The 112,455-nt window shown below is 34.2% G+C and overlaps 7 protein-coding genes across 10 annotated transcripts; 4 read left to right on the top strand and 3 right to left on the bottom strand.

Annotated features, from left to right (window-relative positions):
- Positions 1–7,420: 7,420 nt before the first annotated feature.
- LOC147393032 (uncharacterized) lies at positions 7,421–10,769 on the top strand (the record flags this gene model as incomplete). Its single annotated transcript, XM_086456536.1, has 3 exons — positions 7,421–8,176; positions 9,513–9,786; positions 10,475–10,769. Coding segments are annotated over 3 exons (1,167 nt in total), but the record flags the coding sequence as incomplete, so codon positions are not given.
- An 11,773-nt stretch (positions 10,770–22,542) lies between these two features.
- On the top strand, positions 22,543–23,269 carry SECE1 (secE/sec61-gamma protein transport protein). The gene has a single exon (XM_086456756.1). The coding sequence runs from the start codon at positions 22,603–22,605 to the stop codon at positions 23,140–23,142; it is 540 nt and encodes a 179-aa protein (XP_086312882.1). The 5' UTR covers positions 22,543–22,602; the 3' UTR covers positions 23,143–23,269.
- An 18,023-nt stretch (positions 23,270–41,292) lies between these two features.
- Positions 41,293–48,338, top strand: LOC147393030 (cryptochrome DASH, chloroplastic/mitochondrial-like). The gene is made up of 13 exons (XM_086455377.1): positions 41,293–41,743; positions 43,505–43,644; positions 43,738–43,953; positions 44,050–44,190; positions 44,371–44,445; positions 45,320–45,436; positions 45,536–45,582; positions 45,734–45,810; positions 46,082–46,157; positions 46,263–46,332; positions 46,668–46,791; positions 47,512–47,561; positions 47,978–48,338. The coding sequence occupies exons 1-13, from the start codon at positions 41,308–41,310 to the stop codon at positions 48,182–48,184; spliced, it is 1,776 nt and encodes a 591-aa protein (XP_086311503.1). The 5' UTR covers positions 41,293–41,307; the 3' UTR covers positions 48,185–48,338.
- Positions 48,339–48,795: 457 nt separating this feature from the next.
- Positions 48,796–53,774, bottom strand: LOC147393029 (uncharacterized). Its single transcript, XM_086455378.1, has 5 exons — positions 53,373–53,774; positions 52,813–52,882; positions 52,532–52,670; positions 49,935–49,998; positions 48,796–49,232 (listed from the first exon to the last, which is right to left on the bottom strand). The coding sequence occupies exons 2-5, from the start codon at positions 52,826–52,828 to the stop codon at positions 49,059–49,061; spliced, it is 393 nt and encodes a 130-aa protein (XP_086311504.1). The 5' UTR covers positions 52,829–52,882; positions 53,373–53,774; the 3' UTR covers positions 48,796–49,058.
- Positions 53,775–55,717: 1,943 nt separating this feature from the next.
- LOC147393028 (vacuolar protein sorting-associated protein 54, chloroplastic-like) lies at positions 55,718–90,859 on the bottom strand. 4 transcript variants are annotated; one of them, XM_086456452.1, is made up of 19 exons: positions 89,762–90,857; positions 88,353–88,415; positions 82,456–82,535; positions 80,532–80,649; positions 78,051–78,128; positions 75,646–75,805; positions 74,621–74,709; positions 71,943–72,175; positions 70,340–70,511; positions 70,128–70,211; positions 69,611–70,029; positions 67,427–67,580; positions 67,161–67,242; positions 66,717–66,796; positions 63,969–64,130; positions 63,552–63,619; positions 61,681–61,761; positions 61,286–61,552; positions 55,718–56,149 (listed from the first exon to the last, which is right to left on the bottom strand). In XM_086456452.1, the coding sequence occupies exons 1-18, from the start codon at positions 90,638–90,640 to the stop codon at positions 61,414–61,416; spliced, it is 3,141 nt and encodes a 1,046-aa protein (XP_086312578.1). In that variant the 5' UTR covers positions 90,641–90,857; the 3' UTR covers positions 55,718–56,149; positions 61,286–61,413. The 4 variants fall into 4 exon arrangements, with proteins under 4 accessions (XP_086312578.1, XP_086312579.1, XP_086312580.1 ...); XM_086456453.1 differs by having other exon boundaries at positions 78,051–78,125; XM_086456454.1 differs by lacking the exons at positions 55,718–56,149; positions 61,286–61,552; positions 61,681–61,761; positions 63,552–63,619 and having other exon boundaries at positions 63,992–64,130; positions 66,717–66,789; positions 89,762–90,859.
- Positions 90,860–93,179: 2,320 nt separating this feature from the next.
- BIN4 (double-stranded DNA binding protein) lies at positions 93,180–107,481 on the top strand. The gene is made up of 11 exons (XM_086455662.1): positions 93,180–93,338; positions 98,375–98,621; positions 98,933–98,994; positions 99,079–99,129; positions 104,709–104,826; positions 105,160–105,206; positions 105,353–105,379; positions 105,799–105,874; positions 106,071–106,210; positions 106,323–106,430; positions 107,136–107,481. The coding sequence occupies exons 1-10, from the start codon at positions 93,291–93,293 to the stop codon at positions 106,419–106,421; spliced, it is 915 nt and encodes a 304-aa protein (XP_086311788.1). The 5' UTR covers positions 93,180–93,290; the 3' UTR covers positions 106,422–106,430; positions 107,136–107,481.
- Positions 107,170–108,688, bottom strand: LOC147393026 (pathogenesis-related thaumatin-like protein 3.5). The gene is made up of 3 exons (XM_086455661.1): positions 108,031–108,688; positions 107,472–107,760; positions 107,170–107,323 (listed from the first exon to the last, which is right to left on the bottom strand). The coding sequence occupies exons 1-3, from the start codon at positions 108,521–108,523 to the stop codon at positions 107,170–107,172; spliced, it is 936 nt and encodes a 311-aa protein (XP_086311787.1). The 5' UTR covers positions 108,524–108,688.
- Between the last annotated feature and the right edge of the window lie 3,767 nt (positions 108,689–112,455).

Here is a 112,455-nt window from a genome sequence, read left to right as displayed (position 1 = left end):
CTCAACGAGTACCAAAACAATGACATGTGTGAGATCTGTTAAACTCACAACAGATATGTGGTAAAAGAAGAATAAGTCAAAGAAAAGAGAAAAGGAGTTCGATAAAATAGTTAAAAGAAAGTTTTAGCAAAAAAATATAGGAAATGCTCAAGGCCCACAGCCCTGGGCTCAATGAGCCCAATTGGGTCCATGGCTTGCAGCTGACCTGACCCGACTCGAGTACACGTGTGCGTGTGACATTTTGGAGACTTTTGAATGCTTTTAACAAGAATATTACTCAACATTACTTATGAAGAGATACTTACTCTTGTTATTTCCTGATGAGGACCTAAAATAAGAATGGTTTTAAAAAATCAACTACACCATGATAAAGCAAAAAATAACTTACAAGAAAGGGGATAAAGTAAAAAATCTTTCGAGTACCATCAAAAGTGTCGAAATTTTAGGAAGTAGTTAAGATGTTTATTTTTTGAAATTAGTATTTTAAATTTTAAATCTTAGTTAGATAGTTTTTTTTTTTCTGCTGTAATTAGTTATTCCTTTTTTTATAGCAAATTTAGTTCCAGAATTGGTACTACTATTTTGCTATAAATCTATGTATTTTTTTTTAAAAGTAGAATAATTATTTCTTCTTCTTAAAAGTTACATGATATCAGAGCCTTATGCTCTCGATCTGATTTTCCATGGCGAAGACGGTGATGATCGGCGCGACGAAAAATCCTACTGCCTCGACAGATTCCTTCGAGATCACCCAATCAATAACGTCAACATCATCTGGCGAATCTCTCTCTAGATTTCTAACATGCAACTCACAGTTCACAAACTCGATGGAAAAAATTATCTCAAATGGGTGCAATCTGTGAAATTGGCGATCGATGGAAGGGGTAAATTAGGGCATCTAACATGCGAAGTAACACAACCTGCAACGACTGACCCATACTTGAAAAAATGGCGATCTGAAAATTCTCTTGTCAATGAATGGCTCATCAATTTAGTAAAACTAACAATTGGGAAGCCCTACTTGTTCCTATCAATAGCCAAAGAAGTTGGGAGGTCGTGCGAGATTGTTATTCTGATTTGGAGAATTCATAATAAATTTTCGATTTGAAGACACAATTCTAGTAGTCAAAGTAAGGTGATCGTGAAGTTACCATTTATTACAACAAAATGGTCACTTTATGATAGGAATTGGATCAACGTTACGATAATGATTGGGAAAATCCCAATGATTGTGCTCGTTACAAAAAGATGGAAGAAAATGATCGTGTATATATGTTACTTGCTGGTCTAAATCGCGATTTCGATGAGGTTAGAGGAAAAATTCTTGGCTGAAAACTTTTGCCCTCAATCCGTAAGGTGTTTTCTAAAGTTCGCCGTGAGGAGTCCCGACGAAGGATAATGTTGCGAAATCCAAAGCCAAGTCTAAACAATGAACCAAAGGATTCAACTCTCGTATCTAGAGGATTGGATTCCGAAGGTGACAAAAAGAAGAAGCTGTGGTGCAAACATTGTAGAAAGCCATGGCAAACGAAGGATACCTGCTGGAAACTTCACGGTAAATCACCAAACTGGAAGAAAAAGAATAGTGGAGAAGGAAGTGCATTCCAGGCTGCAACTGAGTATTCTTAAGAGCATCAAGTCAATTCAGAAATGATTATGTTCACAAAGGAGCAATTAGAGCACTTATACAAACTGTTTCAATCTCCAAAATTATATGTAACTCTTTCTTTCTCTTTAGCTTAGAAAGGTAACTCTTTTATTTCAGCATTCTTAGTGTTTTCTCAAATTCTATAAATCCTCGGATCATTGATTCTGGAGCGACTGATCACATGATTGGTTGCTCAAATTTTTTTTTCCTCTTATAGTCCTTGTGTAGGCAATAAAAAGGTCAAAGTTGCAGATGGTTCTTTTTTTGTCATAACTAGAATCGGATCTGTTCAACTCTTTTCTTCCTTAATTCTTCATAATGTTCTTCATGTTTTGAACATTTCTTGTAATTTATTGTCTATTAGTAAAATCACCCTTGATCACAAATGTCATGTTAATTTTTTCTATCATTTTGTGAGTTTCAGGATTTGAGTTCGGGGCAGTACTAGGGAGTGTGCTGGACTCTACTTTTTTTAAGATGGACCCAACTCGAGTAGACTAAACATTAGTACTTGTTTTAATTCTGTTTCTGATTCCAGAGATAATGAAATAATTTTATGGCATTATAGATTAGGCCATCAAAGTTTTAAATATTTAAAGTATTTGTTTTTTACTCTTTTCAGATATAAGAGTTCATCTTTTTTTGAATATGAGATTTGTCAGCTTACTAAACACCATCATAATTCTTTTTCTCCACAACCTTACAAAGCTTCTAAGCCATTTACAATGATCCATAGTGATGTTTGAGGACCTTGTTGGGTGTTTATAAATTCTGAAAAAAAGATGGTTTGTCACATTTATTGATGATCATACACGGTTAACTTGGATTTATTTAATAAGGGAAAAATCTGATGTAAAAGTAGTTTTTAAAATTTTTTACACCACGGTGCAAAATCAATTCTATGAAACAATTCAAATATTTAGGAGTGATAATGGTAAAGAATACTTTAAAAAAATTTGGGGAATTTTTTCTTAGAAACATGGATTGTTCATCAAAGCTCTTGCAATGATACTCCTCAATAAAACAGAATCGCTGAAAGGAAAAAAAAAATACCTATTAGAAGTAGCTCGGGCATTGCTTTTTACAACTAAGGTACCTAAATATCTTTGGGGTGAGGCTATTCTCACTGCAACCTCTCTTATAAATCAAATGTCTAGTAAGGTTTTAAACTTTGAAATTTCATTACATTTTTTTCATAAGTTTTATCCTAATAATAGGCTCTCATCAAATTTGCCTTTAAAGATATTTGGTAGGCGTTTGGATAGGACTCCTTGGCTACTTCTGACTCTTGCGGGGAGTTAGAAGTTGTTTGGATGCATTTGGATGAACAACTCCTTTGAAGGGTTACTCCGCGCAAGAGCAAGAAATTACTCTTTGTGAAGAAGTCGAGAAAACCTATTTCTCAAAACTCATCTTGCGGGGAGTCAAAATCTAACGATTCGTTTTACCAAAATACCCTTAACTCTATTAATTTTCTATGAAAATATTCCTAATTCATTTGCCCTTAAATCAAACGAAAGAAACCTTTATTAATATTATTATTTTTTTTAAATTTTGAGTATAATGGATTTAAACACATTATATTAATATTTAATATTTAAAATATTATATTAATATTTATTATATTATATTATATTAATATTTATGGTTAAACACATTATATTAATATTTAATATTTAAAATATTATATTATATTATATTAATATTTATAATTAAAATGTAAAAATAATATAATTTGAAGGCATATTATGACACTAAAAGACAGTCTGTCAATTTTTTTATTTAATTTTGAGTATAATGGATTTAAACACATTATATTAATATTTAATATTTAAAATATTATATTATATTATATTATATTAATATTTATTATATTATATTATATTAATATTTATAGTTAAAATGTCAAAAACAGTATAGTTTGAAGGCATATTATGACATCAAAAGTAGTCTGTCAATTTTTTTTTTAAATTTTGAGTATAATGGATTTAAACATATTATATTAATATTTAATATTTAAAATCTTATATTATATTATATTAATATTAATATTTATTGTATTATATTAATATTTATAGTTAAAATGTCAAAAACAGTATAGTTTGAAGGCATATTATGACATTAAAAGACAAAAAACAGTAACTGGTATAATATAAGGGTATTCTGGTCTTTTTTCTAGAAGTCATGAGAAATCAATATGGTTCCTAAACAGACTTGCAGCACAAAAGTACTTCTACCAGTACTTCACAGAGTTGATTGCCAAATGCCCTTTCTACATAGAATTACTTTTTCAACTCCTCCACATAGTACTTCAACTCCTGTTCTTTGGAACAGTAGTTTTACTCCTGGTATCTAAATAGGCCTTGGGTGCCCTGTTTTTCTTCACATTCATGATCATAACCGAAGAAAACTTGAACTCCGAGCTCGAAAATGTGTTTTTGTTGAATATGCCTCTAATCAAACAGGATATAGATGTTTTGACCTGGTTATTAAAATTTTTTTGTCACCAAGGATGTAACTTTTTTTTTAACAAAATTCATTTTTTAGTACTCATCTTCAGGGGGGAGAAAAAATGAAGATTCCAATGTATATTTCTAACTTGAAGATGCGTCAATTAATCATTCCCTAGCACCCATAGCCGAAGTTAACCAGCCTCCTGTACCCTTAGCCGAAGTTGAAAATCCAAACATTATTGTGCCAAATTTTTGTGAATTAGGTTTTTTAAATAATGAAAATATAAGTCCATCCTTAATGTCATCACATGAAAGTCATGAATTCAATGAATCAAACATGGAGAAAACATGCACCAAGAACACAAGGATAATACCTTCTGATATTGTCCACTTGCGAAGGAATATAACTCAATGAGAAGAGTCGATCGATCTCCCACACCACCATGAGTCCACAATTCCTTCAGGTAATGCTTTCTCTGAGTCTGCACAATCAGTTTCATCTACTTTAGGTACTAATCTTAGGTTTGAGTCTGGTGAGTCCATTGATTCCAATATTCCTATTATTGTCCGAAAAGGTGTAAGGTCATGTACCAAATATCCATTGTCCAATTATATGTCATATGAAAATCTCTCACCCAATTTTCATGTTTTTACCTCACAAGTGTTTTGTATGGAGATTCCTAAAAATGTGCAGGATGCTCTATAGGTTCCCGAGTGGAAGAATACTATTTTCTAGAAGATGAAGGCTCTTGAGAAAAATCAAACATGGGAGATGGTGGACTTGCCTAGAGGAAAGACAATTGTGGGGTGTAAATGGGTGTTCACAGTTAAATATAGGTCAAATGGATCACTTGAAAGGTATAAAGCTTGGTTGGTTGTTAAGGGATTTACTCACACCTATGGTATTAATTACCTAGAAACCTTTGCACCTGTAATAAAGTTAAATAATGTGAGAGTTCTCCTGTTACTTGCAGCAAATCTTGATTAGCCCTCGCAGCAATTAGATATGAAAAATGTTTTCTTTAATGGAGACTTAGAGGAAAAGGTATATATGGATGCACCCCCGGGCTTCAATGGAAAATTTGGTTTGAAGGTGTGCAGACTGAAGAAATCCTTGTATGGGTTGAAACAGTCACCAAGGGCTTGGTTTGAGAGGTTTTCTCAGTTTGTTAAAAGCCAAAGGTAAACCCAAGGATAGGCTGATCACACCATGTTTGTAAGATACTCGCAGGATGGAAAGATAGTTGTGTTAATCATTTATGTAGATGACATAATCCTCATTGGGAAAGATTTGCTTGAGATGAACTGATTGAAGAAGTCTCTTACATTAGAGTTCAAGATCAAGGATTTAGGGTCTCTAAGATACTTTCTCAGGATGGAAATAACTCGATCGAGGAAAGGAATTGTTGTTTCACAACGGAAGTATGTTCTTGATCTACTTAAGAAAATCGAAATGAGTGGCTGTAGATTAACAGACACCGCAATTGATCCCAATCAGAAACTTGGAGATAATAAATAAGGCGATCTTGTAGATACATCTCAATTTCAGAAATTGGTAGGTAAACTGATTTACTTGTCACATACACGACTAGCTATTGCATTTTCCGTGAGTCTAGTAAGTCAATTTATGCACTCACCCTATGAGAAACATCTTGAATCAACTTATCGAATCCTGAGATATTAGAAAGGTATACCAAGTAAAGACTTACTCTTTCAGAAGACTATATAGCAAAGCATTGACGCCTACACTGATGTAGATTGGGCAAGTTCAATTACTGACAGGACATCTACGTCAGGGTACTGCACATATGTATGAGTTTGATATTTTGAATTAGGGTAAATGAAACTCTAATCGGGATTTGAAGTAAAGGCAAATATGTAATAATTATCAAATATAGTAGAACTCTCTCATCTCTTATTTTAGGATATAGAGATATCCGAAACACATAAATCTTATGTTTCTCAAATTTGTTCCCATCAAATACATGGATATAGATCATGAATGGAAATTTTCTATTCCAATGGTAAACTAATAATTGATTAATATTTAAGAGAAGTAGCCTTAGAAAATTTTAAATTTTAAGGGTTTGTTAAGAAATTTATAAGGATTAGGGGGTTTATAAAAATAGCTTACCTCCTTATTTTTGAAGAATTTATATCAGTGTTAATTACTCCTTCTGTAAGTCATGCGTCTTCTGAGGCCCAGGAGCTTATAAGGAGAGAGACAAATTATAATGAGTATTCAATGTGGACTAAACTCAACACGCCCCCGCACATGTGGGTTGGGCTGGGTTGGGCTGGGCCAAAGCACGTGGAGATATGAACTGGGTGATGTGGAGGAGAGAAAGGTCTACTTTGATACCATGATAAATTTGGGGTCCTACTCAAAATCAATTGGCAATGAGTGGAGAGGTCCATGAGCTTATAAGGAGAGAGACATGACAATGACTAAACTCAACAACTACACCCGCACCACTACCCCACTACCACCCCCACACACATGGATGGTGTCTAAGCAATAAACTAAGTGAACTTATAGTGCCACACCATTTTGTTTCTTACGTACCGAAATAATAAGTTAATACATATGGTGTCTAATAGCAATTAATCACTCTATTTTTAGTGACCACTCCTTTTCTTCTCTTGATTTCTATAGAAGCTCTTGATAAGCTCTACTCAAGTGATAAAAGCTCTTTGAACTTTAATGGGATTAGTTGTGTGAGAATGATCAAGGAAGGAATCAAATGTTGGTTGTCCTTGGATTGCTTTAATGCTCCCTTTATTTGTGTATTTATATCTTTATTTGGTTTTACATATAATATTTCATGAATTGGTGTGTTGCAAAAAAAGTTGGTGTGGTATTATAAGTTCTTTAAATTAAATTAATAATTCATGCTTTTCTATGGAATTTCTTTCTTTATTTTTATTTTTATTTTTATATGAAAAGTAGATTCTTAATATGTGTCCCTCTCAAGCAATCTTTATTTGCATTTTTCAAAGGTCAGATTCTTTCCCACCAGAAAAACTCAAGAGACTTGTTGGTCCATCTTTCTCCCTCAATATATATATATATATATACAAGCTCACATCAATAACAGACATCTCTCTCTCAACCTCCTCCCAAGAACATGGAAGTACCCCCCATGAATCCTTCCACCAATTCTGGTGAAACAAACATCAATGTCCAATTTCATGATCAACGACACGTTTCATTTCCGGATCAATCTAATGAATCAAATTCAATTAACGTTCCGTTGCTTCTACGCCCATGCTATGCAAGATCAAAATCATCGATTTACGATGAACTTCGAAATTTCGAATTAGCCTTAAATGGTGTGCACTTGATCACTCTTCTTGCATTGGAACATTTTTATCCTACTTTGTTTTTATTGTCCTCACTATCGTTATTCCCATCATAAGCTCATTATCGATTCGTCTCCCCTCTGAGGACCCAATTTCCCTCAACAAGTTGGTACAATTGCCCGAATCTGGCCTAACTATTATTGGATTTTTCACATTATCTCGCTTCTTTCAACAATATGGTCTCCGTCAGCTTCTACTTCTAGATCAACTTCGAGATGATTCGATTTATGTAAGGCAGGGGTATGCTCGTGAGCTCCAAAAGGCCTTTCGACACCTTGCGTGCATCCTCTTACCGTCGTTCTTCGTCGAGCTTGCACATAAAATACTATTCTTTTCAAAGGTGAAAGTATTGATACCATATGTCCCCGATGGTGTTCCATCCAATTTGATTGTGTTCGTAGTAGTTTTGGCATCATGGGTTTATCGGACGGGGGTGTTTTTGTTAGTATGTGTGTTGTTTCGATTAACTTGTGAATTGCAGATACTGAGGTTTGAAGGGTTTAAGAAATTGTTTGAAGGGTGTGGGTCAGATGTTGGTGTCATATTCAGGGAACATATGAGGATAAGAAAGCAATTATCAGTTACAAGTCATAGGTATCGGTTCTTTATCATCATGTGTTTGGTTACTGTCACTGTTAGTCAGTTGGGAGCCTTGATGTTGGTCCTGACATCAAAATCAAAGAAGAGTTTCTTCAATTCAGGTGATCTTGTGGTAAGTACAAAACATAAAAAAAAATCTAGTTTTGATTTAAGTTTATTATTTAATTTTTTTCATTTATTTTTAGTCATTTTATAAGAACATAGATGCCCATGGTTCTGGGATCACTGAATTCCAATTCATATGGCACAATTTTGGGGCATATATGACCTTATATATATTATTTTAGTTTTGAAGGTGGATGTAAGCATAATAGAGAAATGTTTCGAGTTGGGAAAATCATTTCTAGGGCGGTGGGAAACATTTTTTCCATCACAGGGTGGAAAATTGTTGTAGCAAGGAAAATGAATTTTCCACCCAAGCAAACACCAAAACTTGTCAATGTCAATTGGGTAGGTGTGTTTTTGGCTGTAAGAAGCCTCCTTTTCCCAAGAAGTTGGGATTTGCTAAACAAAATTTTGTACCTCCATTTAATTCTATCTAGAGCTATATCTTCTATTTAATTCAAATGTGTTTTTGCTTTCTATATTTTATAAATACACCCTATTAGTTAATAATCAATCCAATTCCATTCCTCTCATTTGGCCTATTATACATGTAGCATGCTATTAAGGGATGAGATTTGTGAAAAATCCAAAGCACCTAAGAGAATAAAATCACACACAGAACACAAGGATTTACGTGGTTAGACAGTGTGCCTACGTCCATGGATCAAATCAAAATCCAATCATATTATCAAGGGTGGATTCAGGATTTTCTTGTAGTGGGGGCAAACTATGGTTAATTGTATAATTGAAGAATTTGAAGATGAATGGTTTTAAGGAGAAATTCAAAAGTTTTTTTGTTAGAAGTTGAAGAAAATGATATTTAGGTCGTTTCCAATTAGTATATGAGAAGGCCCGGTCAAGAGGCAATGTCATCAACAAAAAATTGAACGGGGGGCCCGATCGTTCATAAAATCTTGAATCTTGACTTGACAATCCAATCGTGTCGATTTTACTTTTAATTAAGTTGGTCACTAATTATAACCTATTAGGAAGTTCCCTATTAATTTTGCTTCTTGAAGCCCAAACCCAAATATGAATACAAGACATCCTACACCACAAGATTGATCATAATATATATGATCCAATTGAAGAGACTTCCTAGAGCCAAAAATACACCCTAATCGAATGAATAATAGTAAATCCAATCCATTGAATTTGTTTAGAAAACTATAGGTTATAATTAGAGACCAACTTAATTAAAAGTGAAATCGTCGAGATTGGATAGTCAAGTTAAGACTCAAGATTTTATGAACTTTAATGTTAGTACCTGTATTATACCAAACCATCAATTCCTCGAGTGTCCAAAAGCAATATAGAAGTGATATTAACTCTTGTTGTTGTAGGTGTGTTCAGCTGTTCAGTTAAGTGGTTTCTTCTTGTGTCTTCTTGGGGCTGCAAGAATCACTCATAGAGCTCAGGGAATTGTGTCCATTGCTACAAGATGGCATATGCTTGTTACATCTGCATCCAACACCCAATTCGACCAATGCTCCGAAAAAGACATAATGCCCGTGGCCAATGCCAACCCTGAGTCGAATTGTGTCTCTGATTTTGAGTCATCAAATACTTCCATCTCAATTCCTTCAAAGGATACATTTCAAACCGGACAAGCTTTGGGTGAGTTCATCTTCATGTTTGTTTTTTTTCTACATAAATTGAAGACCATGTTTTTAATTTTTATTACTGTTAATAAATTAATGATAGGAAAGTCCTTTATTTTTTGGTAATTTTGATATAGTCCTCCAAGTTTTATGCATTTTTGAGATAGCCCTGACTTCTCAAACTGATGACATACCTCCCTATAAATAGAGTTCAATATCTATGCAGGGTTGAGATTAAGTTCAAGGATTAGGAACTATAAATAACTCAATGAGAAGAAAATAAATAATTTTTTTTATCTTAGAGGACTTTTCCAAACAAATCAAGGGTAGCCAATTAAATCGAAGTGTTTAGAAGACCACATTCAAGGGGTATGTGTCATTAGTTTGAAAACCAGGAGGGCAAAGTGAGATAATGGTTTCTGTCTTTTTTCTTTTTCTTTTTTTTTAATAAAAAAAAAGCCTACTAAGGATATTTTGTTCTGTTAAGATTTAAGATCTTGTTAATTAAAATAGTTATATTTACCTTGGATATAGAGGTAAGATACAACGGTATTTTCATAATTTTGAAGAAAAAAAAATTACGGTAGATTTGAAAAATAACATCCACCCTTCTCATTATAATAGTAAAGATCGACGTAAATATCACATGATATATCAAATTGTTTTAATCTTTAACATTGTTCTTTGGATTTTTCATCATGCAGTGACCTATTTGCAACACAACAATGGAGGAATCACACTGTTTGGCTTCGCGCTTGATCGAGGATTGTTGCATACGCTCTTCGCATTTGAGTTTTCTCTGGTGATGTGGATTTTAAGCAAAGTTATTGTTCTTTCTTAAGCAAAATCATTTACAGACCCTCCTTTGGAGCATATGGATTTCTAAGATTGAATCCTAATGGGTTTTAAGTTGTATAGGGTTTTCTTTGTTATACCTCAATTTTTTTTTTCATTTACATTTATGTTTTGTATTATTGAATTATAATTAATAATAATGATTGTACCTTTACTTTAATTCCTTCCCACTAGAATATTGGATAAGGAAAATATTAATTCGAATTAATCAGAGTCAATCTAATTGATTAACCAAACCAGAAAAATAATAGAGAGTAGTCCGAATTTGAAGAATCTGTAGAAATATATTTAGTAAAACAATAATAAGTTGCAAGTATGTTGATCTTCGCTGTAGAGAATGTCCAAAACAGAAATAGAGATGTAATAATACCCCGAGGCACGTGTTGTGCAAGTTGACCTAAAGGAAATAATCGCCCCGCTCGAGTACTTTAGGGTTGCTTGACTTTCCTCCTAGGATTCAACAGGTAGATCTTCAATTATAGGCACAATAATGAAGATGCCAAAACTCTCAGATGTACTACAGTGACAAACCAAACAATAGAACAAAAGAAATTAGATGTAGAAAGTGAATTTTTGTTGCATTGAAAAACCCTATACAAACCTAGCTTAAATAGAGATTAGAAAACATAAGAGATTTGTTCTCTCTTAACCACTTACCCATTAACTCCGAAAGACTACCTCAATGAGTACCAAAACAATGACATGTGTGAGATCTGTTAAACTCATGACAGATATGTGGTAAAAGAAGAAAAGTCAAAGAAAAGAGAAAAGGAGTTAGATAAAATAGTTAAAAGAAAGTTTTAGCAAAAAGATATAGGGAATGCTCAAGGCCCACAGCTCTGGGCTCAATGAGCCCAATTGGGCCCATGGCTTGCGACTAATCCAACCCGACTTGAGTACGTGCCTGCGCGTGTGACATTTTGGAGAGACTTTTGAATGCTTTTAACAAGAGTATTACTCAACATTACTTATGAAGAGATACTTACTCTTGTTATTTCTGGATGAACGACTAAAATAAGAGTGGTTTTAAAAAATCAACTACACCAAGATAAAGCAAGAAACAACTTGCGATAAAAGGGAAAGAGTAAAAAACCTTCCAAGTACCATCAAAAGTATCGAAATTTTAAGAAGTAGTTAGGATGTTTATTTTTTGAAATTAGTATTTTAAATTTTAAATCTTAGTTAGATAGTTTTTTTTTTTCTGCTGTAATTAGTTATTCCTTTTTTTATAGCAAATTTAGTTCCAGAATTGGTACTACTATTTTGCTATAAATCTATGTATTTTTTTTTTAAAAGTAGAATAATTATTTCTTCTTCTTAAAAGTTACATGATATCAGAGCCTTATGCTCTCGATCTGATTTTCCATGGCGAAGACGGTGATGATCGGCGCGACGAAAAATCCTACTGCCTCGACAGATTCCTTCGAGATCACCCAATCAATAACGTCAACATCATCTGGCGAATCTCTCTCTAGATTTCTAACATGCAACTCACAGTTCACAAACTCGATGGAAAAAATTATCTCAAATGGGTGCAATCTGTGAAATTGGCGATCGATGGAAGGGGTAAATTAGGGCATCTAACATGCGAAGTAACACAACCTGCAACGACTGACCCATACTTGAAAAAATGGCGATCTGAAAATTCTCTTGTCAATGAATGGCTCATCAATTTAGTAAAACTAACAATTGGGAAGCCCTACTTGTTCCTATCAATAGCCAAAGAAGTTGGGAGGTCGTGCGAGATTGTTATTCTGATTTGGAGAATTCATAATAAATTTTCGATTTGAAGACACAATTCTAGTAGTCAAAGTAAGGTGATCGTGAAGTTACCATTTATTACAACAAAATGGTCACTTTATGATAGGAATTGGATCAACGTTACGATAATGATTGGGAAAATCCCAATGATTGTGCTCGTTACAAAAAGATGGAAGAAAATGATCGTGTATATATGTTACTTGCTGGTCTAAATCGCGATTTCGATGAGGTTAGAGGAAAAATTCTTGGCTGAAAACTTTTGCCCTCAATCCGTAAGGTGTTTTCTAAAGTTCGCCGTGAGGAGTCCCGATGAAGAATAATGCTGCGAAATCCAGTGCCGAGTCCAAACAATGAACCAGAGGGTTTGGCTCTCGTGTTTAGAGGATTTGATTCCGAAGGTGACAAAAGGAAGAAGCTGTGGTGCAAACATTGTAAAAAGTCATGGCACACGAAAGATACCTGCTAGAAACTTCACGGTAAACCACTAAACTAGAAGAAAAAAGAATAGTAGAGAAAGACGTGCATTCTAGGTTGCAACTGAGTATTCTCAACAGCATCAAGACAATTCAGAAATATTCATGTTCACAAAGGAGCAATTAGAGCATCTATACAAACTGTTTCAATCTCCAAAATCATCTATAATTCATTTTTGCTCTTTAGCTTAGAAAGGTAACTCTTTTATTTCAGCCTTCCTTAATGTCTTCCCAAATTCTGTAAATCCTTGGATCATCGATTTTTTTTCCTCTTATAGTCCTTGTGCATGCAATAAAAATGTCAAAATTACAGATGGTTCCCTTTCTGCAATAGTTGGAACCAGATCTATTCAACTCTTTTCTTTCTTAATTCTTCATAATGTTCTTCATGTTCCAAACTTTTGTTGTAATTTATTATCTATTAGTAAAATTACCCTTGATCACAAATGTCATGTTAATTTTTTTCCATCATTTTGTGAGTTTCAGGATTTGAGTTTGGGGAGGATGCTTGGCAGTGCTAGGAAGTGTGTTGGACTCTATTTTTTTTTAAGATGGACCCAACTGGAGTAGATTAACCATTAGTACTTGTTTTAATTCTGTTTCTGATTCCAGAGATAATGAAATAATGTTATGGCATTATAGATTAGCCCATCCAGGTTCTCAATATTTAAAGTATTTGTTTTTGCTCTTTTCATAAATAGAAGTCCATCTTTTTTTTAATGTAAGATTTGTCAGCTTGCTAAACACCATCGTAATTCTTTTTCTCCCTAACCTTACAAAGTGTCTGAGCCATTTACAATGATCCATAGTGATGTTTAGGGACCTTGTTGGGTGTCTACAAATTTTGAAAAAATATGGTTTGTCACATTTATTGATGATCATACACGGTTAACTTGGGTTTATTTAATGAGGGAAAAATCTGATGTAAATTGGGTTAAATTTTTTTACACCATGGTGCAAAATCAATTTCGTAAAACAATTCAAATATTTATGAGTGATAATGGCAATGAGTACTTTAACAAAGTTTTGGGGAATTTTTTCTTAGAAACATGGATTGTTCATCAAAGCTCTTGCAATGATACTCCTCAAAAAAATAGAATCACTGAAAGGAAAAACAAACACCTATTAGAAGTCGCTCAGGCAGTGCTTTTTACAACTAAAGTACCTAAATATATTTGGGACGAGGCTATTCTCACTGCAACCTATCTTATAAACTAAAGGCCTAGTAAGGTTTTAAACTTTGAAACTCCATTGGATTTTTTCCATAAGTTTTATCCTAATAATAGGTTCTCATCAAATTTGCCTCCAAAGATATTTGGGTGCATTTTTTTGTTTACATTCATGATCATAACCTAGGAAAACTTGAACCCCGAGCTCGAAAATGTGTTTTTATTGGATATGCCTCTAATCAAAAGGAATACAAATGTTTTGACCCGGTTACTAAAAAATTATTTGTCACCATGGATGTAACTTTTTTGAAACAAAATTCATTTTTTAATACTCATCTTCAGGGGGGGGGGGAGAAAAAAATGAAGATTCGGATGTATATTTCCAACCCGAAGATGTGTCAATTAATCATTCCCTTGCACCCATAGTCGAAGTTGACCAGTCACCTGCACCCTTAGCCGAAGTTGAGAACCCAAACATTATTATACCAGATTTTTGTAAATTAGGTTCTTTAAATAATGAAAATCCAGGCCCATCCTTAATGCCATCACATGAAAGTCATAAATCTAATGAATCAAACATGAAGAAAATAAGCACCAAGAACACAGGGATAATACCCTTTGATATTGTCCACTTGGGAGGGATTACAACTCAAGGAGAAGAGTCGGCTAATCTCCCACACCGCCATGAGTCCACAAATTCTCCAGGTAATGCTTTCTTGAGCTTACACAATTAGTCTTATCTACTTTAGGTACTAATCCTAGGTTTGACTCTAGTGAGTCAATTAATTCCAATATTCCTATTGATGTCCGAAAAGGTGTAAGGTCATGTACCAAACATCTATTGTCCAACTATGTGTCATATGAAAATCTCTCACCCAATTTCCGTGTTTTTTCCTCAAAAGTGTCTAGCATGAAGATTCCTAAAAATGTGTAGGATGCTCTAAAGGTTCCTGAATGGAAGGAGGTTGTTTTTTAGGAGATGAAGGCTCTTGAGAAAAATATGACATTGGAGATGGTGGACTTGTCTTGAGGAAAGACAATTGTGGGGTGTAAATGAGTGTTTACAATTAAAAACAGGTCAGATGGATCACTTGAAAGATATAAAGTTAAGTTGGTTGCTAAGGGAATACTCAGACCTATGGCATTGACTACCTAGAAACTTTTTCACCTTTAACAAAGTTAAATACTATGAGAGTTCTCCTGTCATTTATAGCAAATCTTGATTGGCCCATGTAGCAATTACATGTGAAAAATATTTTCCTTAATGGAGACTTAGAGGAAGAGGTATATATGGATGCATCCCTGGGATTCGATGGGAAATTTGGTTCGAAGGTATGCAGACTGAAGAAATCCTTATATGGGTTAAAACAGTCACCAAGGGCCTGGTTTGAGAGGTTTTCTCAGTTTGTTAAAAGTCAAGAGTATACTCAGGGACAGGCTAATCACATCATGTTTGTAAGACACTCGTAGGATGGAAAGATAGTTATGTTAATCGTTTATGTAGATTACATAATCCTCACTAGGGATGATTTGCTTAAGATGAACCGATTGAAGAAGTCTCTTGCATCAGAGTTTGAGATCAAGGATTTGGGGTCTCTACGATACTTTCTCGGGATGGAGAGAACTTGATTGAGGAAGGGAATTGTTGTTTCACAATGGAAGTATGTTCTTGATCTACTTTGGAAGACCAGAATGAGTGGCTGTAGACCAGCAGACACCCCAATTGATCCCAATCAGAAACTTAGAGATAACAAAGAATAGGATCTTGTATATACATCTCGGTTTTAGAAATTGATAGGGAAAATCTTGTATATACATCTCGGTTTTAGAAATTGATAGGGAAACTGATTTACTTGTCATGTACACGGCCAGATATTGCATTTTTCATGAGTCTAGTAAGTCAGTTTATGCACTCACCCCATGAGAAACATCTTGAAGCAGCTTATCGAATCCTGAGATATTTGAAAGGTACACCAGGTAAAGACTTACTCTTTCAGAAGACTATACAACAAAGCATTGATGCCTACACTGATGCAGATTGAGCAGGTTCAATTATTGACAAAAGATCTACGTCAGGGTACTACACATATGTATAGGGTAACTTAGTCACGTGGAGGATTAAAAAATAAAACGTGGTTACAAGAAGCAATGTTGAAGCAGAATTTCGTGCTATGATTCGTGGGGTTTGTGAGATGTTATGTCTAAAGAAGGTACTAGAAGAATTGAAGGTATTGCGACAACAAGGTCGTCATCAGCATTGCACAAAATCCAGTGCAACATGATCGTACAAAGCATGTGGAGATTGATAGACACTTTATGAAGGAAAAAATTGACAATGGAGCTATTTGTATGTCCTTTGTTCCAACAACGCAACAAATAGCCGATATCCTTACCAAATGATTGTTTAGACCTAACTTTGAACTTCTTGTTAACAAGTTGGACATGATTGATATCTATGCACCAGCTTGAGGGGGGTGTCGAAATTTTAGGAAGTGGTTAGGATATTTATTTTTTGAAATTAGTATTTCAAATTTTAAATCTTAGTTAGACAATTTTCTCTTTTTTACTGTAATTAGTTGTTCATTTTTTATAGCAAAATTAGTTCCAGAATTGGTATTACTGTTTTGCTATAAATCTATGTATTTGTTCATTATTATTTTTTAAGTAGAATAATTATTTTTTCTTCTCAAAAGTTACAAAAAGAAATTTCATTCAAACTAACTTTTTGAAAAAGTGATTTGATTTTTACAAAAAGGTTAACAATTCTTCACATGAATGAAATAAGACATGCCATTGGAGTACAATGGAAAAGGTGTGAAAGGCAAATGTGTCTTTAGGACTGGAACTTTTACTTGTGTAGATTCATTGGATTGTCTAGTGAATTATCTTGAATTGTCTAACTTTTAATCTAAACCTAGAAATGTAGCACACACACAACTCTTCCTAAGTATTATAGAGTTCTTCGATTGCGCTCATTAAAACAATGAGCAATCTCAGGTTTTTTCATATGCGTTCTAGAAAATTAACCCAACAATTCTCATAGAAAACAACCGCACTTCCATGCTCATATAGGTGTTTTTATCGAAAATGCCATGTATCAAACACCCCACTAGATATCTAGCTATAAAAAGCATTAAAAGTTAAAAAAACTCACGCTTTCAAAGATACATGCGTACTGCTGAGTCATAGGGATGGAAATTGTAGTACCACTTCAATCCACTGAACAACTTGTATTCCACTGAACCTAGTTCTTGGGATCTCCAATCATATAGGTTGAGTATCTATCATTGGGGATATTTTATTTTTCAATCAGCTTAAAACCCATCCCCCTCAACGTTTTATGGACTAACTCTCTACATAGTTCTTTTTGTTAATGAGTTTTCTAAATTCTCCTTCGATTTTGCAAAATCAATTGTAATGATTCCATCTCTTAACCACTGTCACACAATGTTATGTCTACGACGAATGTGTAGAGACTTTCCATTATAAGGATTATTCTGAGCTCTTAATATAGTCACTTGGCTATCACAATGGATAGAAATTGCAGTTACAGGCTTTGGCCACAATGGTATATATATCCATTAAAAAATGTCTTGCCACTTTGCTTCCTCTTCAGCTTTGTCTAAAGCTAAATATTTTGATTTCATAGTGGATCAAACAATGTAGGTTTTTTTGGTGGATTTCCAAGACACTACTACTTCTCCAACATCTATCCACTAGTAGACTTGGACTCATTAGAGTTCGAAATCCAATTTGCATCACTATACCTTTCTTGTACAACAGGGTATTTACCATAGCCAATCCCAAAATCTAAGGTATATTCAAATACCTTAGAATTCTAATTAGAGTTGTCCAATACTTTTTATTAGGATTACTTGTATATCTACTAAACCTTACCACTGCAGAAGCAATGTCTGGTCTAATGCAGTTCATGATGTACATGAGACTACCTATTACTCTACAGTAATCTAATTGAGATATACTTACACCACTATTTTTCCTTGAGTTACTGTTAGGATCAAAAGGAGCCCTAATTGGATCATATTTGAATTGAACAAATTTTTTCAACACTTTCTCTATGTAATGAGATTGTAACAAGATTATCCTCTCTAGATCTTTGATAATCTTAATACCTAAGATAACATCTGCATTATCCAAATATTTCATTTCAAAGTTCTTTTGTAAGAATTTTTTAGTGCGGTTTATTGCATCTAAATTTGTTTTAAATGTTAGCATGTCATCTACGTATAAACAAATAATAACTCCCGATTCATTATTAAATTTGCTATATAAACATTTATCCGCTTCATTAATTTTATAACCATTAGAGGTTAACACATTATCAAAATTTTCATGCCATTGTTTGGGAGCTTGCTTGAGGCTCTAAAGTGACCTCTTAAACCCTACACACTTTAGATTCCAAACATTGAACCACAAATTCTTTAGGTTGACCCATATAAATTTTTTCTTCTAGTTTTCCATTTGATGTATTTCGAGGTTATAAATTGCAATTATGGCTATTAACAATCTTATTGAAGTGATTCTAGTACTGATGAATAGGTATCAAAAAAATCAATACCCTCCTTTTGACGATAACATTTGGCTATAAGTTTAGTTTCAAACTTATATATTGTGCCATCGGATTTTAGTTTCTTTCTAAAAATTCATTTACATCCTATAGGTTTGTAACCATGAGGCAAATCTACTAGTTCCCAAGTTCTATTACTTAAAATTGATTCAATTTCATTGTTAGCAGCTTCCTTCTAGAAAAACATATCAGAGAAGGTCATTATCTCACTAAAAGATTGAGGATCTTTTTCTATTAAGATAAAAAAAAATATGGTTCAAAACTAGAAGCTATTCTAGGTCGTTTACTCCTTATAGGTTTGATAACACCTTCGTCAGAGTAACATTTATCATCTTCAGTTAAAACCCTAAGGTTATCTTTCACTATAGTCTTATCTTTTAGAGGAAAGATGTTTTCAAAAAATTTGCATATCTTGACTCAAGTATGTTATTCTTCTCAATCAAATTATTTTTAGACTTAATTACTAAGAATCTGAAAGCAGTTATGACCATAACCTATGAAAACACAGTTTATAGTTTTATGGCCTAGTTTAGTCCTTTTAGGAGCATGTATGGATACCTTAGCTAAACACCTCCACATTTTCAGATACTTAAAAGAGGGAATTCTCTTTTTCCACAACTCATAAGGAGTTTTATTTGAATCTTTAAAAGGAATCATGTTTAAAATATAGCATGGCAAAAGCAGTGCTTCCCCCCACATGCTCATGGGTAACCTTGAACTAATTAAAAGTGCATTGACCATACTTTTTAAGGTCCTATTTTTCCTTTCTGTTATGCCATTAGATTGAGGTGAATAAGGAATTGTAACTTGATGAATTATTCCATTATCTTGACAAATTTTTTCAAAAATTCCACAATCATATTCTCCATTTCTATCTGACCTTAAGATTTTTATCTTCTTATTTAATTGTTTTTCTACTTCTACTTTTAATACTATAAATTTCTCTAAGGCCTCATCTTTGCGTTTTAAAAGATACATTGAGAAAAATCTAGAGAAATCATTGATAAAGGTTACATAGTATTTGTTTTCTCCTCTAGTTTCAAATCCTTATAAATCACCTAGATCACTATAGATTAAACTTAGGATCTGTGAAATTATTACTACTTTGAAAAGGTTTCTTGGCAAATTTCGATTCTACACGTATTTCACATTTCTGGTACTTTAATTCAAAGATTTTAGAAATCAAACCTAAGTTCAACAATTTAGTTAACAAAGATTTAATAACATGACCTAGTCTACCATAACAAACATCTTAAGAATCAATAATATAAGCAAAAGATGAATATGCTTTATTAAAATTCTCAATGATTACATTCAATTAGATAGCCCATTATTCAAATTCCCCTTTCCTATAAAGGACCCACATTTAAACAACACAAATTTGTCTGTCTCATAGACTAATTTGAAACCTTTCTTGCTGAGGAGAGATCCTGAAACCAAGTCCTTTCAAATGTTTGGAATGTGTAGAATGTCCTTAAGCATGAGAAAATTCCCAGAAGTGAACTTCAGTGTAACAGTCCCTTTTCCTACCACCTTAGAGGCTGACTAGTTACCCAAGTACAACTGTTCACCTTCTCCCATGATTTCGTAGGAAGAAAAAATATTTATGTTTGCACAAATATGCTTGATAGCTCCTGTGTCTACCCATTAGTCCCTCATGTCATTGGCAACGGTCACCTCAGTTACAACAGTAGAAAAATTGCCATCTTCGGCCATATGAACCTGTGCTTGAGGTTGTTTTCCCTTAAACTTGTCCTGCCCCTTTTTATCTCTACAGAATGAAGCTAAATGCCTAGGCTTCCCGTATACAAAGTAGTTACCTTTTGGCTTCTTGAAAGTCGTCTTGGTTTTCTTAAATTTGCCAAATGATTTCTTTTTTTAAATCAGTCAAGGGTTTCTAAAATTTTTTGAACTTCCCTTCAATGAGATTTGCCTTAGATCTAAAATGTGAGGTTTTACCTTTCATCTCATTATTCCTATTATCTTCTTCTATGAGAAGCCTGACAGTAAGATTTTCTAAGGTCATCTCCTATTTCTTGTGTTTTAGGCTAGTTTTAAAGTTCTTCCAAGATGGAAGTAGTTTCTCAATGATAGAAACAACTTGAAACCCTTCACAGATTTTTTATCCATCTATTAGAATTTCATGAATAATAAGTTGTAGTTCTTCAACTTGGGATATGACAGATTTCCCACCTTCCATTAAAAAATCGAAAAATCTTCCTAGAACAAACTTTTTAAATCTGACATCCTCAATTATGTACTTTTTTCTTTAATGTATCCCATAGTTCCTTAGCAGTCTTGTAGTGAACATTAACATCATAAAGTGAGGGATTTAAGTCATTCAAAATATAGTTCCTCCATAAGAAGTTACTATGATTCCATCTAGCAATCATTTCAGATCTAGCAACTTCATGCTCATGTTTTAGGACAAGAACATAATCATGATGAAGTATATCGGCAAAATGAAGAGTAGTCAAATAAAACAACATCTTAGATTGATAGCGTTTGAGAATGGTTAATCGTTACCATAGTAAAATTATTTCCTTTAGATTGTTAGAATACCGAACAAGGAAACAATTAATTCGAATTAATCAAAGGTAGTCTAATTGATTAACCAAACCAGAAAAATAATAAACTGACCCAGATTTGAAGAGTCTGCAGAAATATATTCAATATAACAATAACAAGCTGCAAGTATGTTGATCTTGTAGAGAATATCCAAAACAGAAACATAAATGTAATAATACCCCAAGGCATGTGGTGTGCACGTTGATCTAAAGGAAATAATTACCCCGTTTGAGTGCTTCAGGATTGCTCGACTTTCCTCTTAGGATTCAATGGGTAGATCTTCGATTATAAACACAATAATGGAGATGCCAGAACTCTCAAATGTACTCAATTGACAGACCAAATAATAGAACAAAAGCAATCAGAAGTAGGGAGTGGATTTTTGTTGTGTTGAAAAACCCTATACAAACCTAGCTTAAATAGAGATTAGAAAACATAAGAGCTATGTTCTCTCTTAACCACTTACCTACTAACTCCGAAAGACTACCTCAACGAGTAGCAAAACAATGACACGAGTGAGATCCGTTAAACTCACGAAAGATATGTGATAAAAAAAAAAGAATAAGTCAAAGAAAAGAGAAAAGGAAAATGAGTTAGATAAAATAGTTAAAAGAAAGTTTTAGCAAAAAGATATTGGAATTGGCCACAATCCACAGCCCTGGCCTCGAATAGCCAAATTGGGCCCATGGCCTAGCCGTCTGCACCCGTGCCTGACCCAACTTGGCTAGGCGTGCATGTGGCATTTTTGAGAGACTCTTTTAACAAGAGTATTACTCAACATTACTTATGATGAGATACTCACACTTGTTATTTTCTGATGTGAAACTAAAATAAGATTGGTTTTAAATAACCAACTACACCAAAAGAGATAAAGCAAAAAAACACATTGCAATAAGGAGATAAAGTAAAAAAGAGGTCTTGAGATCAACACTTCCGACTACCATCAAAAGAAATTTCATTCAAACTAATTTTTTGAAAAATTGATTTTACTTTTACTTTTGCAAAAAGATTAACACAATGCACACATTTAGCAACTTTGCAAATCAAAACCATTCAATTTATAATTGGTCTATAGGGTGGGCCCGTAGCCAAAATTATCATCATTTTTTTCATTATTATAATACTACTGTAAATTTTTTTTTTTTTTCACTTTTACCCTTTAACCCGAGAGAGGTTGCCCGTGTCGTAGGTAGGGGTGAACTCTAGTTAATCTATAAGAGAAGACAAAACTTAAGAGGGGCATGTCATCATTTTAAAAACATAGAAGGTCCTTTCAAATATTCCCTAAAACTTGGAGGGGTATATCTAAACTACCCTAAAGTAAAGGGTATTTTCAATAATTTCTGCCGAAACCCTATCATCCTCATCCTCAAAGAAAAAAAACCCATAGTACCAACCAAACGTTCACAGACACAGAAATGGCCGTTACCGCTACACTCTCCTCCGTGCGATTCCTACCCATCGCTCCATCCCAAACACGTGCCGGTCACCGAAACCTTCCAATACAACACAAACCGACAAGTGTCAGTCAAACAACACCTCTTTTTCTTAACTTGGACCAATACAGATCCAGAAGAAAGGGAAGAAGTCAACACCTCATAAACGCCATTGAAGAAGGACAGGAAGAAAATCTCATCAACCCTAATAGCGAAGAAGAATCTGATACACAAAAAACCCTAGAAACTAGTTCTGAATTAGGTTCAGAGATCAAAGAAGCGATGATGAAGGCGAAGATAAAAGAGAGAGATATGGGCGATAAGACAGATCTATGGAGCGGAGTTGCAGAGGAGATCAGACAGATCGAATGGCCTGCATTCAGTAAGGTTGTGGGGACCACGGGAGTAGTTTTGGGGGTAATTGCGGGTTCCAGTATAGTTTTGCTCACTGTAAATGCTGTCTTGGCTGAACTCTCTGATCGAATCTTTGCTGGTAAAGGTGTACAAGATTTCTTCAGCTAAGATAGAATTTTGTGGATTTGTATAAATTTTTAGATTTTGTTGCATTTTTTTTTTAAAATATAATCTCGATTGTTTTTCTATTTGAGATTCAAGAGATTAATTAAGACTTAATGGCATGGTTTCTTGATTTGTTATTCTTTATTAGGGCATGTTCGGCATCCTACTATTTATCCTACGTGGTTGTATTCTGTCTTAGATAGGTTAGAGATCATCCTCACTAAAAATCAGCCCATTCCAAAACTTCTAACCCAGATCATCCGCACCAAAAGTCAGTCTAGTCCGAAATTTCTAATTCCATAAAAAATGATTTACAAAAAATGGACAAAACACAATTCTAGAAGTTTCAGAATGGACTGATATTTTATGAGGATGCTCTTCTCACATAGAAGTCATCATCATCAAAAATTAGCTCATTCCAAAACTTCTAACCCATGTAGGACAAAACACATAGGGCAAATATGAAGTGCTGAATATTTTTCTATTTATTAATATATTTTTTATTTAAATAGTTATTATTTTTCTTATAACTAATGGTTAGGGGTGTCAATGGGTGTCTATTTAACCGAAGAGAAATGTTAAATGGACTTTCTGCCCAATGCCCCAAACACCTTATGACGTGTTGGCTCATAACCTAATAAACGTTTTCTCTCTTACCCATTGCTCACATATTTATTTTTTTAGATTTTAAATCTTAAAAAAGGTTGCTAGCCCATATTAATTATCACATTGACAATCCACGAACACGACCTTTTAGATTTCATGAAAATATTCATATTAAAAAAAAAAATTAAAAAAATATTATTTTTTGAGTTTGATCCAAGATGTTGAAATTGGACAGCCACTAAGCACCAAAATTTAAAAATAAAATTCAACAAATGAAAAATAATTTTTTTTAAAGTTCATATAATTTTGTCCTCTACAACTCCATTGCATCAATCATGATTTTGAATGTCACAAGGCAATCAAATCAGAAAGTGTTTTTTTTTTTTTTTACTATGGGTAGTAGAGAAAAAAGAGTGTCAGGGGCATTTGTTAAAAATGATGTGCATTTACATCTCTTAATCAAAATTGAATCAGAACCAGAGTCGATAAAGTATTTTGAAAGTTACATCAGCACGGAGCTGGCATCGACACGGAGTCGGTAAAGCATTTTAACAGAAATTACATCAGCACGGAGCTGGCATCGATACGGAGTCGGTAAAATATTTTAAAAAATAAATTACATCAGCACGGAGCTGGCATCGACACGGAGTCGGTAAAACATTTTTAAAAAAAATTACATCAGCAAGGAGCTGGCATCGACACGGAGTCGGTAAAACATTTTGAAAAGAAATTACATCAGCACGGAGCTGGCATCGACACGGAGTCGATAAAGCATTTTGAAAAAGAAATTACATCAGCACAGAGCTGGCATCGACACAGAGTCGGTAAAACATTTTTAAAAGAAATTACATCAGCACGGAGCTGGCATCGACACGGAGTCGGTAAAACATTTTAAAAGAAATTACCTCAGCACGGAGCTGGCATCGACACGGAGTCGGTAAAGTATTTTGAAAAGAAATTACATCAGCACGGAACTGGCATCGACACGGAGTCGGGAGAACATTTTGAAAAAATAAATTACATCAGCACGGAGCTGGCATCGACACGGAGTCGGTAGAACATTTTGAAAATAAATTACATCAGCACGGAGCTGGCATCGACACGGAGTCGGTAAAACATTTTGAAAAAGGAGATTTCATCAGCACGGAGCTGGCATCGACACGGAGTCAGAAAATATTTTGAAAAAGTGACTCTTGAGATAAATTGAATTGGAATAACCCATGTTTTTGGTAGCATCCAATTCAATACTCTGAAATCATTGTCGGCCAGGTCGATCTCCAAGGAAGAGGCGGCGCACAATGGCACTCTTAAATCACCTTATTCCCTGAATAGACGTAGTCTATCCCCCTCGTATCAACAGGGTAAGATCTTTCTAGGCACCGACTTTGATCAAGGACTGCAATTAGTGCTTTTTGAAATCTCTTTATTCTTTTATTTATTTATTTATTTATTTATATATATATATATATATATATTTTTTTTTTTTTTTTTTTGAGAAAGTTGCATGCATTTGAATTGATTGATCGGTTGTTATCTTTGTTAGATCATAGATGGATCGTGGACTTGATTCGATATGGGTCGTGGACCCGATTTGAAATGGATATGGGTCATGGATCCAATTGAGGTGGGTCTAGGTTATGGACCCAATTGAAATGGGTTTGGGTCGGAGACCCAGTTGAAATGGATCTGGGTCGTGGACCCAATTTGAATGGATCTGGGTCGTGGACCCGGTTGAAGAGGATCTGGGTCGTGCCCAGTTGAGGTGGGTCCGGTTCGTGGACCCAGTTTGAATGGATATGGATCTGGGTCGGAACTAATTGAAATGGATCTGGGTCGTGAACCCAGTTTGATTGGATCTGGGTCGTGCCCAGTTGACATGGATCTAGGTCGTGGACCCAGATGAAGTGGATCTGGGTCGTGCCCAGCTGAAATGGATCTGGTTGTGGCCCAGTTGGAGTGGATCTGGGTCGTAGACCCAAACGAAATGGATCTGGGTTGTGGACCCAGTTTGACATGGATTTGGGTCGTGGACCCAGTTTGATCGGATCTGGGTCGTAGACCCAGTTTGACATGGATCTGGGTCATGGACCCAGTTTGATTGGATCTGGGTCGTGGACCCGGTTGAAGAGAATCTGGGTCGTGCCCAGTTGACATGGATCTGGGTCGTGGACCCAGTTGGAATGGATCTGGTTCTGGGTCGTGGACCCAAATTGAATGGATCTGGGTCGTTGACCCATTTTGAAGTGAATACTCCATGAAGGACAAGTTTGATTATGACCGAGATCGATAGTGAGCCACGTTGGGCAAAATCCGTTTGGAGCGGGATCGATTATGAGTGGCAGGCCCTGAGTTTTACAAAAAAGTGATTCATTTAATCATTTTTGAGCTTTAAAACTCGAAATAAAAAAAACTCCAAGAAGGAAAGTTGTCAGGACTGACATAAGGAACAAAATGAACAAAACAATTTTTTTTTTTTTTTTTTTGGGTCCGTTTTTCAAGTACGGACCTAACACTTTTTGGCTGGTCTGTGCTTCAAATACGGACCAGAACATCAAATTTTTTTTTTTTTTGGTCCGTTTTTCAAGTACAGACCTAACATTTTTTGGCTGGTCCGTGCTTCAAATACGGACCAGAACTTTGAATTTTTTTTTTTTTTTTTTTTTTTTGCACTGGTCCGTGCTTCATGCACGGACCTAAGAAATTTTGCCCAGTCCGTTTTCTAGGCACGGACTTAACAATATTTCTTGAGTCCGTGCTTCAAGCACGGACCAGAACCTTTTCTAGCTCTCCAAATTTCCTCTGTTTTTGGTCCTCATCCCATTTTAACCCAAAATTTCTGGGTTTTGAGGCACATAGCCTCTGTTTTTTGGCTTGGGCCACAAAAATGTCACTTTTTTTTTTATTTATGATGCACATCATAACATAAAAAAAAAACAGATTTCCCCCTTTTACCTAGGGGGACATATAAACGAGAACAAAATAAAAATCCTAAAATCTATACAACTTGCCTTCGTGGGCTTAAAAAAAATACATCACATATGAACATGGGATGGATACGGAATTGGTTTTGTAAGCCTTAGTGTCCTTTGTCTATTAATCACGCTTCGATGCATGCGGTTTGTAGGTGGTTTTTCGGCTACCCATTCTTCAAACCTCGATGTACACCGCAATGTACATGTCTTAGGTTGGTGAATGGGGTGGATGTTCTCCTCCCAGCCACTCAAAATAGCGATCTCGGGGGCTTGAGAGTACCGGCATCCGGGGTTAGAAATTTAAAGAGGAGGGGGTGGCTTATGCATAGGGGGTGAATCGCATGTGCATGTGCATGCATTTTTTGAAATGTATCCATCCTTACAACCTTTGTCCAAAAATAAAAATAAAGCAAAAGGTATATGTAAATAAACATTACAACCATTCCCATATGAAACTTGTGAAAATTAAAAAAGAAACAAGGCAAACGCGTTAGTAGATAAACCAAAAGAAACAACACAAAAAGAAAACAAACATTTTTTTTTTTTTTTGAAATGACCGAATCAAGGAAGAGGGTCGGACCCACTAGTATGTACTCCCCAGTGGAGTCGCCAAGCTGTGGATATGGGATTTTCAATATTTTAAAACATCCCTCCACTTTGGGGTGTTTTGGAGTCGCCACCATTCATTTTCGGAAATAGGTGTGAATGGTCACCCGAATTTGTATTTTTGAAAAAATATGTCATTTTGACATTTTTTGATGACTCTCGTAGGATAAGGTGCATAGTCCAACCTTTGATTCAAAGGTAAGGGGGTCCATTTATGGAGTAGGGAAGGTGTTAGGCACCCTACTCCATCCACATAATGTGGTAACCTCGGATTCGTTTTTTTTTTTAAATAAAAAGAAAAGAAAAATCGGAAAATAATTCGATGTATGTCCTCAAGCATGAGGGACTTTCGATATCGGTTCAAATCATTGAGGGCACCCTTATGAAGAAGGGGCCCTTTTGTGATTTAGACCATGGTAGTGTGTGCAAATGTGTAGAGAAAGGGAGAGTAGAAGAGGGGAGTTGAGGGGGGTGTTCCTTTTGTCAAACCCACCTTGACCTTCCTTGACTTCCTTTGACTTTCCTTGACTTCTTTTTCTTTGCTTGATTTGTTTGAGAGGAGGTTGAGAGTTGAGAGTTGTGAGATGAGTTGAGGGTAGAGGTAGTAGAGTGGGTTAAGAGAGAAAGGTTAAGAGAGTGATTTCTTTTTTATCTTTTTGAGGCTTGGATGTGGGATTTTTCATTAGGGATTGAGAGTTGAGAATGGTGAAGTTTTTATAGAAGTTAGAGGGTTATTTTAGGGGTAAAGTTGGGTGAAATGAAGAAAAGGGATAGAATGGTTATGAGTTTGAGAGAGAAGTGGGTGTAATTTGATGGAGGTTGGAGGGTATTTAGGGAAGGGGGTTAAATGAGTTATTTACAACCCAAATGAGTTGGATCTTTCAACTCATTTGGGTTGAGTGTTAGATGGAGGAGAATTGATGAGAGTGGTTGAGAGGATGAGATTGTTTAAAGGGGGTAATTAATTGGTGGTTATGATTAAATGGTGTTTGGTTTAAGAGAATGGAGGATTTAAGAGGGTGGTTGATGATATTTTGGGAGGGTGAGGGAGATGATGACATATGTCAAAGTGGGTGAAAATGAAGGGTGGAGATGAGTTGATGGGAAAGGATGAGTGTTTGATTTGAGAGGATGGGTGTAGGTGTAGGTTGTAGATATGGGTTTTGTAGGGAATGATGGGGGTAGATTAGGGGAGGGTGATAGGTTATAAGTGTTTGATTTGAGAGAATGGATAGGATAGTTATGGGTTGAATTAATTTTTGGAAGGAAGTAATGGAGTTGGTTGGTTGGATGAGGGAGGTGGAAGGGGGTGATGACATGTGTCATATTGGGTGATTGGTTGTGATGTTGGGCTTAGGTAGAGAATTGGGCTTGGGTAATGTGTTGGGTTGAGTTGAATGGGCTTGGGTAGTGGGTAGGATAAGGATGGGTTTAGGTTGAATGGGCTTGGGTAGTGGGTAGGATAAGGATGGGTTTGGACTTGCATTGGGTTGGATTGAAGAATGTAGGAGGGTGATGAGGTGTTGGGTCCATGGGCCACGTGAGTAACCTTTGACCGTTTATTGAAAAATAATGACAGAATAAATCGAAATTTTGTAAGTTTGGGCTTCGGAGCCCATTCCGATTTTTTCGATTTTTTGGGGCATTTTACGTCGAGGGCCCGCTCAAATTTGAGTGTTTACAGATTAGTAAGGCTTAAAGTGGGTTGGAGTTTATCTGAAATTCGAGTGATCCGAATATGAATTTAGTGGATTTGGTTGCTTCAAATATATCTGAATAAAAAATTGGGTCAGATACGGATGTTATCCCTTGACTTAAGTTAGATCCGGGTTGGATACGGACCCATCTCTATATTCATCTAAATCTAAATGATATATTTTTTTATAAGTTATATTTTTATATTTTTTAAGATACCTTTTGTGGCATCCCAAAATTCGAGTCTACGATCCGACCCATAACCCATGAGTCAGGATGTAGATCTGAATATTGTAGTTCAAAAAATTATAAATTATTTAAGATATAAAAAAAATATATATGTATGATTTTGATAAAAGGGATTTCACGGTAAACACAAAAAAAAAAATTCTATAATAGTTCGTTCTCGCAGTAAACTTTGACAATTCAAAATGTATGATTTTATTCAATTATTGAGACATCTCGAAATGATGTATTCGCTAAAATGTTAGATTTTCTACTCAATATATTTTAATAAAAATACAATAGATACAAATTATAAAGAAAATATGAAAAAAAAATTTAGCAAATGTGTGTTGTCCCATTGTGGACATAACAAACACATTTTAAAGAAATGGTCGCTATGGACTACACGCTAGGGGTGTCAATGGGTACCCATTTTACCGGAACCGGAATCGAAAATCCCTGTTCCGGACCTTTTTTTATTGGAACTGATTAGAGTCAGGTGTAAAATGGAACCGAACCGTGGGTACCCAAAACCGATTTATTTTGTCATTTATTTCCATACTATAAAAGATTTAAGGTATTTTTATTTCAAAATAAATGCATGTTATATACAATTCTTCAGTTTTTTGTATAAATTATCGATTGAAACTTAAAATGAGTTATTCTTTTAAAAATTTATTACTTTTAACAAAGATAAATTTTTACTTTTGAAAAAAAATCATTGATTTTTATCTTTAGTATAACAAATTATAACTAAGTTAATAATTTTGTTGATAATATGTTAATTTTTAAAAGAAATTTTTTTGTTATAATGATTTGAAATACTCTTTTTCTCATTCGATTTTTGATAACCAAAATTGATGGGTACCCGTTATTTTTGGCGATTCCAGTTCCGATTCCATTTATTTTGGAATCAGACCCAGAACCTACAAGAATTGGAACCAATCTAATATTAATGGTTATGGTTCTAAGTTCCTTAGGAACCAAATCGGAACCAACCCATTGACACCCCTACTACATACTTAATATTTTCGCAAACGATTGGTGGGGTTACAAAGCTAACACATAAACCTAAAAATTTCGTGTTTTGACTATTAATAAAAAAAAAAAGATATTTCAAAATAGGCCGAAATAAAATCTATTTGCAAAGACAGCAAAAATTCAGATTCCGATAGTTTTTTTTTTCAAAAAACATATAAAATTTAATACTCACCCGATTTCAATGATTTTATCCATTTTAAAAAGATATTTTTGACTTCTATCAAACCACAATGGTGAAATATTCTAAAATTAATACTTTATTGAATAAAATTTAATTTATATATGATTTACTCCAAACTCATAAATAAATAGCAAATAAACATAATCTCAATTCATTATTTAAAGAAATTAATAAGATCAACTTAACATTCTTCTTAGATAACTCATCATACAAATTTCACAAATAAAATAAAATAAACCACCACATGTTTATTAATGTTTCCATCATTTATTTCAATATAAAACAAAACTGAAAAAATTGAAATGTAAAGATGAAATTTTCTGAAATTTGAATAAGACACATTCTCAGGATGCGTATCTGGAAAAAAAATTGAATAAACAATGTGAGAAAAATATTCATAGATATTACTATTTTCATCCATGATTTAATCGAAATAATAATCATATTGAGTAAATGAAGAATGTTGTAAATCTTATACTGTGTAATGGATATAAAAATTAATTAAATAAATAAAGTATGTCATGCAAAGGTCTCACTCACATAACATGGGGCATGCATGCATTAGGTCATATATCCACATAACACGGGGCTTTCTGCAACATGTTTGGGGCCTTTCACCCTAGGGCACTTTAGCTTCTTATTCAATCGAGGTTTTTACCAATCTATTATGCCAATGCAATAATATCATTTTCTAAATCTCATTATCATAATCTATTCATCATTCATGATTCTTTTCCTATAAATAATATATAAAAAGAAATACATAATTTTTCTTACATAAGAAAATATGCATAAAAAACTTCAATAAAACAAGATAACACTATTATAACGAAAAGATCAAGAAAAAGTATAAGTGTGCACCTACCTAATATTATGATCTAGATATGAAGTATATTTTAGACCTTCATTAGATGAACTTTCATGTTTCATTCGAAATCAAACAACTTTAATAAATAGAAGATCTAAGGACTTCTCTAATGGTATTTTCCTAACAAATAATGATGTTTTTCTAACTATTCTGGAATGAGGTGAGGTGAGCGCGAATTTGAAAAGATTTCTTAGGTTTTTAAAACTTCAAAAGTTTTGTTTTCTCATCCCCCAATAGTAGCTTAGGTTCCCAACAAATTAGTATGGCCTTGATCATACAGTCTGCACCCATTTAAGTTAAAATACTCTCTACCTTATCATGGTTATTTATTATTGATTTTTGAGCCATATGAAAATATCTTATAGTTTGATATAATTAACCAATAAGATTAAACTATATGTTAGTTTTGGATCAAAATATATTTTAGTTTAGAAACTTTGATATATTTTGTAAAAATATATTTTAGTTTAGAAAATTTGATATATTTTGTAAAATTATATTTTAAGAATATTTTATATTTTTGGCCGAGGTGATATTTTGACATTGGGTATCCAAAAATACAAATTACTTGAATAAAAATGACGATTACATCCCTAATAGAAAGAAATTCTTATTTTTCAATTAAGTTTTAATTTTAGAGATTCAAAGGTTTATCAAACTCATGTAAAAGGATAAGTATCTTTTTCATAATGATGTTTTCAAAGTTACTAAACTACCGTGAGGTGAAATTACCTTTTTACCCCTAAAAAGAAAAATATATTATAAGTGTAGAAAATGATAGAATAAAGTTTATATTTATATGTTATCAACTATATTTTACCAAACATGCATTTATACGTATAATATTATATTTATACTCTTAATCATTTTTCAAAGTGTTACACCTTTCTTCAACCAACAAGTGTTGGGCATAGTGGTCAAAGCTTCTCTGTAAAAAAGGAGAGGAGTCTTGATATCAAGTCACCTTATTTTTAAAGATTTTTATTGAAATAGTCTTGAATGGTTTGAATTAATCGACCCGAAGCAATTAATTTGGATCAGATCCGGATACAGGTTTAGTGAAAGCAAAATTGTTTGAATATGACTTTAGCTAATAGGATCCGGATAAAAAATTTGTATATGGATATAGTCATATCTAGTTTGAATCCGATAAGCCTATAGATTAAGAACATAGTCTGACATTTCATCTCGTTCATAGATGAGGCCAAGTTGTCTTAGATAAGTCAACTCTTCTCAGACAAGACAATCCATTTAACTCGATTTATATTGATTGATTTACATATATGTAAATTAAAATAATTATAATTTTTTAATAAAATAAGATAAATTAAAAAATGTTTATTCATAAAAGCATGTTTTATTTATATAATAAATATTTAAATTCTAAAAAAATAATTATTTAATCAAAATCTACAAAATCTTGATTGACTCGGCTGAGATTTTCAAAATATCATCTAGTTTATCTCACGAGATGATGTGAATGTTGAGATATCGTGTATATCCGTATAATTGTTGAACGAGACTGAAACAACTCAAACGAGTCATCTCAGTTTCCAACAAGATTTAAAAACATGATTAGAATATATAATGACAATATCATATTTTATATAGATAGTCAAAGTTTAAATTATTAAAAATTACACAATTTAATTGACCTAGTCTAGTTAATAAACTCAGTTAATATTTTCAAAATATTAGATTAGTCATAACAAATCTCAAACAAATCAATGTGAATGATGATTCACAATGTAACATGTTAGGGATATTGAGATTACTTGGGCAAGTCATCTCACTATCATACTACTTTTAAAATCATGATTAAAAGTTTAGTTCTATAATTGGGAAAAAAGAAGGAGATTTTTCAGATGTCCCACTCCTCAAGATATGTATTGATGGTGATGTTATGATTCTCGATTTTCTTGTTGACCTTCCACTTTATTCGGTCTTCTTCTTCGGTTGAACTCTATTTTTTTTTTTATATCGTCTTCTCCATTAATCTCACTTGAAAAGACACCGGTGTCCTGAGGTTTATTCCGCCAATATTATTATTCTCCCCCCTGATACTACTGGTATAGCTCTGATGTATGTAATAATATTTAATAAAGATATTGACTTTCTAAATGGATTGATCCTTGTGAAGATATTGTATTATAGGGTTCAGTCCTTGAGGAAATCGTATTACTTTAGGGCGTTGTAGCGTGTGGGGGAGGGGGGGGGGGGGGGGAGTTTACTCCTTGAGGAAGCTGTACCCTTTTATGAGATAATGAATGAAGAGGTTGGCTCCAATGAGGACGAGGCACTTAATAATTGCGAGTAAAGGGGTTGGCTCCTAAGGGAGGCCGAACCATCTTGTGGGTGAATAGATGAAGGGGTCGCCTATTATAGAAGCCGAAACACCTTGGGATAGAAAAATGTTGAAGGGACCGACTCTTGTAGAGGCCGAACCATCTTGAGGTTAAGGGGGTTAAATGGGTCGGTTCTTATAGAGACCGAACCACCTTTTGCTTAGAAGTTTGAAATGGTTGAAGGGTTGGCTCTTATAGGCCAAACCACCTCGTGGTTTGAATGGTTGAAGGAGTCAGCTCCAATAGGGGCTGAATCACCTTAAGGTTTGAATGGTTCAAGGGGTCAGCTCCATTGGCAGCCGAACCAACTTGTGCTATGATTATGAAGGGTTAGACCCTTTTTTTGTCAAACCGATTTGGGTATGGGCCAGACCCATGGTACTTGGATAATCGGTTTTGGATCAGGTCAAAATATTATCTTTTCTAATCCTTAAGATCAAATATTTTTGGTTCCTACAAAAATACTCCATAGATTGTTAACGTTGGGTGTTCTTACTTTCACTACTTGAAAAAAACAAATTACAACTTGACTCTAGCTATTTGCGATGCAAATGTTTTAAGATGGAATATTTACCACAGCATGGTAGTTATTAAAAGATTGCCAACAAAATCATTTTTTATTCTTGATTGATTTTTATAGTGCAATTTTTATTTTAGTGATTTCTTCTTAAAATAAAATGTGAACATAATTTTAATTTATTCAACATTATCAAAGAAATTATTCAAATTACAAAAATATCTTCAATAATTGTTATGATAACTTGTATATAAATTTACAAAAGTACTCCAATAAGGGCTATTTTTGTAAAAAAAAAATTATTAGGAGTACTTTTTTTTTATAATTTTTATAATTAAGTAAATGTATCTTTGATGAGAGATTTTTGTTGAAGTCATATGCATGTCACTCTAATGCATATTGATAAATATTTTATATGAATATTTTTAGAGAGATTATATTTTCACACCAACCTTTACTTAGAGCAAGCCATAATGTGTGTGAATTCTTAATTGATATATGGATTGGGGATCTCTAAGTAAAAGTCGGTGTGGAAATAAAACCTCACTAATTTTAATGAGTCTGAATAGACTTACTAAGTTAGAAAGGATTTCACTCTTACTAAGAGTCTTTGGGCTCACCTTTTGGCATCCAAAATCATGTTCCAATGCTTCAAAGTTGTAGAGGAAAAAGTTCTACAAACTCTGAAAAAAAGAATTCCAAAAAATGTTATTTTTCACCGTTGGATTTTAATTTTACATTTGGGAATTAAGTAGAAGTTCGATAGCCGTCCATTTTCAAAACTTTGGATCAAATTCAAAAGAATTTTTTCTTTTTATTTTTATTTTTATGAGTTTTTCAATGAAATTTACTGGGTGTGTTGTTGGATTGCTGACGAGAAATCCATTTGATCAAAACCACTCTATGTTAATAAGGCTTAAAATCTTACTATATTAATGAGAAAAGTGTTTCACTTTTAACATAGAGTACTGGGGTGACCAAAAGCTGAAACCTCATATGGCACTTCTTGACGTGAAAGTGGATATGAGCCATAGATGCTTTTTTATTTGTATCTCGATGAAAAGTATCTGTGGTAATTCTTAATACTTTCATGTCAAAAAGTGTGATATGAGATTCCAGTCACTTCAGCATTACTCTTTAACATATATTCACAAAGTTATCTCAAATCATTGTACGTGCCATTCGAGACAAGTTTTTCTGACTTATAATAGATTGCTTGTGACAAATGAAACTCACTCAAGAAGGCTTAGAATTCAATGGCTATGTTGATTTAGTTGGCAATCTGTGCATGGTTGACCCTGAAGTGTTACCTTACAATCACGGGAGAGTAGTTTGAAAACTGACACGTGTCAATAAGAAAGTGAAAATACACCACATATATTAATGTGTAAGATGCATGATTAGAAAATTGCCACGTGTCCTTGTTGGTAGTGTCATTTTAACCAACCTATTAATTTATGTAGAGGTGGTTTTTGAGATCAACTCGAGATCTTCCTTCTCTCGATTGGATGATCTGCAACTCCTCGAGATCGTCCCTATTCCACAGAGCCTCCGATGTCACTCTAATCTTACATCAAAATTATTTCTAAAAATTTATTATTCTTGATGCACACTCTAATGAATAATCATGAATTTGTTATTTTTTTCTTTACTATAACAAGTAATATTGAGGGTATTTATGTACTTTACTTAATTTATTATGAATATTTTGTAATTTTGATAGCCGGAGGTTGGAGTTGAATGATTTTGCCAATGATTTGTTGTACTTTTTCGTAATTCATTTGTTAAATTTTTATAAGAATTTAGGTGATCCATGTCCACATTTGATTATAATGCAAATCATTTGTTGTGTACCAAGTAGGGTCAAATTTAAAACAAATAAAGAAGTAAATTCACCACTTTGTAAAGAAAAAAATCAACAAATTCATGGTTGTTAGTTAAAGGGTGCATTAAGAGCATTATCTTTTTTGGGACTTAGTGTAGACCCTTAGAACAATTTGGAGGCTTCAAATTTTGTCTTTAAAATCTTCTTCATTTTGAAGCCTTTGAACCACTTTTGAACTCTAACCAGCCCCAACTTCAAATCACTGTTTACATGAAAGCAAAAGGGTAAAAATAAAATTTATGAAAAGTAAAGGATACACCAGGTATTCTAAAAAGGTGAATAGTGATAAAGACAAGGACTTCAAAAATTCTCTCGGGAAAAAAAAAATGAACAGTGATATAGAGCTGAAATCTTCACAATGAAGTCTAGTTGGAGTTTGGTTCAGATGGCTTTATATCTAAATATAGAGATTTGAAGCCCAATTGGAGTTGTTCTTATACCCAAAAATCTATTATACTACTTTCATTGGAAAGTGTCCCCAATAATATATATATTTTTTGAAGAGAACTATACAAATAAGCCTAAGACTCTAGCTTGAAGGAAGAAAAACTCAAGGTCCTCATGAACCTTTCTTTGGATGGGCTTTATATTTAAATAAAGGGTAGTGGTAGAACAACTTGCAAATTCAGAATATGTGAGATCTCCATTGGCACATCCAGAATTTGCAATTGTTTCTTTTCATAACTGGTAGCCATTCTTTCAAGGTAGAGAAGGGTAAACATTTCACTTGAATTATATTTATTCAGAATGTTGTCACAGGATGTATAAGAATTTGTCTATATTTGTTTAAAAGAAATTGATGTCAATAGAAATTGTCTTTTTATCTGAATTTCCTATATAAAGGGATATAAAATGATTCTTCATTCTTCTACATATTGTGGAGATAAATTTTGGTTTATCTGACCCCCACTGGTTCTTTTCGAGCTTAAGTTTGGACTTGTTCATCCCTGCAAGACTTCTGATGCTCGAGTCAAGCAATAGCTCAAGAAAGAAGTATTTAGAGTATATTCCTAGGTTGGAATTGTATCCTCATATGGTTGGGCCCATGTCTGTTGAATCCTACTATTTTGCTATCCTTGATTCTCATCCATGATCTTGGCCTTGATTTTAGTGTCAGCTATCATTTCGTTATTCTTGTTGCATTCCATAAAGTATTTTTTCTTTCGGTTTTGTTTTGTGATTTTCATGGGATCCTAATATGTATTCTTATTTCTAGAATCTCTATGCATTATCTTCACCTTTTTTTTTTATCGGCAGACCTTCATTATATGACCTTCCCTGTGGTGGCTAGGGTAAAATTTTGCCATCACAGATATTATTAAACAAAGTTCAACAAAATAGTAGTGAATTCATAATATTTTTAAGTAACAAATTTGCCACACTAGAAGTCAATTTTTTTTATTGCCCGTTGGATTATATGTTTACACAGTTGGGATCATGTGTTTTTTCTGAGTAAAACACAATTGTGGATCCCCCACTATCTTTATCCTCGTAGAAAAAGAGATCAAGATTTAATCTCTCTACAAATCTTAAGGACATTTTTAACTTTATTTTCTTTCATCTTCCACGAATACTCTTCCAATTACTTTTCCTTTCCTCTTCTAACCCCCTTTTCAAAAATACCCACCCAACTGTATTGTCTTTTCTCTACTACACATTTTTCAATAATACCCCTTCAAATTTAGTACATTTTTTGTCCTACTCCCTTAAATTATATTATATAATAAAATATAATGGTTTACTTCCCCCAATTTTATTCCCTTTTCTCTTATTCCTTTCCAAGAACACCCCTTCAACTTCATTATCTTTTTTATCTTCTCCCATATTCCAATAATGCATCCTCTAATTTTATTCTCTTTCATTTTCTTCTCTTTTTTCAATTATCCAATTTTATTGCCTTTACCCTTTTACCCCTTTTTAAATAATAGCTCTACAACTTTATTGTCTTTTCTCTTTTACTCCCCTTAACCAAAAAGATGATGACCATTCATTTGCAAACTCTAGTATATATATATATATATATATATATATATTTACCCTTTTACCCCTTTTTAAATAATACCTCTACAACTTTATTGTCTTTTCTCTTTTACTCCCCTTAACCAAAAAGATGATGACCATTCATTTGCAAACTCTAGTATATATATATATTATATATATATATATATATATATATATACATAACACAACGATAGATCTCACTCTCTTTATTCCCCTTTAAAGAGGGGTTGGGATTTAATCTCACTTTGAATCTCGAAATTTTTTTTGACTTTATTGTATTACATCTTTTCTCCTTTTATTATCTGCCTCTTACTTCTTTTGAGAGTGCAAATCACAAAAATGGAAAGATTCAACTAGCATATTGTTTCCCCCTTTAAGGATATAACCATAAAGCTCAATAAACACTCAAAACTAGGGTTTTTGAACAAGAGATTTTTCTAAACATTAAAACTTAACTAAAAGTTATTATGTGCTTGTTTGTGAAGAACAATAATGCAAATCCTAAGTGTTAACCATGCGCAACATAGAGAATAAAAAAAGAACCAAACTTGGTCTCACAAAATAATAAGATGAAATATCTCAATCTCTCATTAAAATAGTGAAATCCAATTATATGAAGAAGATACAAGGAGATAATAAGAATGTGTAAAACTTCCCTCCAAACATGAAGCTCTAGTAGTGATAAGAAACCCATAAGTCCCAATAAGGAGTAGGATGGTCCTACCCCCTAAGCCCTAACAAAAAGTTTAGCCAAGTATGGTATAGGAAGACAAATAAATAGGAAAAATGAAAAAGATAATGAAGATGAAAGTAATGGCAGATATGGAGAAGGGGAAGTTCTAGGGATTTCCTAATGTCTCTCTATGAGGAGATAAAAAAAAAAGAGATTATAAATATAATAGAGGGTGTGGTGGTGGTGAGGAAGGTATGAGAGAGACAAGAGATAATGGTGGTTAGTGGTAATTGTCACTTAGTGTTAATTTAGTTAAATATTGAGAAAAACTCAAAAGAAAAGTAGATGTGAAGCTCCAAATGGACTAATGCATGGGAACAAAAGTCCAATAAGTGAGAAAGATGGAATTTTTCTCAAATGATGTTAAGGTGAAGGAAATGACTAGAGGAAGGTTAAGGCTTAAGCTTAAATTGGTAGTGGCATCGAGGAAAGAGAGAAAGCCTAAATGAAAGCCTCCAACATCTCTTACTTGTAGAGGGTTCTCCTTGGTTGATTTTGAATTCTTGGAGAAAGTTTTGGTCTATCCTTGTCTCTATCAACTTTTAAATGCATTGATGCCTCTACACAATGAATCTATGCATGCTCCAAGAATTCCAAATGAAGAGTTGATGTAGGTTTTGTGTGTAAAGTTGTGATCTCCTTAATGCTTAAGGTAGTGATTTTCAAGCTCCCATGAGTGGTTCAAATCTCCAAAAGTAATCAAAGATTCGGCCCAAGTCAAAAGATAATTCTAAAGGAAAAACGCGAGAAAATTCCTCAAGGAGGGACTGCATTTGATGAGGAACTTAAATAGGAGGGTTATGGTTGGAAAGTTGCACTACCATTACAGACACTTGGTTTGTTTCTTTTAAATCTTCATTGATGTTGGTAGAAATAAAACATGTTTCCTTCCTTGACTAATTAAGCAGTCTTGGGATTTGCATGGGAAAGGTATGGGATCACTTTGACATCATTATGCATGAAAGAATAGATATTGACTTTACCCCAATAAAAGACATCATTATCATAAAGTCAATGCCTTCCTAAAAAGATGTGACATGTTTTCATTGGAACTATTTCACAAATAACCCCATCCTTATATTACTCAATGCTAAAATAAATTTAAGTTTAGTAGATCACACTTTTCTTGTATTAACTTCCACTCAACCAATAGAATAAGATCTAAGGTGTTGCATAGTAGGTAGCTTGAGTATATCAACTATATCGTTTGAAATTATGTATATATTTTTTAACTTCCACTATCTATAATCAATTGGCACAACTTACCTTGCACATTGAATGCAGTTTGAAAAAGATTATGTCAAGTTGAAGGATCAACATGTCATACCGACAATAAGTTACAAATAATACAATTGAGACGTTCACCTTTTTCAAACTTCTCAAATTGGAATTCCAATTCAGTTTTAATGATGAATTCTCCTTCACTATCCATAAATGTGGACCATAACAAAAGCTCTAATATCACTTGACGTAGCAGAAACGTGTGAATCAATAGCTTCGAAAGAAATTAAGAAATTGTGTTCAATAGAATACACAAAATAAACGGGCTCACATAACAAAAGATAATCCAATATCGAATCAATATATTCAATTGATAAACAAACAATAGCTTGAAAAGATAAATCAAAGAATTAAAAAGTAATTAAAAGATAAAAGATAATTGTATTGAATTTCATTTTTAAAACTCCTTATATAGATAACGTTATCATAACAATTTAAAAATCTTCTAAAATATTAAAAATGAATTTTCTTCCATCTATAATATAATACTAACTTTCTAAACTTATTAAAATTCAATTTGAACATTTTAAAAAAATTTAATTATAAACAAAAGAATAAAAATTAAGAAGAACTAATACTCCCAAACAACTGACAAATATAAATCTTAATAGAACTAGAAAATATAAATATATCGTAATAGAGTTAAAAAATTACTTCAGACTCTCTAATCAAACTTGTAATTATTCTAATAAGGTAGATGTCCTACATCAAATTCAATAAGAACAATCGAAGCTCCTTGATTTTCATTGAAGTCTTTTTGAGAAGTCCAAGAGAATATCCAAATCTAGAAGGTTTTCTATTTTATACAATACCTATTGTACATAATCCAATGCCATACAAAGAGTCCTCAAAAGTATTTCTATACATAGAGGGGCCAAGATATATCTGATTTATGCGAATTTGATTAATCTCTTCTGCAAGGACCCACCTTTGAGTTTGATCTTCGTAATCAGAATCTGTATGTATATTGCAGCAACCTACAATACGCCACGTGGACACACAAGTTTTGTCCAGTCATAGAGAATGTTCTGACGTGGCATAAAATGGCAGGCTTTGTCTCCCAAAGATCTTGTGGTCATGACTCATTATTTGTATAGAATAACCCATTGGCTTAAAAATTTCCACGTCATCACTAACTACCAAGCCTACGTGTCCAACACCCAACAACATCTTAGTCTTCATTCCCTCTCTTTCCTACAAATTCTAAACAACATGACTATTAAGCTCTCACCCTACTCTTCCTCCTCTGTTTCTTCAATCTACCTCAAGAATTTCATATTTCCTTCAAAACCCACTTCAAATATCTTGTTTTCTCCCCAAATTTATCTCTCTAAACACTCCCAAATCATGAATTTAGCTTCAGAATCCAAACCCAAATCAGTTTTTCCATCTCAGTTTCATGTTCCATGTCTAGATTCCGATGAAATCGATCGAATTGCAGACGAAATATTTCAAAGGTACTCGACTTCGAACATGGGCAGGAAAGGTGTTGGGATTGCAATTGTTTGGTTCCGGAATGATTTGAGAATATTGGATAATGAGGCATTGTACCGCGCTTGGAATTCGTCCGAGGCGATTTTGCCTGTTTATTGCATCGATCCTCGGCTTTTCGGGAGAACCCATTACTTTGGATTCCCCAAAACTGGAGGTACTTAATTTTATTTCCATAAGTTTGAGCTAGATTAGTTAATTAGTTAAAAATTTTAGATATATATATGAACTTTGATTAATTGTATTTTTTTTTTTTATGGAACGTGTAGAAAAATTGCTGTGAGAAACAATGTCTAACAGTCAGAAAAATGCAAATAAAAATAAAGATAAATTAACATAGAATTTATTTGGTTCGGTAAGATTGCCTATATTTAAATGTTAATGGAAAATGCCAGAGAGTGACATTAAAATTGACATTGTTTCACACATTGCTGACATGGAGGTTTGTGCTGAATCATGGATGCTTTTCATCGAGATACGAGTGAAAAGCATCTATGGTTCTGTACGCACCTCCACGTGCTAGCAATGTTTGAAATGATGTCAATTTTCATGTCACTCCAGCACGAGTCAATGTTAATTGCTTCCTTCAAGTACGAATAGAGAAAACAAACCGGGATACCCAAAAATAGGGTTTTGTTAATGTGTGCCCTAAGGACACATGTTAAGATGTATTAAATACATCTTGGAAATCAATATTTGAGGGTATTTTTTGTAGGAAAAAATTATTTTGAGGGTATTTTAGGTCGGAAAATAAATGTTGGACGTGTGTTTAATGCGTCTCAACGTGTGCCCATAGGGCACATGTTAACAGCACCCCCGAAAACAATACAATGAAGCCCATTTCTTCTATTGTATTTTATTGTTTTTGCAAGAAACAGAAGAAGAAGAAGAAAAATGCACAATAAATAGTTATGCCCAATAAAATAGAGAATGAAGAGAGTTTTCATGCACTTGAAAATGTGTTCCAAAACTCGAAATTTGGAGTAGTAGTTATGCTGCAGTGTATTAAGTCACTTTGAATCGTATAAGCCAAGTGACTGTTTAATTTCTAACTAAACCTCTACTTTACAATAACAAAGTAGAAAGGAGATGTTCTATATATTAGCTTGGGGGAAATCCTTTTGGTATCCAATATGGGGAGAAAAGTGAGTGATGTTTTTTACGATGTTTTGAATTTCATTTTCCTCCTAAACATTTGAGACACATAAAACCTTTTGAGATACCAATACTTGAAACATAAAAGGATTCTTTTGAAAATTAGAATAGAATAATGCTGAAGTGGCTAGAACCTCATATCGCACTTCCAGCTTGAGGTACAGCACAACTCTTAAAAATAAAGTCATCATCATCATCAAGGCCTTTGGGGTCAGCTTGTTAAAACAGAAAATAATTAAGAAAATTTCTAGCATATTATAGACTAAGTCAATTATATATCAAGGTTGGGGTTTGATTCTTTATCCAATGTTTCATTTACGATTGCGAAATACTGGAGTAGAATCGATAAGAAAAATGGCTTATTTCAGTTTACAAGGAGATTACGAGAACCCAGCACTCGAAGTTTAAGTTAATGTTTTTTCTTCATTAGCTGTTAAATTTCATGCATTTTTTAGATTTGTATACAAGAACTCTGGAAGTTTTCATCAACTTGTTGTATTGATATAGAACTCTAAGGACTTGATATCCGATCAAATTTTTGAAAGATAGCTATGCTTGATTCAATGGTCTATAGTTGAATCTGCCTTATCTTGTTAGGTTTTCTCACTTAGATAAAGAGAGGGCGTTGAATTTGATAGCCTCTGAAATATCGACTGAATACCAACGGGTTTTGAATCTTAAACCCAACATGAATACAAGCATATTTCATTCATATTTACTTCTTTGAATGACAACTTAATAAACACTCTACTTTTCTTGGCAGCCTTGAGAGCACAATTTCTGATAGAATGCTTAGCTGACTTGAAAAAGAATCTGATGAAGAGAGGCTCGAACTTGCTCATACAACATGGGAAACCCGAGGATGTTCTCCCTTTAATCGCAAAATCTTTTGGAGCCCATACAGTTATAGATTTTATAATCTTAATTTAAGCTAGAATTATATAAACTTTCATTCTCTTAACGCAAGCTTTGCTGATTGGGTTCTTACGGTATTAGGTGTATGCCCATAAAGAAACTTGCAGTGAGGAGCTGATTGTAGAGCAACGTGTCATGAAAGGTCTGCAACAAGTAACACTACTTCAAGAGGGGCAGACCATCCAACACCATATTAATCCAAAGCTAAAACTTATATGGGGGAGTACTATGTACCATGTTGATGACCTACCATTTAACCCGGGAAGTGTACCAGATGTGTATACACATTTTCGTAAGGTAAAGTAAAGATTGCCTGAAAATTGTGCAAAGTCTGAAGTCACACACTCACATCCTAACGCAGAAACTTATGTGTGTCGATGAAACCAACTACAGTCCGTTGAATCCAAGTGCGCAATCCGAGGTAGCTACAAACTTCCAACATCACTTGGGCCTCTTCCTAGTAGCGGTTTGGATGAAATTGGAGGGTGGGGATGCATCCCTTTGATTGATCAGCTCGGGCTACATCATGAAATGGTGAAGTTTATTTTCTTTATGGGATAAGGGCTTGATGATGATTATCATATGATTGGTCACAAAATTGATTTAATTTATCTTCATAATTTGAGAAGATTGACCATTACTGTATCAATGGGTAGAGATAAAATATGATAACCTATTAACTCGTCTCTTTATCTGTTTCTTTGCGAGATGCAGGTCAACAAAGGTATGTGCTTTCTTGGGGGTGAAAGTGCAGCATTGGGTAGAGTGTACGAGTACTTCTGGAAGAAGGTACATAAAGGACAGATTATTCTAGTAGTTTTTTTTATATATATTATCAGAGAAGATTGTTTATTGTTCTGAAAGAACTAGAGCAAGACAAAAAAGAATGTGAACAGAGGTAGGAAGAGCAGATATTAACACACTAGAATTACTAGAAGATTCAGCTTTTGACACATAATTTGAGGACCTAAATTCTAATCCAAAGTTTCCTTCTTCAGTTGGGCTGATTCTTTGAACAAAATTCTAACTTTGGATCAGATTAGGGCCAGGGGAATCATTTCGGTGGGCTTTTGTTACTAGAGAAGGGGGGAGTCAGTTGATCATCTTTTCATTCATTGCCCTCTAGCTTTCGAGATTTAGTGTCATTTTCTTTCATAATTTCATGTACTTGGTGTTTTCCCAATTCTTTATTGTCTCGTTTCCACTGTTGGAAAATCAAATTAGGGGCACAAAGAGAGGATGCTTTGGTCTATTACCCCTTTTGCGGTGTGTTGGGGGTATTTTGAAGGAAATGAATTTGAAAGTGTTCAAGGGAAGGTTCATTTGATCATTAGCATTTTGAGTTTTATCTTTTATTGGTTGAAGTTGTTTCCAGCCTTTGGAGGTGTTTTCTTGGAGGATTTTTTTTGGTTTTTAGATGGGACTCTCTTTGTAGGTCCTAATTTTCTCTTTTTTATTGTAGCTTCTTTTTGGCATGCCTTTCAGTCTCCTCCTTTTCATTAATGAATTGCTTGATATATGTATATATATAGAATTAATGTTGGATTGAAAAGTTACTACTCTATACGAATGGTCCTAACCTGCTTTTGTCCCTGTGATCATAATTCTTATACACCGTAATTATATGATTATTCAATTTCTAATAACTTTCAGTTGCATGTAGGATTTGTTACAAGTTTACAAAGAAACAAGAAATGGGATGTTAGGACCCGATTACTCTACAAAATTTTCTCCATGGCTCGCCTTTGGAAATCTCTCTCCGCGCTTGGTTTACGAGGAGGTATATAGAAATCGCTTTCATACTTGCATATAACTTAGTTGTGTTTTGTATTGAGAGATAATCGTAATCCTGGATAAAGGTTTCATTTGATTTGTTTAGGTAAAGAGATATGAGAAGGAGAGGCAAGCAAATGATTCTACATATTGGTATTTGTTTTACTATCTCCATGTTTTTTTTTTTTTTTTTTGTTTTTTATTCAAGTTTCTTGGTATGAATATATTGTTCTTTGTAGTTGAGTTAAAATTTTCTTTCTTTCTTTTTTGGATGATTCACTTATTCTTTTTGTAATGGTTTCAGGGTGTTGTTTGAATTGATATGGAGGGACTATTTCAAGTTTCTGTCAATTAAATATGGAAATTCTATCTTCCATATAGGTAACAAACAGATACCAAGTTTCTTACTTTTCACTGATTAATCATTAAAAATTAATATAGTTTAGAAAGTGTTTAGTTGGTTGAACATCTCATTAAAGTTACTTTTCACTAATTAACATAGCAAATAACAGAACATGTCTCGAGAATGTCCTTTATTGATCATATTGGTTTTTCGTACTTTCTGTTATCGAGATGGAAATTACATTGATCTATGTTTAAACTTAAATGCAATTTTCAATTTTTTTTTCCTTTATGATGAAACATTTTTCAGGTGGCCCAAGAAAAGTGGAGTCTAATTGGAGCCAAGATCCTGTTTTATTTGAATCTTGGCGAGATGGCCGTACAGGGTAGATAAATCATTACATATCTTTCTTTCTCTTTTTAATTTAATAATGACATATTAAGACTATCTTTGATCCAAAAAATAAAAATCCGATTTTGTTAAATTTTAGGTACCCTCTCATCGATGCTAATATGAAAGAATTGTCCACAACTGGTTTCATGTCAAACCGGGGACGCCAGGTAAATTTGTGTCGATTGAGGAATATTCTTATATCTTACTCTGCAAATCAATCAAGAAACTTGTACAAATTTGGGCCCAAATTAATCATGTCCGAGTAATTCCAACCCAAAGGTGTTACAATTTTAACTATTTCAACGTAGGTGTCATTTTTCAAACCTCTCAATTTTTGAAAAGAAATCAATATCTTTTGTCACTTTAATTTTTATTTTCTGAAAAATTCATGCATATTGGAAGCCAAAGTATCATTTCTCGAATTGTCATAGTTTGCTCCAGAGTCTCAAAATTACTGAAAAGTTCTCCATCAAGGAAAAGTAATCATCTGCAATTGCTATAGATTGTTTGTTCATTCCTCGTTCGAGATATGGGCATCGACTGGCGCATGGGAGCTGAATGGTTCGAGACATGCCTGTTGGATTATGACCCATGTTCAAATTACGGGAATTGGACCTACGGTGCAGGTTATTCATTCACTCTGAATTTCTGTTGAAAAGAAAACTCTGGAATTATAGATAGAAAATCGTTTTTTTTTTTCTTGATGATTGAGATCATATATTGAATTTTTGGATTCGTACACTTGATCAACACTATTAGTTATGACTGTAAAAATTTTACAGCTTTTGTATTACAAAACATGAAAATAAAAATAGAAAAACTAATATATTTTACTGATATAGCCATTTTGAGGGGGGCCAATCCACTTTACATGTTGCCTCATCAATGGGGGCAAAACCCCTAATGAACTTCTCACAATTTGTTCTCTTATATCCCTATATCTGTAAGACACTAATTTATAGCCAGCTTCTTGGAGATAAGATAGGAAAGCCAATTATTCTAACCAATTCAAATCACTAAAGAATTCTCATGATCAAACACAATTTTGGTAACTACTGAAAATCTAATCCAAATCATTTATACTAAATTGGGTTTGTAACATTTTGAAGTTGCTTAGTACTTCCCTCATATTAATTACTTGTTTTTTTTTTCTCATTCAATTTTGCAATTAAAAGTAGAAGATCTTTGTGGGGTTTTTTTTTTTTCTTTTAATTTCATTCCAAATTACGAATTTTATTGGGTTCATTCTGCCAACCCCAAAATCTTTGGTATAAGGCTTTAATGATGATGATGATTCTGAAATCCGAATCATAAGCGCTAAAATATGATTTGTCCTTTCTTAATAGGCGTTGGGAATGACCCCAGAGAAGATCGTTACTTCAGTATCCCCAAGCAAGTAAGTGAAACCTATATTATTTTTAACTAATTATTTATTTTAAGATTAGATTAAAGGAACTTAAAAATGTCTATATAGCATGAGCTGAACTTGTCGAAAACTGCTCCTTTTAACTATTAGGATTGAATTTTCATGGAAGTTAACTTTAAATTACTCAAAACTTTTCTTATTTGAATCATAATGGAGTCTATAGTTTTCAATACTTTATCCCAATTGTAGGATCAGTTGCACAAATCTTGTTTTACCATTCCACTCCCAACCTACCACTATAACAAGCTCAAGCTTCATTATGAAAAAATAAAAAAATTAGTTCAAAGCATCTCTATTGAGATTCTATTGTCATCTTTTTTCTGGATTTTGTTTGGAACATTTTGAATCACTGCTATGTCTTAACTCTTTACTATCCTTTTTTTCAGGCACAAAATTATGATCCCGAAGGGGAGTATGTTGCTTACTGGTTGCCCGAGTTACAAGCGATTCCAAAAGATAAGAGGCACTTCCCTGGCAAATCATATATTAAGCAAATTGTACCTCTGAAGTTTGGAAACACAAACCATGGATACGCTCATACTAATATCAATTTGAGGCAAAGGGAGCGGCAGCAGAAGGCGTACAGGAGATGAAAACGTATTTGTTCTTAATTTGTTGGATTAATTATTAATTACCTCTCTCTTTCAATACTAATAATGTATTAATTTTCTTGTAATGTCTAATTCTAATCTTTGTGTGAAAAGGGTACTGTTTTAGGTTTCAAGCAAAGTATGTAAATTCCGGGAATTTGGATATAACATTGAAATCGAAGTAGGGAACGATGAACCGAAGTTCGTTCTAGAGCTATCGGGTTGTCGCTAGCTACTGAGGGTTTTTTTCATCTTTGAGAAGTACATAAAATTAGCTTACCAAGAAGGTATCTTCAAAATCTCCAAATATTTCACAACAAACATAAAAAACCAAAAATGATGATGACAATCTCTTATAGATCAATTGCTCCTTCCCTTAACATACTCGAGTTTCTTTCTTTCTAAAGGTCCCATCGTATGGGAAAACTTTCTCGAAAAACCGAACACAATCAACTCTCAAATCCCTCAACAAGAAGATCAATAATGGAAAAAATCCCAAAAATAGACGACATATGCAGTATCACAATGGATCCTGACTTCTATAACTAGAATTACTGAAGATAGGATATGAGCAAATCAAACATAAGAAGCCAATTTCACAAAAGCAAAGCATCTATTTGAAACCCCCAAACCAGTAATTTTATTCATCAATACTGTCTATCTGACACTTAAAGTTATATAACATAAAGACCCTACCATAATATAGGTCCAGACACACTATATGATGTACATGACGGAACTCTAAAACCAAACCAACTAAATGTCCACATAGATGAAACTTCTTAACTTAAAAAGAAACTATGTACATGCTGATCAAACCTGCAGTTTGACACTATAGAACTTGCTCTCACTCCCTCTAGTAGCTTGCAACAATGTCTCAAGCCATTGTCGGGATGCTTCGAACCCTTCGGGCCCGATCAACACTGTCTAAACCTTCGATCTGGACACCAAAATTTGATTGCTGAACCCTCTGCTCGCAGAATCGAGCATCTTGAATAAGCGGGTTGCTAGCACGGATTGGAGGAGAAACTGAATACAACGGTGGGGATGCCTACAAAATGACAACAGAAAGAAGAGTAGCCAAGAGAGCGAAAGCAAATTTTAATCCTCATGTGTCACATTTTCCTTGGTATATTAAAAAACGGAAAAAAAAGGTTGATATTTTAATTAATTATAAAATAAAATAAAAACAATAATTTAAAAAAGAAAAAGTACAAAAAATGATATGACATGTTGGACTGTCCGACGTTTTTGAAATCAATGGACAGTCCAACATTTGATTAAGAGAAAAACTTTCCTTACTAACTTGATAAGATTCCAAATCTTAGCAAGGATCGTTGAGCTCAAATGGATTACCAAATTGGCAAAATCCAACACCATAGCCCTCTAGCTTTTTAGGAAAAACTTAGATCCAAATAATAATAATAATAATAATCTTTTTGGATGGCACTATCCTTATTCTAATTTCTATCCTACTACACCGGCTACAGCGGTTCAGTCGTTCAGACATGCATGGGCATTTTTAGCCTTTGAAAAGATATGAAAGCATGAAATTGCTGGACAGTCCAGCGATTTCAAAAAAACGCTGGACAGTCCAACACTTTAAATCGGTTTTTGTAATTTTTTTTTCTTTTAATTATTATCTTTGTAGTAAATAATTGGAAATCAACCCCTTCTAGATAATTTTCCCAATGATTAGTCAAAGAATACAAGCATTTTACGATGAAAATCAATAAAACTTGCAAAGAGGTACCTTGCTTATGAAGATATCAGAGAGCTCCGCTCCAACTTTCAGATCAGTGAGCTCTCCACATTGCCTGGACATTACAGTATTAAAGTTATACTAATAAAGTAATAGTACCAAATAAAACAAAAATGGAGAACAATATAATTGTTTGTTAAAGAAGAAATGCACAGTAGCATCCAAAAGAAAACTTAAAACATCCAGACAAGGGACCTAAAACTTGAATCGTTCAAAATTTGAATTATTATTTCTTGAAAATCGGATTGTATCCATACTTATTGAAATTTGTGACAGATATTCCTCATTATATGTCTTACTTACAACTATTAACCATTTTCCAGACATCATTAATGATTATTAAATGCGTTTCTTATGTACTATTTTAGAGAAAATGTAATAATTCTATTTTATTTTGGGTAATAAAAATATTATATTAATGTCTCGTTTCGATCTCTATAGAGAGAAATATTTTGGTATATTATGTGAAAATTTTAATATATGCATGGCCTATACTTCAATCTCATTCTCTCATAGCTATAGAGTTGACAGGGAGAAAGTGTCATTATTCTGATTGAAAATAATCTTTGCCACCCTTTTTACATAACAAACCATGGAAGGATGTGCCCAATAAAAAAGTATGTTGATAACTTACAATGGAAAAAGTGGTACATAAATACGCTACTAGAAAGCTGAAGAATCGTCAAGATATAGTAGGAATTGCATGTCTTTGCTAAATAGTTAATCGCGACTTTTTCAAAAAGCCGTGATTTTTACGAACATCACGATAAAAAACCAGGAAAATAAAAAAAGAAGATTACCAGTCCAAGATGATGCAATAGTAAGAATATATGACCTTGGTGAAGATTTTGGTGACCATGTAACAAATGAAGCATCATAGAATAAGGATGCAAATGAAGGTGACATAGAATTTGATTATTTTGATTGGTTGATGAGTCCTAACTTGGTTCATGATTGCAATCTTTTTATATTTTGATTACATAATCCTTGATGTGTGGTTGACCTGTGGTTACTGTCTATGAATGAGTGGATGATATACAATATGGATTTGGTGATTTATTATTGTAATTTAATAAACAGCGCTAACCCTAGAACTCGATTTTTCCCATTTTTTTTTATTTCCAAACCCCAACTTGGTGACTAAGGTGTAAGTGAAGTTTCATTGTATATTAGGAATACACTCCCTAACCTATAGACCTTTTTTGAATTCGGTATATAATGTTTCTCGAGAGAAAGAAATTAGGGACATGTTTGGCATTTCTTCCATCAATCTAGATCTACGCCATATGGTGTTGCATTTCAGACCAATTGTTGCCCAAACAGAGACATTCATTCTTCAAGGAAATAACAAAGGCAATTTCACACATTAAATAGAATGATTAAAGGTGGAGGTTGTGTCCTAGCTCTTTTCTTAAAGGAGAAAAACACTTTATTAATTGATAATCTTAGGTCTTATCTCCTAATTTAGTGAATGGAGGATCTCATTAATGAATCAAACAAGAACTAACGGGATTGAAAGCAAACAGGGAATATGTCTTCCTTTTCGGGAGTGATGTTCTTTGGATAATAATAAGTTGACCGACCAACAAAGACACGTAAGAATCACTGAAAACACAATTGCACGTAGACATTTTCTTTCTTCTTTTAATTTTTTTATTTTATAAATAGAAGTAGAGATTTATGAATTTTTTTTTTTTTTAAATGAACTTGAATAGAGGGATGGTAAGTGAGAGAGCCTCACTAAGGCCAAAACCAAACACGTACAAGTTACAACCAAAATCAATAGAATTATTTCCTCCCACCCAAATACAAATCATTCTTCAAGTTGTTTATTGTTGTTATTGAATACAAAATCCTCCTCACCCTACTCCACCTAAGGCCCCAAGAATCAATGACCATTAGAAGAAGCAAAACTTTTAACTTCTATTAGTAATTTTCTTGAAGAGAATGCCACTAAGCATTAGAAACCAAAATCTAACTCATCAATGCACAGGACCAATTCTATTTCTGTGACCAACAAAATAACGTTAATTGACAATTTTCACATCAATATCTATTCAACCACCACATCAGTTTAAAAGCATCTGAATCTTGAAATTTTTATGGGTTAGTCATTTTTTCATATAGAAAAAATGGTCATGAGAATATCAGTTATTTTGGAATGCAACAGTTGTGTCCAAAACAGTATTAATAAGGAATCACCGGGCCTTTCCAGATACATAAATCAAAAGAATCAACACAATACACCTAGTCAATGGGAATTGAAAAAATTGTATAATTCATGAAGAGATAAAGAAATATATTAAACAGAACACATGTATGTCACCCTTCCAATGAACAGGAACAAATTTACCTATATAATTTACATACATAGACCAATCAAATCATATTTCTGTCAGTTTCCGAATTAATCAATTAGAATTAAGAAATAGGATTTAGAGATAAGGAATACACACGAATAAATCCAGCCGGCCCTTTCTAACTTCAAGCGGTTGTTTCATAGGCATTTACCCCCAATTGGATTGGGAGATCGAATTGATTATAGAACAGGGGTTTTTATTAGTGAAACACAAAATTGATAGACGAACCTAATATGTCGTCTCCTTGGTTTGGGACACATGACCACTTCATTCTTGCTCAGACACTTCTCCACCATGGCAGCTGTCCACAGTTTCCTCAACTCCCTGATTTCTTCAGGGAAATTCTTCTCATGCATTCTTGAGCCCACTAAACATGGTTTAGAAAAAACAGAATTTAAAAGCTATCAAACCAACACGTTGAAGCAAGAATATTGAGATTCATACCGCAAGTTTTAGAGGATTCAAGACATTAAAAACACCACAAAAAAATAAATAAATAAAATAAAAACCTTCCATTTTCTCCATTAAACCTCTGAGTCGTTCCTAAAACAATTTAATACAAGAAAGGAGAAAACGTTCCTGCAAGATAGGCAATGAGTTAGCATGTAAAAAAGATCAAGTCACAATAAATATATATTAGTAAAGGAAACACCCATCTTCTCCAAATAAAAAAATAAAAAACCGAACTTGGGGAGGCAGCTAAAATCAGTTCTTCACATAAGCAAGAAAAACATGCAAGTCGCATAAAAATAATGTAGTTTACTGTTCAACACAAAGATTCAAATAGCAAGTTAAAGAGGCAAAAATAAAAGATAAAAATCATTAAATTAATTCAAATAAAGAAATTTATAACTTGGAAACTCGTCCAAAACAAGTCAAAATTTCACATTATAGTTTCCACAAAAAAAACGAGCAGATAGCTTCAACCACACCATGTTTTCTGCATGTGCTTAAGCTGATTATAGAAATCATGATCTTTTGGTTCTTTCAAACAGTAGATCATCCAATTGAGCTAAAAGACTCCAAAAAACTGACGAAAAATATTAGATTAAGATAAAAGCTTAATTACCTCAAATATTACCAGAAATCAAACAGATCTGTCCCTGTTCTTAGGTTTAAGTCCAGATTTCTTAGAAAAAATCCAAATTTTTAATAACAAATCAGATCCAGATCTCTCTTCTCCCTTCCGCGCTGAGAACCTCTATCTTCAAGCATGAAACAAGGAAAACAAAGCCAAAAAAATTCCAACTTGAATCTAGATCTTAACCTTGAAAGATCTGAAAATTGGACCAGAGAGCGACCTTTCGGAGAGAAGAAATCAAAATAGAACTCGAATTCAAACCCTAATTCTAAAGAGAATCTCCTCAATGGAGCGGAGAGAGAGAGGAGAGTGAGCGTTTTTCTTTCGTCTCTCTTTCTCTCTGTCTCTCTCTCCACGTTGCCTCGCTGCGAAGGAGAGAGAAAGTAAAGTGAGGTATGAGTATTTATAGACCTTGTGATATTTTACTTATTAATATTTTTATTATTATTATATATATATATATTTAAATATTTAAAAATGGGACAAAGAGAACCCATGTGGTTAGATAAGAATGGAACGTGTACTTTATTTTTTTAGGGGAAATTATTTAATAGTCTCTGGCGCTAATTTTTCTTTCAATGTAGTCCTTGACATTTGTGGATTATCAAAATAGTCCATTTAATAAATTCCTATTTTCAAAATAATCTCTGAATCTCATCATCATCATCAAAGCCTAATGATCTTGATTCTTGATTGGTGATCATGATCAATATTATATCTTGAAGTGGATTCTTGGAACTACATACTCTTTAGCATTAGATTTTTAGTCTCATGTGTTTATCATTTATTTTACCGTTCGAGCATCTTTTTAGTGAATTATATTCGATAAATATGATATTTATGTGACGTCAAAGACTTTAGTTGGACATTACCAATCTTTACAATCATGAATAGTTTTTTACAAGAAAGTAACGATATCTTTATCATTTGTACAATGACCTTATTGTAAATAATTTTTTAAACGACAAAAATATTCAGTCAAGTTTGTATTGATCAAGGAATTTGTTTCTAAGAAAACATGGATTAAATTAATTTTACCATTTGATTAACCCTAAAAAAAATCAAAAAGAGAGTTGGTATTCTCTCCCGAGTTGATTGCACCTAGATTAATAGAAATTAATGATTCCAAGGAAAAGAGAGTCATGGAAAACGAATTCTATCATTTGATTTTTGTTTTCAAGAGAACAAGAACCTTGAGAGAAATTCATAGGACTTAGAAAGTGGGAAAATCATTTTCGCGGATTAGAAAGGGTAGGATGATAAAACATTTTTAGCCTAGAGTTGAAAATTACTTTGGACTGGAAAATGAACATGAAAATTGTATTTTCCCACCAATTAATTTTTCATATCCAATCGTTGAGATCCTTATTTTTTTGCATTAAAAGATTAATAAATTTATTTTTAAAGAATATTTATGGAAGAACACTTGACTTTAGAGATTGATTACATTCCATTATTTGCTTACCTTCTCCGTAATTTACTTATATAACCTATACAGTTCCCTTTTTTAATGAGCTCACCATTTGTTGTTTATCCTATTGGTATGACTCAATTTTCCCTTTTCTTTTTCTTTTTCTTCTTCTTCTTCTCCTTCTTCTTTTTAATAGATCATTTCTAGTTCTTATATGATTTTTGCATAAAACCCTAACAATCTTATATAAGATTGAAACTTTAAATATTTTGAAATGTTTCAATTGAGAACTTTTGCTTTAAGATGAGATTTTATTCCTTCACATGAAGGTAGTTTACATAAACATAAAAATTTACTATCTGCGAGATTTGTGGAATTGGATTAATGGTGTCTCAAACTAGGATGGCAATTCCAAACTTTGAAATAGACTCCACTAAATGTGCTCCAACAAATAACATATGCTAAAATCGATGTTATATTTGACATTGATTTTAATATATAAAATGTTTTTTAAATCATAAAAAGTGTCTTTTGAATGTTTTTTTTTACCAAATTATCATCCAACCCATATCAATGCAATTTTTTCGAGACGAGGCACGTGTTAAATATAACATTTTTTCACTTTATTATCTCAAAAAATGAACAAAGCTTAAAATTTTCTCACTCTCAAAGCTCAAATTAACACAGCTTAGAATTAATGGAATGACAATTTCAACACAACAAGGATAATTTTGTTTTCTACTCCAACCATAATAATTGGGTGACCCTTACCATCGTCTCATGGACTTATTTTTATTTATTTTTTGGGGGGATTACCAGTAAACATCATTAACAAACTAATCGAAGAAGAAAAACAACACTCCTGGTTTTTTTTTATAAGAACCAAGAATCAATTCACTATAATGTATCAAGTCAAATGAAATTTGACAAAGAAAAATGCTCTAATGCAATCCCTTCTAAAACATAATTGCAGAATTGGATGCATCTGCTACAATGAGGTGAATAATGGCAATTGATTCATATTCTAGTTTCCAGAAAAAAAGCAAACTTTCATAACAAAATTCACTCACTGATACAATTATTCTCCCTCACCAACAAAAGAAAAACATAAATTAAAAATCAAAACAGCTACTGTTCACAAGAACTTTTACACAATCTATTTGATCTATAAACCTAAAATTTCAATTATGCAACCCAAGGAGATCATGAGTATAGTAGCATAGTTCATAGAGAATTATGTATGCAGTAGTGTGCTAACATAACATTCTACCAACGCAAAACTCCAGTCGAAGTTCGGATATTATACGAGGGTTTCAGTCCTGTCTCCATCTTACAACCAGAGTGAAATAAAAACCTGCAAGAGTTTTCAACAATCAGAATTGTACATGGAATTTTGTTGAATAATTGTGCAAAGTACTTAAAAGTATAACAAAGGGTCAAAACACGAGTATGGCGAATATCACAGAATAAAGAATAAGTGTAGTGTCATCTAAATGATACAATGTAAGCATAGACTACCTAAGAATTTATCCAGCTGTGGAAAGTAGAACCAATACCAAATATGTGGAAAGTAAATTTAGTATTAGCATTTATGGACATCATCATCATTATATTGGAATACTCTATTTAGTTGCTATTTTAGTCATAATTACTTAGTAGTGATAGTCTTTTATTTATTTCTTACTTGTAAGGATTTTTCTGTAATTTGACTCTTTTAATTAATATAAATTCCTACCAAACTCTCACAAAGAGACTTGACTATTATTCTTTTCAAATTCTTTTTTATATCAAAGTCAAGAAATTTCACCCCCCCCCCCCCCCTCCCCTCTCTCCTCCTTGGTTCCTCTCCTTCTCTATATTCACTAAACTATAACCTAGAGTCAGCCTCATTCGAACTTCTCCCCTAAGGGGGTCTTTTACCTTTTCTTTTTTCTATCACATGCTGTAGTAGTGCGCTGTGATTCTACCCTATGTTATGGTTTCTGCAAAAATTCACTACGATAACAGTGTTTTTGACTGTTTAAGATATACGGCAGCAATAGGAACAATTTCTGGACTGTTTGAGGGTTTGCGATTTAGGTTCTAGTCTTCTAGTGGAGACCTGCGATAGCAGCAGGACTCTTTGGGCAGCTTGTAACTGCTGTGTGGGTTGCCGACAGCAACAAGACTGCTGTCTGGGTGTAGCAGCAGATATGTTGGACCCTTTGGGTGTTGCGACAATAGCAGAACTGCTGTTTAGGCTATTGTGGAGACCTGCGATAGTAGCAGGTTTGCTGTTTGGTTGTTTTGGGCTGCTGTGAAGACCTGCAACAGCAGCAGGTTTGCTGTTTGACTGTTTTGGGCTGCTGTGGAGACCTATGATAGCAGCAGGATTGCTGTTTGGGACCTGTGGTTTGCTGTTTGGCTGTTTGGGGCTGCTGTGGAGACTTGCAATAGCAACAGGTTTGCTGTTTGGCTGTTTTGAGCTGCTGTGGAGACCTGCGATAGTAGCAGGATTGCTAGTTGGAACCTGCGACAACAGCAAAACTACTGTGTGGACTATGTAAAAGCCCTGCGATAGTTCTACTGCCCTTTGTACCTATGGTTTATTTCACTTTGGGCCAATACTACGGGAGATCTCCCCTCAAACCAAAGTTACTTCCTTTCTGGCAAGTAATGACGATAAATCCAGACTCTGGGGGTAAATTTTTCAATCCAACTTATCACCATTGTCCTTCTTGATGGCTGAAACTTTCAGTTATAGTCCCGATCTATGCGACTCTATCTAAGTAGTAGAGGGAAATCTGGATGGCTCTCTGGGATTGTTAACAAACCAACACTTACTGATCCTAAATTTGAATCATGGAAGATCGACAACTGCACTATCCTTAGGTGGTTATTTAACTCCATGGAGCAGCGCATCTATACCATGTTCATGTATCATGAGACAGTTCCATCTTTATAGTCAGCACTTACTTAGACATACGCACATGCCAGGAATGACTCGAGGATTTATGAGTTTTATCGAGACATAACCCAGGTTACCCAAAGGACTCAAAATGTAGCCGATTACTTCGGATTCCTTCAGCCACGTTGGGAGGAACTTTCTCATTATGAGTCTATGGTTGAGTTGTCTTCAGAGGCACTCGGTTATGTGGTTAAAAGGATTGCTTGACATCAGGCCTACCAGTTTCTTATGGGTCTACATTCAAAGTTTGAGGCACTTCGGACACAGATCCTCAACACCACCCATTTACCTTCTTTATTTGAGATATTTGCGACCATTGACAGTGATGAGCGTCATTGTCGTATATCTCCTCCTCAAACTCAGGCTCCTAGCATTCTTTCTACTCCAGCTACAGATCAGATAGCCTTAGATGCCAACTCAAGTTTCTCCGACTCTCGTACCTCTAGATCAGGGAATCTTGGTCGTGGTCGTGGTTGTGGTAAAGGGAGTGGCCTTACTTGCAGTCATTGTGGGAAGATTGGTCATGAGAAGACTCGCTACTTTCAACTCTATCCTCATCTAATACCACGATCTTCCTCCACTTTATCTTTGAGACAAACTGCTCCTCGTGCTACTACAATAGAGTCCTCATCTATTCCTTTCAATGATCTTCCTTCACTTGGCACGATTGACTTGCAATAGCTACATACTCAAATTGCCAATATTGTCTGGGATCAAATTCAAGCTCACTCAAACCTCTTCGACTGCGGCCTCAGGTATTACGCCTCCAGGTACATCCTCTGCATTCAATGTCACTCGGTCTGACTCTACTCCTCTGACATGGGTTATTGATTCTGATGCCTTTGATCACATGACTGGTAAGTCTAACCACTTTACTTCTTCTGTTTTTTCCACCACCCGTAGAGAGGCTCGCCTTGTTGACGGATCTCTTACACCTATCCACAACAAGGGTATCATCCCTTTATCCTCTGGGATTTCTTTATATTCTATGCTTCATGTCCCCCACCTATCTCTTAATCTTTTGTCTGTCAGTAATATTACTAAATCTCATAATTGCTCAGTTACCTTTTTTCCTACTCAATGTATTTTTCAGGACCTAACTTCGAGGAGGATTTTTGGCAAGAAGTATGAAAGGGATGGATTGTACTTTTTTGGATCTCAGCCTACTGCTCCGGCTTCTGTGCTTCCATCATCTGGTAGCCACATATTTCATCACAGACCCTAGATTTATAGCATTCTCGCCTAGGACATGTCAATTTTCAACACTTATGTTCTTTATTTCCTACTTTAAAAACTACGTGTAACGGACATAAATTTTAGTGCTCTGTGTGTGAACTTTTTAAACACATATGTACTTATATTCCTCGTATGCATCGATTTAATGCAATTTTTTATTTAGTTCATTCTGATGTGTGCGGGTCGTCCCCTACTACTGCCTTTAATGGTCATCGATATTATGTTACATTTAAAGATGATTATTCTCGTTGCACTTGGATTTATCTGATGCGTTCACGTTCTGAGGAGTTCCCAATTTTTGTTAATTTTCTTAAAATGATTCAGACTCGGTACAATATCACTGTTAAATCCATTAGGTCTGATAATGGGGGGGATAATATGCTGCTAAAGGGTTTACATAGACCCCGGAAAAAGATTTTGATGTCACATTTGCTCCTGTCGCCAAACTCTCCACTGTTCGACTTCTTATCTCCCAAACTGCATGTAACTCCTAGCCACTTCAACAACTTGATGTGAAAAACGTCTTTCTGAATGGTGATTTGACTGAGGTTATTTATATGGACCCTCTTCCAGAGTTTCGTCTTCAGGGGGAGTATTTTAGGAAAGTATGCTGCTTTCTTAAATCTCTGTATGGCCTAAAGCAGTCCACACGAGCCTAGTTTCAACTATTTTCTAAGGTTATTCTTTCTACGGAGTTTTCTAGATGTCACTTAGATCATATTTGTTTTGTTCATTAAAGAGTGGATGGTCATTGTACCATTGTTTTAGTCTATGTGGATGACATCATTGTGACTAGAGATGATACACAGTGGATTGATAGGGTTAAGATGTTATTGGGTCATGTTTTTGAAGTTAAGGACTTGGATCTACTCAAGTACTTCTTAAGGATAGAAGTGGCCCGCTCTCGCCGTGTATATCACTATCTCAGTGTAAATACACATTAGATCTTCTTCAAGACACTAGGATGCTTGGTTGTCATCTAGTTTCCTCTCCTATGGATTAGAATCGTCTTCAAGCTGATTCTGGCTATCTTTTATCAGATCCCTCTTCTTATCAGAAATTTGTAGGTTGTCTGATTTATCTGACTAACACTAGACCGGACTTGCCATTTGCAATCACTGTGGTCAATTAGTTTATGCATACTCCGCGTAATTCTTATATTGATACAGTTAATCGCATTCTTCGCTACTTGAAGTCACATCTTAGTCTTAGACTTTTCTATGTGTGATAGCAAGTCTGCTATTATGCTTGCTTTTGACTCCAATCTTCATGAAAGAACTAAGCATATTAAGGTTGATATTCACTTTCTCAGGGAGAAAGTTCGATCTAGTGACCTTCAAACAATCTCCGTTCCGTCTTCAGATCAGCTTGTCGATATGCTTGCGAAGTCTGTTGGTCCGTCTATCACTAATTTTCACCTTGTCAAGTTGGGTTTAGTTGATATATTCGCCCTACCTTGAGGGGGAGTATTAGAATAATCTAGTTAGTTGCTATTTTAGTCATAATTACTTAGTAGTGATAGTCTTTTATTTATTTCTTACTTGTAAGGGTTTTTTTGTAATTGGACTCTTTTAATTGACATAAATTCCTACCAAACTCTCACAAAAAGACTTAACTATTATTCTTCTCAAACTATTCTATTATTATTATTATTATTATTATTATTATTATTATTATTATTATAAGATATTGCCCATAAAAAAAAGTGCACTTACAGAGAGAGTGGTATGTGACCGACACATACCCATCAAATTAAAAAGAAGAGTTTTGTAAGACGGAACAAGACCAACTATGTTGTATGAAGCAGAATGTTAGGCAATCAAGAAGCATTATGTTAATAAATTAAGCCTAGCAGAGATGATAAAGATGTTGAGATGGAATAAAGGAAAGACCAAGAGAAAGCCGATAGAGATGGTTTGGGCACATTCAACGAAGACTGCTTATAGCCACAATTAGAAGGAATATATAAGTTGCAGTTCTAAAAGAGAAAGTGGACAGCCCAAAAGAAAGTGAATTGAGATAGTGAAAGTGGATACAAACATACTTTCAATAACAAAAGTGGTTCTGGGAAGAATTGAATGGAAGACAAGATTCATTTAGCCCACCCCAAATCCTTAGTTAAGGCTTCAATGATGATGGTGATGATGTTTTACTATGAAGCACAAGCCATTAAATGCCAAGTAATACATTAGGGACCATAAATGACAGCCATGAAAAAGAGAATTTTAAAAACATGCTAAGCTGCCATACAATATCAGTCCACAACTATTTTACAAAAAAATAAAAAATCAGTCCTGACGTCATTACCTTAATTCAATTGTACAATGTAAGTGTGCAGGTGGCAGAATTGATTCCTTGGATGTTCAGATAATGATCCCTTCAAATTTGGTTGGTGTTGATACAAATGTGGTGGGTTTGCTACTTTACATTGAAATTTATTGACCAGCTTCAGTTTCAAATCTTTGCGACAAGAATTCATCAAGTTGCCCCGAGTTCGGAATACCATCACTTCTCAAATTATCAGAAGGCAATGACCGAATACATCCAAGAATGTGTTGAATGTCCCTATACAATCTGGTACATGCAATATTGGAATGTTAGTAGAAAATAATCCACTTATGTATTAAAAAGAGCAAAAAATATTTGCCAAACTAAACCCTTAAACTTGTTCTCTGCAAAAATATATGCTGTCAGAAAAGTACCTGTTCCTTGCTTGGGGAGTGTTAATCTCTAATTTCAAAAATGCTTCTGAAATTTGTGAATGGAATATCTGAACCACTTGCCTGCAAGTAGCACAAGTGCTAGTTATTATATAGCAGGAGCAGCTGATATATAGAAGTAATTAGTGGGCCTTTTATGTTCTACTGAAGGTAATCACAGAGGTTTTTAGGCAGCAGAGTCTCCAGGGATAAATGGCCCAAATGAAAGTGTGTCTCACACCATCTTTTAGGATTCTATGATAGAAGAGTGGAAATATTAAGAAGGATAAAATTCGAAATGCTTTCATGAAAATGCAGGAGTAACCCCTTGTAGGTAATAAACTATGGAAAAGTTGACTGAAATGGCTTTGGAAATACTTGAATGGAGGAACAAGATTCATTTAGCTGATCCCAAATTTTAGGCTTAAGTGTACAAGGCTTGAATGCCTCACAATATTACCAAAGACATTTTGCGCATGGACAGGAACAGCAGAATCTTTGATTTGGGAGTATCTACTTGAGCCCCATTGGAAGGGACATAGTTTGAAGCATGTGAATGACAGAGTATGCCTAGAGACTCCCCGTATTCAATTGATAGCCATTAGATACGCGAGCTAGGTTTGTGAACAAACTATTCACCAACCTACAGTTGCACTGTAACCAACCTATCCCATGTCCTATGTAACCAACCCATAGAAACCCACTCATCTCATGTCCTGTGTAACAAACCCATGTCCCATATGTAACCCACCCTATGAAATGTGAACCAACTCTGCCCATGTTAACAAAACTAAACCATTGCCTATGTAATCAGCCAACTCATGAAAAGTATGTTTTGTTCCTGTGAACAGAAACTATGTACAACTATTCTATAAATGAGTGATCCAATCATGAAGAATCTATGAGGAAAACTTAAGTTCTATTTGCTTTTATGGTATCAAAGCATCTCTAGGAATACTCCTAACCAAACAATCTTCACCTGTTTCTTTGTTCATCTATTTTCTCCCATCAATGGCTGCCCCTTACACCTAATCAAACACTGGAATTCCCATTCCTCACCTTACTAATTGCATCTTCTCTGGTGTATTAGGACAGACCATTCCATATGCTGATGGGATGATCCATTGTCCTGAACACACATTTGTGGTTCTGATGATAAACCCACGATCACTCCAAATCCAGCATATGTTGATGGCATGTTTATCTCTGAAAATTTAGAGTAAGCATTGTTGGGCCAGCTGATCTATTAAGATATGCTCACAACAAAGTAAAGTATCTCAGATTAGGGAGTCGACTTAGCAAAATACGATTTTTCTGACTATGTTAGGCAGAGGGGATCAATTTAATATAATTTAGAGACATAAAAAGAATGCCCCACCACGCTGAACAACATACTTTTCAGGAGATCTTTAGTATCCAAGCAAGCCTATGACATTCACTGCCATGGAATCAAGTAGCAAAAATACCATTGAGAGGTTCTCGGGGCTAACCTGCTCAGATTTTTAGCCCGACATTGTCTATCTCTGAGCCTTAAAGACAGATATAGCTCTAGATAGAGTTGAATGACGACAAAAAGATTAATTTTTCCAACCCCCAATAAGTGGGATCTTGCATGGATGATGATGATATATCTACCTCTAGGCTAAGGATCAGGGTTACCCTCACAGATTTCTTGTTTCTTTCTTCCATTCTCGAGGAAATTGCCTCCTGATTTGTAAGCTTTTTTCAAATGAGTTTTCTAGCTCAAATAAGTTTTTCTGGCCATAGTAACATATCTTTCCATGCAGATAGAATAAAATTGGCACAATGCCAAAAAGGGGCAATGTTCATCAAATCTCAGCCTGTAAACACTGCATGTTGGTCTTAAGACTCACTTGAAAATTGCTTGAACATCTATTTCATGAAGAGTTCGAGATAAGACACGCTGAAGAAACCCAACTTCCTGTGAACAAATTAAGACATGAGAAGCCAATCAAGTCTTTATTTATACTAATAAGAAAAAAAAATCAGGTCTTATTTATCAAAGAAAATAATTGACTCAAATTAAAAACAGATTAAATAAAAAATTTGGGCACAATTAGATAAAATTATAAACCAAAATTTTTAAGAAAATTTTCAACAATGCCAATGCTTAAACTTGAATATAATGCTCTATCAACCCCCCCACCAAAAAAAAAACATTGATTTAGCGATGTTAAAAAATCTTAAATGATGCTTGAAGTTTGTATGCCTAATATCACTCATACCAAGAGAACAGTTAATATGATAAAGTATATCCAGAAGTATTCCACCTTGGTAAGGGATCGAGCAAAATGACTGGGCTGTAAATCATTATCCTCTGGCCTATTCCAGCTCTCAACAATTTGGGACAACCCACGTAGGTGAAACAACAATCTTTCCCTCATTATCTGAACTAGCTTTGAATGTATTTCATCCCGGTGAACCTTATAATCCTGAAATTTCGAAGAATTGTAAAGAAGCATGGTGTAAAATAACATGACAGACTGCAAATGAGCTGTCAAACTACAAAATGATTAGATGAATTCACACAAAAAATACTCTAAAATAATTTCTACAATATCAAGACCTATAAAATAAGAATATCAAATTAAAAAAATATGTTGTAGAATGAAAAATTAAGTCCAGCTCTAGAGCTAGAGGCCCAAATTGAAAGGTTTATATTTAACAAAATTAAAAAATAAGATAAAATCTAACGAATACTAAAGCACTACAGATATTATGTTAGCAATCTTCTCATATCTTAGCTATTCTATATTTTGATATTTTGGACGCATCAAAAAATAAGAGCGGGCTTCAGCAACCGAAGGAAAAAAATTCAAAATAGATAAGCATTTTGATGCCACTGATTGTACAGCCCACTTTACCAAGTCTCCAAGCATGTAGCACTTAATCACTCCTCCCAACAAAAGAAGAAGGCTTACACTACTCATGTGAACAAGAAAAATAAAATTAAGGACAAGTCTATTTAGGAAAACAAGGTGGCAATTAAATTCAATGTTCAGGAACATACACACTTTTTTTTTTTTTTTTGAAATTTGTAAGAACTTTTAAATTTGTTTTTACGAAGGAATTGTAATTAGTTTAGGAAAATAAGGAGGCTTATAAAATTCCAAATTTTTTAGTCTAATTAAAAGGGATCAGGAATGACTTGTTATTACAGTTTTGATTATCAATGAATGGAGTTTGAGATTTTAGTGTTTTGTTTACACTACATTGTCTGGATAAAGGAAGAAAGTTAAGTCAGATTAACAACCAGTTTAAAATTTTTGCCACTTGCCAAGATGAACCCTGATGAAGTAACAGGATTTGTTTAGCCAACCCTAAATGTTTAGGACAAGGCTTTGATGACAAAGAGAGAATATCGGTGTAAATTCCATGATATTTGGTCCCACGAGCTTCACTAGGGTTTGGAATTGTTGAGTTTTTTTTTTTTTTTTTTTTTTTTTTTTTTTTTATGTAAGTTCAAATTTTATTAAAGAAAAAACAGGTCGAGGTGACCCCAAGGAGTACAACAAAACTTATCACAAAAAGGCCAAAAAGAAAAAAGTACCCCCCTTCTAGTCTGCTTCCAAGTTACAAATATATTCCCACCTTACGACAAAATCCTCAAAGAAGATCCCCTTAAACTCTTTAAAAACCTTACTTATCAAAACTCTAAAAACCTTCCCCCAGAAAAACAACAAACCCTAATTGATAAAATAAAATCATGTAACTAGAGCTCCCTCCCCTTAAAAGTACATCTATTCCTCTCCTTCCAAGGCCCCCAGCAGATGGCAAAAAGGAAGAAGACTCCATAGATAATGCTTGGAAGCTCTAACAGGATAACCCCAGAAAATCCAAGACTCGAAAAGCTCCCTTATTGACCTTGGAAGGCAGCCAAATAGACCGAGGAAATGGGATCACACCTGCTGAGCAATTCCACAATGCAAAAGAAGATGATCTGCCACCTCCTCACTCCTCAAACACAACATGCAACAATTAGGAGTTTGGATTGTGGGGTTGCTTTTTCCAATAAACGTTGGTTACAATTCTTTTTGTCATTTGTACAAGTAACCCATTTATGGATGAGTGTTCTTGGAGTATTCGGGCTGGCTCTGAACCTATGTGCCTATGACTTCGTTTCCCAGGAAATCTACACCAAAAATATTCTTTTAAACAAAGGTATTCGTGCTTGGATGGCGGCTCAGAATCAACCTCAAAAAAACCTTATATTCCCTGAGGAGGTTGCTAGGGCAGTGATGGTATCTTTTTTTCTAATCAATTTGGGGTTTGTTGGATTATTCCCTTCACTAATTTGGACTTACTCCAAAGCCAGTAATATTTTTTACCTCTTCTTGAAGGTGGATATTATGGAGCCTTTCACGATTTGTTGAGGCATCTAGAAGAAGCATAACAGAGGGGTATTCGAAGGGAAGATGGAAGGAATATATTTTATCATTCTGGACATCAAAGAATATTTGTTTCTTTTGTCCAAATTCTAACTTTAAAGCCTTGTATTCAGAGGAGATGCTATTTTAGGAACTGATGACTGACTAGATCTTCTTCTCCTTCCTCCTCATTTCTTCTTCTTTCTTCACTCAAGCCTTAAAACATGTCTAAAATCAATTGGTTTATCCACCTCCTAATCTTGTATATTTGTATCGCTATTTAATAAAATATTCAACTATAAAAAGGAATGAAAATGAAAATGTTTAGTTCATCCAGAAGAATACAATTGATTGCTTCAACACAAAAGATTAAAATTTCTTCTTGGGGTAAATTGCTTAAAGGTAAGTACTAGTCAATCCAAAAAGAAACTACTACTTTGTATACATCATTATCTTTTCTTCAATGACTAACTGGTAGGATGCTGCATTAAGAGTTGAAAACAACTTTACTTAAGTTCCATGTAAAATGATTGTTTTTACCAAAACTAAATAAGATGTCTAAACAGCAAACCTGCCATTCACTAAATTAATGAAATGAAATGAAGCAGAAAATGATGAAGAACAAAGGTAAAGCATCCAAAAGGATCGTACCTGAGCTACTCGATCAATCTCGGAAAGTAATAATGCCCTACGAGACTCGGGTACCGTCTGGAAAAGAACACGTCTGATTTCTTTGTTCAACACAGAAAAATTATTAGAAATAAATTTTGGAACTTTAGACATAACATGTTATCAAGCACTCAACTAGCTACAAAAGCCCACAAAACTTCATGCCAGAAAAAAAAAATGATAGATAAAATTTTATTAATAAAGAAGATAACAATTACCAGGAAAAAAAATGAATGTACAGTGTTTTTAGCTTCTAGCAATTAGTTCAGTGGATATGATCTCAATATTCCCCTCAATACTGGAAATAAGATCACTATCTTGAACGTAGAATAAACAAACATAGATATGAAACAACTTAATTCTCATAATAACGCACAAGAAACCAATTCCAAGGAAAGAGAAACATCAGAATTTATTATAAAATACCTGGAATAATGACATAGGTAAAACTGATAACCTGACTTGCCAGTGCCAAGTGTTTAGAAGTTATGGACTTCAGCCCAGAAACCTGCAATACCACATGAACAGAATCAACAGGGACCAAAATTAATATTAATAGGAAAGCCAAGTGATATGGACACCATAATCTGATTAAAACCAAAATCAGAAGGATCGTTATCAAGTTAAAAAAATATATATTTAAATCCATCCAGAATAAGTTTGAGAATTTCCTAGCCAAGATAAAAACCTACCTGCATAGCACCAGCTCCAAGAACAAGCTGACAAGTCCTTGTGTTGAAAAATTTTAAAATTTCCACAACACGATGGACAAGTTCAGATGATAGCACTGGCAAAAATTTATTCATATCAATGTACTCCGACAACATCTTCAGCAATATTAAACCACTGCCAAGGAAACAAAAGAGCATCAAAGTTAGTTTGTTTGACTCATGTTTGTCTAACAGGATGCACATTATTTTTATTTTGTTAAAAAAAAAAAGGAATTACAAAAGAAGTGACTTTCTTTCAATGTTTTAAGCGTGCATATAACATTATGAAATGAAGGGCTTAGACCCATGATGAGGACATCCGAGGTAATGAGCCTCTTCCATTTGGCCATTAGTTAGCTTTTATGTTTAAGAGGGTCTATTTTAGTGATTAGGATTCATATTCAGACTTATTTTTATGTTATATCAGTCCATATGGTATAGATGTTTTGGGACAATTTGGTAACTTTACCACGTCTTTCTAGTGAGCTTTCATAGGCTCAAAATTCAAGGGAAATAAAGTAACGGGATTGAGACATAAATGGTATTTTTATTTTGTTATATTTAAGGTTTATTCCTGTCGAAGTTTTAGGAAAACTGTTAGGATATTTTATTTTCTGTCAAATAAAATCTGAGTTAGTATCTCAGATTATGATTACGCATATTTTTCTGTTTTTTGCAATAATTAGATTTTCCTCTTTTATAGGAAAGTTAGTTACAGATTTGTTAGTATTCTAATTAGATTTTCCTCTTTTATAGGAAAGTAAGTTATATATTTGTTAGTATTCTTTGCTATATATACCTTGTACTCAAGCATTATGATGAATAAGAAGAACAATTATTTTCTTCTCTAAAATTACAATTCCCATCCATCAAATCTTGTTATGTTAATTGGATGACTAAGATTAAATTAAAGTTTTGATTCTTACACAAATAGTTATAAAGACATTATTCCAAATTTTTATTATTATGAGAGATTGAATAGAACTTACAGGTTTTCTAGAGATTGGATGTGTGGTGTGAAGTCATGGCTCTTCTTGGTGTGATTCCAAGTTAGGATAACTTTTCTTGGTGTGATTCCAAGGTAATGATCATTTTATCTTTCATCTTCTCCATCTTCTTGATCATCTTCTTTAACTTTTTTTTTTTTCTTAATTTCTTTTGTCAATAAAACTTGTCGTCCAGGAATTTACAGCCACCATTTTCTTGTCCAAACCCTTTCTAAACCTTAATTCCTTCATCAAGAACCCTGTTGCCCCTTAATCTAGAACACACATAGAGCTGATTCTTGCTGTCCATTTTTTCCAAACCTTACCTTAACCCTCTACAACCCTCCTAACCCATTAAGAATCCTCTAACTCTATCAAGAAACCCCATCCCACCTTCCTACCTTACTACCCCACCAAATATAATCTCATACCAACCTTTTAACCTTCTTAGAACGTATCCATAATTGCCAAACTTCCCTTTAGACTTTCCTCATATAGTCAATTGGGATTGTTGAAAAGCTAATAAAACCCTTTGAGCATAAAAAAATTTCTTGAAACCTTTGATTGGGCTTAAGGAAACCTTCACAGGTATTAGATTGAGACCCTAAGTTAGTTTGGAAGCCCTATCTTCCTTAGGATCCCTAATTTTAATATTTGGGAGTAGTCCTGTAAGATTGTAACTTAGCCTAGGAAATATTTTAATTACTTATTAGATTTTCTTGAATAATCTCTGATAGAATTAATTTATTTTACGGATTTTATTGTTCTTGGTAATTATTCTTGATCTTGGAATCATCACCTTAGGTTGAGTTTGCATTGTCCTACATCAACTCATAGCTCAGTTGGTTTGACACATTGAAAAGCAACTTTGAGGTTGTGGGTTCTAGTCCAGCTTACCCATAATATATATATATATATATATATATATATGAAATGAATAGCTCAATAAACTAAAATATTCAAAAACAAGAAGCCTCGAGTTCTGTCCAAAACGAAAAATATAAAAGATAAGTGTAGCATGGAAACACAATGCTGACCGAAGAAAAACAGGTCAGAAGTTGGGAACAACCAAGCAGTAAACTGTAAAGGCATATGAATGCTACGCTTACAACTAAATTGGAAAACAGAAGCTAAGCGAACACTTTATAAAGCCCGTGGAAGGAAGAAGAAGGTAACTAACCAGTTCACCATATGATAACCAACGCCTCTATACATAAGAGTTTGAGAGGTAGGTTTCCCATGCTCCTTTCTGCTACTATCATCATTCTGAACCAGAGAACCAAGGACTTGAGTTCGATTTTCTTGATCTGCCCAAGTCGAGGACAAGGATTTAACTTGTTTGGTGTTATCTGCAAAGTTATTAACAACGTCATTCTGCCCAATATGCTGTTGAGGAGATTCCCCAGCCTCTACCACAAGTGAACCCTCATTCCTGGAGACAACATCAGAACAGCTTGTTTCCATGTTACCATGAGCATCAGCCTGGTTCCCATTCATCAAAGCATCAGAACAAAGAGAGTTAACAATGGCCTGAAATTCATCAGGGACATCAACCGCAACCCAGGTTTCTTGGTCAAGAACTGCCTTAATCTTTGTCATCTACAATACCCAATTAAGTTGTTACAACACAATAACAGCAAGCAGAACTCTTACATGAACTGAAAAACATTTAGAGCATTATTAAACAACTGACTAACCCGAGATTCATGTTGGAAATCAACAAAGGCTTTGGACTGTGACTGCAATGTTCCCCGTATACTATAGCCCAGCCTTCCACCAATCTGCTTATATAAATTTAGTTCAGCAGATATATATATATTTATGCATGCATGTATGTATCACAAAGTTTAAAAAAAAAAAAAAAAAAATCATTGACTGATCAAAATGCTCATCAATGAACAAGCAATACCTTCTCAGTAGCTGTTATGAAATCCTGAGTGATGTTGTATATGCTTAAAAACTCTTGCAATTTTAACTTTGGGTGAAGAAGAGCACGAACACCAAGGAGCTTAGCCCATCTTCCATGAGCAGCATCACAAGCTGCAAATACAGCTTCTGTGTTTTCCCTCAATACATCAGCACTGTGAAGGAGAAATATGATCAGATTGCCAAAGAATATTGCTATTTGACATAATATTTTGCATTAAACCAACTAAATGACAATCAACTAAGTGGAAGGCATTTAACTTCACAATTGAACAATAACATGGAAATCCACAAGGAGACATTAGGACTGCTAAAAGTGGAGGTTGTAGTTTACAAAGCTCCGCATGCAATATATTGCAACCTAAAACTTGACTTAAGCAACACCCTCAATTTAAGTTTACGTTCTAATTAGCACAATGCACTTTTAAGAAATCTGAGGATTCCAATAACCAAACTACAGCAGGGTAGAGTGCTCTTTCAACACAGAACAGGTCTCAGACATGTTGGCCACAAAACAATACAATAGCACAGTTGTATGATGATAATGATGTGCATCACTAGAACAATTAAAGTAAAACTAAAAGAAAGAAGGATAAATTATTGATTTGCCAAAGGGGTATGGCAGTGCATGTCTTGAAAAGGCAATATTTTGAAAATGGAGCTTCGGTGTCACATAGTCTCAACAATTACTCGTGTTATCTTCTGAAGATCATTCAGACAGTTCGTTTTAAGTTTTAATAACTGTTAACCACCCCATTTTAGGTTCTATGTATATTTTAGTTTTCCACAGTGTACCATCGGTGTCCTAATGCAGATAGATTAATACAAATTAATGAATTATCATCATCATCATCTTCTATCCCTTATCCCAAATGAATCCTATTTCTTTGTTCAACTCTTTCTGGAGCTACCTCTTCCATCAAGGCATGTGTTTTCAGATATTTTCTTACTACCTCAGTCCACACTATTTCCTTCCTTTCTCTCCACCTTTTAGAGCGTCCAACTTGCACCCAAGCACTCTTCAGTTCACTGATGCCATTGTTGGTCTTTGTGAAATAATGAATAATAAGAGAAAATATTGCAAATATTCCACCAAAATTTCTACTCATGCTAAGGGTAACCATAAATAAACTTGCAGATGATAACCCAGACGCACTTCTGGAAAAACCAAGTCCCGTAGTTAAAAGAACCCCAAATTATATCGTGATCATTCTAAAAACCTTATCCCCAAGACTTGGGATCGGCTAGATGAATCTGGTTCCTCTATTCCACCCTGCCCAGAGCCTCGTCCAAATTGAATTATATATTAAGCATACAAATCCTGTGTGCATGCACTAACACTTCGTTATTGACAGTAAGAGTACATGAAAAGTCAGAGTGAGGGTTTCAGCTAACTTGGTAGTAAAAGTAATCCAATCATACTACGAAAATTGGTTGTATGTCGGAACAACAGCTGCCAAGAGAAAACCTTAAAACAGATGTCTTGTATGTATTTTGCATAGAAAATGAATGCATCAGTCGAGCAAAGATGTTGAATATACTAGTAGTTTGAGGGTTTATTAAGACCAAAATAAACAAGATTTTACCGGAAATTTCTTGCCATATTTGATGGACTTGAAGCGTCATTCACTCTTTCCTGAAAGGAAGTAACCTTTGCATTCTTCTGAAGAGAATATGGCGAACTTTCTTGACTTGTTTCTGCAGCAGCTACGCCTAGTGCAAGTGCTGTGGCAACAGAATCAGCAGCATAGCAACCATCAAGGTTGCACATGATCCACTCAATAGCCTTTTTAACTTCAGCAGCCCGCACTAAATGTGCCTGCATTCACTAAAAGAAGAGAAATTACATCATAGCATACTTAAGATGGTCACTAGAGTGCATGATAAAGTTCAAATAAAACTTGGCAGGTCAAAATAACATCAGCAAACACTAAATGATATTCAGCTGAACATGCAATCACCAAAGATTCAAATTGTAATGAAATGCAACCTAACCAACCTATGCATAAAATTTTTCTTAAAGCTCCAAGCATAAAGATCAATAATCCCTTCCTAGGCTGGCTCATACGTAATGAAAAACTCCAATTTGAAATTTCAAAATATCTTGAAATGATGAAAACAATCCCCATTAAAGCTTCTGTGAAGTTTTCTAAATTAGTTGAGGTAAATCATAAAATTCAATGAACACCCAAGAAATTTGGAGAATTTCAACCGGTTCCATAAAATAAAAAGAAAACTTGATAGAAAACAGGTTAGTGGTCAGTAATTGGTGGGTGAAGGAGGGTTTTTGAACCCAAGTCGTGGTATCGACACTCACAAACCTTACCAACTTAGAAAGTTGACACCTTCAGGATTCTATAATTCCAAGTGTAGAAAACCAGATTAGGGTTTAGAGAAGAAAAGAATAGAGAAAGTGGGAGGAGTCGAACTTGACTCTCTCACTATGAACCGTGGTATAAATATATAAAACTAGAAGAAAAAAAAAATTGAAATCACACATATGCCTTTATGGCACATATATAAAATACCGATATATCTAACACTCCCCCTCAAACTAGAGAATATATAATCCCAGCTTGTTACACAAACAAGTAACCCTGTCACTTCCCAACAACTTGGTAAATAGATCAACAAGTTGATCTTCAGACTTGACATACATTATGGCAATTTCACCACTCAGAAGTTTCTCATGAACAAAATGGCAGTCCACCTCGATATGTTTCGTCTGCTCATGAAATACCGGATTGGAAGCTATATGCATGGCTGTCTAGTTGTCAAATAAAAGACTCATAAGTGTCTACTGTGAAACCAATTACCTAGAGAAAAAGTCGTAACCAAATAAGTACTCAAGAAGTATGAGACATAGCCCTATATTTAGCTTCTGCATTTGATCTGACCACCACTGTTTGCTTCTTGTTTTTCCATGATACAAGATTACCTCTTATGAAGGTAGAATAACATGTGGTAGACCTCCTATCTGAGGGAGAACCAGCCCAATCTGCATCTATATATCCCTCAACCCAAGTATGAGCATTAGGCTTATATAACAAACCACGTCCTGGAGATCCCTTTAGGTACCAAATAATACATTGAATAGCTACCCAGTGTGGCATCCTAGGTGCTTCCATAAACTGACTCACAATGCTAATAGGAGATATTGATTTCTCCCTACCCAGACTGCAAGGACCACACAAATCCACGTCTTCTCCAACTGATAACACAGGCACACCCCTTTTTTCTCAACACTCCACTAAAATCATTTCCACCCTCAACTAAAGAAAAGTTCCTCCCTATTGGCCCCAGATCAACCTGATTTTTTTACTTTCCTCGAAAACACACTTTTCTTGAGGGGCTAGCACAATTGGTTTTAACTCCATCTGGCTTAGGTCCTTCCCGTCTGGACAGCAATTCTAAAAGCATGAGTACATTTTATTCATTGACATTGAGAAAAAATGTTGATTCGTTGTGTAATAGATGGTTTTTGAAAAACTTAGTCATAGTATGAACTATTCACAGCCCTTTTTTATAAGTAAACGTATTTTACTTATAAATAATAATAAAAAAAGAGGGGGGGTTGAATAGTTCATCTTATGACTAAAATCCAAACAAACCAACTATTCACAGCCCTTTAATTGTAGCTTATCAAGCCAAAAAGGAAATGGTAAGGAAGGAGATCCAAAGGGGAAGAAATTATTGATAACTTAATTTTAAAATTTTAAAAATTTATAAATTTCTTGGAAAAATCAATTGAAAGGCCTTCCAAGCCTTGAAACTAAAAAATGAACACATGCAAGATGCATTCTACTAAGTGTTGTGTTGTCCGCCTCCGCTCCCGGGTGTCACGTGCTCACGTATCGTACCCCAGTTTGACCCGTGACCCTCTTATATTTATAGTTGCGGCTTTCCCATTAGATCGATTTTTTTGGGTAAATGGTTGTCGACATGGTATCAAAGCGCTAGGTTCGTATAGGTCAAAAGAATTTTTCACCCTTATGGGTGAGGGGGAGTGTTGAGTGTTGTGTTATCCGCCTCCACTCCCGGGTGTAACGTGCTCCAGTATCGTGGCCCAGTTCGACCCGTGACCCTCTTGTATTCATAGTCATGCCTTCCCCATCAGATTGATCTTTTGGGGTAAATAGTTGTTAACAAATTCTATATACTGCAGAAATCCTTATAACCAGTGATATAGTGGTTAACGTCCACTACCGTTTAACTACAACCAATACCTAAAAAAGAAAGGAAATACAGTCAAACATTACCTTACCTGTACAACCTTGAAAATAGCATCCAGAAGTCGAACAAAGCTTTCAGATGAAAGGTTCCGTAACTTGCTTGCAAGTGATGAGCCACCACCTAGGTCACAACGTGAGAAGTTGGAATGAAAGGCAAATAAAGAACAACAACAAATAATGTGGAGTGCGGAGAATTTGGAATGAAGCCGCACATTCAAAAAAATAATAAACTACATATATATATATATATATGAGGAATGCTAACGTCCAAGACCTCATGGGGACATTAGCATACCCTTTCCATTTTATCTTTTAATGAAAAAGAAAAGGGAATGTTGGTGTTTTACATAATAAATGCATTTATTACACCCTTAATAAATACATTTATTATGTGGCATTGCCAAAGCATTTATTGCAAAAAGGTATTTAAATTCAAAGACAAAAATGCCCTTAGCATTTATTATGTAAAAGACCAGCATACCCTTGTCTTTTTCACTAAAAAAAAAAAAAAGGGGCAGGGTATTATTGAAAAGTGAATGTGGTGGAGAATGCTAACGTCCCCATGAGGTCTTCGACGTTAGCATTCCCCTATATATATAGGGGAGAGTTCGGAAGCCTTAAAGAGAACCAAACATTTTTCAATATATGGGTTAGAAGTTTCGGAATGGGTTGATTTTTTGTGAGGATGATCTCTATGGTGAGGAGATCATCCTCAAAAAAAAATATCAGCTCATTCTGAAACTTCTAACCTCAGTTTACAAGTTGAAGAATCGTGGACTGTCAATTATTTGTAAACCACTTTTGATGGGGTTAGAAGTTTCAGAGTGCGCTGATTTTTTGTGAGGATGATCTCCTCACCATAGAGATCACCCTCGCAAAAAATCAGCCCATTCCAAAACTTCTAACCCATATATTGAAAAATGTTTGGCACAATGTTTGGCCCTCTGTAGGGCCTCTGAAAGCTTCCTATATATATATATATATATATATATATATATATATATATATATATATATATATATATATATATATATATAGATATGTTTGAATATCTCACCATCAGAATCCACTGTTTGTTCTCCTGTCATCAATTCAAAGGACTCTGAGTGTCGGGCAACCATTACAGGAAGCAACTCTGCAACTGTGGTCTTGATTGCTGTTTTCATGTCAGCAATAAGTGTATCACGGTATATCCTCAACACAGAGGGCAGTTTTGCCTGAACAAACGGATAATGACAATAGAAGATGTAAATAGCAGCAAAACTGTAATTCCACAACTTTTTTAATACCAAAGTATCTTCATTGCAGATCATAAATGCTAAGGTTGACATGCATGGTACCAGTGGCACACAAATACAAAATCTATTTATTAAAAATAATAAGAAAAAGGGGATATAGTACATATAAAGAATTTAACTTTGGATTTTGAGGCATATTTTGGTCAGCCTGAAATTGTTCGACCAGTGTAGAAACATTTTAATCATCATCAAAATAAACGCAATTTCCGCTGAAATTTTAAGAAATGATCAAACAAAGATGAAGAGTGCAATATCTGTATTTCATCAACCACAATAAACAACCATATAGGGTGTAGAAATAAAGATCAACAGCATTTGTTCAGTGTTGCCTTTTCTAAGGGTCTCCTGACAGCACTATCAATGATAATTAGACATGAGAATGGTCATAATCATGCCAATTTAAGTATGTAAAACAACAACGAAATTGCACATGATGTGGGAAGGTCACAACCACATCGACCTTTTACACCCCCACACACATTTTCCCCTTCTCCATCCTAACCAAGGCCCCGATAAAAGGTTTGCCCTATATAGTTGCATTATTGAGCCAACATGTGTATAGTGATTGTGTGTTTGTTATTGTGCAGAATCATCAAGAGGTTATACCATAAGGCTACTGTTCCCAGGTAACATAGACTGATGGTTTATGATAAATATGGGTTTAAGAAGCCACTCTGTATCCCTAAGTGAAATGTTAGCGCAAATTGGAGAATCTTTTCTAATTATTCTCTTAATCCTTTTCATTCTTACCCTATTTGCTTGTCCACGTGTTTTCTGATTAGCATAAAAATATAATAAACTGAACATGGAAGGAATGCTCCAGATCAATCCTTGTAATATTTTTTTTTCTTAGTTCTTAATAATTAAAGTTTGATAACCTTAGCAGAAAAATATATATGAAGCTTACATAGACTCAATCCCATAAATGTTTATGGTTTCACCCCTATAATTGAACTCATAGATTTTGCTCTCTCGTTTCAAGAAAAAATCTTCCAATTTCTTGTTTTATGAAGCGTGAAGGGAGGAAGCATCTTGGGACTTTGGCATTCGTAGAGGCTTTAATGACCAGAAAATGGATCAAATTAGTAATTTGATTTCTGGTATTTCTTTTATTCCCTTATCTTTGGAGGCGGAGTATGAAAGGATTTGGGTCATTGATCAGAAGGGAGAATTCTCGATGAAAACCTTCAATCAGTCCCTGGTGAGGGGTGGGCTCCTTCCTTTCCGGTAACTGCTGTTTGGGGTACTAGGTACCATCAAATATTTCATTTTTCATATGGCAAGGTGCTTACGATGGATCCGCTTAGGAGGGGGGATTTTGTGAGGCGAAATTGTGTGTGTTATGCAAGAAGGATGGGGAATCAACGGAACACATTCGGATTTTCTGATTAGTGGCTCATGGGATATAGGCCCAGTTTTCGAATCACATTCTGTTTCACTGTTTGGTGGTTCATGTAATATGGACTCATTTTTTTAGTCCTTTTGCAGTTTTGGTTTGCCTTCCCTCTTCAGCTCATGAGTTGTTTGAATCTTTGGTTGTTCATTCATTACTAATTCTTAACGTCCAAAAGAATTTTTTGGAGTTTAACCCCATTTGCAGTTTGTTGGGGAATTTTTCAAGAAAGGAATTGTCCTGTGTTTGAAGGAAAGGATGTTCAGGAGATCATCATTTCAATTTTGGGGTTTTTATTATTTTTTGTGTAAACTCTTCAAGGAGTTTAGAGGTGTATTCTATGAGGATTGAATTTGTTGTATCAATCATAATTAGCCTGTTGTTTTTGTGTGTCTATGTTGTCTTGCAGGTCACCTTGACCAGATTTTCCTTCATTAATAATATTTTTCTCAAAAATAAAAAAATATGTACACATAGCAATCAAGATATGCTGTCAAACGGTAAGTTAAAGCAGAGTCCAGGAAAAAGTATAATTATCAAGCAATACATTTCAACAGTCGGAGACCCAAATAAAAAAAATAAAAAAATGATAAAGGAAAATGTATAATTATCACAGTACAATTATATTTTAAGAATTAGCTAAAAGCACATAACAGGGACTATACATTACTATGTATAACTATGTCATGGAAGTACGTTCAACCCAGTTCGAATTATGTTTGACATAAACATGAGACATTCACATAAGAAAAATTACAAAGAAGGCCTCACAGTTCTGAGCAATCCAATGATAAGGGGGAGAAGACGATCTCGAAAGCTAGAGGTTTCTTCATCATCCAACTTAACCTGCTAACAGACAAGTCCAGTTAACAGTTTGATAATTTTATCCTAAAGTTCTTCTTAACATCATACATGAATTGAAATGGCCAAATTATAGAAATAAAAAACTAATAATATAGCAGATCGATAAGACTGATATTTAAATATTTCTTCGTAGATCATATCGATTTGACCCCATAAACAGGACTACCACCCAATAGAATGTTGCCACCAAAAGTAGATCTTCATATTTCTTCTAAAGAACCCCCAATTGTCCCAGAGCACTAGAAAGAAATCCTTTAAACATAAAGACTTCCATTGTTTTGCATACACAATAGAGGTCTTTTTGTTTTGATAGTGAATGAAGTTCTTCCATCCTATTCACTGGTATTGGTAGTACCGGAAAAATTGTGTCCCTTTTTTTGTTCTAGCTTGAGATCTAAACTAGAGCATTTGATTCTTTTTTTTTTTCTTCTTTTTTCTCTAATAGGCGAACAGGTTAGTGGTTAGTAATTAGTGGGTGAAGGCGGTTTTGAGTCTAGATCGTGGGATCAACACTTACAGACTTCATCAACTTAGCCAAATGGCACCTTCAACTGGAGAGTTATGGGGACATTAAAGATTGAAGAGTAGATTTTATTTTTATCAAATTTTCTGTTTTAGAGTTTTATTTTTATGTTTTTGGGGTTTTTTTCATGTTTTATTGGCACATGATGTCATGATCTTAGTATAATATGTAGGGGCAGTTTGGTAAATTTAGTTTGTCATTTATTTAAGTTTACAAGGGTTGAAAAATTAGGAGAGAAAATTACGAAATTAAGTTATTTATTTGGTATTTTACTTTGATTAGAATTCTTGGATTTATTTTCTTTATATATAGATTGTATTAGGATTTTTTTAACGAAGAATTTGATGAATAAAAAATGAGTTTCTTTCCTGGAGTGAAAAAAGTTCCTCACCATTCTTCATGTGATTCCAAGAAACCCTTGGTGTGATTCCAAGGTTCTATCTTTCTCTTCTAATATTTATTTTCATTTTTATTTTTATTATTTTCTCTAAACTTTCTTGAGTTCTTGAGTTCTTGAATTCTTTATTCTTTATTCTTTATTTTGTATTCTTAATTAAAACCTACATACCTCTACCTTTAATCCTTATCTTACAAACTTCAATATTAACCCTTCCCCTTACCCTATAGAAAATACAATAATTGAAAAAGAAATCATTTTTGAGATTGTGGTCGTAATTGCAAAACGTCAAAATTAAACCCTACAACCCAAATTCTTTTGGGTTTACATTATCGTAACCCAAATCCCAAATCAGATCCCCTAACCACCCATTTTTTCCTCTTCTTCGCCAACCGTCCTGCATCAATTTGATTATTGTGACTCAAAGAAACATAAATTCTACTGGTTTTGCTTGATCCCCCAGCTTTTTGGAGTGAATTAATTCTTCTCGTCAGCATGCAAGATAGTAACGATGGATGAGTGTTTGAACCCTAATGTATTACAAAAGCTCATTTAGCAAATTATACCCTTTTCTGTAGCTTGGAACAATGGAAGGGAAAGGGGTGGAAATCCTATATTTAAAAATAATTACAGAACAGTGGATTTAGTTATTCACAGAACAGCAGTCCCTTTAATTCCACATTTTCACTGGACTTCTACCCAAAGCGTTCAACGAGCTTGATTTGATGATTTTGTCCCTAGGGATTCCTATCTTCTGGAAACCTTAGGTAATTATTGGATTATGTATAATCTGTTTTTCATATATAGCTATACTTCTTGTGTGCTACTGAAGCTGTACATTTAGAGGTCATTCTTGATGTAAAGAGGCAATCTTTTATGTGAAGGGGATCCTTCCCCCCTTATTTACTTTTAAGATAAACTCTATTCTTTCTTTAGATAAAGTTGAATGGAGGAACAGGATACGTTCAGCCAACCCAAATTTTAGAGATAAGTCTTTGATAATGATCTGCACTTTAGGGCTTTTGTTTCTTGGTGCGAAGCAATTGAGGATTCAAGGGATTTTCTTTCAAGGACTTCCTTTTTAATAAGACCTTCTTTGCAATGAGAGTTTGCAATTTCCCTTGGTAGCCTTTTCCTTTCTATTTGACAAGGCTTCTCAACCTCCTTTCCTTTGATGGATTAATAAAATATTTCATCTACTAGAAAAAGATCTTTCCCCATCAAAAAACATAAAAATAAAGATAAACTTAATGGCTAGAGGAGTCTCATGTGTTAATAGGTGTTCTCCTCATACTGTAGCTGCCTCAGAAGCACAAAGTTCAGGCCAAGGATGTTAGGGATCAACTTACAGCAGTAAGGTAGATCATACAATCAACAACCCTGAATGATAAAAAGAATTCACAACAATACCGCAAAGCCTAAAACATTCAGTTTCAAAAACAAAGATAATGATAAAAATAACACCTACTTCATCATCTTTTGTATTGGTGAGGTTGGAAGCCCTTGCTTTCAATCTCAACAAAATTATTGAATCCACATCTTTTGCATCATGTATAGACGCACGCATGAACTCCGCTAAAAGAATGCTACAAGAATGAATTACACAAGTTACAAATGCATCTACTGAAAACCACTACTTAGTAAAATAAATGAATTAGCACTACAGAGTTCAAGACACCAAAATTACCTTAACCAAAAAAAGCAGGGAGCGAAACAAACAAATAACTTAACCAACAAATTGCCCAATGGAAAGAAGTAGATTGGAGACATTCAAAGGGACTTTCAATTGAATGAAGTTGTTCCACTAAATGATCAAACTCAAATTGTCTACTAAAGTTATAAATTAGAACCATCCTATTATCTGCAAGCCCACAACCACTCGTATATTAATCTTTCCTAGTTCCTTCTTTTAGTTTAGAAGGTTTTGTGGTTCCCCAAATTCTTCAATAAGGTAATACAAAAGACAACAAACTAGTTAAGTTTCTTTTTTTTCTTTTTCCTTTTTTTTTCTTTCTTTTGATCAATGATGAAAGTGTATTGTATTGATTTATATTAAAAGATTATAAAGGCAGTTAACAGTATTCCCCGTTTACAACGGTTTACAATGACATTCTATTCACTCTGACTCTTCAAAGTGTGTGGAAGATGATTAGCATCAAAACTGGTTCAGTTTTTGTCAGGAATTGAAATGACCTTTAATCATCTACAAGGAACCTTTAGCATCAAAACAAGGTCAGTTTTTTGCTGGAATGATGATCTACATTTGTTCTTTATATGGACTTGGAGTACTTGAGTCACAAAATCTTCCACATTTGATAGTGACATTATTAGAAAACAATAGGCTCGTATAGTACATCAGTTGCCATGGCCTATCAACAGAGAGAGGATTGCTAACACATCTTTGAACTCAAGTACATTCGAGTTACAAGGACTCCAAAAGAAAGTAATCAATCAAAAGCACATAAATTTTTCAATTAGTAAACCTAATAGAAGCATATATCATTTGCTACCCAACTTTAAGTCGCTTGCCAAAGGAAAGAGGCGGAACTTCGTCTTTCATCTTCAGCATGCTCAATAATTCTGTAGTTCATATTCAGATGTTTGGTCTTTTGGAAAGTGAAGTGATAGACTTAATATTTACAAGTATTTTAATGCCAACCATTGATAAATTTCATATACCGACTTATTCAAAACAGTGATATGGATTTTATGCATTCTGACTTTAAAATGCCCAAAAAGACCATAGAAGTGTTCACTAATATTGACCTTCTTACATATGGGTGGCGTTCAAGGGCCAACTTTTTAGCAAACTTTTTGGCAAAACATTTTTCAAAACATGGGTTAGAGGTTTTGGAATGGGCTGATTTTTGGTGAGGATGATCTCTACGGTGAAGAGATCATCCTCACCAAAAATCAGCCCATTCCAAAACTTCTAACCCATGTTTACAAGTTGAAAAATCGTGGACCGTCCATTTTTTATAAACTGTTTTTGATGGGGTTAGAAGTTTGGGAATGGGCTGATTTTTGGTGATGATGATCTCCTCACCGTAGAGATCATCCTCACCAAAAATCAGCCTATTCCAAAATCTCTAACCCATATTTTGAAAAATGTTTTGCCAAAAAGTTTGCTAAAAAGTTGGCCCTTGAACGCCCCCCCTTACATATTACATTTTCAGACATTTATTTCTTTTGCAGAACTTGACACGTATTTGAATTTCATATGTTCTTGAAGACTTATCCAATATCAAATTGACCTGGTCCGTTAGTGAAACTTAACCATATCAATTCAATACACAAATGAACTTTGTCCAAAATTCGGAAAGATGCAATCAAAAGATTCAGAATAACCAGTTGAAAACTTGGGTAAATGTGACTTGACACAAAAGGCCTACCTGTTAATGGAATCTATGGACGTTGCTAACTGATCCCGAAGGTGACGGAAGCAATGGAGACCAGCAAGCTCATCACTATCCTGTCAAACATAAAGATAAGTGTATAATAAGATAAAACTAAATATTGCACTAGGACGTGTGTTTTCGAACCAATAAAATTGATATTTTTTCCACGAAGTGCCAGTCCCAGAGGTTGGGAAAAAGTTTGAAGGTGTACAAGTAAAAGCCTACGCAAGTTGTGGTTAGAAGAAAAATTCATGTCATAACAGCATTGGGAATTTACCGTCTCCTCTTTCCACACCTATTTTGGGGACCTTAAAACATTTGGAAACAAAGTATACCATGTCATGTTTCCAACCTCAGTTATATGAAATTCTTTTCTGAGAACTCAAGCAACATACTTGTATAAAAGGAACTGGTTATGTTTTAAAGAATATTCTATCAGATACAGTATTAATGAGTTCTAACCATAGTCAATGGTGAACCACTTGCCAACTGATTTTTGCACAGTTCTCTTGGATGATTACTAAGTACAGAAAATCTTTCTTCTGTTTTTTTTTTTTTTTTGCATGTGTGCGTAAATAGAGATAAATCTTGAAACTATCTAGTTGCATAATGCTGTACATTTCTATTTATATATGTTGTGTCATGAACTCTTCTAAATGGGTGAAGTACCCATGTCGGACACAGGTCAGATTAGTCACATTGTAATTTTTTTGTTTTTCTTTTTTATTTCCTTATTACAAGATATTAACAAGCATTTATCGTAAGAAATGTGCAAGTTGAAGGTTTTAAAAAAGCAAGAGGAAGACCCAAAAGAACATGGATTGAGGTAGTAAAAGTGGTTATGAACACTATCAATAACAAAAACCGTGGCTTTGGTCATAATTGAGCAGAGGAAAGGAAATCGTTCAGCCGACCCCAAATGCATTATTGATAATTATAGCATTAACTATTAATGTATTAAATTTCGACATATTTCCACTACCGAAATATTTCCATTTCCATAAGGTCTGACACAAAATTTAACAGATAATTTCTTTTGGTATATATTTCAATCTCAATCGCTATTTCACAAAATATTTGGGTGAATAGTGAATTTTGACCGAAATAATAAAATTTTGTATACAGAAGTTCAAGATTTTGATGGAAGAATAAACTTCAATCAAAATATTCTTTTTGAAAAAAATATTCTAAAAATATTAATAAAATGTATAAATATGACAAAAATTATATATTTATATAGAAAGAACTTGTAAATTACACATAATAATTATATTTACGAATAAAAAAATTACACATAATATTTATTCAGAAACTAGGATAAATGAATTATGGTTGGTTACCTATTAAAAAAATTATGATTAGTTAGGTGTCTATATCACCTTATTTGATGTATTCTACGCATATTAGTATGTTCATATAAACACACAATCATCCAAGTTTTAATTATTAGGATATATTAATAATTTATTCATTCGTATCTTTACTATTATAATGAGACAAGGCAGAGTGAGGATTTTTTTTCCAAAAATATCTTTCATGTTCCAAAAATGCCCCTCATATTCCATTTAAACATACTATTATCAGGGTCTTTTCGTAAAAATGAATAAAATACAAATGCAACTCCCATAACCTTATTAGCTTTTTTTTAAATTACAAAATTATCTTTTAATCTTTTATTTATGTTATCTTCAAAATGGGGGCGGCTATTTGCACATACCGAAATGGCTCAATGCATCCACTTAAGTGACTTTTGTAAAAAAGAAAAAGTAAATTACCATTTCACCCTTTTGTTTTGGCTTATTGCACCCACCACCACCTACGGAACAAAAACCCAAAACTCATTTTCTTCTTCTTCCTACCTCCCTCCCTCTTTCTTCCTTCCTTTTCTTCTTCCTCTTCTTATTCTTCTTCATATTCATCTCTTTCTAAGTTTTGTGAGAAGTCGAATCAATGGAGATTGGGTTTTATGGGTTCTGTTTTCAAGTTATCTTATTTCTTTGAAATGTCTCTTACTTTTTTGCATTTAATCATCAAGGAAGATGGAAAATCGCTATTAAAACCTTAAAACAACAATTTTGAATTGAAGACTCGAAGATTTTTTGGCAATTTTGTTCAATAGGTTCAGACCGAACTTGTTTTAGCAAATTCGGTAGGTACCTACCGAATATTACTAAACAGATTCAGTAGGTACCTACCGAACATTACAAAACCAGTTCGGTAGGTACCTACCAAACAGAACTTTCTCATGTGAATGGCTTCGACTTGATTGGAAGTGTTTAGGGAAAGAAAAAGAAGTAAGATCAAAGCTTAAAACCCTCATTGAAACCTTTCTAGATGTGAAGAAAAAATGGGAGAGAAAGAGAGAAAAGAAGAAGAAGAAAAAAAATGGTTTGGTACCTTTAGGTGGGTGAAATAAGCAATTTAGGTTAAATTATATTTAATAGGTGTGTGTAGATAGTTATTTTAAAGTTATAGTGGGTATCGCAAGAAAGTGGGTGAAATGAGCCATTTCGATGTGTGCAAAAAGTCGCACCCTTCAAAATTGCCATAGTTAATATTTCAAAGTACAAAAGTGCCTTTGTGATACATTAAATGATAAAAATACCATATAAAACTAGATTATCTATTTGAATTTCTAAAATAATCTTTTAAATTTTAAAAACAAAAATTAATATTACCTTAATCCTAATTTTTATAATTTTTGTATTCTCCATTTAAGCAAATGCTTTACATATTAAGGTGTATGTAGTTAATGTGACATTATTATTCTCATTCCATATAGAATGTTGTTGTCTTCCACTGTCAAGCTCCCAAATAGTTGTATGTGTAGCAAAATGTTGTTGATCTTAATTTCCACACTCCCTATGAATATTTATTATGTTCTAATGACTTGATGAGTTTGTTTTAATGGCGATTTTATTATATCCTATAGTTTTATATGAGGATTCCTTAATATTTCAGTCTCCACAACATTTCCTTCACTTTCAAGAAATTGTATTAATAGCCACATTCATCAAAATATTTATATTTCCAAACTGACCCAAATAGAAACTAAAATCAAAATTTAATACTTTTAGAGCCCAAGACGAAACGGCGGATCATTTATTCATTCATTGCAGGGTTGCTCATCACATATGGTCGCACTTTTTGTTGTAATTTGGGCTAGTAGGGTGTTTTCCTCGTTCACTTAAGTCGGTGTTGGATTCTTGGTTGGTGTGGGGAGGTTCTTCCTTGGCTTCTAAACGGATTCTCTGGTTCTTGGCTCCATCTGCAATTTATTGGGGCATCTGGAAAGAACGTAATCGTTGTATTTTTTATGGGAATGTTGCTACGCTAGAAGGGAAGGGTTAATCATTTCAATCTTGGAGATTTTGTATTCTTAGAGCAAACTTTATAAAGAGTTCAAGGGGGTTTACTTTGAAGATTTCGTTGTTCGTTGGGATAGGATTTGTTCGTTGCCGAGAGATTAGCATGTTGTTTTGCACTTTGTTATTTTGTTTTCTCTCTTTTCTTGTGTTGTTTTTTCTTGCTGGTTCCCTGTTTCTGGGTTGGTCACCTCGACCCCCTTTGTATCTTTTTAATAAAATTATCTTTATTGATCAAAAAAATTTTAATACTTTGAGTATCATTCCTTGTCTATAAATACACGATACACGTCTATCCCATCAAATTATCCGTTATTATCCATATATCCACTTCATTCTAAATTATTTAAAATATAACATGGAGTCCATGAATTCTATTTGTGGAGTTTACCATATCGACACATGACCCATGACTATGCCAAATAGTATATATACAATCCCATTTCAGAAAACAATCTTTTTTTCCCTTTTCATTTTTTGTCTTTTCCGATAAGTAGCACATCCGTTTATTTCAGCTCAGTATGTAAATTCCATGCACCAAAAATAAAAGTTTCTATATGACCTCTATGAAGCAAGGCCATCAATGGCACCATTGATCCCCTGATGCTTCTAAGTGGTTGCTAACAATAGATAAAATGAATGCCACACAAGAAGACAGAAGGTGATACCAACCAACAAGGAAATGTTCTAATGACACCAGCAATATGAGATTGGTTTTTTTTTTTTTTACTTTTGAATCTCTAGACATGCAGAATTTGAAGTAAAGGAAGAATCTGGATTTCCTTAGAAGGATACCAAGATACTGGGAACTTTGTTTAAGTGATTGAATGGAGCTTTTCTTTTTCGTCTATATTTTTCTATAATAACTCGTAATTTTATCCACTACTGAAACGCATATTGTTATCCATTATTGATTCAATATTTTACATTCAATTTATTTATTGAAAAATATCTTAAAATAAAATTACCTAGTAGTTCATTCCCAATCAATGTTTTAAACTTTAAAGATTTATGATTTGAATCATATGAATCAAGAAAATATCAACCTAAACGGGTTGAATCTTAGGTTTGAATCCTTCAGAAGGTAATGTTCAAAATTTTGTGTAAATCATATGATTCAAGCAAGATTCGTGATCTGAATCTATGGTTCTCTTGTAGCTTACAATTTGAATACAGTATCGAACAAATTTCATGTGTAAATAATGACTACTGTTTTTGTATTTTTGGTTTTTCATACACCTTACTCACCCAGTAAAGGAAATAAGCAGACCCTTTTTTTCACTAATTAAGCAATGGCATCTTGATTGCTCTTGTGTTCCTACACATTGATTCCCATTAGGCAATTTTTTTTTGTTACAATCTTACATTTTAAATTTAGAGGGCATTAACAATTAGAAGGAAAAACAGAACCCTAATGGGGGAACCACTAAGTGATTGGTTAGGATTGGGAACATGAAATCAACAAGCACTCTACAAAGAAGGGGATCATCTCTAGTCTGTGTTCCCTATCTTTGCTCCATTTTCAAGATATTGGGTTGAGTCTACTTTCTGGTAGCAGTATTAGGTATACCTAATATTTTACAAGTAATTATTAAATGCAATTATCATTAGAAACATTTTTCATAACAAAATTTTCTCGTTAAACGTCACCCAACACAGACGAGAAAATGCATGTCCAGGTATGCAATTGAAAATATATTCATGAGAACTTAAAAACTTGTTTCATTTGATCTTGAATTCATGATACATGGTTTTGTTGATTTTCCTTTTTATTTAAAAAAAAGTATTTTGTTTGTACCTTATATAACTATCAATTCAGAATAATATTTTCATTGTCCATGTCAGATTGCTAGATTAGCAAGAGACTATAAAAGAATTTAGCATGGCCTTATATACCATGGGGGATTCCAGCATATTATTTTTTTTAAATGTATAATATTTCATTCTTCTTTAAATCGTTCAGCAAACCCAAGTTTTTGTGATAAGGCTTTGATGATGATAAAGATAGATTTTTTATAGGTAACTAGTATTAAAAAATAACGAATATTACAAGCTAAAAACATGATTTCTGATTCGTTTTGAGCCCTAAGCTGTTGCATATGTCATGATTGTCATTTTTCTTGATTACGATAAAGTTACCATAACTTAAATTTCACAGTACACTTCAATGTTGACAACTTTGCTATCAATAATTAAGAAAACAACAATCAAAGCAACAGCACATCCAACAAAATTACACACTGAACAAGCAAAACCCAGCTTCATTTGTCAAACTTTCAGCTTCAGAAACAGTGAGTTAGAAAAGCAAACAAGTTTAAAAAGTTCAGCTCTTGACCAAAGAAAAAAGAAGAAACAATCATTACTTCCAAAAATTCAAGAAAAGCTGAAATTCTGCAACCGTGCTCAAATAGAATTTCATTGAAACAAAGCTACCAATAAAAGTGAGACCCTAAAATCACACACTGCACGCACATACACACAAAGGATAAAATTTTGAAACAGTTCGATCTATTGAGTTATGGTTACCAGCAACTGTTGCAAATCATTGGTGACATCTAAAGCTCCTGCACAATCTGCTGCTGCAACAAGCTGTATGCAAGAAAAATAGATTAAGTCCATGGACCCAGGCATCATACAAGCTACTGTTCATCAAAAGTCTTGGTTAATGACATAAAATTCAGAAATCGTAATTTAAACCATTAGGCAAATATGAGCACTTGAAAAGAAACTGGAATACAAATCCAGCGGCCACATAATGCATCAGAAATGGCATTTGTATGTAATATGTATTATGTTCTATATTTGTTCTTGATAAGTTTGTAACCTGAGACCAGTTTTGGGAAAGATTATACTAGGCCACTTTTCCGGGAGTGGTAAAGACAATAAGCACATGACCGGAGAACTATTCAGGTCCATTTATAATAAGATCCCTCCTGAAAACAGAATCCTTGAAAAATAGCCCTTTGCACTCCATGAAGATCTTGTACCGATGGAATAATAGCATCTTAATGTCGATTATAATATAATGGATACTCTCCTTGCAAACAAAAACTCTCATATTCCTCTCTTTCCAAAGACCCCAACAAATTCCAAATGGTAAGAGACCGGAGCGATCTGACTCAAAATAGGTCCAACAGTGATCTTGATAAGATATAGCAAAAGCCAGACTAATGAAAGAAAGTCTTGTACAACACTAACCAAATCATAGTCATGAATAAGATGATTGGTGGACTCACCATTTGCAAAGCAAGTGAAACAATAGTTAATAATTTTATGTCGACTGATGTAATGATTGATAGTCAAGATCATATTAATGGAAATGGATGCAAAAAAAAAAACAGACACACATTTAGACAGAACCTTAGAGATCCAAATAAAGTTCATAAGGACAACTGTAGGAAAGGTGTCAAGAGTTGAGTATTAAGAATGATCCGAAAAGGATCTATCACGACTGCATAACGATATCCACTTGTTTTGGACCCCATGTGGAAATTTAGGACAGAAATGCAAGACAAATAGCAATGACAGATTAGCCTACAAATGTTTTAACTTGGATAACAGATTTTTTTTAAAAGGATGAATCCAATTGTTATTCCAGAATCGGCGAGCAGCACTATCCATAATCTTAAACATCATATATGAATGGTATAATACAATAGGGGGAACTTTATCTTATGATACATGTAACATTGTCAATACTCTTGTTTCTTTTGGACACCAATACGCATCACATCATCGTCATCACCATTTACACCTTTACCCAATTACGGGGGTCGCAAAAAAAATCTTTTTTCCACAAACATTAAATAAAATAATGGTACACACCAACAAAACAATAATTATCATAATCTGAGGTCACCAACATGAATCCTATTCCATAACACTAATATGCACCACAATAAAGATATTTAATTGTAAAATTCAGGATTTTTTACCAGTTTCAAAGCCGAGAGCGCCTGATTAACATACAATATAAGCCTGAGCTTCCCTTGAAGAGCAATAAAGTTAGTCCTTGTCGCATTCAAGTCCTGAATCTTTGTCGCCGACTCCACCAAATCCCCATACAAGAGTCTAATTGTCCCCTTGAGCTCCCCAATCCGTCCACATGCCTCCACAATCTCTGAATTCAAGTTTTGCAGTTGCCCCTGAGCCTCAAAGAAAGAATTCGATCTCAAAGATATCTCCTTCACCAAATGCAACTCAACAGTATCCAAATAATGTGACAACTTCTCCTGCAATTCAACATTCTCAGATCCAGTGAAGATCGGGCAAGCAGCACGAAACGTAGCCCCTTCCTCCAATGCGAAATCCTCCTTGAAATACAGCGATGGAACTTCTCTCAAGCACGCCACAAGCGCTTCACCTTGACCGACGCCAACATTGGAACTTTTCTCTGATAATTCTTCATTGTTGATTTGTTCCTGACTCGTATGGTGCCTGATGTCCTCGAATCTCGTATATAATTCAGAGATCGAGGACATGTAGGGTTCGAAATCGGATCGATTGACTTCTGGGATTGTTTGCTTGATCGTTAATGGTAGAAATTCGGTGGGAACAACAGATGACGTTGAAGAAGAAGACCACCAACTAGAACCCCATGAAGAATCGGATCCATAAACACCGGATTTGCCAACATGAGGATTGTTGAGAATCGAAGCTAGACTTTGACTGCCACTACCATTGTAGGATGAAGATCGAGATGGAGAATTTGAAGAATCTGATGTGGATCTGTTCGAGAAGGATGAACTGGTGCGAGCTAGGTTGAAGTTGTTGTTGTTGTCGAATCTTCCTGATTGGGAAGAAAGAGCATCCATTGTTGAGATTTGTGAACATGAAACAGTGAATCTGAATGAGAAAACCTAGATTGATTGATCTATACGAATTGAACTGGTTTTACTTAGATTTTAACGTGATTTGATCTGATAATGATCTCTGTGATGTTAGTAGGTCGAATTGAGAATCAGAATGCGAGGTGGAGTTCTCTGGTCTTGAAGAGAGAGAAAAAAGTACAGTTGTTGGATCGAGAGAAATTATACAGCTAGACCCAAAGAGGGAATTATTTTAGATAGTTCCTTTGTCAGTCCAACTTTTACTAATTGCACCCCAACTTCTTAAATTACTCATTTGTCTTCCCCATGGTTTTAAATCTCGTCTAATTCGTCCATCAAAGAGACTGATTGGCAAATCATCTAAAACCTAATTTGTTTTTCAAATAAGGCAGAGGACGATAGGGCATTCATTATTGAACGAGACGGCACAACGAGTGTTAAAACCATGCTTTCACTCTCACCCCAAATTAAGGAAAATTTTATTGACATTATGGATATCTCAATTTGCACGAATCCATTAGAAAAATTCAAAACTTTTTCAAGTTTATTTCAATTTAGAGTTTAAGCCCTCCAACAGGCACGCATTGTCACTTTACACTATTTTTTAATGCATACATGCATCATCTCGTATTGTTTTGTATACTCGTACATTGTCCCTAAACCAATCTAATTTCATAATTGCTCTCCTAACCCACCTTCATAATCATGGATCGACTCAATGTCATATTCACTTTTCATTAACCAACCCATTATCCGTACCCTAACTCCACACTAAGCCCATTCTCAAATCAAGCCATCTAAAGTCTGTAACTCAAGTCCAAGACAAAGTTCATATTAAATCCATTCTTAAACCAAATTATCTTAAGTCAATAACCTAAGTCTATAAGTCAAGTTCATTTTAAATTCATCATAAACCTAGCATTAATACCTAAAGTCAATAACCAAAATCAAAAGTCAAGTCCATTCTAAGCCCAATATCAAAATTCAACCCATTATCTCATACACCTCTTCCCAAAAAATGACACATTTTGATATCTCATAAACCCCAAATGCTCAATGCTCTAACTTATTTTGAGAGTCAACTCTCCATTATGAAAATTCAAGAATGCCCTTCTCAAAAAATGTGCTCAAACTAAAAAAGTACTTTGATCTTTGATAAAAATCTTTAAAGTTGGGAAAACTTCCATTCTTACCTTCAAAAAGTGAGAATTTTCAAATGTATACATGAAGCTCTCCCATTAGTCTATTTTAAAAATATGCATTCACATTTGCTTTATGAATTATTTACAAATGAGCCAATGTTTACTTTTTACCTACCACTTCACATTTATATATGTCACTCTTTTACTCACCCTCCCAAAAGTACTTTTATTATTTACCTCTATTTATCAAAAAATTAAAGATCAAAAATGTTTTTAAGGTTTCTTCACACAAATTATATTTTTACCCTTTTAAAAATGAAAAAATAAAAATAAAATAACCTAAACCCTATGTCCATGCTCTTTATTTTTAAGGTTGGATCATTTTATCCCAAAAAGTTCTCTAATTTTTTTTATAAATAATATAATTTCCTATTAATAATTCATGCTCTCAAGTCCCCTTTCTCAACCTAAAACTCTATTAAAATCCCTACTTACCTTTCTAATCTTCTCTCATATCAACCTTTAACTCAAGAACTTTCATCCATATTTTCATTATCAACTAATATTTTTGGTTATTAGATACTCATTTTCGTTGTAATATTATTACCTTATCATTATGTTATCTACTTAATGATATTATCATTTTTGGAGTGTTATTTTAATGCCTTACATCTTAACAAGGAATCATAGGGGATTCATGTTAAAGTTTGGGGGCGATATAATAACTTTTTTCCATCATTATTCTTTGTCTTTCCTTTTCAAAAATACTCTTCTAATGTTATTGTCTTTTCTCTTATACTATTTTTCAAGAATACCTCTATAATTTTATTATCTTTTTTTTACTACCTATTTTTCAATGTTACTCTCTAACCGTATTGTCTTTTCTCCTATATTATTTTTCTTAAATTTTTATACATTTCTCTCAATTTATAGGATAAGCTTTTATTTCCTATCTTATTTTTCTTTTTTCAAGGATATCCCAAATTTTATTATCTTTTTTCTTTTACCCCATTTTCAAGTATACCCCTTCAATTTTATATATCTTTATTATCATAATGAGAAAAATTAGAATAGAACTGGTTCGACACTAAAATTTGAATATCACAAATGTCTCACCTTTATATTTAAACTTAATATAATCAGGATCATTTTGATTAAATACCAATAAAATATTACCACCATGCCAAGACGGAATAATCACATTGTAATTTTCAAAATTACAAAACTATCCATTTTACTATGTAACATTCAAAAATCCTAATATTATATTATAAATTACAAATAAGCCCTTTTGAGCCATATCCCTTTAATTGCATTTATGAATTTCTTTCTATTACCTCCCCACCTTTTACTTACAACACATCAATCTAATCGTTGGACACGGGAGCAGGATTGGTGTGTCATAAGTAAAAGTTGGTGTAAGTCAGCGCGCTTCTTCTTAAACCCAAAACCATGAACAGAAACTGCAGAAGTTGCCGCAAAAGAGCAAAAGAATGGACGACTCCCGAGAAGGATCTCCAGATTGGTTGCGTTGTTTCCAGGTACTGTAAATCTGCAATTATACGAATCTCCAAACCTCTATATGGAGACTATGTTCGATCGCAGTTTCATTTCTTTATGCAAAACTGCAAAATTCCCCAAATCTCTGTAATGGTATCTCACTGTAATTCTGCGAAACTTGAAATTTGTTTTCATATTAAGCTCAAATTTGTGTTCCCCCAATTATTTGAAAGCTAGATTTAGTATGAGTTTCGGCTATAGTTGTCGATTTCTTAGTTCAATTCTTCATTTGATTTACACTAATCTTTTAAAATCTGAAATGGGTTTCCAGATCAAACTTATGTCCCCCCTATTTTTTGAAAGCTAAATTTAATCTGATGTTTCCTCTTACCATTTTTTTGGGAGGAAAGAAATAGATGTTTATCTGATGGAAAAGATCATCCTCCCCATGCGGTATTTATTACTATTTTTGGTGGAAAGTTTTAAGAGTCCAATGGGGTATTTTTCAAGGATCTTCTAAATCCATATGTGATTTGGTTTGGATTGAATTAGCCAATTGGGTAGTTCTTGATGTATTTATTGAGTGTTGTTTAGTTGGTCTCTTGATCACCATCCCCCTTTTTCAATAGACTATGAAAGATAAAATTTGAAGCAAAAGCATTTTTGAAAATTAGGAGTATTCCAAATAGATGTTAAATTGAGGGAAAGTCAATTGAGATGGTTTGGTCAAGTACAATGAGGACCAATAACAAATCCAATTAAAAGAAATTTTCACATTGTAGGTTGTAAATAGCAAGAGAAAGATAAAATGACATTGATGGAGGTAGTAAGGATTGGTTTGAAGATTCTTGAATTAACAAAAAATGATTTAAATAAAATTGAATTGAGGACCATGATTTGAAAGCTGACTTTAGATATTTGGGACGAGTCTTTGATAATGATGAAGGCTTCTAGTAGAGAAGGTGTTTATGTTGGAAAACTTTCTTGGAGTAACATCGGTGGATGGATCAAGTTCCCAATGAACTCCATTTTGATGGACGTTTCTCAATAATCCGAGATGTTTTGGTAAAAGAGGTGTGTTTTGTAACATGATAATGCACTTGACGTTTTGGGTGAGGTTGGATCAAGTTCCCATTGAACGTAATTTTGATGGAGCTTTCTCGATAATCCAAGATGTTTTGGTGGAAGAGGTGTGTTTTGTGATAGATATGATAATGCACTTGGTGGAGCAGTGGTTCACAACTTGGGCATTTGGGGAGCCGGTATGTCTATTTGTGGGACTAATCCTTGTGTGAGATCAAGTCTCCCCACCTATGGATTTACCTGGTACGTCTATTTGTGGTGGAAGGGCATATCTGCAAGGATTAGTCCCACTCCCAAAGGGGGTGGAGACACCTTGTCACTTAAAAAAAATATGATAGTTTGCTCATGCGTGTATACATCTATATATATGTCCCATCTCAAAAAGGTGTGGGGAAAACTTGCTTTATATATATATTGCTCTTATTGGCACGACAAACAAGCTAGATATTAAATGTTCTATTCAAGGTTGTCATCTTTTTAACTAATTTAGTAGGCGTGTTTGAAGTGGTGGGGAATTTGGTTAATAAGATCCTTCAGTCGAAGAATGAAATTGATAGACCATAGAGATTGGAAAAGTTTTTGGAAGGTTGGACCATGTAAGAGAATCAACTAGAGAATGTGCTACATGCTATTCACGTACTCTTAGGAAAGCCAATGTAATAAAGGATTCCTTCAATAGGGTTGGTGTACATAAAAACATTTTGTGGATTGGGCCAAGGTGTTCTTGGAATTTAGGGCCTTTTCCTTTGATGATTTTCATTTTAGATGAGATGCAATTTGTACCTCTTAATTTTGTTTCCATGGATGTTTTTCTTGTTTGTAGGTAGGTCTCTTGGTTTCCTCTTCTTTTTCTTATTTTCTATCAAAAAAAATTTTGATCTAAAAAAAATAAAATAATTTGTAGGTTGGGAATTTTCTTCCATAATTTTGTAAATTGTTGTTTTTTATTTATTTATAGAATCGTGTGTTACTTATGTAGGAAAAAAGCCATTTATGACCGGCTCCCCACTTATGGTAGTTGATTTGTTGCATACCCTAACTATGATAGTGCTAAGCAACTACTTCATATTGTACATAGCTTTTATTATAATCGATAGATCTCCAGATTTGTGTCCACAATACCACTTATTGTCCTTCACAATCAAATAATACACCAAACAAGGTCTGTCAGTGACAATGGAGTAAATAATGCGTAACACAAATCAAGTCAACGGTAAAGGGTTCTGACAAAAAATTTGTAATTATTTAAGTTTTCACTTAATTAGGTCTAGATTTATTGTTCAAGATTATTTTAGATTAGTAATTTTTTTTAGTTAATTTTGAGTTATTTTAAGGCTTTATTTTTATTTTTTTGGGTTTATTTTCATGTTTTATTGGCCCGTAGTCTTAGTATAATATTTAGGTGCAGTTTAGTAACTTTAGTTTATCTTTTATTTAAATTAATAGGGTTGAAAAATTAGGAGAGAGAAAGTTGCGAAAATAAGTTTATTTCATATTTTAGTTTTATTAGGATTCGTTGATTTTCTTTATTTATAAATTGTATTAGTGTTTATTTACGGAGAGAATGAATAGAACAAACAAATTACAGAAGTTTCTGTTTTCTTTTAAATAATGTTAATGCATTTAACATGGTTGATGCCATGTAAATCATTGGGGTGATTCTAAGGTAAATATCTTTTTCTTTTCTTTTCGTTAATCCTCTTCTTATCCTCTATATTCTTTTGTGAGAGATTAAAAAACCACTAAAAACCCTCTTATCCTTTCAAGAACCCAACCCATAAACTTTGTTTTCTTGATTTTTCAAGAAATCTTGAAATTTCTTTCTTGAATCTTAAAATCCCTTTCTTGATTCTTGAAACCTACAAATCTCAACCTTTAATTTTTTTCTCCATTCTCTTAACCTTTAATCATTACCCTCTAAACCTTAACCTTCAACCCTTTCATCTATCCTGTCGTAATTGCGAGAAAAAAAATTTATTTTACTTTTGGGTTTACCCTATCCTAGTCCAAATCCTTAACTCAATTGTAAACCAAATTCCTTAAAGCCCCCTTATTTTTATTTTCTCCCCTCACTGTCCTTCATCAGTAAATCAAGTGAACTTGTTGAAATTCTAGGGTAAAATTTTCTCCTGGAGTAAATTTTTTGAGGAATTTAGAAGATCTTTCTTTAAGGTCTTTGTGTTTAGATGGGTTCTATTTTTGTTGCTTAACCGTCCTGTATTTGGCTCTTTTTGTTTTCTCCGTTTTTTCCTTTTGTTTTCTTTGTACTTGGGTGGCCATATTGGCTTCCCCTTTCTCCTTTTTTTTTTTCTCAATAAATCTTAATCTTTACCTATAAAAAATACTTCTTGATCAAATCAAATTATAACTCAATCAAAGCAGGTGCTAGTTGGCCTAGTTGGTAAATTCTTTGGATGATGATACCGGAGACCCGGGTTCATATCCTGCCAGCATCGAGTTACTGAACTCATTAAAAACAGGTTTTCCAATCAATTAAAAAAATTGTCCCTCAATCAATTGACTATTTGGTTTGGTTCTGAGAACCAATTTGCAAATGTATCTTTATGAAAGTCAAAACGAATCTTCTTAACTCAGTCAATTCTTTGTAATAAAGCTAAAATAACAAATAGAACAAAGGAGCCAAATTCATGGTTTAAGATGGTAATTTCCCTTCAAGAATGGAGTTTTAAGCGGTGGACCGTGGTTAATGTTGGTCCATCTTAACCATTAAAGAAAGCACATCAATAACATATTTGTTATCTATAATGTGACCAACGAAGATTTCATCACATTTTGATTCATTGAAAGTTTGTGCTGACAATTGTATTCATCTCTCTCTCTTGTGCATTTGTTTCCATTATCTTCTGAGAATTAAGCTCACAGTGATGAGGTGGGCTGCTATTCTCATAATAGTTCCTAGGTATTAGATAGCTGGACATGTTGGCGTACATTGGGAGGTGGTCTGAGTGGAAAAGATATGAGAATCGAGGTTAAGATTTTGACGTTTTCTCTCTTGGTCCCCCAATTGTGGCTGGTGTTATCTGTAAGGATAACAAATCTATAGCATTAAAAATAATATGCTATCCTATTGGTTTAATGGATGTCAATAAAGTAAGACAAGGACGGTGCTAGAAGCATAAAAGATCTTTGGCTCCATATTTCTTAACTCCATCTGAAATTGATTCTTTTTCTATTTGTAATCCTTTGAAGGTGATTCAAGTAGTGCCATTGCTTGCCCTTCGGGATAAGATCAGGATTGAGGAAATTAGTTCCTACAGTAACAAGGGGTATTGAAGATAGCAGTTGATGGGTTGAAACCTGAAAATTTAATTAGGTGTTTGCCGTCCATTGAAACTGGTCCTTAGCTTCCTTCTTTGCTTGCAGTGGTTAATTATTTAAAAAAAAAAGGTTGTGTCAGTTCTTCTGAAATCGTTCCACATTATTTTAATTATCTGAGAACATAGAAAACACTTATTACATATACAACGTAAGTATTTATACACAGTGCACATGTAAGGGTGCATTGTCCATTATTTGAAGGGTCACACCTGCAGCATCTGGCCCTAATTGGCTTGTTTTGGATGATTTTATATTTCGAGCTATCCAATTCTCATCTACGCCTTATACCAAATATTGAGATCCATGACATGACCCAATTTTTCCATCCAATGTATCAATTTTTCATGGCATATGAAATTTATAACCAGGATCCATCAAAAGGAATCTTGAACCTCTTATGTGCACCATACAAGGTTAAGTTGTTGGTACTTGGTAGACGCCCTTACAATCCAATTGCTTGGTTAATTTCCTTGGGCATTTGAATGTATTGGTTTCTCATCTTCTTTATTTATAGGATACCTTAATATGTCCCTTAATTTGAGATTTGGAACCATCCCATCCTCAGAATTAATAATATTTGAGGAGTTCAAGGCAATTATTTAATTTATTAGTCTCCCCTAAATGCTAATTGTAAGGAATTACCGTATTGAAACAGGCACCCAAGCAATCAATTTTAACATTGTCGTCAGATTCTGATCCTTCTCCAAACAATAGCCCTATAAGGGAGGATGATAACCATCACGACGAACCAGCTGTGCATAAAACATCTCAATTGTCAGGGGGAGATCAAAACCAAGATTCAGTTCTTATCGACAGTGGAGAAGAATCCCCGGTTAGTAAGGCTCCAAAATCTAAATCTCCGAAAACCAAAGTGAAAGTAAAAACTCAGAATAGAAGTGAAGGTATGGTTTTAATATGACATTATTGAATTGAAGTATGTTTCTAATTAGATATTCATATGACTTGTAACTATGTTTAACAAGAGTAACCAACTAAGCTTTGTGCTCGAAACCATTGCCCAACTGAGTTTGTGGCTTTGATCCCAACAACCCATCAAAAAAGAGAAAAAATGAACATGAACAATCAATGTTTGAATGTGAAAAAAACCTTCTTGAAGTGTGTCTTGTTTCAAAACTTTCATTTATTTATTTTTCTCTTTTCTTCAATATAGCTGTTCAAGTTCTATTTTATATGATCTTCAATTGTGATATAGGGAATGATGTTAAAGGGGAAGCTATTAAGGATGAACTACTGGAGAAGCATGTTGAATCTAATGTAAGATGTTGCAATAGCTACTACACTTGATAGCCCTTTTCCTACTTTCGTATTTTACTAAACCGCAATTCCTATAAATTGCAGGTTTCCTCAAGATTGCCTTTAGTGATGTCAGAGAAAGTTCATCGATCGAAGGTAGTCACATCCCTCGACCTGGTTTGAATATATAAAAGAAAATATTAGAATTTTATATTAAGAAGAGAAAGGGAAAAACAAAGCCAATTGTACCAATAATACAAGGAGATGAAAATGACAATGCCACGAAAAGATTGAAACAAAACAAAACAAAACAAAACCACCTCCCTAAAAAAACTGCATGAGCTCTTCAACAACCTTGCCTAGCATAAAAGAAAATTTATCTTCAACCAACAAACTCTCAAAGTCATTCAGAATGGGAACACTTTGGATCATTGGCAAATTCATTTTGTCGATGTCCTATAGTCTGTAGAAACCAATACAAAGGGAACTTTGGATTTGTTACTGTTAAATATATCGGTATTTTATATATGTGCCAAAAGGGCATACGTGTAATTTCATTTATTTTCTAGTTTTATATATACCATGATTTATAGTGAAAGAGTCAAGTTTGATTCGTCCCACTTTCTCCATTATTTTTTTTTCTCTTAACCTTAATTTGATCTTCTACATGGTGTAAGAGCTTCTCCAATAATCAGATGTTGATTATCTATTTTCTTCCGTATTTTTTTCTTCTTCTTTTATCTTTTGTTATAAATTAGATTTTTCTGATTTGATTTATACCTATTATCTTCGTGGTGGTTAAAATCCTCTGTTTGGAGGATTTTATCTTTGTGGTTGGAAAATATCCCTAATGTGATCATAGATCAAGGGATTTTCGTCAGTTATTAGTGGTTGGTTGTGGTGCGGTGGTTAGGTTTCAGAACGTGTTTCCGACCTTCAAAGTACCTTGCGAATTCATCTTGAGAGGCATTGGAGATCTACGATTTTATCTGGAAAAAGTTTTGGAGTTCTGCAATTTTGTTTGGAAGGATTTTAAAACCATGCGACTTCACTGATATACATTTCTCTTTATTTTTTGGAGGGTTTTTTGCAAATCTTGGCTATAAGTTCCGCCAGTAGAAAATCATTGTCGGGGAAATGTTGAAAATTGTATTGATTCTTGGGCAATCATTTGTTTCATGAAGCAGAAGACTATTTTGGGTACATCTGTTGGTTTGGTTGGAATTAAAATGACTTTTATTCGCTTAAATGGAAGTAATTGCACATGATAGTCAAAGACCGTGGAGATACTTTTGAAGGCCAAGGGTAAGAAATCTCATCTAACTAAAGTGAAGTCCGATTCTCTTGATGAAAAACTATTGAGGTATGGGAACAGGATGATGCTTAGATTGTTACTTGGTTGTGGAATAATATGGAACCGCAAATCAGTGTTAATTTTTTGTTTTTGGATATTGCGAAGGAGATTTGGGAACGAGTGAGGGACATGTATTTGAGATCCAACAATATAACCTGAATTTATGAGATCATTCAACAATATTTCTCCTTACAGCAGGACGATAAAACTTTGGATCAAACTTACGCTTCATTGATGCGTATGGGTGAAGAATTGAATCAATATCAACTTATTTCCAGTGATATCTTTCAAATGTAGAAGCAAAGAGAGGATATGAATATTATTTGCCTTTTTTCATCCCTTCGATCAGAGTATGACGGAATCAAGTCTCAGATTTTTGGAAGTCTTGATCTTTCGTGACAGATGTTTTTTTGCAAGTTAAAGAGAGTCACTCTATCAGATAGTGACCAACCTACGAGTGACCGTTTTGCTTTAGCTACTCTTGGAGATCGTGATAGTCGTAGTCATAGAGGTAGTCGTGGGGGACGTGGTAGTGGTAGTAGGGGTAGAGGTGGTTGTAGAGATTTAGGGGGAGGTCGTGAAATCCGAAAGTATACCCATTGTGGTAAGGATGGGCACACTATTGGCTTTTATTGGATCTTTAGGGAGACTAATTGTCCCTCAGGTATCATTATTTTTATCCCAGGATGTTGTGCAACCTACTATTTCATTTGATCATAGTATAGAAAAGGAATCCATTATCCTTTCTAGAGAAGAGTATGACAAACTAATCTCCAATTCATTAGCTATTACTACTTCAGCCTAGATAGGTAAGTGATCCACTTGTTTATTATCATCTACAAGCCCCTAGATCATTGATTCTGGTACATCAGATCATATGCAGGTAGTTCTCACATGTTATTATCTCTTTCTCCATCTTTTTGTCAAAACGTTAAATTAACTGATGGGTCATTTTCAAAAATTGTTGGATTATGAACTTCACAAACAAATCCTAATCTTTCTTCATTTTCAATATTTTATGTTATTAAATTTTCATTTAGTCTTTTTTCTGTGAGTCCTTACAAAGAAATTGGATTGTTTAGTGACATTTTTCATTTTTCACTGTGTATTTTAGAATCTAAAGACGAAGAAGATGATTGGTGATGGGCGTGAAGTAGATGGTTTATATTTTCTCGATAGTTTTCCAATCCCAACAACTCTTCATTCATCTTCTAGCCCCTTTCAATGGCATTGCCGGCTTGATCATCCTTTACCTCGTGTTTTACAAAGTCTAGTTCTTATTTTAAATAAAGTCTTCACACTTAATTGTGAAGCATGTCAGTTTAGCAAACACTATCGAGTGTCTTTTCCACTTAGTATGAGTCGTAGAGAGTCCAGTCCTTTTTCTTTGGTGCATTTTGATTTATGAGGTCCTTCCCTGATGGGAATTCGAAAGAACCTTGGAAGACCTATTATAGGAGGAAGAAGACTAGTGAGAAAACATTGATGTGGCATGAAGATGGGCCTTGTGATGTTTATTGAGTTTTTTTCTGATTTATAATGACCAAGGGTATTTTGGTCTTTTTACATTTTAGTTGTGAGAGCCCAACAACTATTTTATGTTTTTTGAGTCTTTTATGTTCCTTTAAAGTTTCAAGGCATTTGGTCAAATTGTTAGGAATTTATGAGTCTTTTTTTGTCATTTTTGTTCATTTTAGATGTCAAGGGAAAAGTTGTAATTTTCCCCTTAAGTATATATGCCCTAGCTATAATTCCTTATAAATAATCTTTTTTTTCCTCTTTTTAGAGGTTAATGAATAAAATCTGATCTTTGGCTGCAGTGAGTGATTCCCAGACCCTAGAAGTGATTTCTTGGAATCCTAGAGTGATTTTAAGGTTTTTTTCTCTCTGTTGTCCCTTTTTCTATTATTGGTGAGAGACTTTTTGTTGGCTGATTTGTTGCTAAATAAATCAGATTAATCAATTTCATAGTCGGTTCCCCACAACTTCTTCTTTAGGTTTTAATTTTCTATTTTATTTTTGTGGATGACTATTCAAGGATAACTTGGTTATTTTTAATGAAGGATTTTTTTGAGTTGTTTAATATATTTCAACAGTTTCATATGAAAATTTGAATCCAATTTGGTACTTCTTTATGCATTTTACATTCTAATAATGCAAAATAATTTTTTATTAATCGTTATACTACTTATTTGCAATCTCACGGTATCATCCATCAATCATCTTGTGTTCATACCTTTCAACAAAATGGGATAGCTGAACGTAAAAAATGCCACCTTCTTAAGTTGCTCGTGCCTTAATATTTCAGATGAAGGTTCCCAAATATTATTGGAGGGAGGCGGTGTTTACTGCTTGTCATCTCATCAACCATATGCCTACTGTTGTCCTTTATGGTACTTCTTCACATCAAATCTTATTTCTTGATCATCCTATTTTTCATCTTCCTCATGTTTTTGAGTGGCTTTTTTGTTCATCATTTGGGTCCTGGTCGGGACAAGTTAGATCCCAAGAATTTAAAATGTGTGTTTCTTGGGTATTTTCATACCCAAAATGGTTATTGGTGTTATAATCCCACATTACATGAACACTTTGTTTGTGCTGATATTACATTTTTCAAGTCTACACCATACTTCTCTACTGGGTCATTTGTTGATGCTACATTCAAGAGTATTCCTTTAATTGTTTTTGTTCCTATGTTAGAACCCAATCTTGCTCCAGAACTTCGAGTGTATCACAAGAGAATTGTTGCTGCACCGTTAGCACTAATTTCTTTGTCGTCTGAAAATCTATCTCCACCTCTTATACTGATACCTCCTTCTGTTCAAGTAAGGGATGTTGCTTCATCTTCTAATGAATTACCTATCGCTATTCGCAAAGGTACCTGTTCTTGTATTACTAGACATCCTATCTCAAATTTTGTTTCTTATGCTTCGTTGTATTCTTCAATGCCTTCTTTTATCTCCATTGTTTCTTCTGTTTCTATTCCTAAGAATCTCCAGGATACTTTCTCACCCGGGATAAAATCTTCGCTTCATTGATGTGTGTGCGTGAAGGACTTGGGAAAATTGAAGTATTTACTTGGTATTGAGGTAACTCGTTTAAGTCGCGGTATTAGTCTCTCTCAGAGTAAGTATGTGCTAGATTTGTTAGCAGAGACAAGGTTACTTAGGTCCAAACCAGTAAGTACTCCCATGGACCAGAAGTTGAAACTTAAAGTTGAACAGGGATATGTGTTTGGTGATCCTAATAGATACAAAAAGGTTAGTTGGAAAGTTAAATTACCCCACCATCACAAGACCAGACATCTCACATGCTGTTAGCATTGTGAGTCTATTTATGGAAGCACCTAGGATGCCACACTGGGTAGCTGTTCAACGTATTATGAGGTACCTAAAGGGATCTCTAGGACGTGGCTTGTGGTATAAGCCTAATGCTCATACTTGGATTGAGGGATATATAGATGCAGATTGGGCTGGTTCTTCCTCAGACAAGAGGTCTACTATAGGTTACTGTACCTTCATAGGAGGTAATCTTGTATCATGGAAAAACAAGAAGCATACAGTGGTGGCTGGATCAAGTTCAGAAGCTGAATATAGGGCTATGTCTAATACTTCTTGAGAACTTATTTGGTTGAGACATTTTCTCTAGGAGATTGGTTTCACAATAGACACCTATGAGTCTTTTATGTGATAACTAGGTAGCCATGCATATAGCTTCCAATCCGGTGTTTCGTGAGCAGACGAAACATATTGACGTGGACTGCCATTTTGTTTGTGTGAAGCTTCTGAGTGGTGAAATTGTCACAACGTCAAGTCTGAAGATCAATTTGCTTATCAGTTTATTAAGTTGTTGGGAAGTGATAGGGTTACTTTTCTGTGTATCATGCTGGGATTATATGATATATATTTTCCAACTTGAGGGGGAGTGTCAGATATATCGGTATTTTATATATGTGCCATAAGGGCATATATGTGATTTCATTTGTTTTTTAGTTTTATATATACCACGGTCATTAGTGAGAAAGTCAAGTTCAACTCCTCCCACTTTCTCCGTTCTTTTCTTCTAATCTAAATCCTAATCCGATATTCTACATTACGATGTGAGTTACCAAAAGAAAAAAAATTCAGTCACGGGCTCAATCCTAAATGTGTTTATGAATGGCATATAAGCATGGTTTATATTACACATTTTTTTTAAGGTTTCCTAATTCATGGATTCTTCCGAACTGCAATGTCATTGGGATCGCTTTCTTCAAAGAGGCAGCTATATTATTAACCACTAGTATATTAAGACCATTTGCCGAACTTACATGTTGATGATTTTCTTAGGAGTTAGGAGGCAGCCTATGCATTCTTCTTAGTGAACTATGTATTTTATGCAGGTACTAATTGAGTGTGAAGGAGAATCGATAGATATGAGTGGTGATGTTGGTTCTGTTGGTCGTATAGTAATTTCAGATACCCAGTCCGGAGATAATGATATGCTCTTAGATTTAAAAGGTATGATGCTTTTGTTTTTCTCTGTGTGGCCATTAACTTGGATGATGAGCCATTGCTCTATTTTCGTTTATTATGTGATTTTGCATTTCTCTATTTTTCATTATTAAAGCATATGTATATAATGCTAAAACGATTTCTATACACATCTTAGTTTTTTATAGACATTTTTAAGTCTTAGAACAATTGTTTATTAGTATGTCGCGACAATCTCCTTACTAGTCTGACAGCCTAATTTTATTAGCCTCATTAACATGTATCAATTATCAGTATACTGGTTTTTATGTACAGTGGCCTTCATACAATTCTTTGGAATGTATTTTGTTTATATTTCAGGAACCATATACAAAACAACAATAGTTCCTTCCAGAACATTTTGCATTGTATGTCATCTAAATACCATTTGAACTTTTCACATTACTCTCTCTCTCTCTCTCTCTCTCTCTCTCTCTCACACACACACACACACACACACACATGCACGCGGGCAGACTTTTACTTGAAAGTAACTCGAGCTCTTCTTATTCAGGTTAGCTTTGGTCAGGCAGAAGCAAAGGTACGCCTATCCATTACCTGGTTTGAATTTCCGCTAAGTTTCTCAATGTTAAAATTAATGAAGAAATTATCTTATTATTCAGTTGAATTATATCCTCAGTCTAAGTGGTGAACTATGAATTATTTGGAAGAATATTTGTTAGGAATATAATTTGTGGGAGGTTGATTGTTCTGAGTACTAGAAATTTGAATATCAAGAAAGATGCTCAATAGTGTTCTATGATTCAAGTCCATGGTCCTAGGATAATAATGGGCTAACTATATATATCTCAAGAGCAGACATTGTATTTGTAAATTTTTGAGCTTCAGAATTTATTTTTATTTTTTATTTTTATACATTAGTTTTAACTAGCATTTTTATCCTTAGATCCATCTATCGTGTATGGTTTATTGATTCAAAATGATGTTTTTCTTGATCAGATAGAGGCTGTCATGAATGACTTCATTCAACTGAAACCGCAGTCTAATGTTTATGAGGCTGAAACCATGATTGAAGGTTAGATAAGCTTTCTTTGTAGAAGTTTTCCATCATGATCTTTACTTGGAATCTTGAGTATTTGGCATTCTACTTTGTCACAACTGGTCACTTTTCCTTCACTGTTAATCTATTATTGCAAGATATACAGAGCTCACCTGAACAATTAGGTTCGATTCCCATAATATCATTTAACCATCTTGTTGTTTCTGAGTAGGAACACTTGATGGTTTCTCATTTGACTCGGATGAGGAGGCAGACAAAATCTCTAAACCCAATGCTCGTCAAAGTGATCAAAATAACGAGGCTGAAGAACCAACCAATGCAAAGGCCAATGGGAAAGCTGAGAAGTCATTGGTATGCTAAGAAACCTTTCTCATTAACGGATCACTCTCCATCATAAAAGACAAAGGTTGACATTTTAGTATTACTGTGGATATATGCTTACTGCATGGAAGTTTATATGCAGGGGGTGAACCGAAAAAAGGGTAAAACAGTCGGAAAGCCGCTTAAGAAGGGAAGAAAGAAAGCTCAAGGTTCTAAGAAAGCCAAGAGTGCTAAGAAATGAGAGATAAATGTATGTTTTTCTTCCTTCATCCACTATTTTCATCATATCTCAAGAGGGAGGATTCTCTTATTTAAGAAGTTATCTGCTTTCTTAAGCAATCGTCTACTAGCTTTCAATGTAGTTTAGGTCCATAAGGCAGTAGCATTTCACACCTATCCATTCTTCCATGGACCCGTCCACGACACATTAATAGATATATAAGGTCCTATTTTGTAGACTCAGATCTAAATGGAGCCATATCATGTTTTTTTTTTTTTTTGGGGGGGGTTGGAGTTATGTAAAATCCAACCGATGGTCCTTACAGGGTTTTGTGCTTTGGATGACAACGATCATTCAATCAAACCTGATGTTGAGATAGTAAAACCCTGGTGCACCATCGAATGGAATTTCACCTCCCCAACCCCCTTGCATGTATGCTTATGCTGTTTATAGACTCAAACAGTTGTTTCTTCTTTTTCTAGGGTTGGTCACCTCCCTCTCCCTTTTCAATAAAATCATCTTTACTTATAATATAATATAAAAAAATGCTTCTTTTATAAAGGAAACAAGGTACATCACCATGTGAGTTTACATCTACTGGCCAAAAGTGGCCTTTTACATTCTCCATAGTTTATAAAAAAGAGAAATTTCATGTCGTTGCTTCCTTTGCGCTTTGAATTATTGGCATCTGCAGTTGCCATCGAAGTTCTCATCAGTTTTTCCCATGAGATGCAGTTAATGATGGCAAGGCAAGGAGCTCAGGCTTCATCTAGCTTAGAACAAAGTTGAGGATGAGAAGGAAAAAGATTGATATTGGAAATGCTAAGATGTTCGAGGAGGAGACCAACCCCATAACCTCTCCGTAATTGTGTTCATGGATCGGTGGAGCTGGGTGTGCTCCAGCACCATTAGACCTCATCATCCTGTGTAAGAATAAAATGTGCAAAAGAAAATTTAATATTTAGTGAAACCCATTTGAATTTGGGTTAGATTTACTTGGTAAATAAACCTGAAAATGTGTGTAGAAATCCTTATAGATCAAATTCTGGAATAGGAATACTTGAATCTCACCCATTCGTCATGGGACAAAATGTGACCGCGTAATCGTAGGCCTTGCATGTGAATGTGCTTGAGCCATCGTCAAATGCATAACTATAGGCCCTTGGACATGCTCTTTTGAAAATGGTTGAGTAAAATGAAGGCTTGCACGAAGTTGGGTTCGCGTACTCCCCGCTGCAGCAGTACTGATCCAACCCAAATGCCTCGCATGCACTCTTACATGCAACAACACCACTTGCATCTGTACTTGCATCTGGACCCACAACCGTACTGTACACCATCTGCAATTCTTTTGGGCAACCTGAGAATTTGAAATTTCAACATGGTTTATCGATTAAACATACGTCATAAATTGCACACTAAAAACATGGCATTCACCATCTATGGCATTAGTTAGAGGTGGATTGCACCCAATAAACATTTAGCTCATCGGCCATCCATTTCACATCATGATTAGAGTTTGGTTCCACAGTTGTGGGAACCTCGATGATGACCTGAAAGAGATGGTGAGTGATCTATAGGATATTGGGTAATCAACATCTATCCGTGATGGAATCACCGTCTTGCATACCCATATTAAGATCATATGCACAACCAGTTACATTGCATCCACCATTGACACCGTATGGTGTGGCAACAAGTGGCAGGTTATATCCGTCTACAAGACTGACATCATAGTAATCTTTATCTTCACCCATTCCGAGTGTGATCTCGAATAGTGAGGTTGGCGGCGCAGCACCATTCCCATTACATTCCAACTTCCCCCCACAGTCACCTGTCTGACATGTCCCGACTCCTGTCACATCGAATGTGCAGCCAGTCCTTGCCCAAATCCGACCCGACCACCCTGGAACTGATGGAATTGTGACACTTTCACCAGAATCCAACTGGAATCCTGTCGTCGGAAGTTGCGGTGTCCCTGCACCAGCAAGTGTGCCAGGCCATATGGTATGTGGGCAGTTGTTTGTTATGGTGAAGGAGAAAGAAAGCGAGCGAGAGAAAAAGAGAGACACAATGACAAGAAAGAACCCAGTGAGACTTGGGTGTGATAGTGGTGTCACCATTTTTCGGGATTTTTTTGGTGGATTGGGGGGAATTGGTCACAGTGAGATGCCATGACTAAATAATGCAATTTGAAGGTTTTTTCAAGTTAGGTTCAAGGGAATGGTGTGTTGCTCATGAAAGCCTAAGGTGACACCTTTGGTTTTAGTATTTTTTCTATCTTGGACGGCCTAATTAAAGAACAATTCCTTTCTTGTTTATTGAACATGAAAGGTTGATATTAAGAATATGGTCTTTTGGGACCCTCAACAAAATCATCATCATATGGCCCCACCTTCGTAACGATCTAAACCATTAAAATAGCAGAATTAGTTAATAATAAAACCATATCAAAAGGTGAGGATCTAGCCACATGTATTGTAAAAAATGGCTGCTAAAAGTATAATCCAGGATTCTCGTTCCACAAGAAAAAGAGAGAAGAAACATAAAGGGAAAGAAACTTGGAATTCCAAGAGGTCTAATATTCTAGATAATAAAGAAAGTCACCCTTGTAATGGTGGAAAAGTATCAAATTCTTGACTTAAGCTGCTAAGCCTTTTTTATTTTATTTTAATTTTGTTAAAAATTAGATCTCCTTAGAGCACACATGTATCACTAGAGAAAATCAAATCCAGCCTTCTTTTATGTGAACATGAATTAAGTTTAGTGCAATTCTGATACCCAACTCTGAAAAATAATGCTTTGTACAGGTTCTGAAGGTTGGGTAGGAAAGCATACTAACAAAAATCAACTATAAACACAATCTATCTTTGGTAGAAGAGTAGTGCTGGAGTGACCTTAAGATTGACCTCATTTTGCACTTTTCTGATGTGGAGGTGGGCCATAAGTCTAACCCATCATGGCCCAGAGTCCCTTCAGGTTCGGTCTAAGCTGTCCCTCCAAGCCCGATCATTAAAACAGTAAACAATCTAACCAAGCTGTGGGTCTGGCTTAGAACTTGGCCCGACAAAGAAAGATAAAGATATGAATTAGATGATGTGGAGGAGAGAAAGACTTGCTCTCATACCATGATAAATTTGGGGGTCTAATTCAAAACCAATTGGCAATGAGTGGGGAGACCTAGGAGCTTACAAGGAGAGAGACAAGACAATGAGTATCCGATGTGGACTAAATTCAACAAAGATTTACACTCCTACTCTAATGTGGTAAGGTTATTCATGTGTATCGTCAACCAAACGATTCAATCTCACTGATATTGGAACTAGAACGAGTTGACAACTCCAATAGAAATTACCATGTGAATGGATTGGGATTCGAGTTTTGACAACGATCTGATCTGAAAAGTTACCAGATTGGGTCTAAATCAACTTTACATGATCCAATAATAATAAGAAAAATACATATTTTTGGAGGTTGTTACGATTACTTCGTATAAGTTGATAATTTGTAGGTTCCATCTCTCTCTCTCTCTAGGCCGCTTTAGTAAAATAATAGGGGAGAGAATTTTCATTTAGACGAAAGGTCTAGAACGACGGTTGCACACATGAAGAACACATGTATTTATGATTCAATCATTGAAAACGTTAAACTCATGGTGGGCCAAATGAACACATTGCTTGTCAATTCAATGGAGTTCATAAGCATGTTGTGCAATTCTAAGGTTCTTCGCTTTAAGTGTGCTTCTGTGGACTTAAAATATTGCTTGTTTTAGTAAGTAACCATTGAAGGCGATAGTGAAATAAACCTAACTCTAGATATTAATCCACAATGTCAAACAATACAAACGACGATGTGTTGTCATATGTTGACATATATACTGTTCATGGGAGGATTAATTGATGCTAGACTGCCTTTTCATGGTGATGATGCTCTATGCCATACCAATTCATTTTAGGTGTCACTACAATCAATTATTCCGCCACCATGTGCACGTATTAATCTTTATCACGAATCAAGATTTTAAAAATTGTTCGAGACTAAGATGATTTGTCCTAGTCATTTGGGAGTCATTCGTGATTAGAAGACTGAGTTATCTCGTTTCCTCATCGTCCTTTTTTTAGGATTTGCAAAAATACCCCTAGCCTTCTTGTCTGATATACTTGAGTTATCTTGATATCATATATGAATGAGACGATTACTTTTTCAAGATTTAAAATCAAAATCCCAAAAATCTCTCTCATCCTTCTTCTTGATGTTTGAAGGGGGATAGAATCTTCTAGGTTGAACTAAGAAGTTTTTACCTTCGAGGTTTAACCGATGGATATTTAAGGTAAATCAAGGATTTCTGACATAGGTCGAAACGAGGGCATTTTAATCAAATTGGTTCATTTCTCGAGAATGACCAAAGCCAAACCCTAATGGTATCTCTAATTTTTATGACTAAAATTTAGATGGGTACCCCAAAATTACCCTTTTGAGATACATGCATAATAAAAGTAAAGAAAGTGAAGTATTAGCATACTTAGGTCTTGGCCATTAATAATCTTTACGATTACTTTACACTTTCTTCTTTTATTTTATTTTTGACTGGTAGATAGATGTATCAACTCTTAGCAAAACATAAAGAATCAAATCAATACCTCAATTGCAGATAATAATAATGAGTTAAGTGACTGTTTAGGTCCAACATGATAGATGATGGGTGGGTCAGTATTGGGTCCTTAATATAATTAGATTAGACATCTTTAAATTTAAATAACTTCTTATTTCACCACAATTTTTTTAATCACTTCTATTTGTAAATAAAGTCCTGATAATCTAATTCTTTTTTTTTTTGTACGTTTCTTTCATAAAACCTTACAAAATCTTAAAGATTTGTCTTTGTGTATCCCAAAGCAAAAGATCTACGGTACCAAAATTTTGTCCAATTAATTTCATATTCATTTTAGAAGTTTAGAAGAAGAAGGAGAAGAAGAGAGAAAGAGGAAAGAAGACCAAGGTGGGGGGAGAGCACTTTTATTTTCTATTTTTTGCTTATTGCACCCCCCAATCCCTCTTCTATCTCTCCCTTTTTTTATTTTTATGCACATTTAATTTCCTGCAGTGAAATGTAGTTCTTTATTCTCAATGGCATAAGGAGAAAGAGAGTAATCCATCACAATGTGAGGTAATCTTTCTTTTTCTAAGCCCATAATAAATTCTTTAAAGAATATTCAATTTCAATAGTAATTTTTCTTTTAACTTTCTTTCTAGCTCTTTCAATTTTCAAGTACGTAAAGTAACTAGTTTTCTTTTAGTGACCTAAGAAGGAAGAGAGTAATCTCTCACAATGTGATGTGATCTTCCTTTTTTAAATCAATAAACAAGTTTCAATATGAAACATTACATGCACACACCATCTTCTTTAGTTTTAAAACGTCTACGAGTCAAAAGAGTGAGTCTCTCTAGACTTACAGTTAAAACTCTAAGCCTACAAAAAGAAAAAAAAAAAAAAACAGTTCTTAGAGAACATATTTTCATGCATGAAGTGCAAGCTCCCAAATGATTTACTTAACCCATGGGTATGTCCCTAGAGTTTAACCAATAAAAATAAACTCTAATATGATTACAAATCATGTGGCAATGTGTTTGAGGTTCACAAGAGTCAAACCTACATAGATTTACACTCAATTTCTAAGTTAACAAAAAATTTCAGCACACTTGATTATTCTTTTAGCTTGCTCATTGCACCCAAAAGCAAGTTAAGACAAATACTTATATTTCTTTTGATTTGTAAATGCCTACTAGTTTTCGAATTAAAAAAAAATTAGTGTATACTTCACTTATGACTAATACTTGATAACCACCAACTTGGTGAGTGAGATAAGGTGCCTAACACCTTTTTCGTCTCATAATCGAACATTCTTACTTTTGACATCTTAAGTTAAACTAGATTTGAGTCAATAATTTATTGAAAAAATACATTTCAAAATCTCCTTTTATGATTTTCATTCACACCTTAAACTCTTTGAATGTTGACGACTCCTAAACCTAAGTAAATGAAGTCAAAACTCGT

The sequence above is a fragment of the Akebia trifoliata genome, chromosome 10 (assembly GCF_017979445.1).
Source record: "Akebia trifoliata isolate Shusen 1 chromosome 10, ASM1797944v1, whole genome shotgun sequence".
Classification (NCBI taxonomy): Eukaryota; Viridiplantae; Streptophyta; class Magnoliopsida; order Ranunculales; family Lardizabalaceae; genus Akebia; species Akebia trifoliata.
The sequence above is the reverse complement of the archived record's forward strand: the minus strand, read 5'-3'. Positions and strand labels throughout refer to the sequence as shown.

Bases quoted from the DNA above. Each gene is read 5' to 3' on its own strand.
- LOC147393030 (XM_086455377.1), top strand. From the start codon at position 41,308: ATGACTATTAAGCTCTCACCCTACTCTTCCTCCTCTGTTTCTTCAATC. The intron at 41,744-43,504 runs GTACTTAATTTT...TTTTCTTGGCAG, and splicing joins TGGATTCCCCAAAACTGGAG to CCTTGAGAGCACAATTTCTG. The intron at 43,645-43,737 runs GTTATAGATTTT...TTACGGTATTAG, and splicing joins AATCTTTTGGAGCCCATACA to GTGTATGCCCATAAAGAAAC.
- LOC147393029 (XM_086455378.1), bottom strand. The intron at 49,999-52,531 runs GTTCGTCTATCA...TGTAATGTCCAG, and splicing joins CCAAGGAGACGACATATTAG to GCAATGTGGAGAGCTCACTG. The intron at 49,233-49,934 runs GTACCTCTTTGC...GTCATTTTGTAG, and splicing joins CTGATATCTTCATAAGCAAG to GCATCCCCACCGTTGTATTC.
- LOC147393028 (XM_086456452.1), bottom strand. From the start codon at position 90,640: ATGGATGCTCTTTCTTCCCAATCAGGAAGATTCGACAACAACAACAAC. The intron at 67,243-67,426 runs GTAGGTTTTTAT...GTGGTATTGCAG, and splicing joins TTGGAGCTGGTGCTATGCAG to GTTTCTGGGCTGAAGTCCAT. The intron at 63,620-63,968 runs GTGGAATACTTC...ATTTGTTCACAG, and splicing joins TTGCTCGATCCCTTACCAAG to GAAGTTGGGTTTCTTCAGCG.
- LOC147393026 (XM_086455661.1), bottom strand. From the start codon at position 108,523: ATGGTGACACCACTATCACACCCAAGTCTCACTGGGTTCTTTCTTGTC. The intron at 107,761-108,030 runs GTATGCAAGACG...TCAAATTCTCAG, and splicing joins TGCATATGATCTTAATATGG to GTTGCCCAAAAGAATTGCAG. The intron at 107,324-107,471 runs GTGAGATTCAAG...ATTCTTACACAG, and splicing joins TTTTGTCCCATGACGAATGG to GATGATGAGGTCTAATGGTG.
- BIN4 (XM_086455662.1), top strand. From the start codon at position 93,291: ATGGACGACTCCCGAGAAGGATCTCCAGATTGGTTGCGTTGTTTCCAG. The intron at 99,130-104,708 runs GTAGTCACATCC...TATTTTATGCAG, and splicing joins AGAAAGTTCATCGATCGAAG to GTACTAATTGAGTGTGAAGG. The intron at 105,875-106,070 runs GTTAGATAAGCT...GTTTCTGAGTAG, and splicing joins GGCTGAAACCATGATTGAAG to GAACACTTGATGGTTTCTCA.
- SECE1 (XM_086456756.1), top strand. From the start codon at position 22,603: ATGGCCGTTACCGCTACACTCTCCTCCGTGCGATTCCTACCCATCGCT.